This window comes from Pollachius pollachius (genome assembly GCF_949987615.1).
Source record: "Pollachius pollachius genome assembly, chromosome: 6".
NCBI lineage: Eukaryota > Metazoa > Chordata > Actinopteri > Gadiformes > Gadidae > Pollachius > Pollachius pollachius.
Window position 1 is genome coordinate 14672226 of NC_136939.1, and position 143455 is coordinate 14815680.

General features: G+C 45.1%; 9 protein-coding genes across 15 annotated transcripts in view; 2 read left to right on the forward strand and 7 right to left on the reverse strand.

Annotated features, from left to right (window-relative positions):
• LOC307077326 (uncharacterized protein) overlaps nt 1-1394 on the reverse strand; it is a 4182-nt gene extending 2788 nt beyond the window's left edge. The window contains exons 1-3 of one of the 2 annotated variants that reach the window (XM_079738712.1): nt 1014-1394; nt 661-755; nt 469-529 (exon numbers count right to left, since the gene is read on the reverse strand). In XM_079738712.1, coding sequence (XP_079594838.1) covers nt 469-529; nt 661-755; nt 1014-1320 — 463 coding nt within the window. In that variant the 5' untranslated portion in view covers nt 1321-1394. Of the gene's footprint in view, nt 1-468; nt 533-660; nt 756-1013 lie in introns of both variants that reach the window. The other variant, XM_079738711.1, reaches the window with a different exon arrangement.
• A 1582-nt stretch (nt 1395-2976) lies between these two features.
• Nucleotides 2977-11592, reverse strand: thsd1 (thrombospondin, type I, domain containing 1). 4 transcript variants are annotated; one of them, XM_079738065.1, is made up of 8 exons: nt 11459-11592; nt 9672-9796; nt 8520-8902; nt 7658-8384; nt 6525-6686; nt 5654-6068; nt 4714-5233; nt 2977-4517 (listed from the first exon to the last, which is right to left on the reverse strand). In XM_079738065.1, the coding sequence occupies exons 2-8, from the start codon at nt 9724-9726 to the stop codon at nt 3894-3896; spliced, it is 2886 nt and encodes a 961-aa protein (XP_079594191.1). In that variant the 5' UTR covers nt 9727-9796; nt 11459-11592; the 3' UTR covers nt 2977-3893. The 4 variants fall into 4 exon arrangements, with proteins under 4 accessions (XP_079594191.1, XP_079594190.1, XP_079594192.1 ...); XM_079738064.1 differs by lacking the exon at nt 11459-11592 and adding an exon at nt 10340-10473; XM_079738066.1 differs by lacking the exon at nt 11459-11592 and adding an exon at nt 10340-10462 and having other exon boundaries at nt 9672-9793.
• Nucleotides 11593-11818: 226 nt separating this feature from the next.
• Nucleotides 11819-18403, reverse strand: vps36 (vacuolar protein sorting 36 homolog). 2 transcript variants are annotated; one of them, XM_079738067.1, is made up of 14 exons: nt 18232-18403; nt 17976-18044; nt 17806-17876; nt 17302-17416; nt 17097-17183; nt 16579-16668; nt 15954-15986; nt 15734-15811; nt 14140-14274; nt 13850-13915; nt 13562-13626; nt 12901-12985; nt 12484-12560; nt 11819-12386 (listed from the first exon to the last, which is right to left on the reverse strand). In XM_079738067.1, exons 1-14 carry the CDS (start codon nt 18325-18327, stop codon nt 12305-12307), a joined length of 1149 nt encoding a protein of 382 aa, XP_079594193.1. In that variant the 5' UTR covers nt 18328-18403; the 3' UTR covers nt 11819-12304. The 2 variants fall into 2 exon arrangements, with proteins under 2 accessions (XP_079594193.1, XP_079594194.1); XM_079738068.1 differs by having other exon boundaries at nt 11822-12386; nt 16579-16665.
• Nucleotides 18404-18630: 227 nt separating this feature from the next.
• proser1 (proline and serine rich 1) lies at nt 18631-29963 on the forward strand. Of its 2 annotated transcripts, XM_079738053.1 has the most exons (12): nt 18631-19281; nt 19380-19445; nt 19633-19701; nt 20083-20177; nt 20314-20407; nt 20854-20964; nt 21192-21293; nt 21672-21750; nt 22335-22427; nt 24302-25586; nt 26152-26296; nt 26575-29963. In XM_079738053.1, the coding sequence occupies exons 1-12, from the start codon at nt 19237-19239 to the stop codon at nt 26698-26700; spliced, it is 2310 nt and encodes a 769-aa protein (XP_079594179.1). In that variant the 5' UTR covers nt 18631-19236; the 3' UTR covers nt 26701-29963. The 2 variants fall into 2 exon arrangements, with proteins under 2 accessions (XP_079594179.1, XP_079594180.1); XM_079738054.1 differs by lacking the exon at nt 22335-22427.
• A 981-nt stretch (nt 29964-30944) lies between these two features.
• Nucleotides 30945-37794, forward strand: stoml3b (stomatin (EPB72)-like 3b). The gene is made up of 7 exons (XM_079737619.1): nt 30945-31086; nt 34780-34883; nt 34981-35053; nt 35434-35516; nt 35629-35832; nt 36287-36421; nt 37034-37794. The coding sequence occupies exons 1-7, from the start codon at nt 31023-31025 to the stop codon at nt 37220-37222; spliced, it is 852 nt and encodes a 283-aa protein (XP_079593745.1). The 5' UTR covers nt 30945-31022; the 3' UTR covers nt 37223-37794.
• Nucleotides 37795-37994: 200 nt separating this feature from the next.
• Nucleotides 37995-41554, reverse strand: slc46a3 (solute carrier family 46 member 3). Its single transcript, XM_079738892.1, has 6 exons — nt 41469-41554; nt 41152-41344; nt 39956-40756; nt 39538-39784; nt 39128-39284; nt 37995-38733 (listed from the first exon to the last, which is right to left on the reverse strand). Exons 2-6 carry the CDS (start codon nt 41335-41337, stop codon nt 38622-38624), a joined length of 1503 nt encoding a protein of 500 aa, XP_079595018.1. The 5' UTR covers nt 41338-41344; nt 41469-41554; the 3' UTR covers nt 37995-38621.
• Nucleotides 41555-45322: 3768 nt separating this feature from the next.
• Nucleotides 45323-73552, reverse strand: mtus2a (microtubule associated tumor suppressor candidate 2a; the record flags this gene model as incomplete). The annotated part of the gene is made up of 15 exons (XM_079739060.1): nt 45323-45818; nt 46525-46622; nt 46983-47102; nt 47664-47762; nt 47977-48050; nt 48288-48393; nt 48799-49013; nt 50985-51051; nt 51748-51873; nt 52519-52628; nt 56050-56148; nt 59340-59528; nt 66259-66606; nt 70776-71019; nt 71492-73552. The coding sequence occupies 15 exons, from the start codon at nt 73550-73552 to the stop codon at nt 45323-45325; spliced, it is 4452 nt and encodes a 1483-aa protein (XP_079595186.1).
• A 15560-nt stretch (nt 73553-89112) lies between these two features.
• On the reverse strand, nt 89113-106485 carry slc7a1a (solute carrier family 7 member 1a). The gene is made up of 13 exons (XM_079737822.1): nt 106362-106485; nt 100463-100695; nt 99376-99558; nt 98856-99014; nt 98236-98413; nt 97153-97286; nt 94650-94872; nt 93318-93454; nt 92776-92878; nt 91785-91990; nt 90946-91097; nt 90255-90363; nt 89113-89341 (listed from the first exon to the last, which is right to left on the reverse strand). The coding sequence occupies exons 2-13, from the start codon at nt 100647-100649 to the stop codon at nt 89133-89135; spliced, it is 1980 nt and encodes a 659-aa protein (XP_079593948.1). The 5' UTR covers nt 100650-100695; nt 106362-106485; the 3' UTR covers nt 89113-89132.
• A 1199-nt stretch (nt 106486-107684) lies between these two features.
• paxbp1 (PAX3 and PAX7 binding protein 1) lies at nt 107685-119140 on the reverse strand. The gene is made up of 18 exons (XM_079737714.1): nt 118733-119140; nt 118362-118484; nt 117843-118058; nt 116676-116900; nt 116160-116260; nt 115665-115885; nt 114864-115053; nt 113721-113844; nt 112931-113033; nt 112528-112643; nt 111999-112198; nt 111532-111679; nt 110200-110321; nt 109853-109929; nt 109687-109753; nt 109294-109440; nt 108837-108991; nt 107685-108393 (listed from the first exon to the last, which is right to left on the reverse strand). The coding sequence occupies exons 1-18, from the start codon at nt 119124-119126 to the stop codon at nt 108276-108278; spliced, it is 2847 nt and encodes a 948-aa protein (XP_079593840.1). The 5' UTR covers nt 119127-119140; the 3' UTR covers nt 107685-108275.
• Nucleotides 119141-143455: the final 24315 nt, after the last annotated feature.

Below are 143455 nucleotides of genomic sequence, written 5' to 3' on the forward strand. Positions count from 1 at the left end.
TTAAGACTCAGATCCATAAATAGCACAAGACAAATACAATACAAAAATATGAAAAGTCAGTTCATATACAAACATTTAATTATTTGCACAAAACTTTACTTTGTACAAGTCGACGGAACTATTTAAAAAGACAAAATGTAGCATTGACATAGAGGGTTTAAATTGGTACTGCAGACACAGATTCACGGTACCGGAGGGAGATATCTCCTCAAGCGCCCTCCTCCCTAGACTTGAAGCTCAAACGGAAAATGAGCTGAGCACATCACATTTGAGACAAGCTCAATTATTGTATTTTCAGCTCATTTAGCTTCCGTCTGGAACCCCTTCTGGGCTCTTGACTTTCCATCTTTGAAATGCAACTCCAAAGTTTTACTTGTGTTTTATCAGGGCTCTGGTCATGTGATTTTTCAAAAGAGGACCAGCCTGTTAAAGCAATCTAGACTCATGGCTGCAATATGTATGACTCACCTAATGGCCTGCATCCACTGATATCCTCTTCAACCTTGATTAAAATGATGTCGGGGGTCTCCTTCTTGTCGTAAAGAGGGAAACACACACAATACATATTCTTGCATTTGCACGGAAAAGTTATCAACCACCATTCTATACCCAGTGAATTATAAAGGTGTATGCTTTCTATGTGTATGTTGTGCCTAGTACCTCTGCTGGACTTGTAACTGTCGAAGCCTCACTTTTGGATGGTGAATGAAAACGGGAAATCCCAACCGCCTTGTGGTCCATCAGTGGCTTTAGGTCTGATAATGATGAAGAATACATTACATTCTTGATCAAGACCATTCAGCGTTCAGGATATGGCCATATCGTCAAATTATATTAGGCATCTGCTGTGAAGTAGCCTGCTTCTCCGATATAAATTAATATCATTATTAATGGTTAATTATTATTCATGATTATTATAACCATTTTCTTTTACTACAAATGTTACAATTGATAGTACACCCTGAACACTTGTGCCGTCCTGTTTTCCACTTATTAGTCGGAACTCAACTCACCATTTCCCATTGATGCTGTCCGTGGTTTGCAGATGTTAGCTCGAGCCAGGGCAAAACGACTCGGCGCACGCGATGCATTCGATCTTGTTTGAAGCCGCAAAGAAAACAGCTCACTCTTCATCACCTTCATCCTCGTCCTCAGCGCTTCGTTTTCTTCGCGGCTCTGAGTTATTTGTAACTGAAGAGTAGCCGACCCATCCGAGAACAGTTGGCTAATTTCAGATACAGCCGCTTTCGCAAGCACGTCTATTATGGATGAAAGCTGTTCTTCCAAAGTTAAGCCGCACGGTGACATGTTTATTAACATAGTTTTCTCGACTACTGGCGAGAGGTAACAGTTACTGACATCAAAAGTAACCCTGTGATGTTTATTTATCAGAGAACGGCATTCGCCCAATGGCCTCTTCCGGTATATTACCGTAAATACTGAAAAACGATGACGATGAGCAAATGGGAGTACGCGTGCCCATAGCGGTACTTTGGAGTACTGCAGGGGGTAATTCTAAGAAAAAATTAAAACAGCTAACTACTAAATAGATAGGCCAAAAGTTCGTCAGTTTCAGGAAATTAAACGGGGATTCACCTCTACATGCTCTCACCATACCCTAGTGTTGTGGTTCTTTTGAGGGGAGAAGTATACACTTAAGTGAGTGCAGCCTGCAGCACTCACCTTATAATCTTGCAAGAACTTAAAGAACGTCAACCTGAGAACTATGTACAGTCAACGTCAGCTCGACTAACGCCTCGTGGCCACTGCATCCGTCCGTTGACTGAACCCCATTGATTTTGAATGGGGACGGACGCGCAATGCATTGTGGATCCGTGCTGAGCTAACTTCATCATATTCAGCAATACGCTTTGTATGCAAAAAGATCAAAGGCAAAACGTATACTTTTTTTTACTCTGTAAAAAGTGGAGACGTTTGTATTCGGTCATAATAGATTTCGAATGTAATGACCAGAATTGACAACAAAGCAGCCTATCTTCTGTTTTTGTTGCACATTGTTTGAGTCGTATTCAGCTTTCAAGTTGCTAGAATCCAGACCATACCATAATCAAAACTTCTAGTAGTAGACCAATTGTAAAGTAATAGCATGCACAGACAAAGAACAACTATTTGTTCTCTCTTTACCACGGACATGCATAGCGACACGTAAACCCGACGAAGAACCAGGTTCACGAATACGTCGAAGCCACTGTGTGGTCGTTGCGTGAACGTGGAATATACGGTGGGTTATATAATCAGCCCTTAATACATCATGAATCTCCTTACAACCGGCGCAGAGATTTGAGCGACAGGTTTGGTGGCCCTCCTTCTCCCTACTATAGGACAGGTGCCCATCTCCCACCCAAATACTACGTTATGGGGTCAAATTGGTATTGATTGATGTTTGTAAAAATATTTAGAATAATCCTGCCAGTTTTTTTCAAAACGAGCCCAAATTGTATGAACCCGCCAAATGCTAATTTGTCCAGCCTAACGTGATTAAAAGTATCCTAATTGGGTGGGAAACAGCCCAATCTGGCAACAATGAGCATGACGTGAAAATATGAAAAATTGTATCATTTTGGGTTATTATTATTGCAGGATATGGTGGAAAAAGTTCTTAATGTCACACTTTGTGCATGACCTTAGGATCCCATTTATAAAGTTAGGGCTGATATAAGTTACCTCAGGTCATGATGCAGACTCCTAACATTAACAATGTAAGTCCATGAAATAAATTTCTAATCACTTGATATGATTATTTAGTGCGATTGCAAAGCAAGCCACACTATTGTGTGTTATTGGCCATCTGTTACTCTTTCTGAAAAATTCTAATAAGTTACTCTAAGAATTAATTTAAAGATATTTTTCATAAGAAGTAACATTCGATTTAAAGATTTATTTTCAGAAAAGTTAAAAAACACTTATGTAAAAAGTTATGAATTACTATCTGGAAAAGTAATGGATTATAGTCCTACTGTTTTCCCTTTGCCAGTTTTCCTGTTTTTCTCTTGTTTCTCCCTTTTATTTTTTGGTTACATGAGGGACCAGGCCAGTATAAATTTGTAAGGGATTTTCTCTTCATGTTTTCTGAAAAATAAGAAGTATGTGTCGTAATTGATTACATAACCTGCTGACATTTAGTCAAAGAGCCTATCCTCTCGAGAATTGATGGAGTGGAGAAAAAAATCTTGGATGTTTTACTGGTAGGTGGAGCGGATTAAACTCAGTGCGAATTAGACCACAGGCCCTAGAGACCATCTGAACAGCTCACATTTACACTGACCACTAACATTACAAAAGGGGTAGCAAATAAACAAAACAAAAGCATGTGGTAAAGGACAAATAAAGAAAAGTAGTCCAAAACTGTAATCCATTAACTTGAAAAAAAAGTCTGAAAAGTAATGCTTCAATATCTTCTGCTACTCTTCAGAAATGCTCATTCTTAAAAGCCCGATGGAGGGAATTGAACTCAGAATCAGTTGACAAAGACGAAATGCAATCCATTACCTTACGCTAAGAAGCAATTACTGAATGTAAATGTGTTACTTTTCTGAAAAGTACTCGGTCTAAATGTTTTTTCCTGCATAGGTATGACAATTTATAATCTCCTTCCTTTTCTACTCCTCTTCTATTATATTATAAGGAGGCACATTAAGGCTGTGATTTTAATTGGAGCATTCAGGGTTTGTTTGGCAGCAATGGGAATACCGCCTTCTTAATTTCTAAATAGAGCAGGCTTTGGTTGTAATGTCAGACCGACCTCCTTGCATTTGGTGCAAGTCACAAGTCAGTTAAGGTTACATTTAAACGGGAAATGAGTAAAAAAATATTTTATTTGTACATAATTAGAAGTAAAAGGGTAAAAAGTTCTTCATGGTGATGTTTGGTCTTCAAGTGGAGGGCAGGTCAAGGTCCATCATCCTCTGCTCTGCATCACTCAGCCTGTAGGGGGAGCCAGACATGGGTAGGGAGCGGCAGCGGCCTTTCCTCTGCTCCTCTGTTGAGGCGCTGAAGGTGGCGCTGCGCTGCCTCCCACCAGGGCCCCCTGGGGCCCCAGAGCAGGCCTGAGCCTCCTTGAGCCTGCGGGCCAGGATGTTCCTCTGGATGGGCGAGGGACCGCGTCGGGACCAGCACTGCTCCGCCCGCTCGGCCCTCTCCAGGGCCAGCTGGTTGGCACTCCAAGGGGGACAAAGGGCTCCGTTGCGGGGGCATCCTCGTCGCGGGGGACCACCACTGGTCAGAGGCCCACACCCCACCGTTTCAAGCCTGTCTCTTTCCACAGTGCCATTGAGCAGAGCTCTATTGTGCCTGTCTTGTGGGCGGGTCCCTGTGGGCTGTGGAGAAAGGCCGAGACCAGGAGCAGCGGCCTCCAGCCAGGTCCTCTTTGGGGTAGAGGGTCCCCAGTCGAATGGCCCAAGCTCTGGGATTGGATAGGAAGGGAAGGCTTGGTACGGCTGGCCCTCGCGGACGCCTCTGGCCCTACAGCTTCCTTCTGGAAGGGTCCTGGAGGCCACCTAGAAAGGACAAAAGATGTTTGCTTACATTTATGAAAAAATCAAAAAAATCTTTTTATATATCATAATATGTGGATAGAACTGCACCCTTTGGATTGCAGATCCCAGGCATGGCAAGTTTTTCAAATATTTAAACCTTTATTTTTTTTTTTACAATTTAAAGAGCAGAAGTAAACAGTTGTTGGAATCAGCTTACCTGGGTCATGCTTCGCTCCCTGAAGGCCCTTGAGCCTGCCAATGCTGCGGGCTGCGGTTTGGCGTCCGTAAAACTACACGTCCTGCGGAAATGAGGGTTGACCGGGCAGGAGGAGTTCCCCGCTTCCACGCCTCCTCTCCTGCCCATCCCGCTCCTCTCCACCATCTCCACCCAGTCGGCGGTGCGCTCTTGCCTCCTGGAAGTCCCTCCTCCTCCTCCTCCTCCTCCTCCATATCCAGGGAGAGGAGGCCCCAGACGGAGCTTCTCCCCGGGACTGAGTCTCCGCTCGGCACCTTGGGGGTGGTAGTGATGTTCCTGAAGGCCTGGGCTGGCGGGTGGTGGAAGAGGAGGCGGAGGCAGGTGGAGCCCTGTCGGGGTGGAAGTCAGGGTGGCGGTGGGCGAGGCGGTGGTGCTTAGCATGTTCTCATCCACCGGGCTGGAGGAGACGTGGTAGACCTGGGTGGCCTCCGTCAGACCCTGTTTCTTCATTTCCTTCAGCTGCTGCTGGGCCAGCCGGTAGCTGGGAGAAGAACACACAGCTTAGATTAAAAATCGGTTCAAACCTATTTCATCAAACTTCAGCATTTACAGTGACCTTGAGATCCACAAAGGAGCAGTGCAGTAAGGCCTGATTATGGTCCCACGTTCACGCAACGCAATGACCATGCAGACGCTTCGACGCAGTCGTGAACCTTCATGGTTCTGCGTCGGGTCTGAGTAAGTGGACCAATCACAGCCCTTGCTGCTGCGTTGCCTCGATGGGGGGTTACAATTTTTGGGAGGCGCACGTCAGGCCCTTGCAGTGGACGCAAGGAGGGTCCGCAAGGAACTGAGAACCTTTTGGCCGCTGAACACCCCGCTACAACTACACTACAAAAGGTTTTGATGGTATATGTTTGAGGACATTGATGACAAAACACCCGGGATCTTCCATACATACCCGAACACAGGGGGCACCATTTTCTGTCCAGAGGGAGACAGCCTGTCTGGGTCTGGGGGAAGAGCGAGGACCAGGGGCAGCGACAGAGACTGGCTGCCCAGCAGAGGTGTCTGTCTCTGGCCTGCTGAGCCCATCCCCTGTAGCCCCTGCGCCTCCATCAGGGTGGGTCTCTGGAGGCTGTTCCCGAAGATGGAGGCCTCGTCAGAGAGCTTGCGTCCCCCGGTGGAGTGCATGGACCCTTGGCGCACAGAGCTGCAGGGAGGGGCTCGGCACAGCTTCCTCCAGGCCGTGAAGAGGAGAGTGGCCAGGATGACAGCCAGGCAGAGGGAGATGCCGGTCACCACCATCAGGTTACCGCCCAGTACTGTGGCTCCCGCGGGCACCCCAGGCGGGGAAGGAGAGGGGGCGGCCGTCACTGAGGGACACAGAAGGTCATCTGAAACCGAATACTACTATACTAGCAAACGTTGTTTTGTGTGCCTTTATGGAGAGGACAGTAGAGAGACCTAGGAAAGTGGTTTGACAAAGAGAAGGAATGAGAGAATAAAGCTTAGGACCCCAGGTGAATAAAACTCCCGAATACAGCTAAAGTAAAGTAAAGTAAACTAAAACAAGGTAAGCCAAGCTAAGCCAAGACTAATTTAAATAAACTAAGCTAAAATATGGAACAAAAAAGTATGCTAAATTAAACAAGGTAGATATCTGTGCAGGCTCCCAGGTAGACACAGACAAAAAACAACTTGTGAACTAATTTAAGAACGTTACACTTTTTTGGATTATTCACAGCACTTAGTTAAATTAAGTTAAATTAAAGTTAAATTAAGGGAAGACCTCATCCATATGTAGGGAGAGGAGAGACCAGGAGACTAACCCATGCAGTCCTCCAGGGAGCAGGGGGACTGCTCCGTGCCCAAGCCCGGGCACCGTACCCCCACTACGCCTTGCAGCGACAGGCAACAGCGGACACGCTCCCTGAGTCCTTCTCCACAGCTCACGCTGCAGGGGCTCCATGGCTTCCACGGTCCCCAGGACTCTACATGAAGAAGGGAAAGAGAGCAGAGAAATAGGACTTATTAGTGAAGATCAAAAAGTCAAGATCCTGTCCTCATCTGAATCGTCATGGCATTCTGTCCCTGGCTAACACCCAACATCTACCTCCCGGAGACTCTGTGCCCAAGATAGCATCCCAAAGCTAACTTTAATTCCCAAGCAAGCACCCTTTCTCAAGCTTGAATTCCATTCCAAGCAAAAAGCTGTTCCCAAGATACCATCCGTTCCTAAGCAAGAATCCCCAAGGTACCATCTGTTCCCAAGGTAGACCCTATCAAGTCTCCCGGCCCTTTTTAGAAGGGCCGGGAGAACTAGATGGACTCTCCTAGGATGTAAGCTATTCCAATGTAACACAGTGTTCTATTCTTCTGCTATTACATCTCTTGTTCGCAGCTCAACCAGTGTACATAGGCCTATAACCTACAGGCAGAAGAACACGATTTTACTGAAACCGTTTTTTGGAATAAAGGAGACAGATGGAAAGAAAAAGAAACCCTGAAGGTAATTTGGATGTCACGTGATTCCAAAACTATTCGTGGTCCTACAAAGTTGACAAAAATGGGATGATTTTCACAGGCATAAAACAAAAAGCAGAACAAAATTAAATGACCCAAAACAACCTCAGCATGCCTAAAATAATGTGCCGAGACCACATAAACATTGAATCAAACAAAGTCGAAAAAAGTACAAAGTATGCCTATTCAATTGTACTGTGTTTGAACTAATGCCTACAAAGCCCCATTCACTGAAACACTGCAAACCTATGGCCACAGGGCTGGGGGAAAGATATTGTAAAGAACCCTGACTGTCATAGGTGCCCAGGTGTCATTCTCCCTGTCCGGACATGAAAATTAATTAAACTAAGCCCCCTGTTTCATAGATAAGATGATCATTTTATGATCGATCCCAGGCGGGACATTTTTGAAAGTAGACTCATTAGAAACACATTCTTACCTACACTTCTGTGGACCACCAGACAGGTCTGTGCTGGGCTGGGCAAACGGCTGTAGTTGAAGACAAAACGGAAGCAGTATTTGTTCTTCCCGGGCTGAAACACGGAGCAGTTAAACTCTGTTTGGTTCTCCCCGTGGGTCAGCCAGTTGAAGGCCAGTAGTGCCGTTGGGGCAGAGGGCTCGTCCTGCGGTCCGAACCCCAGCAGGGGTGTCCTGAGTGACGGAACCAACCCGGGGGAACCGGCCATGGTGGAGCCACCAGAACCACCACCACCTCCACCAACCTTTCCACCTCCAGGCCCAGCAGCAGCAGCAGCAGCGTACCGGTACAGCTGCACCTTCCCGTTGACGGCGGCGCATGGGGGGGCGAGGAGCCTCACGATCATGGTCCCGTCGCAGCCGGTGCGGTAGATGCTGGCGTCCTCCACCTGCAGCTTGTAGGAGAAGATCCGGGAAAGGTAGAGCGGACCGGAGCTCTTCACCTCCTGGCTGGTGTGGGGCGAGCGCAGAGCCACGCGCACAAAGTCCTTCTCCGTGAAGGGGAACGCGCAGGGCAGCTCCACACTCTGGGAGCGCAGCGCTCGGATTGGGTGGTGCGTCCGCACACGGACCTTGTCAATACTGTTTCGCCCAATCTGGTTGTACTCCATGTAGCTGACCTCGAGGGAGAGGGCGGCGCTGTGGTCACCTGAGCATCCCTGGAAGTGTTCATTGGTGGATATCCCCACCTGCCAAAGACAAGGAGAGATTCATGAATGTCATCCTTCATGGTGGTGGATCCTCATTGACCTAGAATAGTGTATTTTAAAATATCTTTTAACAAAATATAGCTTTAGCTACATGTGTTCTGGGGGAGGCCTTACCTGGAAGGATCCAGAGTGGTTTGCAAGCCGTTCTATGCCGATGTGGAAGGTAGGCCACTGCACGTGCAGTTCAGAGCTGCACCACCAGGAGGTGCTATGGGTGCTTTCTGAACCATGGGAATGGCCTGCTTTGGCTGTCTGCTTCAGATGGAAGCGGAATATTCCGGCGTACAGGAAATAGGAGCAGTTGAACTCCACTCTGCCCACTGATTGGTCCCCTGGTAGGGTTCTGGTCAGCAGGGTAGAGTTGGTTTCCGTGTCGACCAGGGAGAGGGTGGTGTTGCAGACAGAGCTGCTGTTGCACGCCGTGATGAAGTCAACAAATACGCTGGCGTTGCTCAGGGCGATGTGGAGCGACGGCCAGATGCTGAGACCCGCCATGGCTACAGAAGACATGGAGAAAGAGAACCTGAAATAAGAATCTACCCCAGATTAAAAAAAAACAACGCAAAGCAACTTTTAGATACACGGGATTAATGAGCTGGTAGGCATTGGGAATCTTGCTCATGGGTGCCTGAAGTTAGGCTGGACGTTTTGGGTTAAAACCCAGGACCTTTCTGCTGGGAGTCAAAAGCATAACGACAAGACTACCCTGACTCTGAGTGACATGACTGAAACACAAAAACACATGGGCAAAATAAAACTTGTTTTGACCAATCAGGAGTTAGGTATTTTGCACAAGGCCATCTCAACAGGGCAAGTCTCTTGTGGACCAGCAATCCCTCCATGAGCCTTTTTTGTAGGGTTAGTTTCATTGCCAGAATGTTTCTAGTGTGGCTTATAAACTTAGCGTGATCTTATGTGATCATGTGTCTTATGTGTGTGTGTGTACTTTTTATGAACTCACTGTGTAACAAAGCAGAGCCTTCTATAAGGAAAGGGTGTGGGCAGAGGAAGAGAGCAACCCCCCGCTTCCTTGAACATCACGTCTCCACAACCCACTTGTTGTATTTGAATTACAAGTATTGGAAAGCATTTTCAATGTCTTTACTGGTTGCTTTCTGTTAATGCTCGATCAATATCTAAATATCTAAAACATTTAAATATGCCCTTTAAAACTCCTACTATTGAACTCAATGGTTGATATCCTGCTTTCCACCATTCTATGCTAGATTTAATATTCAAGTAAGTAAACATTTGTCACCGGCTCACCATATCCCAGGAGCAACAAAAGGAAGGGCAGCAGCCGCGCACAGCGCTGCGCCATTCCGGGGGCAGTAGCGCGGCGTCCCCATGCACCACCACATGACCCTGTCCGTCCACCGGCCGGTCCCCTTCTGGACAGCAGCGAAGAATCAAAAATACAGGTCAAGACATGCTGGCGATAAGAGTAAATCATTTAAAATAGACCCTAATAAGACTTGAAACAATTCAAAATATTGTGTGTCATTGTCACTCACTCACCATTCACACGTTCTCTATGGTAACATATAAGCCAGAACTGTATAGTATTTCGTCCAGAAACGAATTGCCTAAGCCTATATTTACTTGACAGTGACATTGTTGACGTAGGTTCTGCAAACAATAATGTAATCCAGCAATAACGATCAAGTCCACCGAAAATGAAACACCCACTGAGTCGTTATCGCAGATAGAAATATTTAGAAAACCAATCATTGTCCTTTCTAGTGTTCTGTAGGCCTATTCACACATATTCTAACCACACTTCCACAGGCTGGCGTATTTAATTCAACTTTTCTAGCATCCTAAATTATATGAATGTAATTACCGCTCGTCTACACGGCGACAGGCGACATCATTGTGAACTTGGTTTAAAGACGTTGTGAATAACAAAAAAAAATGCATGTAGGTCTACCTACTTTTCCTGTTTGCTCACAAGAGTAATAACCTGATCCAAAAAAGCATCCACGAAAAAACTCCCAAATATTTCTTGATAGAATAAGACAAAAAAAAAGCAGAGGCAAAGTATTCCTCTGCTCTCCAATTCAGCAGGTCTGCCAAACCCTCCCTGCGTGGAAAGTGCGCGGAACGTGATCGCGCATTTTGCAGCGCTTTGGTCAACAAGTTACAACCATGGATGTTGGAGCTAGACCTATGATGAAGAATTGTTATGCCTGCAACGCGCAAAACATTGAGCCAAATATTGTGATTGAATAACCTGAAGAACTAAAGAAACATTCATTTTTAGATGTATAAAACATAGGCGTATAACCCTATTATAGAATATGCATTACAATGAATGAAACTAAAAATTATTTTGAGCACAACCAGATTTGGCAACGAACTTCATAAATGATTAATTTCTGTGCCGCCTTAGAATTCGAGGAATAACCTACTGTATTTAGTTTCCTTTCTTCCTTTTGACAGTACATCTTTTTAAAGCCACACAATATTACCAGGTGTTTTATGGAGGCTTTAAAGCACAGGTGCAAATTAGTTCATAATAGTCTTTGTAGGTCGAGGCCCTGTTAAACTCTATTCATTAGATAAACATTTATAAGCATGTCTGAATACATAAATCATTTTCATGACATAATTAGGTTTTTTTTCATATAGGCTTCAAAAATGACTATTTCATCCATCCTGAACATACATAAGAGTGTTTTTTTTGCATAACAGCCTAGAGTGAAACATCTGCACACATTAAAATATCATAAAGCATGAATTCTCATCACTATCCAACCAGATGACGAAAAAGGCCTTGTGCATAACGCACCCTTCCAATTCCCAGATTAAGTTTATCCATGATCAATGAGCAAGCCACATGCCACGGTAATCTAATCAGCCCTCAATCAGAGGACCCACATGCCTTTGCTGTCCCTCGCCTCCATCCCAACAACACATCACAACTCAGAGGCTAACAGGAAACAGGAAACCGGATTGGCGAGATGGCGCCAGGTTGTTGTGATAAAAGGTTATAGGCTGTGTAGTAAGCTTCTGAATATAAAATATTTCTAAGAAGGCGTTGCGTCACACACCAAGAGCTGTCGCTGGCAGGAAGGGACCTCCCCAGTATGTTCCACCTCAAGGTTCCTTCCTCTTCCTCACTGGGTTGAGTATTTTCCTGGTCCTTTTCAGGGTATGGTCTAACGTGAGCCTGTGGAACCCTTCGAGACACTACATTGTTATGAAGCACAATAAAGCTCAGGAAAGAATACTTGATACCTCATCATTAACGTCACGACAGCAATGAAGAAATCCAGAATGATGACAACGCCAGGCTTTATTAGAGAGTGGACATGGTTCTTTACAAGTTGCACGCCAAACCAGACAAACCAGACAAATGAAACATTCTCTCTGTGTTAAACTGGTCTACTGCCGCCGGCAGTAGACCAGTTTAACACAGAGAGAATGTTTTGTTGTTTCATCAATGTGTCATGGATTAATAATACTACATGTGTGAATGAAGTGCTGTTTTCTTAAAACAGGGAGTAGCATTGTTGACATATGACAGTATGATTACAGAGTACAGTGTCGAGGAAGACATTACGTTTTGAGGTCATGTTTACAGAACGAAGTGAGACAACACAAAAGTATCCCAGCATAGCGCATGTCCAGGAACCTGCTCATGGAAAGATAAAACTGGTTTGTGAATCCAAATATATTCACATGTTCTTGAATAATTCCATAACACCGTATTCCACCTGCAGGGACAATTTTGTATTAACAGCATCTCTTGTCCAACCAATAGGACACCAGCTTCCCTCCTAAGCACTATTTCCTGTGCAATCTCTTCAGAAATATTCAAAGTACACTGGGCCAACATGAAAAAACATGAGCCAATAGCTTTGCAGATGTGGATCGTGATACCACCTGTAAACCAATCAGAAGAGGTTCGGGTAGAACCTCAGTCCCTCGACGGAGTCATCTCTGCATAGATGGCCCATCTTCTCAGCCAGGAGCAACCTGTGGCACAAGAAGCACAACAAAGAACCAAAGTGATGAGAGTGATGCTGGGAAATTCTAGAACGGTAATCAAAAAAAAATGTAGGCATATACTGACCGCTCTTTGGACAGCAGCACGGACAGTCCTAATAACTTAGCAAACTCCTCGGAGGTCAGCGACCCTTTGTCTGTCACCTGCAGAAGACAGACAGACACATTGAAACATACAGAGACAATAGAGCGGACGGGAGTGGGGAGAAAGACAGACAGACAGGGAAGATATTCAGACAGACCGGGGAGACAGACAGACAGACAGACGAGAGAGAGAAGGTCTCGAGACATGGTCAGGAGAGACGGGAATATTGCACAACGTTTGAGACGAGGAGCCGTACGATCCCATCGCCGCTTCCTGCGATGCGTCTCAACACACATCCGGGTAAAGTCCACCCAACGGCCCTCCTTTGGCCCAGGGGACTCCCGCTCGGGGCCCGTAGCGTCAGGGTCATCGTACCGTTGGTCCCCACATAGAGCTTACATTGTCCAGAGCCGAGGCGATCATCTCCTCCTCGCTGTGAGACTGCAGCTGTACCACCATCACGCCGCTGTCGAACACACGCAGCCTGTGGCCGAAATAGAGAGCGCAGACAGGCTAAAAACAAGGTGGAGGTGCTTTGGAAGAGAGGAGAGGGCGGGGCAGCAACATCGGCAGGCTTGTACATCACAACAAGGGGCACAAGTAGTTTATATTGTTGGATTGCACTCTAAATAATGACGTCCAAATGTGCATTATGGTAAACAATGCCCAATCCTGCTATGTTGAAACAACCATAGGTAAAAAAAAAAAAAAAAATGTCAGGCTGGACAAAATGTGTCAGACTGGGTTGAACACAACGGGTTACAACAACAACGGGTTAGACCATAAGGTGACAGATCGTATCAGTATGGGGACCTGCTAGGTATGGAAACAATGACTTATTTTTATTTTGTTAACACACTGGGAAATCACAGGAAATGACACGGCCACACAGGGGTGGAGCCCAGGCCAAACAACAGGAAGTCAGGAAGGAAGTGTCTGAAGCGCTGATTCCAATGTGAATGAGGCTCCTAAAGTCCCTCTTAGCTGAAATACACACAGATGGATCTATGTAGTGTAGTGTAGAGAGTAAGGTGGATGGCAACCATGTATGCCTACAGACCTCAGTGGAAGCTGCATGGACTCAAACATCTTGCATGCGTTGACGAGATCTTCTGGAGACAGCAGCTAAGGAAGGGGGTAGGGGTTTGGGAATGGGACAAAGAGGTTAAAACAATCACAGGAAATACTACAGTATTACCACATCAATCACAGGAAGTTCTAGAGTTAGGGAGGAAAGCGAATGAACGCAAGAAATGTTATTACTACAACAACATCGCAGGAAATAGTATAATGATTCAATAGTGTTTGTGTGTGGGTGTGTGTGTGTAGTTGTGTGTGTGCCCGTTACCTCCATCCCTCTGGCTCGGTTCACAAGACAGTAAACTTCCGTTAGAGCCATCATTCCTCCGCGCTCCTGGTAGAAAGACAGACAGACAAAGAAACAAAAAGGTTGATTTGTATAAACAAAGCATAACCTATTTGAACTCTGAATCATGGCCAAGCAAACCCAAACCTTTTTCTTCCCCATGTAAACTAGCAGTGACATATAGCATAAGCACAATATTATGTACCACAGACACGTGGGCATAGACAGTATGCATAGCCTTCATATGTGTCAATACGTCTTCATACACACACCTCCAGCGGGGCCAGCAGCATGTCTCCCAGCTGTTTGGCAAGCTGCATGTGGTAGTTTGTGCCGGAGCCATGCGTTTCCCTGGTTACTGGGTTTGCAATGCCCATGCTCAGCAGGTACGACTTGAACCGGATCGTCTGCAAATAAGAACATACAGTTCCTCTTCCGTACAAAAAGCGGGGAAATTAATCAGATACTAATAATGATACTTAATATTTAGCCATGCGGCCTATTTTTTTTCATCTGAGGCGATTAAAAAGTTGTTTCAGGAATATGTATGAGGTGAGGCTTGCTCATCAAGAATATATTCAGGTAGAGGTTGTGGATTTGGGGATCGAACACAGTACATTTAGGCATGGAGTCGAACATCCTCGCTATCACACTACCCTGCCTCACTGAAATAGTGTTCTTCAGTCCCAGACAATGCAATCGGCAGTGTTGTGCCTGAACGCGTTCATTGAACGATAGTTCATGAACTCGTTCATATTTTGGGCGAACGTGAACTGAACGTACTGTATTACTGCCTGATGAACGTTACTGTGAACTCGTTCATTCTGGTGTCTGTGAACGGCACGCTCACTTGGTTTAACTTCGTTCAATATGGGGGTTATTTGTTTATCAACACGGTGGATGCGTGCGCAGATCGCCGTGTTGTTTGACCGGTTACCATGGTAATCTCTGTGTGATTAATTTGCAGTTGCGGTGTTGCCAGCTTACTGTTACATTAAACTGTGATCAGAAAACGCGGTTATATGTTATAGACCCTATAGTATCTGTCGTATAAAGGCTGGGACGAATTTGAAATTATAAATATTTACACTTTATTTTGAAAGTATAGACCGGCGTGATTCCCATTGAAACGAATGGCGCGGTGATTATTCTTCAAAACGAGAGCTGTTAAATTGTGGAAAATGAATTAAACTGTAATCAGACAACGTGGTTATATGCTATAGACCCTAGAGTATCTGTGGTAAGGCTGAGACGAATTTCGAATTATAAATATGTACAATCCATAATGTTAGCACTCTGGCTCATAGCTCAGCGGACTACAATACCTCTTAGAATCATTGCTTGTTGGCCGGGAACGGAAAGGGGGGCTGTTCACGTTTGGTTGTAGTCTTTTTGCTCGGTTCTCCGTCTCATCAGTAGGGTTAGAACCGAGCGAAAAGACTACAACCAAACGTGAACACCCCCCCTTTCCGTTTTCGGCCAACGAGCAATGAGTCTTCCAACAGAAATCAATGGGATTTACAAAATGCGCTAAATGTGCTATAAAACACGATAGAAACTGTATTTCGCTACGATACTTGATTCAACCACTCTATTTCATCCTAGACAAACCACAAAGGGGGCTCAATGTTCAAAATACCAGAAAAAACGAATAGCTCACAGCAACATATTGAAAAAAAGAACTATGAACTAGTTCATTTTTTGGAACTGTGAACTTAGTTCAAAATTTTGACTAACTTTTTTGAGTTTGACTGAACTAGTTCATTTTAAAATTTGTGAACTGAACTTTGAACTAGTTCACACAGAAAGTGAACTTTCCCAACACTGGCAATCTGGTGTTATAGATGTACATGGGGGTCTTCTTACCTCGTCCTCTGTGATGTCCCCATGCTTGTCCTTGATCTTGTTGGCTATGGACCTGGACAGCTCTACCATCTCCTTAGCCTTAAAGGAAACTACACTCTCACTCATCACGACACAAACCCTCATCTAGGAGCTCAAAGGCAACGTGTTCATAAAAGATTTGAAGACAGCACATAGCACTGTGAAAATACACGGTAATGCCATTGTAAAAGGTCTTTCTTACCTTCACCATCAGCTGGCTGAGGTCCTCAAAGGCCTGGAAAATAGAGAATGAACAGATAAACTAATGATAGAGAAAATCTGAAGTAGTTAACCTGCTAAGTATTGTACAGCATCCCTCCTTTACTGTTCATTGATCTCAAATGTTAAAGTGAACCCCACCTCCCTTTAAAAACAGAAACGTGTTTGAGATTTAATTTCCCTGATTATTCCTGACATGCATCCTCAAGTAACTATGACTTGATAAAGCAGTGAGAGGACTTTGATTACGGAAATGCTTGTATGCTTGTATAATGAGTGACACGGATCATGTTCAAAGTAATTTACTTTGTTGTTTAAGCACGTGCATGACTAAAACTATAATAAAACTATTCATTCATGCTCGAAGGAAAGAAGGGAAAATTGTTAATGAATTCAATCTAAAACCAAATTAGTACATCTTAGATTTTAAAAACAGATATCCATTCTGATTTATAAGGGCTAGTTGACATCATTCTTTTGACTAATCATGGGCGGAATGAGCTAATTTAAAGTAAAAGTAAAGACATTTAGAGCAATGAATGAATAATATTATAATGTAACCATAACTTAGGTAGATGGAGTGTAGCTGAATTCCCTCTTGTCCTCACCTCTGATATATTCTGTTCAGTTTCCTTCCTCTTCTGCTCGATCTTCCTCTCGATGCCAACGATTCCCACTGCCCGCGTCTTTCCTGTCTGCTGAGGGAAGGGACCAAGTAAAGAAAGATTTTAAAGAAGTTGACAAATAGTCCTGTCCCATTCTGTACTAACAAGCACAACACATTCACTACTACAAATATGTATCTTGGGAAATACTGAACTAATGAATGAAAGTACAAGGTGAATCTTATAATTCATTCTAATATTATTAAGATTACAAAGAAACCCTCACGCAATACACAGATGCAGTTATTAATGTATCAATGTATCAGATCGTTGGTTGTATGGAATAAGTGCCACCATGTGGCCAGAATCCAGATGGCTTTCCTCTCCAAGACAACTGAAGCATCATATATATATATAAGATATGTGATATGATAGATATATAATCCTGCCTAAATGAAATTTATATAAAAATAATGACATCACTGGATAAATAATTGTATAATAAAACGAGTATGTCCCACCTGAGAGCCTGTTGCTGTCGAAATGGTCTGTGGAACTGTGGTCTCCCATCGTTTCTGAGTCATCTCCTCTGTAAGCCGTCTGAAGAACTAGAACCAGACACCCAGAAATCAGTATGCGGTCAACATCATGGATTAATCCCCATGTAGTTCATGCAATAAAGCTTATGTAGCACAAGCAGTTTATTATTTTCTCTGTGGGTCCTACCTCGATTTGCCCATGCTCTTTGAAGGACAGTTTAATGTAGGGGAACTTGCTTTGTTGGTAAGGACCTGGCTCCTTGTTTGCCGTTACTGGATACAAATGGATTACTATCTTCGCACTAAATGCAACAATAACAAAAACAAACAACAATGATCAACGGGATGCCTCCTCCTTATAATGAAAGGGTTAGTTAACAGTTCAAGCAAGACGGTCAAACCATTAGGTTAAGTCAACTAATAGCAAGTCAGTTAAATGGCCTTACGGTTAGATCATTTAACAGACTGTTATGCTATTGGATATAGGTTAGGTTCTAACCGATATCTTTGACCCTTTAGAAAGTGATAGAAGGGGGACACCCTATTTCAACACATTTCGACGACGCACTTATGAGACTATCACTAACCTAAACACCAAAACAGAAACTTTTAAATCAACCACCCAAATATACGGATTTACTGCATCAACATTGTGAGATAATTCTCCCATAAATCATATTTGTGCACATACCTCTTTCCTATTCCCGCAGCTTGCTCCTCAAAATAGATAATTTGCGACAGCGACAGGGCTATGCAGCATTCCTAAAAACACACCAGCCGAGCACATTAGACCAGTACCTTACCAATAACAATAGCAATGCTTTGACTTATAGGTATGATGATGTTGTGTTTTCTCCTTACGTGATTTTTATGATCCCTCCAAATCAGTCGATGAGTGGTCAGCAACACAACTCCGACATCTAGTTTAGCCTACCACAACACACGTTACAATTGTTATATACATTATTCTTCAATTGATAGATAGACACAATTTATTATATTAAAAGTTGTAGTATATATATATAAAATCTTGTACATTGAAAAAGATGCTGACATACTACACAAGACTAATTTTCACAATGGGACAAATTAGCGTTAGCAAAGGGGCACGAGTTACCTTATCATCGCCATCATAAAGTTTGACACCTCGTTGCTGGATTACTAAGGTTTCGTTCATTTCCAGAAGTCCATTTGTCCATGCAAATCTGTCCATATTTTACGAAACTGTTAATGTTAAAAGTCTATATTCACTGGACTGATGACATATTTGTTTACTTCCTGTATTTCCTGAACAGCGTTTAACGCATATGCCTGATGACGCCTGATGAAAAAATACTCAAAAATATATTTTGAAACAAAAAATGGCTAAATAATGTTTAGGGTTGATTATGTATGTACACAGTTAAATTTTTATCATAATAATTGTAATTAACATTCATATTGGTATTTATTATGGATTTTATTTTTCTGATACTGTATTTTCGTTCAGGATACCAGAGTGGGGTCCTATCTACTATTGACGGTACCAGCGCCAGCTGTCAATAGAAGCTAGCATTCTGCTAGCATCCTGCTAGCTCTTTTCGCGAAATAGAAGCGTTAATCGATTTTAAAACATTACGGCTAGTATCGTAAATATTAATGCAATCAGATACTTAACCGAATCCATTACGTGATGCGTTTATGAATTCATTTTTGATTTCTATCTCGCTTTCTTAGGCATGTACCCACAACTTGGCTAGCTAGCGTCTAGCTTGTTTATTAGCAGCAGACAGTGCTCTCGGTGCAGCCAGTTATTGTTTTTGGTGCAGCCAGTTGTTCAAGATCGGAAATATCATAAAACTACAGACAATTAGTTAAAAAAGAACATGGTGCTTTACAATCGGCTTAACTATAAACTGCATATTGAGAATTTCATGCCTTTAGATTATGCATCTGTAATTGTATAACTAGGGTTTATTAATATTTGGTTCGGTCGATTAGGTTAGGTTCCTTTTTTAATACATGTTACGTTATGGAAATAATTTAGACAATTATCTATTGGATTCAAGAGAACATATATCTCCTACTTAGAAGAGCTACACCATTTTACAGGATAGCGTTGTTATACAATTAACCATCCACCATGGATAAGAAATCCTTTGACATAGTCTTGAACGAGATTAAAAAGGTAAGAAATACCTGTCTAAATTTTTAATACGTCCACAAAATGTTAATGTTATGTTTTATGTTAATGCGAGTTAAGCTTGCCGAATGTCCTTTTTTCAGTGTGTCCTGACCGACCAGAGGACCAAAGCCATAGAGCAGGTGCAAGGCTATTTCTCCAGCGAGCAGGTACATCTTTTCAGTAGAATAACCTGAGACGGTCATTACTAACATCTATTGCAACATGATTCGATGTAATTATCTAGTTGACATTTCATATACCTTTAACATTACAGTGGTCAAGGGGTTCGAGATGATGCAGCCTCTTGTGTATTTGAGTGTCTTTTTATTGTGACCGAGTGTGTAACTCCTGCAGGTGATGGAGCTACTAAAATACTTCTCCTGGGCGGAACCTCAGATCAAAGCAGTGAAAGCACTTCAGCATGTGAGTTACTACTACAGTAATTACACTTTACATGGTATGAAACCAGGGTGTGAAATAGGGGGTGCCTTAGACCCTTTGATAGACACTTGAGACCCCCTGAAAGCCTCAACAGCACAATTTTAAGGGGTCTTCTCAAATATTATTGGTCACTTAAAATTGTAACCCTAAAATACATTTTAAAAGCTTACTATTTCTTGTGTGTATTATTCAAATTGCAGAACATTTTTTCACAAATATGAATGGGCTACAGACAAATATTGTTTGTTCATATATTAATTGTCTTAGTATTAAACAACTTTGAGCGATAGTGACTTTGAAAATGGTTACTTTGTCCCACAACTTTTGTTTGACGGAAATCAACCTCTTTCTTATTTCCTTTAGAAAATGGTTGCAATTCCAACCACCAAAGTTGCCAATATCTTAAACTGCTTCACCTATTCAAAAGACAAACTGGTAGTCCTGGAACTGTTAGCACTGTAAGTAGATGATTTGTTTTAAACCAACCTCATGTCATTAAGAACTTATAACAGACTTTAACAGACAATAATGCCAATTCAATAATTCAAATAACTTTTTGACTGATTCTCGGCTGTTGACTGTTGAATTGAATAGGAACATATCGGACGCTGTAAACTACCATCCGGTCGAAGATCTCTTCCGTATTCACCTGTCTGAAAAGAAACGGGCACGCAGGATTCTGGATCAGGTGAGTGCAGTGTGGATCCTCACTCGTTTGTTACATAGATATTTTCTATATCTGCACAACTGGCTAAAGTTAGAAGCAATTCAATATTATCAGGAAGCAGTTGGTATGAGCCAACTGCAAAAAAGCTAAATGTAGTGCATTTCACTGGTTGCATAAGGATGGCAGTGGTGGATGTAATACGCTGAGTTCTGATCTGTGTTCATGTGTTTTAAATTCCCGTCCTACTCATCGTTTTATGTTATGGTTTTCTGTGCTGGTGTATTGAAAGATGAAGCCTTTCGCCCCAAGAGTGAATCACAGCACCACGTTGGATTCAAGTGTTGTAGACGCCAATATCTGTTCTTCTTTTGACTATTCCTATATAACAGTATATAACCAGGCTTCCATTGCCTTGAATTGAACGCTGACGTTGGTTTCCTGACTGGTTTCTCCAACCCCTAACCCAGGTATGCAAGGTGGGCTGCAAGGCTCCCAAGGCTATGATCTCTTCTTGCGGTTTGATACCAGGGAACCCCTACCCCAAAGGCAGACCCAGCATGATCTCTGGCACCTTCCCCGTGAGTCTACTGTATCTCTTGTTATAGTTCTATATGTGAAAATTGCATGCAGTCACTAGCTTCAACTTAACAAAATATACATTAAATTAAAAAAAAGTATTTTTGCATAAAATGTCCTTGAAAACAAATCAAGATTATGTATTAGGCCTTACATATTAGGCCTAATACAAATTCAACTCGTTATGCTTCAGCATTCTTGTAAACATCTGCTTGTGCGCGGCTAACAGGGAATGCCACTGGTGAAGAAAGAGGGGGAAAAGAAGGAGGAGAACCCTGCAGCCACAGAGGCCAAAGGAATCGCCTCACGGATTATCGGCCCCTTTAAACCGGTACGTTGATGCTATCGATGGGGTGGACCCCTCTCTCTCTCTCTCTCTCTCTCTCTGAACACACTTTCATGTCGAAACCCCAGAAGTTATGATAATGTAGAGTGATCTAGGCTAGTTGGATGGTCTCATGGTTGGGGTGTTTGACTACCAGCTGAAGGGTCCTGGGTGAGAACCCCCATGTTCACAGTCCACCTATCGGGCATCCTTGAGAAGATACCCATCTTCTCGTTTCTACAAAGATGTTACGCTTTGGATAAAAGATTCTGCTTAATGACCTGAAAATAATCTTCAGGCAACAGTGGATTGATCAGAGAATTATGAGCTGGTTCATTGATTGGCTGATAGCTGGGTATTCAAACTTTCCCCCCTTTTTTCTAGTTTCCGTCAACCTATAACCCCCAGCGGCCCGTGCCCTACCCTATTCCCCCGTGCAGGCCCCATGCCACCATTGCTCCAAGTAAGAACACACACACACACACACACACACACACACACACACACACACACACACACACACACACACACACACACACACACACACACACACACACACACACACACACACACACACACACACACACACACACCTCATGTAATACAGAACACAAATGCTACAGGGGAAGATAGACAAACACTGGCAACCTATGCTCCTCACATTACACTCCTCATCACAGATAGTTGCTTTTTTCTGACCAACTGGAGTGAGATTATGTACTCACACTCACACACACACACACACACACACACACACACACACACACACACACACACACACACACACACACACACACACACACACACACACACACACATTCAAACCAAGAGAACTGAGACAGCCTCAGTTGGTATCAGTTGGCTAGCCTCACATCCCAGCCGAGGTAGCCCAGCCAGGGTAGCTGGAATGTGAGGCCGGCTCAGGCTCGTGTCCAGCGCTTAGCGTACATAGACCTGTTTCCTAGCGTGCCCCTGAGAGTGTACCCGGGAGTGTGTTCTACCCAGGAGTGTGGGCATACGGTGTTAACGCTTGCGACTGCTACTCAGGTGCGTACAACAACGCGGGCCTTGGGTCTGTGGGAGGAGTTCTTACGGCCAGCATGCCCCCTCCTCCCTACAGCGCCTCCCACAAAGTAGCAGGTAGGATTCACCTGCAGGGTGTGTGTGTGTGTGTGTGTGTGTGCGTGCGTGCGTGGTTCTGCATGTCGGCGCGCTTGAGAGTTTGAGTGTGTATGAGAGACGGAACATACCGACTTTACCGTACAGTTGCTGCCTTAACCATCTGGCTTGGCGCTTCATTGCACTGATGGCACAGTAAAAAGGCACTCTTTGCAGATAAGAGAATCATATCAGTATCGGAATCTAATTTTAAAAACTGTAAGTTCGCAAGAAATGCCCACAAAATATAATCGAATACTTATTTATTATCTGGGCACAATGTTGTGCAAAAGGTGCACACATATTGAAGGTCAGCTTTATCAGATTTGTATGCACTCCATGTGCGTTACACTCACACTGGCGCTCAGGTTCTGACCTGCTTTAAAGTGTTTTAGACCTAGCAGGAGACACGGCAAGGCAGGCAGGGTAAAATTCTTAGTGTACTTTGTAATTTGTGATGGCTCTATACTATAGTGCCCTCAGGCAGCAGCACTGCTCTCTAGAGTCTATAGAGAGGAGTACTGCTGCCCTTCTAGACACACGTCTTTTGTTCACAGCGTCACATCGCTAATTCAGAGTGCGAATTTCTGGCATTAAAAAGAAACCAAAACGACCTTCAACTGCTTAAGCTGCTATTGTAATGTGCGATTTTGTATATCTTGTCAACGTGTATAGAACCCCGCTTACCTTGGCCAGCTACTAAAAGTTGGAGAAACAAACCTATTTCATTCAGCCTCTTCCTCAGCACATCCGCAAAGGTTTTTTACTATTTAATTATATGTCCTGCTCCTAAACTTGGCCAAATTACAAATCAACATAATGTATCATGTAGATGTAAGATGTCCATTTTTGATTACACATTTTGGTAATCACTTTGGATTTTTGTTGACGAGTACCTGTTTACTCAAGTACACGTTTCCACCCCTAGATTACAGTAAAGACTTGCTGTGAGTTTCACTGTGACGACACTAGAATCTGCAGAGACTCTCGGATTTTGGTCTCGCTGTGGACCAGGGAGTCTCTACTCTCAGCAGGGATCATATAAAGATCAAAGTGGCAAGGTCACGCTGCAGATAAGACATGCAGACCTCTGCTGGGACACCCTTGTAAGAGTTTTTTAATCTCAATGTATTCTACCTGGGTAAATAAGGGTTAAATAAAAGTTTAGTCTTGCTGCAGAGCGTGTAGAATCGCCTTCGGGAGAGTAGAGACTTGCTCATGATGGGAGTTGAGATTGAGTCTCTGTGCAGATAGAGTAGACGCAATCAGGTGCAGACCAGGCCGTCGCTGTTGGTATTCTTTGGGCCAGAAGCCTTTTTATACCAAATGTCCTTTTGTTTGCTTTCATCTCTTTCTTCACAGTCCTGCTTAGCTTGTTCTCTTTTATCGTTTTGGAGGCTCTTAACACGCATTGCTTTGACTGAAGTAACTATCGCCTCGAAGAGCAATCCTGGCAGTTTTCAAGTATGGTTTTGTTGAGGTTTGTTGCATTGGTTGCCATGTTGACATACATTTTTACAATGATACTTCCAAATTGTTACCCTCACTGCTGTTTTGGTCCGTGTGGCAATTCATAGAATAAACAGCATTTATTATATTTATTCTCAATGAGAGCTATTTCAAACCCCACCTCAAGGCAGGAAGTCCTTAAGTGGTTGAAAACTGTCGGGAGATGCTCTGTAACGGGATGCATGCAATAAGCTGTATGGCTAGTTAAACCGGCTCCGTCCACATTGTCCCCTCTCTCTCCCGGACCTGCTGGGTCTCGGCTCACAGGATGGCCATTGCACTCCTTTTGGCTGTGTGATGTAATATGAACCAATGTCCCCAGCTAACCCTTCTCCCTCCCTTGCCAGGTTACCCCAAACCAGGCAACCACCTGAAGACCACCCCGGGGGTCGAGAGCGGACCCCTGGTTATCCCCCATGGCTCCACGCCCACCACCCCTGGCCCCCAGCAGCCCCTTCCCTCCGCACCCATCACCCCCGTGTTCCCGGGCATGGTGCCCTCCCAGAACCCCAGCACGCCCTGCCCCTCGCCGGCACCCTCCCCCTCCGTCATCAAGGGTGGGCCGCCGACACCCGGGGCGTCCTCCGTCATCAGGACGCACACGCCCACGCCACAACCCGGCAGCTTCTCCCCGTCGCCCTTCCACACGGGACACTCCCGCTCGGACATTCCCCCTAACTCCAGGGGCCCGGAGTCCCACCCGCAGTCCAGCCCCATGGCCCAGGCCCAGCACAAGGCCTTTCTTCAGTCACTGGACCCTCATTCAGGGCCTGCCTTCCAGGGCATGCTGCCACAGCAGGGCAACCCCGCCGGGTCGGTGATCCGCAGTTACACCCCCTCTGGGCCGTCGTCTCTGATTCCCGGAGGCTCTGTTCAGGCCGCTGCCGCCGCCGCCGCCGCCGCGCGGGGCCAGAGCCCCAGGGCGTCCCCGGCTCACATGGCCCACTCGGCCCACTCCCAGGCCGCCCTGAGCCCAGCGCTGTACAGCGACCAGCCGCGGACCATCCTCAGCAGGCACGCCGGGGGCAGCGGCAGCAACAGCCCCGTGCCCTCCGCCTTCAAGGGCACCTCCCGCAGCGGCACTCCCTCCGTCGGCTCTCTAGTGGGGCCCGGGTCGGCCCAAGCAGCCCTGGCCCGCTCCCTTGGTCTCTCCCACCCCTCGGCCTCCCCCCAGGGCTCCCTCCCGACCCCGGCAGCAATGGCCGGCCTCCACGCGTTGTCCTCCAGCCCGGTGCCGTCACACTATCCGGGCCTCTCCCCCTTCTCCATGGCCTCCTCCCTGCCTCCCTCTTCCCTCCCGTCCAGCATGTCCTCCATGTCTCCCTCCATGTCCAACCAGTCCCAGAACTCCATGTACCCGGGCCTGACCCCGGGCGGGGGCCCCGCCGGGGGCTCTCCCTTCGGCCTGGGCCTGACCAGCGCCCCCTCCATGTTCACCGGCCACTCCGCCTTCCCAGGGTTTGGGGGATCGGGGGCGGGCAGCCCAGTGTTGTCGTCCTTCATGGGGCTCCCGGGGGCCACAGCGGCCTCAGTAGCCTCAGTATCTCCCCTCCAGGCAGGGGCCGGGCTGCCCTCCTCCTCGCCCGTCCTGCCGGGCTTCGCCTCGGCTTTCAGCACCAACTTCCAGCCGGGGTAAAGTAGTGTGCTATAGGCGCTTGAGCCATCAGCCACTGTCCTCACGCGTGTGTGTCGATTTGGGCTGCCTTTAAACTGTTAATCAAATATGGTTTGGCACCCCTCCACTTTTGATAATAGCTTTAAAAATGGCTGCAGCTGGATGTGGGTCTTTGCATCAGAAAGTGTCTTGTAAACAGTCTGACTTTTTCTTACGTGGTTCTGAAGCGGCCAAAGAAGCGGCAAATGCTTAAAACGTGGCATTAAATGCTAAAAACCGCTAACATGCTAAGTAAGTTTAAGATCATTATTACTAAACAGGATTTGCCATTTGGTGGATCATTTATCAACAGTGTTGTACAGAAATCCATTCTCAGTATTGGTGGCCCCGAGTGAATCGGTGTGTTGCGATGCTGTAAATTGCTTTGTGTGGTTTACTGTATGCGCTCAACACTGGAGGAGTAAGTCATTAACTTGATCCAATAAGGTAAAAAGAAAATGCTATGATTAACTGGTGATACAAGCACCGTGGTATCAAAGAATGGCGGTACTAACATGAAGGGACGGTCTGTTGTTCCCCCAGGCTGGGTGGTGGGCTCCAGCCCCCCGGCGGAGGAGGCTTTCCGGGCCTGCTTTCCTTCCCCGGGGTCCCCGCCTTCTCCCCCTCCGGCTCCCCCGCCTCCCTCAGCGGCCTTCACAACCCGGCCATGCAGTCGGCCCTGATGCAGGTATGACGGATACACAAACACACACCCACTTAATTATAAAGAGGCACGTCGTAAAGAGGCAGTAGGGGGTTATCACATTGGAGTTTGAACCATAGACACACACACACACACACACACACACACACACACACACACACACACACACACACACACACACACACACACACACACACACACACACACACACACACTCAAAGTCTATAGGAAAGCTCCACAAGGCCACCGGAACTACAGCAGTATGTATATGTGTGAGTGAGGTGTGTTTCTCTGTGCTCCAGGCTCACCCTCAGGCTGCCCTGGACGGCTATCCTCCACAGCCCAACGGCTACCCCAGCTACGGCCCAGGCTCAGGGAACCCGTTCCCCATGCAACCTGGCCTGCACCCCCAGCTGGGCTGGCAGTGAACACACACACACACACACACACACACACACACACACACACACACACACACACACACACACACACACACACACACACACACACACACACACACACACACACACACCTACACACACACACCTACACACACACACACACCTACACACACACACACACCTACACACCTATGTCACAATATCAACTTTCACACCTTAAATCCTCTGTTAATAGCTTTGCCTTGGAAAAACACACATATACATACACACAAAGGCGTGCCCATGCAATCACACAACAATAGGTACACACACACAAACACACTGGTAACAAGGCTTTCCTGAGATGCCTCGTGGTAGCTCAGACCTGAACACGCTTGTTCAACACAGGATGGAAACAGAGCGGCTGGCACTGAAACTGCCCAACGTCATCGACTTTGTTTACCCTGAACACAAACTATGGAATTCTTGGAAGTTGGTGTTAAAAAAAAAAAGAGCCATGTTTGGCTTTTTCATGGATTTTTCATCATGGATTTTGACAAGAAGTGAGACGAAGCCATTTCAAGAATTAACTGTTAGTGGCGAGGAAGGAGGGGTTTTAAATCTACAATAGAATACAACTAATGTATTACCTCATTTTTGGTCAAGCGACTCTTCTCGAGAACACCGTTGGTCAGGCTGCCATAGCTGCCAATGGCTAACGGATGATTTAAGATGTGTCAGTAGGGCTTGTACATTGCAATGTCACATACAGTGGGGCAAAAAAGTATTTAGTCAGCCACCAATTGTGCAAGTTCTCCCACTTAAACAGATGAGAGAGGCCTGTAATTTTCATCATAGGTAAACCTCAGCTATGAGAGACAAAATGAAAAAAAAAAATCTAGAAAATCACATTGTCTGATTTTTAAAGAATTTATTTGCAAATTATGGTGGAAAATAAGTATTTGGTCAATAACAAAAGGTCATCTCAATACTTTGTTACATGCCCTTTGTTGGCAATGACAGAGGTCAAATGTTTTCTGTAAGTCTTTACAAGGTTTTCACACACTGCTGCTGGTATTTTGGCCCATTCCTCCATGCAGATCTCCTCTAGAGCAGTGATGTTTTTGGGCCTTCGCTGGGCAACACGGACTTTTAACTCCCTCCAAAGATTTTCTATGGGGTTGAGATCTGGAGACTGGCTAGGCCACTCCAGGACCTTGAAATGCTTCTTACGAAGCCACTCCTTCGTTGCCCGGGCGGTGTGTTTGGGGTCATTGTCATGCTGAAAGACCCAGCCACGTTTCATCTTCAGTGCTCTTGCTGATGGAAGGAGGTTTTCACTCAAAATCTCAATATACATGGCCCCATTCATTCTTTCCGTCACACGGCTCAGACGTCCTGGTCCCTTGGCAGAAAAACAGCCCCAAAGCATGATGTTTCCACCCCCATGCTTCACTGTAGGTATGGTGTTCTTTGGATGCAACTCAGCATTCTTTCTCCTCCAAACATGACGAGTTGAGTTTTTACCAAAAAGTTCTATTTTGGTTTCATCTGACCATATGACATTCTCCCAATCCTGTTCTGGATCATCCAAATGCTCTCTAGCAAACTTCAAACGGGCCCGAACATGCACTGGCTTTAGCAGGGGGACACGTCTGGCACTGCAGGATTTGGGTCCCTGGCGGCGTAGTGTGTTAGTGATGGTAGCCTTTGTTACTTTGGTCCCAGCTCTCTGGAGGTCATTCACTAGATCCCCCCGTGTGGTTCTGGGATTTTTGTTCACCGTTCTTGTGATCATTTTGACCCCACAGGGTGAGATCTTGCGTGGAGCCCCAGATCGAGGGAGATTATCAGTGGTCTTGTATGTATTCCATTTCCTAATAATTGCTCCCACAGTTGATTTCTTCACACCAAGCTGCTTACCTATTGCAGATTCAGACTTCCCAGCCTGGTGCAGGTCTACAATTGTGTTTCTGGTGTCCTTTGACAGCTCTTTGGTCTTGGCCATAGTGGAGTTTGGAGTGTGACTGTTTGAGGTTGTGGACAGGTGTCTTTTATACTGATAAGGAGTTCAAACAGGTGCCATTAATACAGGTAACAAGTGGAGGACAGAGGAGCCTCTTAAAGAAGAAGTTACAGGTCTGTGACAGCCAGAAATCTTGCTGGTTTGTAGTTGACCAAATATTTATTTTCCACCATAATTTGCAAATAAATTCTTAAAAAATCAGAAGTTGTGATTTTCTGGATTTTTTTTTTTCATTTTGTCTCTCATAGCTGAGATTTACCTATGATGAAAATTACAGGCCTCTCTCGTCTTTTTAAGTGGGAGAACTTGCACAATTGGTGGCTGACTAAATACTTTTTTGCCCCACTGTAGCAATGACGGCCACCATTTTGTGAGCATATGAGCAGTTTTCTTAAGTGATTCATCGTGAAATTAGTCATTATGGGGTACCATTGTCATGTTTGTAACTGCCACAGTGTTTCTCATTCGAGACTTGGTGAAACAACGTTCTCAGGTTACGGTATATTTCCATTGATTTAGTGTTTTACTGTACTACAACTCGAGTCCTCTCGCAATGGTGGAGAATCTGCAACAAAATATCCCACGATGCATTCTGATGTACGAAATTAATGTTGCAAGTTACAATACATATTGATTTATGTACCCAGTTAAGATAAATGGCCCTCTAAATTGAAATACTTAAAATATATATTGAAATAGCAATACCTTAGGTAAGATAAAATAATACCTATTCCAAAATTGCCAAAATACCTTTAGCTTATTGATCCAGCCATGTATGTCGATATCCGATAACACGACTCCGTAAATGATCGAGAGAGCGAGAGATTATGTGTTGCTGTATGGAGAATGATGTGGATGCCTAGGTTAGCGTTGTGGATGGTAAGTGAGAGTAGTGATAATCATGATCGAAATTTTGTTTTTATTTTTCAAACTTTTACTCCCACCAGTAAACCGTTGATTGTTCAGCGAAAGGAGCGTTTGTGTTCTTGCAATACTATCCACAACCAGGGCATGGTGCGTGAATCCTTGTGCTGTGTAGGGGGGAGGGGGTAGTGTACTAGACAATGGCAATTATTTAGGTTTGTTTGATAAATAAACGGTTTCATGTGTATGAACCTGACTTTATATGTTTACAAAGTACTTTTTACAATTGTGATGCAACATATTCAAGGGTAATATACAGTGATGAACTGTAGGTGTTTGTGTATTTACTGACACTGATTTCCTAAATGATGCAATGTTTCTGTGATGTAATAGGGTTGTATTGCTGAAATCTTTCTTTGAGTTTGAAATAAACTGTTCTTCTAATACGGTGACTACAATACTTTCCTTATGTGGGTCTTTATTAAAAAACATTGTTTAGCACTCATTTTGAAAGTTCCATTAATCACGGGAGCTCGTGAAAAAAATAGATTATTGAGGGTGAGCTCAAAGTGCCCCCAGTCTGTCATGTGAGTGGCAAATGTTGTCATGTGAGCGATAGAGTGGCGATTCCATGTCCGTATTTACAACCCCAGCTTATTCCCCTGCCTATCTGGTTTTACAACCCGATAAGATATGGTTTTGCAACACAGGCCTATAGCCTACATTAAACCAGTGGTCTTGATCATGTGCTTAAGTGTCATCCACAAACCACACAGTCATGTGACTCAACCGGCTTTACTGTTTGGAAATCCGGTAAAAAATATGTCAAACTTCCTTAAATAATAAAATAATATATGACATCTTAATGATATGTCACACTATTGGCATGTGTTTGTATATTTATCTTTGATTTTTAAATGGGTATAATATATATTTAAAACACACGCATATGCACACACGATAACACACACACGCACACACACACACACACACCCCCCCCCCACACACACACACACACACACACCCCCACACACACACACACACACACTCCCCCCCCCCCACACACACACACACACACACACACACACAGACACCCCCCCCCCCCCCCCCCCCCCCACACACACACACACACACACACAGACACCCCCCCCCCCCCCACACACACACACACCTTGCTTATGACTGTGCCATGTGCTCGCAATCCAAAACATTGACCTAACATCCACTAATCTAGGCTTTATGGCCATCAAACAATCCTACATTTTCCATGACATTCTCAACTATGAGAACATTAACCCAATGCGTCGGTTTATGATTCACTCCACGCCAGAGCCACGCCCAGCCTCCCATTGACACTATATCCTCTGCTGGCTTACTTCCTCCCACTAGGCTCGCTCACCCCCAATGAGGTCCGCACAACCAAATATTTCCGTTACTAAAGTTACACAACCTCGTCCAAGAGGAAGTCGTTGAACAGCATATGGAAATGGATGGAGAGATAGAAAGCCAGAAGAGAAGGGGAAGGAGCAATGAGGATTTAATATGTAAGTCGAACTTTGAATTGTATTTATTGTCCGCAGCTTCTGAGCAATAGGCCTATAAATGGGCATGCTGTTTAATATGATACAATAATACATAATATGAAGATAATAAATTCGACAATGAAGTCAATTGTTTATATGGGGCATGGGCTTATCCGCCAAATAGTATATATCATATAATAGATGTAATTATAGCCGCAGGTGTGCGAACCGCGCCAACAGGTGCGCGGCAGAAAGCGCCACTAGTCCCATCGTCGTGGAGACGCGTCACGTGGGTTATCGCAAACACACGCCTGCGACGTGACTATTTGCCTTTGCCACCTATATACTTATTGTTGAGTGTGCACTGAGACCGACTTACCAAAGTGAGATATGCCTACGTTTTACTACATTTTCTATGGTGGCCGAAATGTTGTGCCCAATATCAGTGCCAATAGCAGCTCCGCTTTGACCCTTGATCTGCCTGTGTTACCTACTACTTATAAATTATAAAAACATGTTTCTGCGCCTCTTGGGTGCGCTTATGCTAAGCAGATTTGTCTTGCTTGCTGTTTTCCATAACTCACTCGCTCCCTCTGCTTATATCACGCCTAACTTGCTTAAGTATTTAATACATGTCGAGGAAATATTATTCGTAACTATAATATACAATCATTTACAAATTATATAAACCTTGATTTTATAATTAAGTGTCCTCAAATGAAGTTATTCCTCATCAATACATGTAAGCTATTTCTAACGTGAAATTATATTAGAAATCATAATTTAAGACAGTGCAGAACAGTTCAGTCACCAGGTGTGAGATGAGTCATTACAAGCCCTTTGGAAACCTGCCCTTCCCTGTACCTTAGTGACGTAAAAATTGTGATCGGTCCACTGGGTAAGCTGGTATACTGGGAGCAAACTGGTTTCGAGGCTATCTGGTAACAGAGCTCATGCATGTGGCTGTCTTTTGAGTAAGCCTGTGTAGCTGAGTGCTTGTAGGTAAATATGCAAACATTTGCTGAAACCCATATGATTGTTATCCGGCAAACTAATAAGGTGTCATTCAAACTAAAACGTTTTGTGGACAAAGGAGAGGACAAAAAAAACAATTAAAAAAACAATCTGGTTGCTTTGAATGGATGTAATTTGCATGGATCCCACTATGAGAAATAAAAATCAGACTGCATCCTCTGATAGACGCACCAACAGTGCGACCAACATGGATGTATAACATATTAGTATTTTCCCTATACTTATTTATTCTAGTAGCCTTCACAGAGTAGCTTATCCTTTCTCCATTAACTTAATCCTAGAGACATACAGGGAACATATGTGTGCCTCTTGAATAAATGTTTTCAATGCAAAACATTGTTTTGGGATTTCTATCACTGCAGAGTAAACTGATGAAGCGACACCAGACCCTGAACCCGATTTTCTTTTTTAACGCAACACTTTACATACGTCCTTCAACATCTCACACAATGGTTACATTTGTATTTGTGTGTGTCTGAATGTGATTAAGGGATTTAGTTTAGTTATTGTCTACACTGTGTGCACAATTATTAGGCAAGTGAGTATTTTGGCCATATCATAATTTTTATGCATGTTTTCCAACATCAAGCTGTATAAACTTGAGCGCTTATTGTATTTAAGCATACCAGGTGATTTGTATTTGCGTAATGAATGAGGGTGTGGCCTAAGGAGATCAACACTCTATATCAAGGTGTGCATAGTTATTAGACAGCTTCTCTTCCTCAGGCAAAATGGGCCGAAAAAGAGAATTAACGGACTCTGAAATGTCCAAAATTGTAAAAAGTCTTTCAGAGGGATGCAACACTCTTGAAATTGCTAAGCTATTGGGGCGTGACCACAGAACCATCAAACGTTTTGTTGCAAATAGCCAACAGGGTCGCAAGAAAAGTATTGAGAAGAAAAGACGCAAATTAACTGCCAAAGATTTGAGAAGAATCAAACGTGAAGCTACCAGGAACCCATTATCCTCAAGTGCTGCCATATTCCAGAACTGCAACCTACCCGGAGTGCCCAGAAGTACAAGGTGTTCAGTGCTTAGAGACATGGCCAAGGTAAGGAAGGCTGAAACCCGACCACCACTGAACAAAACACACAAGTTGAAATGTCAAGACTGGGCCAACACATTTCTGAAGGCAGATTTTTCAAAGGTTTCATGGACTGATGAGATGAGAGTGACTCTTGATGGACCAGATGGATGGGCCCGTGGCTGGATCAGTAACGGACACAGCGCTCCACTTCGACTCAGACGCCAGCAAGGTGGAGGTGGGGTACTGGTATGGGCTGGTATTATTAAAGATGAGCTAGTTGGACCTTTTCGGGTTGAAGATGGCCTCAAAATCAACTCCCAAACTTACTGCCAGTTTTTAGAAGACACTTTCTTCAAGCAGTGGTACAGGAAAAAGTCTGCATCTTTCAAGAAGACCATGATTTGTATGCAGGACAATGCTCCATCGCATGCATCGAAGTACTCCACTGCATGGCTAGCCTGTAAAGGCCTTAAGGATGAAAAAATAATGACATGGCCCCCTTCCTCACCTGACCTAAACCCTATTGAGAACCTGTGGGCCCTGCTTAAACGGGAGATTTACAGTGAAGGAAAACAGTACACCTCTCCGAACAGTGTCTGGGAGGCTGTGGTTACTTCTGCACAAAAAGCTGATCGTCAACAGATCAAGAAACTGACAGACTCCATGAATGGAATGCTTCTGACAGTTATTGAAAAGAAGGGTGGCTATATTGGTCACTGATTTTTTTTTTTTTATGTCAGAAAGGTTAATTTGTAAATTTCGAGTTGTTTTATTATTCTCACTTTAACAGATGAAAATAAACAAGTGAGATGGGAAAATGTTAGTTTTTTCATTTAGTTGCATAATAATTTTGCACACTAATAGTTGCCTAATAATTGTGCACATATATAATTATTCTCTTAAGAAAGACAAATCCTCTCTTTTTCTTAAACATTCAGGTTTAGGTTTATTAACATTTTGGATTGATCGAGAACACTGTAGTTGTTCAATAATAAAATGAATCCTCAAAAATACAACTTGCCTAATAATTGTGCACACAGTGTATATAAATAATAACAAGCCAGGGCTAGTATCCAATAGTCTTAGAAATTGTACTTCCCTCTAACTTACAGCTGTTTTGGCAAGAAGCGGCAATGAGTTGCAAAGCACAAAATACTGTGACTATTCCGGTACCTGTGCATAACTCCTCAGGATAGGGCGGAATATGCTCAGTTTGCTGAGCATATTCCTGATGCTCAGCAAATGTCCAACGACTTTGTAAATTTCCGGTTTATGAATACATTTTCGGGTGTAACTACTAGCGCTACAAAAGTGTAAATTCTAACAAACTAAGCATATTCCGATGGTAAACAAACATGTCCAACGACTTTGTTAATTTCCGGTTAATGAATACATTTTCAGGTATAGCGCTATAAAAGTGTAAATAATAACAAACCAAGCATATTCCGAAGGGTTCAGTTGCTTGTATAGATCACTAGTAACTACTTGTGTAGAAGTTGTGTAGTGTCATACATATTTGGCCTGTTCAGCCCTATGAGACTGTAATTGTTATTAAGGGCTACACAAATAGTTGAATTGAAATGAGCACAAGTAACCGAATTCTCTCTCCCTTCCTCTCACATGATATAAATGCCTCTCTCTCTCCGTCTAGCTGAACAGTCTGGGTCTTTGGGCTGCATCGGATCGTTTCTGGTGTTCTTCTCTGGCCTGTTCACCGCTCTCCTCTTCCCTCTGACCATCTGGTTTTGTTTCAGGGTGAGTCAGCATGGCCCAAACAAACAGACAAACATGGTGCTATATAACCCTGCTTTCTCCTGCATTAAATGGTTGGTTCTCCTCTTCTCCTCTGCAGATTGTTCAGGAGTATGAACGCGCCGTCATTTTCCGGCTGGGCCGTATCATGGACCGAAAAGCCAAAGGGCCTGGTAGGAAAACCCATCTACACTGAGTCCTCTTCCCACACAGCCTCCATGACCGCCATTAGGTCCTTTTTATGGTGACCTATGGTGACTCGATAAGAGACTTAATTAGATTTACCTCTATGGTCAAACGGAGGGGAAGTCATTTGCTACCACACATTAGGGCAACAGATACACCATGCAACAAGCACATTGAAACAGAACGGCAATGATCTGCAGAACAGCAGATCATTAGTACCTGATTGTGGATGCTACAAAAGACCTCCCCAACTAATTGGCTGTTTGGCCTAGGCTTCACTCCCCCATGATAAACCTACGAAGTCTGATGTATAGATATACTGTATGTATGCATCTGTAATATTGTTGCTTCCGTTGGTGCACTTCAGGAATCTTCTTCATCCTGCCCTGCACGGATTCTATCATCAAAGTGGACCTGAGGACGGTTTCGTTCGACATCCCACCTCAAGAGGTCGGTTCAATCCTTTAGATTGTAGTAGGATTACTGCATCATCAAGGCAACCACACCTGTGTCTAAAGCCCACCGCTAATCCGTGGTGTGTCCGCCGCTGCTGCCGCTGTAGATCCTGACCAAGGACTCGGTGACCGTCAGCGTGGACGGGGTGGTGTACTTCCGCGTCAGCGACCCCATCTCCTCCGTGGCCAACGTGTCCAACGCAGACTTCTCCACCCGCCTGTTGGCCCAGACCACGCTCAGAAACGTGCTGGGAACCAAGAACCTGGCCGAGCTGCTGTCCGACCGCGAGGGCATCTCCCACAGCATGCAGGTGCTCGTCCTCACCCAACACGATCAGTCACACCAGTGGCCTAGTTCAGTGGTTGCTCTTTAGAACCATAGCCTAAGCAAAACTTTTTTCATTTCAACACATTTTCGAAATCAACTTCTCGGTAGGGATCCTTCCTGTTTTGTAATCTGAGCCTGTTCCTGACAAAGGGAAGCAGTGGTTACCAGATTCCCTTTTTTTTTACCCTTTATGTAATGGACAATGATGTCCTGGAGGAGCTACACCTAGAAGGGGAGAATAACCTCTCATTTTGTGTTCATGTGTGTGTCTCATTATAAGGGAGATATTTAAGATATTTAAATTGTATAATGAAGGGTTTGAATTTGTTTTTGTTCTGATCTATTTTTCTATAAAATCGTAAGGGTTGGATCACAAACCAAAGGTTAAGAATCATGGGTCTGCGTAGGGTGACATTCCACATCTCTTCCATTTCCAGAGTAGCCTAGACGAGGCCACAGACCCCTGGGGCATCAAGGTGGAGCGGGTGGAGATTAAGGACGTCAAGCTCCCCCATCAGCTGCAGAGAGCGATGGCAGCAGAAGCAGAAGCCACGCGCGAAGCCAGGGCAAAGGTCAGCTCCTCAAACACGCAACAATGAATAAATTAATGAAGAGCATGAGGGTATTAATGTAGCCAACATTTTAGGATTGATTTATCAACATTTGAATGCAAATAAATCCATTCATTTATTAAATGAAGGGGAAATCCCGAGGGGAAATCCATCTTAAAATGTATTCCTGATTATTCTTATTTCTTTCCCAGTCCTTCTGTCTGGAAAAACAAGAACATAAACTTCAATCAGTGTTATAAACTCAAGTGATTCATTATAAACACAGTGGTCATTGTCCCTTGGCAGGTTGCATCCCATGTCCTTACTGATCTCTCTCTTTCGCTATCGCTCTCATTCTGCTGTTGCCTCAGGCTTTTATATGCACCACTTTGTCTTGGTTGGTTACAGGGCTCAGCTGGTGATGGTCAATTATCCCCAGCTGTTGCCCATTGTCAATGATGTGCTAGGCTTGCCTTGTTTCCTTCTAGTGGGGTAACCACCCTTTGACAGTTAATACGCAAGTTACCATAAGACACTCAAAAACTGAGCACATTTTCATGAGCAACCTCATACTATCTATATGTATAGTATGAGTATGATGATAAATACCTTCACCCACGCGTCCTTCTATAGGTGATTGCGGCCGAGGGTGAGATGAACGCGTCACGCGCACTGAAGGAGGCGGCGCTGGTCATCGGAGAGGCGCCGTCGGCTCTGCAGCTGCGCTACCTGCAGACCCTCAACACCATCGCTGCGGAGAAGAACTCCACCATCATCTTCCCCCTGCCCATGGACATTATCAGCCACTTCATAAAGAAGTGAGCCGTCCAGCTGCCATCCGCACAGTCTTACCTCTCTTCTCTAGTTTAGTCCAGTAGTATAGAATTGTACAATGCAGTACACTATAGTGCAGTCTAGACTCACTGTGCATGGCTTTTTTTGGTCGGTGTGCATCAGTCTTTCTGGTGAATAGTCCCATGATGCTTTGCTTTCAGCCACAACTACCTGACTCAGACCACGCCAAACACAAATGCATTTTAAATTAACTGTTGCTTACCTGATACGAACCTTCACTTAACCCTTTTCTACATGACAAGATGGGAATTAGGATTTCAGGAAGGGTTATCAAGTATTTATACTGTCGTCATGGTAACATGTGTGGATGTCTCTGTCTCACCAACATGGTTTAATATTTTATCAAGCAGTGCAATATTGGCTCATCTGGGTATCACAGCGAGCCAAACAAATGTATGGAAGATAAAGTTATTTGTTTGCATTTTATCATTAGAAATATTATTGCCTTTCAGTTCTTTACTCTCTTCAGAAAAATTACAGCTCTCTATTTTAATAAAATTGTGTAATACACACATGATGCAATAAAGTTACTTATCAAATGCTATGAATCTCATCCATCCCTTGGTGACCTTGAACCCGATCATTTCATTAATGACACAAATTTAGGGACCAGCCCTTGCCGAGCATGGGCCCCCAAGTATGTACTGTACAATATTCAACAGAAGGGTATTATGTGTGACCAATTTGACAAAATGCTGTCGCCCATATAGCTCAACAGAGCACAACAAAAAAGGGAACTCACACATGAAATGAAGTTGAACATAATTAATTGTATTAAAAACATAATCACAAATCAATGAAACAATATCAATTGAGGTGTGTAAGTGAAGAGTCGGTAGTGTGTGGTGCATGGTTGGGTTCAACCACAATCACCCCAGCATGAGTCACTGCATTTTATGAAACGTTCCAAAGGAAGTGGGCACAACGTGCACCAATTAAGGCCCCAGCATATGACCTGGTTTACAGAACAGCTCAGGTGGAATCAGGTCAACAGTAGACGGTTTTACCATTGATACATTTGAAGCTTTGATCCAAAAGGACATAGATGCCATTAATGGGCAGGTAGGGTTTAGACATCTTGCTCAGGAATGCCTCCAGATAGACTGCTGATGTTAGGATTGGAACCCACAACCTTTGGCTGGTAGTCAAACACCATGAGCACTGGGCTGCCATAGCTTCCACTTACTTTACACCAGCAGCACTTTAGTGCATACATTGTGGCATCGTACCAACTGGCTGACATGAGTGTTTCAGAGTGTGGTGTCATCTAGCCAGTGTTGTTCTCTGCTGATATAAACAATAACAGGATGTTTGGTAGGATGTTTGGTACGAATACCCGATTGTGGATAGAGTCCCAGTGGAGAAGCTATACAGCCCCAGTGATGGTCGCCTCGACGACGCCTGTTCCAAAGTCAACTTCCTCGGCCGTCAGACTGTACCTGTCCTCTTCCCTGTTCTGTGGGAGGCCTTTTAGAACGCTGCAAAACAAACGACCCGTCGGCCCTGTACCATAAACTATGTAACATTAACTGTTATTTTTTACATCCATTTAAACTTTGAAGTGCAGGATCACTGTGCAACCAATTTGTTTACCCATTTATGATTTAGCTTTAATCCAAAGCAGTTTTTCAGAGATTTTATATGAGATACATTTCATTAGGGTGCAGGTAGGATGAGGCCTGTTGTTCAGGCATGCCTGCTACATATTAGAATCACAAATCAGACTTTAGATTGATCTAATGTCTGAAAGGGACGTTTCACTCTTTCACATATTCACATTTCTTCATATTTGTGTACTTGCGCACAATGACTCATAACACGATCGCTGATCGATTGAAATGTCGTCCAATCAAAAACAACGAGTTGACTCACCCAATCAGTAGGGCCGGGATAACAGTGAGGAGAGAGGCGAGGAGGAAGCTGAATCCGGAGAACCAGGTCACTGTGGCTGCGTAGGTGCTGTTGAACACCACCAGTGCCACACACACACTCAACATCTCAAGGAACACCACACACGCAAACACGGCACCTTCGGAAACGAGACACCCACACAGACGTATGAAACTTGTATGGAAGACAGACTTGTATGAAAGCCTCACATGAGCTGATGTGAGGCTTCCATACAAGTCTGTTAACACCCTTGGATACATATATATTTATTACTTACGAGCACACACACACACACACACACACACACACACACACACACATGGACAAAGACACACACACACACTCACCCATATATACAACACACCCACCCACTACCACACACGCACGCTTACCCAGCAACATAAGCAGCGTGGTGTTTGCAAAGGCGGCCATGAGCAGACCCCCAGCGAGCGACAGCAGTCCTAGGAGGACCACGTTGGCGTCTCCGAAGCAACGGCAAAAGAAGGACACGCCCACGTAGCTGCCCAGATGGATGATCATGCCCAGTAGGGAACTACAGCCAATCAGGAGCTCGCTCCAACACAGGGGCTGGTTTAGCTGGTAGAGGATAATGATGGACATCCCCCCGTCCCTGCACATCTGAGAGAGGGACGGACGGACACAAGGAAAGATGGACGGAGGGACCAACAGGGAGAAAAAATGGACAGACGGACTCATCGACAATCAGAGAAAACTATGTGGGGAAACTAAAATAACAAACAGCTGCATGAGTGCGTTGGAGAAGAAGGTGCAGCAGGTGACCGGGCGCACCTTAAACAGAGCAAAGACTGCCAGTGTGAGTCCCAGCGCAGTGTTCCTCCTGCGGCTCCCCGTTCCAAACATCATGTACACGCTCTGCAGCTGGCCCAGCAACTCCTGCCTCGACAGGCCGAAGCAACCACGCAACGAGGAGAAGGAGGAGGAGGAGGAGGGGGAGGGGGAGGAGGAGGAGGAGGAGGAGGAGAAGGATGGCGATGGCAAGGGTATACCCGAGGCCAGGGAGTCCCCCAGGACCAGGAGCACGTAGGCCAGGGTGAGGAGGTACAGCAGGAAGATGATTAGGAAGGGCCATCTGAACCCAATGGCGTAGATGAGGACCCCCGTGCTGGCGGGCGCAAGGCCAGCGATCAGGCCCCAGATCAGGTCCACCCTGGCCATGGACAGGGTCCGGCGGTGGGAGGGACCCTGCCGGACCTCTGTCTCCCGGGAGCCTCCAGGGTGCGAGCCCTGCATCGCACCCCCGACGCTTCCTGCCGCCCCCGCCCCCGCACGCGCCTCCTCTCTGCAGCGGTCGGCCACGTAGGCGAAGCAGCCCCCCAGCAGCGCCGACGGGCCCCCGAATAGCCCCGCCACGAAGCCAGCCCCCAGCAGGAAGTGCAGGTCCAGGGAGAAGCAGCTGATGAGGAAGCAGCAGACGCTGAAGAGCAGGTTGCCCAGCAGAGGGGGCACGATGGCCGCCTTCCGGCCCAGAGAGTCACTGCAGGAGACCAGGAGAGGGCAGGAGAACATGCTGGGCACCAGGAAGCTCAGCTCCGCGTACAGGATGAAGACAGACGCCTGCTTCTGCACCTCCTGGGGCAGCAGGGGAGCGAGGTAAAGAGGAGAAGAGGAGGATAACTGGATACCTCAAGTCACGATCAATACGTATACATCCATCTAGGCATTTTGTTTGTTATAACACTTAGACATCTCGCAAGTAAAAACAGCCAGTAAATATGCCTATAATAGAGATAGATCGATATTTTCCCCCCCTACTATTAGGGTAAGACAATTTTAATAACCAAGGGAAAGTGTAAAAATACGATATACTGAAACATGCTAATGAATAAAAAATGTATTTCTACCGTCCAGCTAAATAGAATTATAATAGATTCAAAAATTATATTCATCACAGAGAACCATATCCTTCACATAGATAGAACTACACAATGTAACTCAAATATGACAATCAAGGATGTATTTTTTACCATGATTGTGGAGGTCAGATTTGAAGAACTGTTGACACATTGTGCGCTCTGAGATGAGGAGTAGGGGGCGCTAGAGAGCTGCTCCCACAGTCTGGCGTACACGTACTGTTGCAGCAGCGGTATGGTCATGGATAACCCGAAGCCGTAGAACGCCACCACGGGTTGGATCAGGTAGGAGCCGCCCATAGCTTACCTTGAGAAGCGATGCACGTTGTTAACGTGGCTCAATAACGCAGCATTACAGAGCGAAATCTTGAAAATCCGCGGGGGCCAAATATAGGTAAAACAATTGTTATATTCCTTCGGCCGGATCGCACCTCTTCTCACGCTTATTGTGGTTCTTGAGTGTTGCATGTGGTGGTAATGATCACCTGTGCAGGTCTCCGGAGGCACTCAGTGCAACAGGCAACAGGTAAACGAATGAACGCATCGCATCGCAGACCCAGAGGGGTGGGCTTGATTAAAGACGCCAGGTAAACCCAGCCTATACCTCCTCCCCTTCTCTGAGCATATCGTATTACCTCCACCTTGAATACTTTTGTCTCGATTATATTGCGTGGAATTGGTACCTTTGCACACTAATCATTTGATAGACCCACAGCTAGGCCTATACAGAGAAAGGGGGAAGATAAAGTTTCTAGTATTGTTATATGCCTCTTCATTTACCGAACAGTAGGTAACCACCAAGAACATAAGATGTTTGCCATTTAAATTTCGTTTTTAAAACCTCATTGACAGCACTTTTTTTTATTTATGCCTTTAGAAAATCAATGGTCAACTATAAATAAGCTCAAACAAACAGGTTTATGAGTTATTACCACTCGGATTCAATGAAGACTAATCATTTTACTTATGATACATAGCATGTTTTCTATTAAGTGCTTAGCGCACAATAACATTTAGTAAGGACACATTCAGGGCCAAGTTAAAACATGAGCAGGAGAGAATTTTATTCATTCTTAATACTGTATTGTTTCTAAAAAGTGCAAATAAAGGCATCGACATACCTACAAGTCATATTTAGGGAGAGAGGGTAAATGAGAGAGGGAAAGAGAGGGAGGGACAGAGAGGGAGGGGAGGAGAGAAAAGGTAAGGAAGTGACAGAGATACTGAGTCTGTATCTCTCCATCCCTGTAGATGGAGATAGAGAGAGAGCGAGCACAGCAAAAGTACAAAAGATGAACATGCTTCTTCAACTACGTCATCGGTTCTCTATAACTCACATAGCAAATGTAATTAGCCTACACACAAATGTACAATCAGAAGTTCAACCAACAGTTATTTCTCAGTAAACTCCCCAGCCCACCCCCTTCTGCCCGACCAGACAACATGGTGGATTACAGATCTTTTAAACGCCAGCCAAGCGAGTCAACGGCACAATATAATATACAAATGAAAATCAACATTCCACCATCTGTTCATTAAACATACCAGCCATGCCAGGAGGGAACTCAACCAAACGCTACATGTTGGAAGAGGACTCGGCTACATATATGGAGTATCAACTGGATTCTAAAGGACATGAAACGCTGTCATTATTACATTTTCTCGGACATTGGTCTGAGGGTCAGATGACAGATGTCCACAGGACAAATCAACAGTGGCGGTTCGTGGTTCAGACGGTATAGAAGTCTGCGTGATAGTTACACACTTGGTCTATATTGAGATGTATCTTTCGTTTTCTTTATCGAGTTATGATTATTATTTTATGTATTATCATTTTTGTCATGGAGCACAAGAGGTTCTCCAGAAGTGATCTTCTTGGAGCAGAAACTATAGGTTCTATGGTAACCATGTTTATTGACTCAATACATCCACAACGAAGTGTGATTCTGAACATCGCAAATCACAGTGAGCGACTTTGCCGAGCTCTGCACCATGTCGTATTACTATTATTATATGTCATCAAATACATTCGTGTAAGTGTCACTGTACAGAGCCCAGACACAATTAAAACATGTGTATACTTGACATTCTTTCGTCCGACAGTATTTCAAATTATGCCAGTAAAAAATTCAATATAATAATTAGGACATTGGCTTGATCAACTTGCGACTTAAAGAGCAAGTGATCCTCATTCCTTAATGTTTATGTGTGTGTGCGTGCACGCATTCAGGCCTACATGAATTGTATTTACATATATGTCTTTACACTTGTATATGTCTATGCATTTGTATGTATTTGTGTGTCCGCATGGCCGTGTGTGCGTGTGCGTGTGCGTGTCTGTGTCTGTGTCTGTGTCTGTGTCTGTGTCTGTGTGTGTGTGTGTGTGTGTGTGTGTGGTCTTGGGTCTAGCTTTAGGGCCAGTTTGTGTAAAGTTGGAAGCACACTGGTCAATAAGCCTTACGTCACACTAACCTTACAGACAACATAATACACAGTTATACAAAGCATCAGCTTTTCTGTGTTGTTCCGAGGAGTCCACATAAAAAGACAACAGAACCTGATTGATTTAAAACCTGTTTCCAGGCTAACGAGTTGTACTGTCTCGTTCATCCAGTATTCTGTATTTACACTGTACCTATACATTGTAAAATGTGTTAAATTAAGTACTATATGAATAAGCAAAATTTAGAAAAGAATTCCCTGAACAGAATTGTTGCTCATTTCAGAATGGAGAGTCCTAATATTGAGTAGCAAAACTTTAAAAGATACTATTTAAGGAAAGATCAAACAAAAGTCCATTCAGTAAACAAAGGGAAGCATGTAGAAAAAGTGCTTCTTTGCATTTGTTGCTCATTCGTTTATATTGAGGTTGATAAAGGTTTGAAAAATGTATTTAGTCGTTATTAAAGTGGCCATGGTAACCTAGACAGCTAATGAAGAAACTTTTACCCTTAAACATAAAAACGTTCCAAGGACAAAAAAGTATCCAATGTTGCTGGAAATGGAAAATAAAAATGTTCCATTCCAAAATGGACATAGCTTAATGGACTTTCTCTTCTCTCATGTCCAACCCCTATACAATGTGATATATACCAACCTGTACCCCCCCCCTTCCTCCCACCAACTCTATAGCTTAATACGCTTGATATCGAGACAAATCACAGACACTTTTACAACACAACACGTTCCAGTACATGCTTAAGTCCCAAATAAAAGTATAACAATAATAAACAGTATAAATACTACATTATAAAACAAACAACATCAACGTTGGATAAACGGCAGCTGGAACAGGCTCTGAGTCTTCCAGAGGCTGTGTTGAGCTACACATCAACCACTACACTTTCCTTGTTGAGGTAAAATACAAAATGGCGGACAGAAGTTTGCGCAGGTTGCCCTGAGGGGTTGACTGTGGAAAATGATGCTGTAGGAAGACCTGGCAGGTTTTAAACATAGTTAAACACCAGAGATATGCCCATTGGTTGGGGGGGCTGGGCCGCCTGTCGTGGTTATATTTGATAAAGGTACAAATACTTTAAAGTAACACAGTTAGTATAAACTGGCTTAAAAAGTTTAAATGCGCCTAAAGTAGGCTTCCAAGACACACTGCTCTGATTAGTAAAGTTGTACTTTTTGTTGTAAAGTTGTAAATAGTAAACATTGTGTGTGCACTAAAAATGAATCCTATTCTGCTGGTGACAGAGCAGAGACTGCGTGTAAGGCGCTTAGTTAGGGAATCCTCCAGGAGACTAAAAACATTCCGTCTCTTAGTGTAACTGCGATAAATTCCGAAACAGTTTCCTATTTTAATTCTCTGGATGAGAAAGAATCAATCTACCCTGTTTATGTGATCCTGTTCGATTGAGAAGAAGTACCACGGGTCACTGTTCTGTTTTGTTTCAGCGTAGGGGTCAACATGCCCATGCAAGCTAGCTCTCACTACAACCATCTAAATATTTACAGTCCCGTCTGTCCACTTGGCGCCTAGAAGGGGGCAACAGAGTGGCTGTCAGAACCGTTGGGACCTGGTCGCAGTCCAGGCCATTCTGTCCAAAGACAACCTCACTCTGTTCCCGTGATGTCACACCTGCGCTCTCGTCTTGCTCCAGTTACATTAGATCACTGATATTAAATACATCTCCATCAATCAATAGATTGATCGATTGAGCACAATATATGTATATGGTCAAGAGATAATGGGGGAAAGACAGGGGAGGAAGACAAGATAACAATGGAGCTTTGGGGGAGGGGGGGGGAGACAGCGATAGTTAAGTATAGGGGAAGCTTATCTCTGAAGGGTGTTCAGAACAGCTGCTGGAGAACAGTGATTGGCTGATGCTCTGTGAGTGGGCGTGGCTGGACCCGGGGAGTAATTCTGATTGGCTGCGGCCCTGTGAGTGGGCGTGGCTGGACCGGGGGAGTAATTGAGATTCCCCGCGGCCCTGGTCTGAGTGGGCGTGGCCGGGCCCGGCGAGTAATTCTGATTGGCCGCGCGATGGGAGGGCGAGGCGTAGTACTGCGCGGGGTGAGTGGACTGCGGGCAGCCGTGACAGTGAGTGGGGGAGTCGCAGGAGGAGAGGAAGGGGGAGGAGACAAGGAAGGGGGAGGAGGGGGCGGGGGAGGTGGAGAAGGAGCGGTGGAGGGGGGAGGAGCCGGGCGACGCCAGCGGGCTGGTCTGCAGGCGCCACAGCAGCTCGTCGTTGTTGCGGCTCAGGCGCTTCTTCTCCGTGCTCTCCTTCTCCACCGTCTCGTGCAGGTTAGCGTTCTCCTCGGACAGCTGCCTGCGGATCCCCCAGCACCACACCGGTCCGGTCACACCAGGAGCCATTTTACACCCTTTTTAGGTTCTATTCCCAATATGGGGGATTATTTTGTAATATTGAGTTGACTGCTTTTATGTAGGATTCACTAAAAGTGTTAGGGGGGCTGATATGAATGCTGATGTAATCTACTGTGTCATTCTACTCTGCTGATGAGTACCTGGACAGAGAGAGGTTCTACTGTGGTCTACTGTGTTATTATACTGTGCTGATGAGTACCTGGACATAGACTGGTTCTACTGTGCTGATGAGTGCCAGGACACAGAGAGATTCTACTGTGTTGTTCTACTGTGCTGATGAATGCAAGGACAGAGAGAGGTTCTACTCTGTTGTTCTATTGTGTTGTTCTACTGTGTTGATGAGTACCTGGACAGAGAGAGGTTCTACTGTGTTGATGAGTGATGAGTACCTGGACAGAGAGAGGTTCTACTGTGTTGATGAGTGATGAGTACCTGGACAGAGAGAGGTTCTACTGTGTTGATAAGTGATGAGTACCTGGACAGAGAGAGGTTCTACTGTGTTGATGAGTGATGAGTACCTGGACAGAGAGAGGTTCTACTGTGTTGATGAGTGATGAGTACCTGGACAGAGAGAGGTTCTACTGTGTTGATGAGTGATGAGTACCTGGACAGAGAGAGGTTCTACTGTGTTGATGAGTGATGAGTACCTGGATAGAGAGAGGTTGTTGTCGATGCGGGCCTTCAGGTCCTCGTTCTGCTGCTGCAGCACCTGCACCTTGTCCTCCAGGAACACGTTCTTCTGGGCCTGAGGCACCACCAACACAACAAGAGCTGTCAGCCACCACAACTCAAGCTCTGGTTCACCGCGGACGTTTAACTCAGGAGCACAGAATAGGCTGGATCAGAATAGGACAACATGGTATGAACACGGTTTGGTTGGAGACTTTTGGATCTAAGGGCTTGGGCTCATTAACCCCTGGGCAGGGCTTATGCTTTTAAGACACACCCATGGGGCGGGGCTAGTCTTTTCAAGACACACCCTCATTTTGTAGCAACACTTGAATCACTAGTTTTCGGTCAAGGACATTTGTATTGTAAGTCTTCAATGAGGAGAAACAATACTGGAGCTGGACTGGATGAAGAAGGTAAGACGCCGTGAACGTACCACCTTCTCCAGGTCAGCGATCTTCTGCTCCTGCTGGTGGATCTGCTGGTTCTTCATCTCCACCACCTCCTTCAGGCTCCTCAGGTCTTCCTCGATATGTTGATAAGGAGCCAGGGCCTCCTAACACACATACAGAATCACAAAATCACAGACACACAGACACATCAACCTCGTATGTTGTCTATTTTGTGCAAAGGAAACAAATCATATTTCAGACATTAAGGACCTACGATCAAACCCAGAAGAGTGCCAGAAGAGCTTTTCTAACCTAATGACCTCTGAATCATAGCGCCACGTGGACAAGATCAGACATCCAGTATGCATACAATTGGGACATACTTCAGGTGATGTCAATGATAAGCACACTTGAGGTGCCATCCACATATCTTCTGCTGGGCAGAGGATTGTGGGCAGAATAGCTGGCTTGCATACTGCGAAACGTGACCAGATCTAGTACAACATCATGGTATTTTTGGCATAATGCATTTTCCATACTATGTATTATGACATACTAAATGTTTTTCTGGCATACTAAATAGTGTGGTAGTATGGGTATTGGAACTCAGTGCTTGATTCTAAACCAAGAACCAAGATGGCTGCTATGTGTATAAGGCGAACAGTTTGGAACCAAGTTGGCCACCAGGTGAATAAGGCCCATAGGAGTGCACCGCAGCTTCTCACCACGATCTGCTCATCAGTGCTCCTTCTAAGGGCCTCCTCGAAGCGCTGGGCCTTCTCCCTCAGACTCTGGCTCTGGAAGGTCAGGGTGTCCACCTGGTCCTATACACACACACGCACACGCACACACACAACCACACACAAACACAAGTTACCACACATGTACACACATACACACATTACCACACACACACAAACACACACACACACACACACACACACACACACAAATATGATCACACTCATATGGGATTCATATTTTGTCTACATTGTTAAAGAAAGCACGACACAAATAAGATATTTCATGAAGCCATACCTGGAGAGACAGTCTGAGTATTTCAAAGTCTTGTTCTAACATCATCTTCTGCTGCTCGTGGGCTTTTCTCAGATCTACAGAAACATCGAGACGAATCACAGCCTTACTGCTTTGTAGAATGACACTGTAACACATTTACTCTTATGACACTAAAACATGTACTACTGCGTACAATGTATATGTATATACAACATATGTGCTCTAATGAATTATGTGTGAGTGTGTGAGTTGACCATATGTATTCTCCAATGTAATTTGAGTGTATTTGTGTGTATATAACGTATACTCTGATGGTCTGTGTGTCTGCATACCTTTTATTGTGTGGGCGTGCTCCTCGTGAAGCGTTGCCATGGTGACATTATGCATGTCACGCAGTTCCAGGGTGGCTGCCTGGTGATTAACGGTCATTTCCTCCATCTTGAGGCCAAACACACACACACACACACACACACACACACACACACACACACACACACACACACACACGCACACATCATGGCCTTTCAATCAGTTTGTTAAAATCTGAAGGTATTTCAAAATATTGATAATCGCTACATAACAACAATTAAAATAATATATATAATATATATATATAATATATTAATATTTATTCATTTACTTTTTTGTCACTTTGATCCAAAGTAGTGAATCATTACGATAATTGTACTTCGTTTACAAATGTCAGAGACAGCCACATCTTATATCAGTAAAACACACTGCGGTCAGACTCCACTGGGAGTCGAGCAAACAGCCCCACTACCAGTCCAGCCTGGTCAGTCCTAGACCCACGATGCATCCCCTCCTCCTGAACCATGGGTGCACCTGCTCCTGCTGCTGAGCCCGGAGCTCCTGCACCACGGACCGCTGCTCCTCCTTCAGCGTCTCTGTCTCCGCCGCGTGGCACCTCCTCAGGCCCAGCTCCACCGCCGCCAGCTCCTGCTCCTGCTGCCTCTGCACCTCCTGCAGCTCCCGCTCGAAGGCCACCTCCAACGCCGTCTTCTCGCACTGCAGCCGCTGCCAGCGCGCCCAGTTGCATGCTGGGTAGAGGAGACGTTTTTTTTTTGGTGTGGAGACAATACAGATCCGTGTTTATACGTTCCTAGGTACACAGTTGAAGGTGCACCGTCACTCTCGGCTTTGTTCTAATACTAGAGAGCACTGCTTCAGACAGGGGTGATGGATGATTGCCGTCTGCAACGTCAATACTGTTTCTGCAGATATGTATTTTTTTTTAAGTTTGACCAACTCATGATTGATTTGCATTCTCTACTGGTCCAAACAGCACCAAGGGCAGCAGTAAGCATTTCTCTCTTATATTACAAAATAGCAGAGTATGACGGTTACCCTTTAACTTTTACATTTATTCATGTTTATCTATTTATATATAAACATATATGCATGTAGTAGGCAGTACAGTTTTGGCCAAGATTCATGCTGGTTAGGGAGAGGCAGGGTGAGCTTTGAATGCCACCAAGAGGAGATCTCCTGTATGTCTTGCTGTAGGGTCACACCTAAAGATACATGTGTGCCTAGGGTTGCTATGCTCGCTGGCTGCTCGCTGCCAGTCCCCAATCAGTCCAGCAACGCTGCAGATGTCGGTTGTGCCCAATATCAAGTATGTTGTAGAGCTCTCGGCAGCCCAGAAAGCATGATTAAATACACTCATTTCCTCATTCCTCTTTTTGTTTTTCAGCAGGGAAATAATATTTCAAAAGCTATTCGGCTATTGTAGACATAGAAACATATTCTAACTCTGGCATGAACTCAATTCCTTGCTTGTTTCCTCATACAAGGAATTTGACCCGGTTCTCCGCTACACAATACACCAGAACAGGTTTGTGTTACATGCCCCGAAGATAACAAACAGGTTGAACATAGCTGCGGGAAACCAGGTACAAGAACAGATTGTTTCTCCCCATGTTGGCTACAAACTGGCACTGAAGCAAATACAATCCAGCCCTGTGATTGGTTGCTGCTGCAGGGCCAACGCTGCTAATTTGCATCGAGTTACAATTACTGCAACTGCCCTCATCTGTCTGGGCTTGGTTATCGCGCTGCTCACTGCTGCCTCAGTGACTGCTGCCACAGTGACTGCTGCCACAGTGACTGCTGCCTCAGTGACTGCTGCCTCAGTGACTGCTGCTCTCGACTGGCCGCAGAGAGCTGGCTGCCGGATGCTTCCCCTGCTCATGAATCTTTTGGTGTGTATGCATAGTTACGTGTTACCAAAAACATAATTGTGATGTAATGTAGTACATACATATATATACATACATACACATATATATATCTATACATATATATACATATATATATATACACACATATATATATATACATATATATATATACATATATATATACATACACATATATATATATACATATATACATATATATATATACATATATATACATACACATATATACATACACATATATAAATACACATATATACATATATATATACATATATATATACATATATATATACACATATATATATAAATACACATATATATACATATATATATACACATATATATATAAATACACATATATATACATATATATATACATATACACATACATATATATGTATATATATATATATATATATATACATATATATATATATATACATATATATATGTATATACACATATATATATACATATATATGTATATACACATATATATATACATATATATATATACATATATATATATACATATATATATATATATACATATATACATATATATATATATATATATATATAGGGGACTGTATTTCAACACATAAAAGAATTGGATATATATATATATATATATATTAAAACAAAATGTCCTCTCTGATATAGATCATATACAGCATATGTCATGGGTCATGACACATGCTGTAACATTAAATCTCAGTCATTGGAATGCAGTTGTCTGTAGCTGCTATGACTGAAACTAATTAATTAAATGAAGACATCGATGTCTCGGGACTTGGTTCTTCTTACCCAGTTCCTCTTTGATCCTCTGCACCTCCAAACAGAGTTCCTTTTCTTTCTCCTCTGCGTGGTCCGTCTGCAACACAAAACATGTACAACCTCAGGAGGAGATCACAGGGTGCTACACTTTGCTCGTACATCACTCTTGCCAGCAGGGGGAGTCATACACTATATAAACAGGTCATCCTCTGCTCTTTGCTTTTGAGCACTGGTTAGGAAACCAAGCACTCTTGTTGCCTGACCGTGGCAACTCCACCGCCAACACAAGCATTGATTACATGTCACTTTGATCCCTTCACTGGGGAACCGTGCTATAATAACAAAAGCAAACATTATGCTAGCCTTGAATCACAATGCTTATTAAGTTCAACTGTGTTTTCTCTCTGGGTCTAAGTATTGATTTTGGACCCGGGGATAACATCCGATATATTCAAGCCTGCCGTTGAAAGGTCATGTTCGGCAGCCAGTGAGAATATGTTAGACCTGCCTGTGGTGTGAACGCAGGGAGCCATGGGCATGATGTGAGGGTGAGGGATGTGAGGGTGAACAATGTGAGGGTGAGAGAGGTGAGGTTGAGAGGGGTGAGATTTGAGGTTTACAGATGTGAGGGTGAGAGAGGTTATGGGTGAGAGAGGTGAGGGTGAGCAATGTGAGAGTGAGAGATGTGAGGGTGAGAGAGGTGAGGGTGGGCAATGAGAGGGTGAGCAATGAGAGGGTGAGAGAGGTGAGGGTCAGAGAGGTGAGGGTGGCCAATGAAAGGGTGAGCGCAAACCTTCAGGCAGTAGTGCTGGGTGGTGACGATAAAGGCCTGCAGACCCAGGGTGGTCTTCTTCAACTCCTCCCTCAGAGCCGACAGCTGCCTCTCCTGCTGCTCATAGCGGCCCTGCAGCCTCTGGACCTGCACAGCACAGGGCAGTGGAGACACAATGTTAAAGTACAGTATAGCCTAATGCAGTAGAGTACAGTGGAGATACAATGTTAAAGTACAGTATAGCATAATACAGTAGAGTACAGTGGAGATACAATGTTAAAGTACAGTATAGCATAATGCAGTAGAGTACAGTGGAGATACAATGTTAAAGTACAGTATAGTATAATGCAGTAGAGTACAGGAGTAGAGCATACAATGTTATAGTAGAGCACAGTGGACCATAGTACAGTAGAATATACAATATAATATTAGAGTATAACATCAGACAACTGAGTACCGTAGAGGTAATAATATTATAGTCAAGTACATTAGAGCATTATACAGTAGAGAACACTAGAGTACTACAGTATTATAGCAGAGTACAATAGAACATAATGTTTGGATAAAAGTTAGGAAATAGATCAATTAAGGAGGTATTATCAAATCAGGTTGAAAGCTCAAGGTAAGAATTAGAAAGCCATTATTGACCAATCAGAGCCCATTGCTAGTCTGGGACCTTTAGGGGTCATGGAGAGGGTATCCTGCACCACTCACCTCCTCCCTCTGCTCCTTCTTCTCCCTCTCCTCCACCTCCTTCTCCCTCTGCCTTCGCTGCGCCTCCTCCTTCTCTCGCTGCAGGTTCTCCTGCTGCTCCTGCTGGGGTCTGAAGGGGGCGACGCGGCGAGGGGAGCCGGGGGGCACTGACCCCCTGATGGCAGCCGCTGGGCGCTGCCGGGCCTGGACTGAGAGCACAGAACCGGGGGGGGAGGGGGGGGAAGGCAAATGAGACTTCCAAAAGACTCATTTGCCAAGACAATATCTACTCGATTTCTGGAGACTACTGTATATCCATTGTATACCTACTTTTGATCTGCTGCACCACTACTGTATCTCTTCTGTATTTCTGCTGTATCTCTACTGTATCTCTGCTGTATCTCTACTGTATCTCTGCTGTATTTCTGCTGTATCTCTGCTGTATTTCTGCTGTATCTCTACTGTGTCTCTGCTGTATTTCTGCTGTATCTCTGCTGTATTTCTGCTGTATCTCTACTGTGTCTCTGCTGTATTTCTGCTGTATCTCTGCTGTATTTCTGCTGTATCTCTACTGTGTCTCTGCTGTAGATCTACTGTATATCTGATGTATATCTGAATATGGAACAGAGCTTCCTCCCCGATGCTGTTTACTGATGAGCTTCCCTTGCAGAGGATTGGAGAGGTGACCTTTCCTAGCGCTGGAGAACACATGGACCTGACGGATGAGAGCTACCCAGAGAGGCTGAGCTCTGGGGAGGGGTTGAGGCGGGGGGTAACTCCCAGGTGACTCCGTCTGGTGATGGACTACCACGTCTCCTGGTCACCCAGCACTGAACAGAACTTTATCTTGGAGGCTGTTAGGTGTATGCACTACTGCAAAGATGATTTATAGGATTAATGGCAAAGTTAATTAAACCGTATTATTAGTTCTTGATTAGTATTACTTATTAAACCCTACTTGAACGGAGGTTTGTTTAATGAAAATAATAATAAACATCATAATGATAAATATAGCTGAAAACACTAATAACTGATTTCAAGCAGGCAGCTTTGCACAATTTTGTCAAATTAAATAAATTAGGAAATGGTGAATTCAGTGAGACAACTGCTAGAGATCACGTGAAGAGCCAAAGTCACAACTGGAACATTCCGCCAGCTTCCTCGATGTGTGAGCTGGTTCCTCCTATTAAGCCAAAGCTCCCCTACTGCTGGAAGTAGTCAACGATTGATTATGTTTCAAGCAATCTCTTAGATCAGACTAGTGGAATTAGCTTCAGTGTAGACCAGCCGAATGACAGCGAGCTGCCCCAGAGTTAGCCAAGTTCCAAAGACGTTCAAGGACAATGTGTCCACTGCTGGAAGCAGTAGGCCATTGCTTAGTAGTATCCCGTAGACTCAGACTATATAAGGTACCAGGTAGGATTTTACCCATTGACCTTCTGCCTTGCAGGCATGTGGTCTACTCTCAGAGCAATTGACGGACATGTATCAACAGTGGTAGATAATAACATGTTTAGCAGTGTGTCTTCTCCACGATTGGTGTTTATTTCACTCACAGTTTTGATTTAATGGCAAAATTGGGGTTCATGTAGGGTGAAGTTGATTCAGTAATATCATTTGACATAAAAAAAAAAGAGTCCAAAATAATTGATGTCTTTTTTTGAAAATTAATATTAAGTACCTAGTGGGATGCAAACCATGAACCTTCTTCCTTAAGGTGAGAGCCATACTAACTGAAATATTAACAAACATGTACACAAGGGATGAGATTGCTTGTTTTCATACTTAGCCATTTTGGAACCTGACAAACAAAAAATGTGCCGGTATAATCATATACTTGTAATAAAAAAGAAGGAAGTGAAAACCAATTTAATTTTAACCTGAATGATATAGCCCAAACTACTGGTCACACACGCAAGCAGGCACGCACACACCCACACCCAGCCACAACCACAAATACACAAGCCCATGTGTTGCCTCTATGGGCCACCTTCAACTCATAAATGGTGCTCACTGAAGCGTACCAACGTTGAGTGGTTTCCATGACAACATGAAGCTGAGGGGCGGGCGGGGAGAGCCAGGTAATGAGGGTTTTGGCTGCAGAGATTGGATGGATGGAGGGTGGGTTGGGGGAGGGGTGGGTCACATAATACAAGAGGGCTGGGAGACAAAAGCTGCAGGTACGATGGTGAAGAGGAGGTGGATGGAGGGATGGAGAGATGGAGGGCCTTTGGACCAGAGGATTGAAGAAAAAGAGATTCACTGAAGGTGAACCTCTTAGATTGGTTTGGTTTGTAATCAGAATCCATGAGGTGAATGGCCGTGTAATGACACACACACAGGCTGATGACACACAGATGCACACATACATAGACACATGTGCAGAGGTGCAGAAACTCACACACCTACATACACACACTGTGTGTGTGTGTGTGTGTGTGTGTGTGTGTGTGTGTGTGTGTGTGTGTGTGTGTGTGTGTGTATGGGAGTGAGAGGAGTGGGGTATGGGTTAAATTGAGGGATAAAGGAATAAAGGGGGGGGGGTAAAAGAATCTTTGCAAATGAAAGAGGACAGATTTCATTGTAGACTCAGCCGATAGACAAGGTTACTCTCAGGGATGAAAGAGGCTAAAGTGCTGTGATCTTTAAATCTCCGGATCAGGGAAACAAGACAAATTGGTCTTCTGCATGTGTCTACCACGTGGAGTGATACTACCATCCACACACCACTAGGGAGCAGCATCACGTTTACTAAGGGGGAACTGGTGAAAGGCCTGTTTCCCCTGCTGCTATTGTAGAGTCAGTGAAAAGGACACAAGCTCCCCTCTCCACAGTCGCTAATCTAAACCGCTCCACTTGCCTGCTCCTGCTGTTTTGGTTTCATCTTGTGTATTGCTGTCGGGCATCCTTCCCAGCTCAACCAATCAGTGTCTTTCGTTTGAAGCACATGACTGCAGCAGATACGGGGTGATGGTTTCCCAGGATGCTCTGTTCTGTTGCTACCCAAGGATGTTTACGGTGAGTCTCTTGCTGGCAGAGGCTTGTCAGCCTGGAGTGGTGTACGCTAAGCAGTGTCACAGACACATGTCCAACAGCTAGCATGCTACTGCACTAGCACACTACTATACTGACATTCTTTATGAGTTCAGCCATTGTGATCTCTAAAATAATGGTTTGAAAAGTACCCAGGTAAAGCTGATAAGAAAAGAGAAAGCTGATAAGAAAAGGGAGTTGGGAAGGATTTCAACCCGTCCCTGGAGATAGCATCGGCATGAGAATTGACACCACTGTCAGAGGAGAGTTAAACATGCAGACAGCAGATGGATCTGTCTATCAGAATACAGTCAAACAACACAATACAATCAGCAAGAGTATCCCATCCCATCCCAGGTTATAGAATCAATAGAGAGGGCAAGACTAAAAGACAATGGAAGGAAGAGAGTGACAGAGAGAGAGAGAGAGAGAGAGAGAGAGAGAGAGAGAGAGAGAGAAAGAGAAATGTGTGAGAGTGAAAGGGAGGTGTGTGAGAGAGAGAAAGAGAGGTGAGAGAAAGAGAGAGAGAGAGAGAGAGAGAGAGAGAGAGAGAGAGAGAGAGAGAGAGAGAGAGAGAGGGTGTTATCATCGACTCACCTGGTGATTGGGGTTTGGGCGGGACCACAGCTAACCTCTTGGGAGACGAAGGAAGGGAGCGGGTGACCTCTGAACTCCACTGAAACTCCTTCCTGCCAACTGTCAATCAGATAAAGAAACGGCCAATCAATACAAAGCTCATTAGCAACATTAAATCAAGATAAAGAACAACAGTGAAATACATGAATACCTTCATCAATACATATATTAACACCTTGTTAACATATACAAATACAAATATATAGATACAGACATAATATAGAACATTTTAATTATCTTTACATCAAGTTTGAAGGGTTGATGACTCACACATCATGAACCATGACCCATATTTTAATTAATCATATTTGATTTCCTCAAAGGTGTGAGGGGAGTGTCTGCTAGGGGAGAGAGAGCATGTGAGGGTAAGAGAGCATTAGAGGGGAGAGCGGGTTTGATTGGAGAGAGGGTGTTGATTGGTGGTTGTAGTGTGTGTATGTGTGTATGTGTCTGTGTGTGTTTGTGTGTGTTTGTGTGTGTGTGTGTGTGTGTGTGTGTGTAAGAGCATGGTGCAGCAAAACCAAGCGCCCCTTACGACTTTCTTGCCTGCCGTCTCTTCTCTCCTCCTTTTCTTCCTCACTATCTGCGGCAAAAAACTCCTTCAATCTAAAATTCAATCTTCCTTCTCCTATCCCAAAAGTGATTTTCTATCTTCTCTACCCTCCTCCATCCCCCCACTTTCCCACCACCCTCCTTCCTACTACCCCGCAACTTTGTTAACTACTTTTTAAGAAGGAAGATGACTTATGCTCCTCATTTCCCCATCTTCTGTCACCTCCTATCCTACAGCCAACTCTTGATCTCCTACTTTAACTTCCGTTTCCCTATTCTCTCCCAATGAGGTGGTCACCAGGTCACCTTTCACCCCCCAACCACTGGCCCTCTCACCCCTATCCCCTCTCACCCCTATCCCCTCTCACCCCTATCCCCTCTCACCCCTATCTCAATCCTATCCCCTCTCACCTCTCACCCCTATCCCCTCTCTCTCACCCCTATCCCCTCTCGGCCCTATCCCCTCTCTCTCACCCTTACCCCCTCTCTCTCACCCCTATCCCCTCTCACCTCTCACCCCTATCCCCTCTCACCCCTATCCCCTCTCTCTCACCCCTACTCATCCCTCTTTTAAAGAAACACACACTCAAGCCATCTGATGTAAAGAACTACTGACCTGTCTCTTCTAAAAATGTATTTCCCAAACACTGGAGTGTGCAGTCTTTTCTGCTTACCTACACCAGAACAACCTTCTTGACACTCGCCAGTGTGGATTAAGATTTCCCACTGTCGAACAGCTTCCATCTCCTCCACTGTCAATCCCCCCTACCAAGTCACTGGGTTCTGTCATACTACTACTATACTACCAATACTGTCCTTTTCATGGCCAGACCGCAGCCTGAACCTCTGCTTGTCTGGCCGATGTCTCTCACTGGATGTGGACACATGACCTGATGCTCAACCTGGACAAGATTGAGCTGCTCTTCCTTCCAGGGCAGGCATCCGCCAACCACAACCTTTCAATCAATATCGACCCCTCTGCGGTGCCTGTGAATCGTACGGCAAGGAGCCTTTTGTGTGACACCGGCGACCGGTGGTCCTTCTGCAGCCAACATTGCCGCAATTCATGCTCAACAACATGGGGAGGATACGTCCGTTCCTAAGCCAAGAGGCTACCCAGGTTTTGGTCCAAGCTCTTCTCGTCATCTCGTGTCTGGACTAGGGACACTCCCTTCTGGCTGGTCTGCCTGCATGGGACGTTCCTCCCTTGCAGCTCATCCAGAATGCAGCAGCCCTGCTGGTCCTTAACCTACCAACATTGTCCCATCACTCTTCCGCCCTCTGCACCGGTTACCGATGGCTGCTTGAATCCGATACAAGTAACCTATACTTACCTAGCGTTCTGGCCCACCCTACGTCCAGGACATGGTCAAACCGTACTCCACCAGACCGTCCACTACGCTCTAAGACTGCCAAACGGCTTGCTACTCCCTCGGGACCCCAATTCTCTTTATTACATATTGTAGCACTCAACACAGTTTTCATGAATTGTACAAACTCAAAGGATTCTTGCACGATTCTTGGGTCATATCTTCATTGTTGAATGCACTTATTGTAAGTAGCTTTCAACAACTGTATAAATGTAATGTATGTGTGTGTGTGTGGGGGGAAGGGGAGGATATATTTTTAGCAGAAAGGTGTGGCGCATCAAGGAGAAACTAATTAGATCGGTAATGGAAAATAATCCTGAACAAATCCCCAGCCAACACTTGAGTGATGCGGCAATCCCACAGAGACTGTGTGTGTGTGTGTGTGTGTGTGTGTGTGTGTGTGTGTGTGTGCGTCAGGTAAGTGTGGTTGTGTGTGTGTGTGTGTTAAAGCTACCCCACAGTCTCAGAGCGACTCATTACTGTGAACTATACCCAAGATCTCTGCAATCACCTTTATAGCTGTCTCTCCCACTCACACACACACACACACACACACACACACACACACACACACACACATACACACACACACACACACACACACGTGCAACAGTCCCCCAGCTATCAGAGGACTCCATCTTAGGTCCTGATTATCCTATCGGGGTCATGGCTGGACCCAATCAGATAACAGCTTTCCTCACCTCCTGGTGTCTCCATCTCCTCTCTCTGTGGGGCTCTGATCTCCTAGAAGCAAACATCCCTAACCTCCTGGCCTCATCTTTCAAAAAATCACCTATCTGCTCCCCCTGTTTACTTTCCATTAAAGGATAGCTTCTGGATTTTTCCACCTGGTCCCTATTTTTCAATCATTTTGCGTCTGAGGGACAAATGCAGACATTATTTTTAAATTCGGGCCAATATCGAGGGAGAAGACTGCAAACGTAACCATCGAAAGTGGCCTTCAATGTAATCCTTGGTGAAATGACACCCTGTCAAAGTATGTCTAAAAGTTCTTGTTTTTTTGCCACAGATGGAATGACGGAAAGGATCCCTACAAAAGATACAACTTTTGTATTTACCTTTTTCTTGATAAACCTATTGTGTCCAACCAAGTCTCGCTCAAGGAGAAGTCACACTCTGAAATCTTGTTGTTGCATTGTTTGTCAATTCCCCTATCACGATTTCAATCTCGTCTGTCCTTCGTCCAGATCTTTGAGAAAACACCCCACTCAGCTCTGTGCGGTAAAACACAACCAACTCTCTCTCTCCAGCTCTCACTCAGGCCTGGATGAGTGGTGGTCGTGAAGGAGCCTGTGAGCGTGGTCTCACCTGCAGGGGAGCTGCGGGGCTGGGCAGGCAGGTAGCGACGGTGCAGGGCTGGGGTGGACGGGGGCTGGATGCTACTGCTGCTGTTGAGGCGGCTGGGACCCCCACCTCCGACCTCGCTCTGCTGCTGTGCTGCTGCTGCAGCGGCCGCTGGACCCCTCTGTTGGGGAGGGTCCTCACTCACACTGAGTCCTGGAAGCACGCAGGAAACACACACATATAGCACATTAGCATTAGCATAAACACACACACATACACGATAGCATAAACACACACACACACACACACATACACAATAGAACAAACATACACACACACAAACATTCAACAAAAGCATAAACACACACTCATACACTAATAGGATAAACTAACACAAATAGACAATGGTATCAACACACTCACACACACACACACACACACAATAACATACAACTTCACACACAAAATGGCATATACACATCTCCACACAATATGATAAACACACACACACATACACAAGCATATATGCACACTGCACACACACACACAATTTAACAAAACACACACACACAGACACATGCACAGGGACCCACTCACACACACACACACACACTAGCACACACAATCGATAACGGCGGAGTGAATAGCTTTGACCTCCACACCTCCATCAGAGTGTGTGTAAGTGGCAGAGATAGACATCGGGTCCTGGGCATTATCCCTGCTACTGCTGTGGCGAGACACAGCAATCTGCAGCCAGACTGAAAACCTCATGAATCTCAATGCCACCAGACACACACACACACACACACACACACACACACACACACACACACACACACACACACACACACACACACACACACACACACACACACACACACACACACACACACACACACACACACACACACACACACACACACACACACACAGCCTGACAATGAAAGTGCAAACACAGAGCTGGAATAATAAATATGATGAATAATAAATAGACAACTTTATCGGGTGTAAAAACTCCCCAGATCATATATCAGATGTAACAGACTCTGAAATCTGGTGATGCAATTAAAAAACATCGAAATCTTAGGGAAGGTTAGGACCATGAGCAGTCTTAACCCCTACCTGCTGGAGAGGGAAACCTCAACCCTACCTGCTTGAATGACATCTGAAAAGATTCACTGCAATCCACTTTGTTGTATAGCATAGTGCATAATGTGTGAATAAATTTACAAATGATTTGTAACCGTTTATCAACCAATTATCCCATGTGTAGTTGATTCCTCAGCATAACCACAATTGGTTAATAATTCACAAGTTAGCTCTCCTATTGGTAGAGGAAAGGGCTGTTGCTAGGAGCTGTGGATCCCGCTGTTTAATTAATGTTATGTCTTGGAAACAATTTGGCTCATCGTCAAATACTGTCCAATATCTAACTGTAAGAAAAGTCAAAATGTTGTCCTTTATGCTGCTAATTGCTAAAGGACTTGCTAGCTGTTTACCATTTTGTCAACGAATGTTGAACAAAGACAAAATAATCTTAACCGAATTGAGGGGCCGCTAGGAACATATTTGCATATTGTGTGCACTATGTGTCTAGGCGGGGGAATGATTTGGCAACCGTGGGGGGAATTAATTAGCAATCGTGCGGCCCCTCTAGGACCTGATTGGCCGGAGTGTTCATGGTACTCGCCTTTCATCAGGCAGTCAAGGACACGGTGCGCCATCAGCCTGACCCTTCTAACACGCCCTATTTTCCACCTATTACCTTCGGGCTGACGCAGTATCACTGGGTTTCTATGGTAAGGCTTGACAAAAACTCCATCAAAAACGAATCATAATGATTAGCTTTCCATGTTGATAACAGCATGGGGTTACAGCAAGAAGTAATGAATGGAGTGACTGGCTTAGAAGAGGGGAGAGAGAGAGAGAGAGAGAGAGAGAGAGAGAGAGAAGCAAAGCACAGCGCAGAGCTTGAAAGTACACCGAGATTGATTCAAAAGACAAAAAATGAACAGAGAGGGGCATTCAAGCCAGTTCAAAAGCATATGATCATAGAAAAATAGTGATTGTTTTGCATTTTTTAAACAATGCTCTGGTCGTCTACAGAGCAAAAGCTGATTCATCGAATGTTTGATTATTTTAATTTAGGCTGTAGTTGCATATTTATTAGTTGGAAAAAATGTCTCTCCTTCAATTTTCTCCTTCTATGCTAAAGTTAAACGAATGACGACAATAAACAGCAAAGTAAAGTCGTTCAAGAAAAGTATTTAGAAATGATTGCATGTCGGAAAGTTTCTGCTCGTAGCCGTGGTTGTTGTCATACTGACAATGCTGGCTCATTGAAAATAACCGCACAATGCATTCAACAGCAGCTGATAATGACGTTTCATTTCCTCTGACACACTTCAACACGCATGGAAAATAAACACACACTCATACATAAACATTCAGACACCCACAGGTCCCGTCCTACAATGCAGGGGATGACAGGTAGACAATGTGTGACAAGAGGAAGCCAAGGTTAAGGCTGCACACATGCATGTGATGAGAAAGACCAATGTTGGGGAGAGAGACAGAGCCAGAGAGAGAGAGAGAGAGACAGAGAGAGAGACAGAGACAGAGACAGAGACAGAGAGAGAGAGAGAGAGAGATAGAGACAGAGACAGAGACAGAGAGAGAGACAGAGAGAGAGAGAGAGAGAGAGAGAGAGAGAGAGATCCTGACACCAGAGCTGTCAACTTCAGCCCACAGACCTTCTGTCCCCTGCCAGCTGACTAACATCACAGAATATATAAATCCAACATATCATGAATATCATGAATAAGGGAGACGGAAATAAGTTCTCACGGAAATTCTCTCTTTGTTAACTTGTGTTATGTTATTAGTTGTTAAATATAAAAAATATACACAATATATATACATATCTATTGTAGTTTCTAAGTATTTGTTGTCATTTAATCCAGACTATACTTAGAAGTTATCAGACAGGGGGAAAGAGGAGAGGAAAAGAGCGATGGGGGAGGAAAGGAGAGACAAGGGAGAGGAGGAGACCATGGCAGTGGGAAACAGAACATAGTGAGTCTGGAATCAATGTGGTTCCAATGTGGAGAGTGGCTCCAATTTAAAACAAGCAACAGGGTCTTTCTCCTATGACACTGATTTAACCTCAGCGAGAAATCCTGATGGCTAACCACAGCCTCTTCCCCAGAGACTATCCCCAAGAAGCTGAGGTGTATAAACAGTGTCATAGGGCCACTTGTGTTTTCAATCCAATTGGTTTACCCCTATATTTATGCATACACCGCCCACAGTCTCCAAACACACATAACAATCTACCCTAACAATGTAGCTCAACAATGTGAACTAATTGCTTAAAACAATAATTAGCAGCAGGGGAACCAGAGTGAGAGGATATATTACCCAGAATCCCCAGCTGGGTTGGGGTCTGAGTCTAAGCTGATAAATACTGATTAACAAGTAGCTGCATGGCACACCCACGCTGCTTATCAGGTAATGAAAAGGCTGATTCAGCCCGTCCACACTGTCACAGATCCACTGATAAACCCACCGCCAGCACCGCCAGCACCACCAGCGTGTTTGACACCTCTGCTGGGATACGTGAGCCTGAGCCAATCAGGGCACCTAATTAGATCTCTACTAGTGTGTGTGTGCGTGTGCATGTGTGTGCGCATGCGTGCGCGTGTGTGTGTGAATGTAAGAGAGTGCAATTTCTATTGCATATTTCTATATATTTTTATATATTAACATTATATTGATGATTATTCAAATCAGCTCCATCAGGAATGATGAGGAGTTAGGAAAGCATACAAGTCATAGTTTAGTTAAATTTGAATGAATACACATCTACAATGAGGCATATGTTTGACACTCTTTGCCTTCCGTAGAGGGTGTCTGTGTGAGCATGCATGTGCGTGCGTTCTTGCCCGTGGCGGCGTGTGTGCGTGCGTGGGTGCGTGTGTGTGTTTGCATGTGCTTGGGAAGAAGCAACATAGAAACCATCTGCTCATGGTGAGCGGTTGTGAGTCACAGGCCAGATCCAAGCCACAGCATCTGCTGCCACACCTCTCCACCACCTCTCTTACCTCTAGCACCACCGCTCCACCGACATATCTCTAACACCACCTCTCTTACCTCTAACCTCACCTCTCCTGTCTCCCTGCTCCTCAACACCCCTCTTCACATCAACCTCCACCATTCTGCTCCCCCACCTCTCTTCCCATTCAACTCAATTCCCATCCTCCTCTCTTGCCCTCCCTCCTCCTCAATCTCCACCTCGTCTCTCTACACCTCCACCTGTCCTTCGTGATGTGGAATATAGAATCGGTTACGGTTCGGTTATCCAAATCAATAAACAGTTTATTGTGAAACGGCCTTAATATCTCACTGAGGATGTACTTTGTTTCCCTCCACCATCTTGTGTTTTCGCCATCAGCTGTTTGCTGGCTGGGTGGAGCAGACAGTGTGCAGAGATCACACTGTTTGGTGTAGTGATGGAATCCACCATTGCTGAGATAGTGGACTTCATCACATCCGCATCCTAGCCAGCTAATATTGAATCTGTCAATCCAACTGACATCCAACTGTTCATATGTGTGTGGGTGTGTTGGGGCTCAGAAATGAGCTCAAATCTATGGGAATAATCTATATACACACAAACACACACACTCACAGGCACACACACACACACAAACACAGGAACACAAGCACACACACACACAACATATTTCCCATGGGAATTATGGACATCAGGGCTAAGCATTTGATTAATGATCGAAATCAATATGCCACTTGAGACACGCACACAGGCACAAACGCACGGGCGCACAGGCACACACACACACACACACACACACACACACACACACACACACACACACAGACCCGCACAAACCATTGTATGTTGACTCAGGGTCATTGAAGTTCAATATTTCAGGTTTGTATTCTAATCAGGTTTGTATTCTAATCCAATAATGCATGTAAAGTATTATTGGAACAGAATTGAAACAGTTTCCAATCAAGCCAACACTGATGCATGAATTGGCCTTCAGGAGGTTGACGCCATGAGAATGGTGCCAGAAACAATATATCAGAAACATCATTTAAACATCATTTATAGACACACTTTGTGCTGCCTGGCCTCAATAAGGCAGTGAGGGAGAGGAGAAAGGATGGGAGAGGAGAGGGAGAGATGGGAGGGAAGAGACGAGGGGGGAGTGAGAAGGGAGAGGAAAAGAAGAGAGGAAATAGAGAGCTGTTGGTGGGTGGAGTGAGATGGGAGAGAAGACAGGAGGGAGAAAGGTGGAGAGGGGTGGAGTGAGATGGGAGGGAAGAGGGGAGAGAGAAAGAGAGGTGGAGATGGGTGGAGTGAGATGGGAGAGAAGAGGGGAGAGAGAGGAGAGAGAGGAGAGAGAGGAGAGCGAGAGAGAGAAAGAGAGAGAGAGAGAGAAGAGGGGAGAGAGAGGAGAGCGAGAGAGAGAGAGAGGACAGCAGAGAGAGAGAGAGAGAGAGAGAGGGGGGGGAGTGAGGAGAGAGGAAAGAGAGAGGTTGAGAGTGAGATGAGAGAGAAGAGAGAGGGTGGAGAGGGGGGGGGTTGGACATCATCTAACAGCCAGAACAGAGAGTTACTGGTGGTCAGAGAGCTGCCAGGTAAAGGTTACAAACCCCATGTAGTGCCTACACAAGAAGGTTACCATGTGGTTCATCATCCACACGCACGCTCACCCCCCCCCCCCCCCACACACACACACACACACACACACACACACCCAACACAGCATGGCTCCACCACAATCTTATTTTCCCCAAAGCCTTCTCCAAACAGATCTACCCCCAACCATCCCCACATCCAGAACTTCGTGTTCTCCTCCTCTCAGATGAGAGAGGAGAACTCAAACCACCAGAGAGGATGAGAGTGATGACATAACATGGGGAGGAGCTGACGTGCGTGAGCGTGGAGGCTCCTACGTCAACTGTAACTGGGAGAAGAGGAGCAAAACACTCTTCAAGTAGGTCACATTAAAAAACCATGCCGGCTTCTGAGACGCTCTGCTGGTCGGCCAACCGGCCAGAGCCCACAGCCGGCCAAGCCAACCACGGCCACCAGTCAGACCATCAGATAGACCAACTGGCCACCAGATAGACCAACAGGATTACTGCTGGCCCACCAGATAGACCAACAGGCATACAGCAACAGTACCACAAAGCCCAACAGGCATCCAACTAGCCCACCAGATATCTAACCAGATTAACAACCAAACAGGCCAACTGCCCCTACTGGCACCAAGGCTGTTTCCTCAGGCTCGATTTCCTCAATAATCATCACCCATACCATATAGTCATACCTAAAACCTATATATTTTCCACACATTTTCTTCCCTGTGAACAAACACAACCTGCCAATACATCTGACCAGGTTTAGATACAAAGATAGACTTGCACTTCTTCTTCTGTCTTAAGCTTTCTTATTATTAATTATTTAAGCCTAGTAACGGCAAACATTTTTTGCAGTCAACAGCCGTTATCTCCATTACATTGCAGGGAGATGGAACCAGAATACCCATACTTTTATTTTGGTTGAGCTGATCTCAACTGGGTTTAGACTTTATTTACACTGCATTTATGTAGCGAGTATAGAACTATATATACTATAGTAGTTCTATGGCTGCTGACAAAACGTTGTCTTACATTCACCCATCCACACGTTCACGCACCATGTCGACAATCAACTTGTCAGGAACTGTTTAGTGCCTTGCTCAAAACATCCTGACACTAAAGGTGAATTATGAACCCTCCGATAACCTTAACTCCTTCAAGCGGAACGGACGACCAACCAATGAACACACCACACACACTCTAAGACACACACACACACACACACACACACACACACACACACCAGTCAGGCTGGTAAAGAGGTACTCACGCGGGGTGGCCCTGGAGGGGGCGCTGTTGGCGCTGTCAGCCGAGTGGGCCGAGGACGCAGACGACACGCTGGAGCTCCTCGCGAAGCCAAAGGTCCCCTGCCGGCCCGCGGGGCCCAGCCGCACGTTAGAGGTGAACCCAGGGGGGCGCAGGCCAGAGTGGCTGGCCCTGGGCTGCAGAGACCTGCTGGAGGCCTGGGTCTGGAGCTGGGTCTGGAGCTGGGTCTGGGTCGGGAGCTGAGGCTGGGTCTGGCTCTGTATCTGGGTCTGGAGATCGCTCTGGAACTGGGGGTTGGCTGGAGCCGGGGCTGGGGCAGGGTGGGTCGTCGGGGCAGCGGCACTCTGGTCCTCTGTAAGCGATAGGATCAGCGGTTCTGTTAGGATCCTCACACAACTATGTTAGCATTCTCCTACTGCTTTCCTACGATGCACTGCTTTCACTCCAGATCAGAATTTAACTTAATCATCCTTCGTATTAATCTATGATGAAATCGTCTCTAATGCATCCTCTGGTTTGAACACAGGAGAAGCCTGCAGAGGTCCCATCTCAAAACAGGGATCAAAAGCTCTTTCTGGGATATATATTGTAGATCTTATATTATGTTATACCCAAGCATTGTTGAATATTTTATCCAAATTGTCCATAAAGTTCCAAGGGTGTGTATTATTTTTCAATAACCGGACACCTCAGCCTTCTCCCAGTACTGAATCAATGTTCTACAAATCCGACATTAATAACAACACTCAAAAACAACTATTGACTCAATGTTTTTGATTGACAATGCAAAATAAATATTCTCAAAGTAACCGCTGAAGAATAAAAACATGTCAGCTGATTCAAGTCCATAAAAACCCTATAACATTATAGATGAGTCAAACGTACGTGTAATCATTGTTGGTAACTGCCGTATAAGCTGAATAAACCACTCTTGGGGGTTGGCTTACATAATGGTTACAACAACAACCTCGGCTTCGACCTCGGACGAAACACCACCCCCAGCGTGCGTGGTTTTCCAATAACAGGACAGCCCGGAGGGGGCTATACCTTATTTATCCAAGGCATTGTCCTTGGTTGAACTCATTACATACAGTGACAGAGACAAGGATGGAAAGAAAAACAGCACGGAGTACATGTAGCATGGCAGCTTGCCTCTCCCCGGCTAGTCCCAACATGATCAGCTGGTGGAGCAAAAACTTCCACGTTCCAACTCACAGGAGGGTTTCAGCACACACTGTGGTGCTGAAAGAACAGCACCACAGATATCCGTTTATGTGTGTAAGTGCATGCAAGCATCTGCTTATGTATCTACCTTTGCATCTACACAGTATATGAGTGTGCAGACAGAAACGTACTAGTCATACTGTCTGAGTCTCGGTCGAAGTTCAGGAGATGTGTGGGAGGTTGGACACAAGCCAGAATGTGTTTGCTCAGCCTCTCTCCTCCTGTGTTGACTAAGCTCCCAGTGGGCTCCAGGAAACAGCTGCAGCCAGCCTCTTCATAATGTATTCTAACAGGCAGGGTGGTAGCTCATAATGTGTAAAGTCAAGCAAGGTAGAGCCAGCTGCTCAAAATGTGGACTTAAGCAAAATGTAGCTCATTTTTTTGCCGATATCATGACAAATCTTTTCTTTTTTTTTTACAAACGTAATCACGGTCTAAGGATTATCGATATCTTTTTATTGATAACAATTACCCATAACATCGTTGAGGCACTGCTCAGTTCCTCATTCATGAAATGAATGACACTTGAGTGATCTTGTGTTAGCACAGGAAATTAAGCCATTCGGGTTTCAGCTTGATTCATTTTGCTTGCATGCAACGGAACACATCTGAACTGGGTTTCATTTGTAGTTTAATTTTCCCTTTCTGGAGATGGGGATAAAGGAAAAAAGGGATGAGAGGAAGATGGCTGGGTAAGGAAAAAACGATAAAAGAAAATCTGAAGAAAAAATCTGTCGAAAGATAGCTTGGCACATTTGGGGAGAGGAAGAAGGAAACTAAATTATGACAGCCACTGAAGTCACAAGCAATTCGTATTTGCCTTCATACACGGTCTATGACATTTGAAATATGTCAAATGAAATATTTCATACGGATGCAAATTTTGCATGCACGCACACACGCACAGGCACACGCACTCGCACACGCACACACACACACACACACACACACACACACACACAAACCCAAACCCTCCAAGCTAGGTGGTGTTATATCCTGCTGGCTTGAGATATAAGGCTAGCTGGCTCGGCTTTCCTGCCCATTACCCATAGCCTGGTTCCCTCTCTGCTCTCTATGGGGTAACGGCACCCCCCACCCTGGGACAAATCCCGCTGAGCTCATGGATGAAACGCCAGGGAGAAAATACTTTGGCAGGGGAAGATGGTGGTTTTCCCCCTCTTTCTCCTCCATGTCTACACTCTTCTGTTCTGGTTACTCAAATAGGGCGAAATAGTCAGGATTATTCATATCAACAGACTGTATTGTATTGTCAAATACGTTCACGCACACATTCATGGCCACATTCAGCCACACAATTATGGTCATATTCAGCCATACATTCATGGTCACAATATCTTACAACACACACACACACACGCACACACACACACACACACACACACACGCACACATACACACACACACACACACACACTCTCCTACATATATTGACCCACATACCTCAACATTGATAACAGTCTCATTGGGAGCAGGGCAGGTGAGACATCTTGCCCAAGGACAAGTGGAGGATGTAGGATGTAGGGTGGATTGTAGGATGGATGGACGATAGGTATGTAGGTCGTTGGTAAATAATAGATTGTTGGCATCATTGGTGTCATTGGCAAGGACACCTCCACCCTTGGCTAGAAGCAAGGATTGAAGGATGGAAGGGTGGGAGCTTGAACCAAAGGATGGAGGATTGGATGGATGAAATGCAGCTAGTATAATGGCATCAGTTGTTGGGATCAGGAACGGGCTCTCACCCCCTCTATCACACTCAACACTTGAAGGAAGGCATATCTCAAAAAAATAGTTACATTCGGTCAACGTATTTATGTTTTGTTACTGCTATTTAGGAGTATGCAAATGTGGCAGTGACTAGTACTGAGTGCCAAGCTATTCTTACTACCCTACTCCCTAGCTGGTTAGATTATTTCCCTAGAGGAAAGGAAGACATGGTAACAAATGGTTCACAGAGCGGTCCCTTTTACTGTTATGGGCATCCTGGTTCTCCGCAGCCTGTTTCCATACACAGGTGCCAAAGCCCACAGTCCCTGACCTATGCCCCACTTAAGATCCTTCATATTGATGATAGCTAGGTGTATGCGAAACCATACAGGGGAGAGAAGAATTATCTTAGCATTATGAACTGACTGAATTAGCGTAGTGCTAATTTGCTTTAGACTTCAAAAGCAGGGGCCCCCCAGGGGCCCAGCAGCACCGGGGGCCCCCAGGGACCAAGCACAACCGCTAGGAACCCCATACATATGTAAGGAAGAAGAAAATGATGATGGATAATAACAGGCTCATCTGTAATCTGTTCTGTGTGTGAAGCTTCAGATTGTGTGTGCGTGTGTGTTCGTATTATTCTGTGTGTGTGTGTGTGTGTGTGTGTGTGTGTGTGTGTGTGTGTGTGTGTGTTAGTGTGCGTGTGTGAAAGTATGTGTATGAGTGTATCCTCCGAGAAAACTTGGATAAAATATGCAGGTCATTAACAGCACTGGCTTGGAGCCATGCGCGACTACGTGCACGCGTCACACTTCAATCCACCCATGATTTCTGAGCAGTGATGCAAATGTGACTGCTGCAGTCGGCTGCGGAATCTGCATGATTTGCAGATGCACTTTTTTATATGTCATCTCCTTGGAGAAATGTGATGTGGGAGGATAGTTCAAGGGGTTGTCTTTGGCATAATCCATCATCACTTTTATTTCCCTCACTCATATATTTTGCAGGGTTTGCCCTCGCGTAAATAAGTCTGTATGTATGTTTCGAATGTATAATGTGTACACATGTACCGAAGTATTTATGCATTAATGTTTGTATTTACTGTATATGCGTGTTCATGTAACTCTGCTCATCAGAACACACACCAATTATTCTCTACTTTCTAACGGTAGATATCTGAAGTGGGTAAACTCCCATTGGAATGTGCTCACATCCGCCAATTAGATCAGAGTATTTTAATGATGGGGGAGTTAGTCCCCAGACTGCATGGTAACATGTAGTATAGGACGATGAGGCAGCTCTGTTACATCACTTCTCTGCCTCAGAAGCGAAGACATAATTAGCTCAAGGTTTCCTAAAATAAGTAATATTAGCTTCTTGGTGCTGTGCCTGAATCTATATGATATAACAAGAACTTAATTGAGAATTAATACAGTAGTATCTATTCTCGCCGTATGCAGGAGGAGGTTACCATGCAACAGAAATGCAAATGAAAATCTTCACATAACACTGCAAAGCATTGAGTAACCACATAGACACATGTTGTATATTATTGTTATTATTTCTTACCTTCTTGGCTTTTTTGACTGGCCACGCGACTCACAGCCTGCACCGATTGGCTGAAGACTAGACTTGACCTTTGAGCCTGTGCATGGCCCCTTCCCTTGACTGAGCCGGTGGTTGTCCTGGCAACGGCTCCCAAGCCCAGTCGGAGGCCCCTCCCTGAGCGCAGCAGACTTCCTGTTCCTCCCACCTGGTTAGCCATCTTGGTGTCATCGCTGGAGAGCCCTCCAAAGCTGGCTGGTCTGCCCGTCTAGAATAAAAGTAACACGCTTAAGAGCAATCTGAGCAGCTGTCGCTTAAAAAATATCAGCAGAAAGATTGCACGTTTAAAACGTTCTTCATACAGCCTGTTGGGTACATGAAGGAACATGTTCTTGCTTCTGCTGGTTTTGCAGATGATTCGCTTTCCTGTCAGACAGATTTAATTGCTCTTTGTGGCTAAATCCCCCGTTAAATACTTAAACATGAAGCTGTGCAAAGCAGTGCTTCTGTTAGGTTAAGTAACTCGATGAACAAACACTTTGTAATGCTTTCTATTACAGTCCCAACATTGCTATTGTCTTTCACAGAGAATCTCTAAAAATATAACTATAATGTCAATGGCCAACTGTCTTTCAACATATCATTACGTCCACACTTCATCTCACATCAACCGGCACTACGGCCAGGTCACACACAAAACAAATATGGATCAATAAAAACAGTCACTCCTTACTACCTACCTCTGGGGGGGTACTCTTGTCACTCGATGTCCCGTAAAAGTGGTCTCCCTTGCCGGACAGCTTGGGCGGCGCCGTGTGACTATGGGGGTGTCCGTGCGGCCCCGCCAGAGTGTGCGTCGTGGGCAGAGTGTGCGTGTGTCCGGGGGGAGCCCTCGCTCCGCTTCTCATGGTTCCCTGGGGAGGGAACATGTTGGACTGGACCTCCTGGCGGTACCTCTCGTAGAGGAGGTTGGAGGCGCTGAAGACCGCCGGGCCCCTGACCCTGGAGGAGGCGTCCGGGGGGGAGTCTCGCTGGGGGGCCTCGGGGGAGCTGGTCTGAGTGTGGGAGTAAGCGGTGAGCCTGGAGGGTAGAGAGGACACCTGGTAAGACCCGTCCATCACCTGAGGCCTGATCTGGGGACCCTTGCGCACGGAGGTGATGATCTTGGGACGCACGCCCTTGGGTTTCAGGTTCCCCTTGGGGGACGGGGAGGTCTCTCTGGGGTTTGTGTTGGGGTAACGGTTCGGGGAGCTCTGCTGATGCTGCTGGTGGTTGGTAGGCGCTTTGGGGATTCCACTTGTGCTGATGTTGGTTTTAACTGGGGGTCTCAGACCCCCGGTGTTGGTACCCTGAGACGATGCCTCAACAGCAGGGTTGGTCCCAGGATGGGGCTGGGGATGCCGAGGCCCTGAGGCAGTCCTGGAGACGAGGAACATGGAGGGTTGCCTGCGTGGAGATCCCTGGGGAGTCCTGAGAGGAGAGTGAGGTGGCGTGGACGTCCTGGCTCCAATCGTGGACCTGTTGGGACTGGAGCAGTTCCTCCTGTACGTGAGTTGGGCCTGAGCTCTGTTCTCTGCGCTGGGAGGCAGTTTGGAAGGGCTGGAGGTACGCCTCGCGGTGGACGGATGTCTGTCCAGAGACTGGGCCTCGATGGAGGTTAGCTCTTTGGACTGTCTCTGTTGAGAGAGCATCTGGAGGTTGTACAGGTGAGAGACGTCTGAGGGTTCGCGTAAGGCTGATTTCAGGAACCTCTTGTTGGTCCCCTGACTCTGACAATCCGCCTGCTCAGGCTCCCTCTGCGGAGCTGTGGTAATTGGCTCGGCTAAGCCCCACCCCCTCCCTGTCTCGCTCTGACAGAGCGGACGGACTAACTGTTGCCGCCGAGGTGGTAACACCCTCTCATCGAAACCGCCCTTCCTCCTGAGGCCCAGTCTTGCGTCTGAGGATGAGAGTCCGTTTCCATAGCGACACCCGTCCTCCTGTCTCCAGCCCTGGATGAGGTGGTGACCTTGCAGATCCTCCAGTCCATGTTGCAGCGGGGCTGGAGAGGAGTTCTGGTTGGAATCAACAGCGGGCGCCCTCCTCCTGGCCTGAGCTGAGGTAGCGTTGTATGTGCTGGGCTGGTAGCTGGTGTTGGGGTTCGGAGGAGGGAGCTGGGCCACGCCACTGATATCCAGCGCACTGGCCAGACTTCCGCTCAGAGAGACGGCCGTCAGACAGCTGGAGGCGAACACGTTGGTCTCGGACTTGGACTCCTTAAGACTTCCCTGCCTCCGCCTCTCACGCTCCCTGCCTCTGCTCGCAGGCATCACCTCCCCCCTCTCCACCGGGCTGTCAAGCTCTTCAGAGCTGTGGCTGGTGTGCCTGCCCTGCATCCGTCGTTCGTGACGCGACCCTCCGCCCTGGTCACCCTCGTTGTCGTTCCTCTTCCCGCCGAGCGAGGCTGAGCTGGCGGTTGAGCTGGAGGATATGGACATCGGCCCTTCTTCGTCTTTTCCGTCTCTTAAACTCCCCCCGTCGTCAAAGTCCTGGTCCCCTTCCTGCTCGTCCTTGGTCATTGGGTACTGGTACTGGGACAGCCGGACCCCCTGTTGGGCCTCACCATGGGGGATGACGTTCGGTAGGCGTCTGGTGGGGTAGCCATCCTCCCCCAGGACCCCTCGCTCTCCCTGGCCCCCCGCCAGGCATGGCTGGTTGGCGTTGGCGTCGCCGGTGTGTGACTGCGGGATCTGGGTCTTGTTCCGCATCTCTTGGCGCGTGCTGCTCCCCCTCAGTCCCTGGAGGCTAGGTGGGCTACTCATGTTGGTGATCGTATCCTCTGGTACACTCAAAGACACCCTTGGAGCCCTCTGGCCATTTAGGAGGAGCTATGGCTTCCCCAACAGACGGCTGGATTTATTTTCTTGTTTGGATTGGATTTGATGTTTGAGTTGAGTGGCCACGGGCTGATGTCATCTCATGGACGCTCATTCGCTCCAGATTACTTATTATGGTGTTCTTGACGTTTTTAAGATGAGATGACGGACATCTTCCAGATTACGGTTGGAGAGACCGATCTGAAAAGAGAGTAGAGAAGAGGTGTAAGCACAACCGAGAAGAAACAAAGTCTATTGCATCATTCTCATCAAGGCACGAGATGCAGCAGATTCCACAACATTCCCGATCTTGTCTGAACACTAGACCAGGGGTTCAAAGCTCACAGCACCGGAAAAATATAACGACCCACTCTCGTATAACTTTTATGCAACCTACATTCAACTTCAAGATTAGTGGTTTAGTCAAGGTGGTCCACATACCATCGGAATATAAGACAAATTAAAAGCTACATTCAACTTCCCTTACAATTTATTGATTGATAGAAAAAGGCAGAGGTTCAGACTTTAACAAGTCGAGCTCTAGAATATTTAGACTCTCACAGTCGATAATCTTCATTACTTCATTGCTTTTGATAATCCAGTGCTCATCATGGCTGTGTTTATTGTACATTTTAACTTCCCCTTGCCTACATTCTTTGAACTACAATATGTGTTTTAAAAAGGTATTACGAATACATTTGCTCCATCTACATCATAATCAACACCGACATTTAGTCTTATGGGAATACAGGCCTTGGTTGTTCCACTCAATGTCTCATATGTTTAACTTATAAGCTATAGACCTCTACAACAACCATCTCACTTAACAACAAGAGAGGAAAAGGAGCTACACAGAGGGATGGAGAGACGTTGAGATACAGAGAGATAGAAAAAGAGATAAGAGCTGCAGAGAGAGAGCTAGAGATAGAAATAGTGCTACAGAAAGAGATAGGGATAGAGAGACGGAGACGGAGACAGAGAAGACGCAAGCTAGGGCAACACATTGTCTTCATGCGAGTGAAGGGGATCCCCCAAAGGATGAGAGAGACAGGCGGAGTATCTGGAAGGAAAGTTGAGAAATGATTTATAATGAGCTTCACTTCTCAGGAGAGACACATAAACAAAGTCCCAGAAGTGTGAAATAATGCGAAGTAGTGTGTGCGTGTGCATGTGTGTACAGGGTAGGGTTGTGAGTGACATAGCACAGACTGTGTGGGTGGGACTGGCTGGGAGACTGCAACAGACAGGGAGTCTCTCCAGGGAAACATCCATAGAAAGATCCATTTCCTACAGTCATTACCGACTCTCAACCGCCTCCAAAAAGTGGCTTATATAAGTGAGGGTGTCTGTCGATCGAGTCCCTTGGATGATTGGAAATGTGCAATTGACAGAATTGAACCACAATTAAATTAAAATAGGGAGACAATTATTTAAGTAGCAGATAGTGGCCTGACACACTTGCTCGAAGAGGCATATAGACTGAGCACCAGATTCAAACAGCCCAGCCTTCGACTACCATGGCTTGTCATAAACGAGATAGCAGTAGCACAAGCGATGGTGACCAAAAGCAGTAGGATGCAGGCTCTAATAGTATCTCTAGGAGACATCATGGAATCAGACCAACAGTTCAAATGGATCTCAGTGAGAGTTGAGCAGGTGTCTATCTGTCCTCTAATTAGGCGGGACATTCTCTGATCTATCGCTGGCCCTGGCATTGAACCGACACCACTAATACACTGACAGCTGTTTGCTCTGCCTGAACCAAGGCTCATTTATATTCAGCCATGTTAAAGACCAGATTCCAGGGATGGTTGAGTAAAACGGTGTGTGTGTGTGTGTGTGTGTGTGTGTGTGTGTGTGTGTGTGTGCGTGTCTGTGCTTGTTTGTGTGTATGTGTGTGTTTTGTGTACTAGTGTTGCTGAGAGAGGAAGAGGCGATATAAAGCGATGGACAGGGAAACAGGCAGACAGTGAGACAGACAGAAAGGAACAGACAAAATCAAAGAAAGAGGAGCATATTTAAAGTGAGGACAGTGCTATATGAGCAGAGGAGTGCATTAGCTGCGAAGACAGTCTAATATTGGTAGAGGAGGTTATTCAAAGTGAGGTGGGTGTTATATCGGTAGGGGAGCATATTGAAAGTGAAGGAGGTGCTTCTTGGTACAGGGCGGTGATGGATCGCTGCAGGAGGTGCTGATGACAGCAGTCCTGCCAGTTGCTTTGTGCTGCGCTGGGCTCACCAGAGCATAGCTGTTTTATCGGCCATGAAGACGCCTGCCTTGGCCTGAGGGAGTCGCCCAATCCATAACTAACCATAACCAAGCCCATAACTTGCCATTACTATCTAACGCCATAACCCTCAATTACATATCCCATAACCGTCAACATCAAAAACCAAATCCCTAACTAGCGTCAACCAATAACTACCAATCCAATCACTATCCATAACCTCCATTCCAATCAAGAGCCTAAATCAGCATTCATTAAAAACAAAAGCATGATAATTAACAGAGAAATGATCACGTTTATTTGTTATTATTGCAGTATTACTGATCTGATATACAAACAAGGAACCAAGTGACGTTGATCAATGAGGACTTGTTATTGATCCCAACTAGAACCATTTCTCACAGGATGACATGGGTTGTATTCATTCAGATCATATCTTCTGAAAGGCATTCTGAAAGACCACTCGACAGGAAGGATTTATGCATATAATACCCATTAATCTTTCACCCTGTCAACCTTTATTAACCGATTCTATTAGTACAGTTTCTCAGCCAACAAATGAAACCTGAAATGACCTTGGACTATTCCGCGTCCGCTCAGCTCTCCTGACTGAAACAGAGGGTGAGGGGATTGGCCCAGTCACCCAGTGGATTGGCCCAGTCACCCAGTGGAATGGCCTAGTGGAATGGCCTAGCGGGCTAGCCAACTTGATATTGATGAATCGATATGTAGCCTTGATGTTTCCATAGCGACTGGACACAATGGGAGGCGGCTACTGGCGGTATTATAGAGACAGATCTCTATGTAGTTCACACCACACACCAGCCTCCCTGGCTGTGAGTGAGCCCTACTTCAAGGATGTTTATGTGGTCCGATGTGGACCTGTGAAGTCCTTTGAGACCGGAACTGTGTTAATGGGCTACACAAAATAGCCCAGATATCTATGTATCTATATATAGATATAGTTATATATACACACACACACAAAAACCTATATCTATATATATGTCTTTATATCCATATCTATATATTGATCTCTCTCTCTCTCTCTCTCTCTCTCTCTCTCTCTCTCTCTCTCTCTCTCTCTCTCTCTCTCTCTCTCTCTCTCTCTCTCTCTCTCTCTCTCTCTCTCTCTCTCTCTCTCTCTCTCTCTCTCTCTCTCTCTCTCTCTCTCTCTCTCTCTCTCTCTCTCTCTCTCTCTCTCTCTCTCTCTCTCTCTCTCTCTCTATATATATATATATATATAGAGAGAGAATAAAAGATGAGGCACAGTATGTAGGTTACCACATAGGTAAACCATACAAGTGGTGCCCAGAAACATGCATGACTATTGTAGCTCTTTGTTGTCCCACGAGCTGCACATGTGGATGCTAGAGAGGCCATTTGTCTTCATAGGTTCCTTCATGTTCTCCTCCCACCACAAACTCCTCCCCCAATGCACCACCTCCCCTTCCACTTTAGCTCTTATAGGATGTTCCCATGAGACACCTCACTCTCTATCTCACACACACACACACACACACACACACACACACACACACAGACACACACACACACACACACACACACACACACACACACACATTGTCTGAAGTATTTCGGCATAATGAAATGAAAGAAAGCAAGAACAGTGATACAGATGCAAAAGTTAATCAGATCAATTACAATTTAATAATAAAATAACATTATATTATAAAATCATATAATATATTATCTTATTTATAAAGCTTTATGAATACAAGATAATATAATATCAGTTATGCTACTGCCAATACTAGCATCATTTGAGATGAAACAATAATGTAATAGTAACCTCATTGATGAGTGATGAGAATGAACATGGTACATTATGGGATGTTTCCACAGCCGCCATGCTGCAGATTAAAATAGCATCTCTAATGGAACCCCATGTCTGCACAAGCATGTAATTAATCTTGTGGAAGTGTGTGTATATCAGTGCAAGAGTGAGTGTGTCCGTGCCTGTGTCAATGCGTGTGTGTGTGTGTGTGTGTGTGTGTGTGTGTGTGTGTGTGTGAGAGAGAGCATGCATGTGTTGACGTGAGTATGTCTACTAATGTGGAAGTGTTTGCATGTATGTGCATGTGTGTGTACGAGTTGACTGAATACAAGCCATCTTTCTCACCTTAGACATGCTGATGAATTCACTGTGATCACACATTCAAAAATAAACCATGAGTGAGAACACGAGCAGACACACACACACACACACACATACACACACACACACACACACACACACACACGTCCAATTTCAGGAATTGTATTAAACAGGAACATTAAAACCATTCATGTTTATATGGAAGAGGATTCCCTTCACGGGAAATGCCAGTAAATCAGTTTATAAAAAGCTTCTCCTTTCATCTCCTTTCTCCTCTCTCATCCACTTTTTTTCCTTTCTTTCTCTCCTGTTGTCCTCCTCTCCACTCATCCTACTTCTCTCCTCCTCCTTCTCCTCATCCTCTTGTCACCTCATTCCTCTCCAGGAAACAGCATCACCAACAGACACAACAATAGCGACATGATTCCAAGAAAGCCAACCACAGTGGCGATTAACCTGGCGACTGAACAGCATTATGCTCTTGTGTGTGTTTGTTTGTGTTTATATCGGAACAAGGACGATACCTCAAGACATACCTTAACAGGATTAACAGAACAAAGGCACGAGGAAGGTGTGACTGAGATTTGTAATATGGGCTTCTGCCAAGCAGGATAACGTTTTGCCTAGTGTAGCGTCTGGTTGGGAGGTTGGGTTTGATTCCCAACGGCCACAGTGATAGCCATTCTTCAGGGAGGCCCCGCTACATGTTCCTTAACAACATGAATCAATTGTAAATAGTATCAATAGTAAAAAGTCATAGTCCTAAAATGCTAATGATCAGGGGTCTTGGTCTAGCTATCTCTTGGCCACAGACCACAAGATTACAACACAAGATCCCTCCATCAATCTAGCCAGAATCAGCATTATATTAAATTCTTAAGCTTTTTTTACGTAAAGTCCAATCTATCTGTTACTGGTTATCCCCTGCCCTCTCACCAGTAGGGATGTTTCCCCATCCAAAGCATCTCTGCTCTCCTCTTCCTAAAAAAGCAAAATTCTCTCTGTGCACCAGCGCCTCCGTCTCACGATGCCACGCTGTACGGAGAGCGAGGCGAGGTGATCAATCTAATCTTTTTTTTGTATTTCAGCTCTCTCTCTCTCTCTCTCTCAACACGTTTGCACATCCAGAGTCTAACTGCAGACCTTTGCCACCCCAGGGGGATGGCCTTAAATAGCAAAGAAGTGCTGTAACAGGATTCCAGTGGAGTGAGAGGTCAGAGGAGGGGAGTAGGGGGGGGGGCGGGGCTAGGCAAACCCATAAAGACAATGAAGGTGAGAGCAGTTATCCGCAATGAAGACAGATGATTTCCTCATCGCTCGCATGTCGGAGGACTATTCCATGACTGGAAACGACTAAGTGGATTCGTTGCTATATGCAGCAAGCCAATAGGATTTATGGGGTAATATGATTTGATTTACCCATAGCTGAATGCAAACCATGCGGGCACACGCGCACACACACGACACACACACACACGTCCCCACCAGACACGGAAGGCCCACGCATACCAAGCCCGTCTACGATCAGGTTGTTGTCACAGCCAAGGGTTGTTGTTTTGCCCCAAAATAACTATTTCTGCAAACGCAAAACGGCAACGTTTACCGTGCCGGTAGCTATTGCCAGCTGTTGCGCTAAGGAAGAGATTGCGGGAGGACTGAAATGTACAAAACGAATATATACAGTGTATATATATATATATACAGTATATATATATATATATATATATATATATATATATATATATATATATATATATATATATATATATATATATATATATATATATATATATAAAGAAGAGCTGACATAACGCACAGTGGTAGCAGGGGTACCAATACTGGATAACTGGTCTTGTAGACAGACAAACAGACAGACAGACACACAGAAAAAGAGACAAACAGAGACTGAGAGAAAGGCAGACAAACAAACAGAGACTGACATACATATAGAGTGAGAGTAAGACAGACAGACAGAGTGAAGATAAATTAAGGATTTTGGGGAGAATGAGGAGACGGGAGAAAAAGAGCCACGTGGAGACAAGGGTAGAAGATAGGAGAGGAGAAAGAGCAGAGGAGAGTCAGAAAGGTGGGAGGAGGAGAGGATCTTCGAGGGGAGGGGAGGAGAGGGGAGGAAGGGAGCGAAGCAGGGAGGAAGGGAGCGAAGCAGGGAGGAGTGATGCAGAGAGGAAGGGAGGACGAGAGGAGAGGAGCAATGCGGAGAGGAGGGGGGCCGCTTGCTGGTGGCTCTGCATTGTTATTAGTGGAGACTACTTCCGCCCACCACCTTCCTCCTCGTCGTCCTCCTCCTCCTCACTCCTGGCTGGCTGCTAGGAAACAGTAGAGAGGGACAAAGGAACTGGCAGGTTGGGTGGGGGGGCGGGGGGTCTGGATCTGGAGGCTACACACATGGAGGAAAGGCGGAGTGCGGAGAGGAGGAGTGGAGGAGCAAACAGGGAGGAGCCAAGAGAGGAGGATAGGAGGGGGATTGTAGGGGGGAGGAGAAGAGGATTGTAGGGGGGATGAAAGGGGGAAGGAGATAAAGACTGAGAAGGGAGAAGAGGAGGAGATGGATGAGAAAAAACGCTAAATGAAACAGAAGGTGGAAAAGAGGAAATGGATAAGAAAGCAGAAGAGGAAGAAAGAGGAGATTGGGAGAGGAGAAGATCTAACATGGTTTGTTGCCCCTCTCTGCGTCTGTAAATGATGTTGCAGTCGCTGACACTGTCACCTGACTCTGTGATGATATTCCTTTGTCAGCGCCCTGGAAAGTAATAACAGCCAGGCTGAGACAATATCAGAGAGAGCTGGAACGGTCCCCTGATGTTATTTAAACATGCATCTCAATGCAGCATAGAAGGGGAGAACAACTGAAAAGCAGGGGATTGTGGGTACTGGGGAGAGCTCATTTGGTAATACAATGTGTGTGTGTGTGTGTGTGTGTGTGTGTGTGTGTGTGTGTGTGTGTGTGTGTGTGTGTGTACCAAAGTAGACCCTGAGGACAGGGTGGGAGGTAAGTTGGCCAGGGGTTCAATTGGAGGTGAACCAAGTAGGGTAATGGTTTAGGTTCACATATCTCTCTATAAAACATTTCTTATTCATGCCAAATAATTACAAGAAATGCTTTAAAACGCAATGCCGTATGCATTCCTGAAAATGTTGACGGCGTGTGTGTGTGTGTGTGTGTGTGTGTGTGTGTGTGTGTGTGTGTGTGTGTGTGTGTGTGTGTGTGTGTGTGTGTGTGTGTGTGTGTGTGTTGCATCACATTGATATGCGTGGTAGAGGTCGAGGGGGAGGGGGAGGCAGGACTGCTGTGTTCTCCTGCGGGACCTCCTGCAGGAGAACACACCATAGGAGCACGCATGCGGCACCTGTGGTGGGTGTGTTAATGAAACCATGGCAGGTTCTGATTGCATGTGAAACCACAAAACCACCAATCCAAAGCTGTAGTCTATGACGTGTGTGTGTGTGTGTGTGTCAGAGGGGGACAGTCTGTGCAATTGGGATCGGTCTGGCTGCAGGGGAGGAGCTAAAACCAGCTCGTAGTAACCTTCCAAACAAAGGCAGCATGGCTGTGTATGTGCATTGCAGAGCGCGTGTGCTTGCGTGCCTGCGTGTGTGCCTGCGCGCGCATGCGTGTGTGTGTGTGTGTGTGTGCCGGCATGTGTGCCTGCACGCGCGTGTGTGTCTGTGTTAGAAGAGGACATTTATGTGAGTAAATTGTAGGATTGCATTACATCAATAGTAAAGAACCTATAGTGTGTGGTTTAAAAAACACACACACACACACACACACACACACACACACACACACACAAACCTCTGCAGTGGCATTAGCACAAATGCTTTTGTCGTGTCAGAGCTGCACCTGTCTAGGGTAAGAGCAAGAGAGGGAGTGAGAAAGAGAGAGAGAAACAAACCGGTCTCAGAGAAGAATAAAGAAAAATACACAAGAAGTATTTGAACACAAAAGAAGAGTCGGAAAGACACACATAGACATAGATACAAACACACTAACAACATCCCTGTTGCATTCTGTGCATTTTCCTTTTCTTTGGTCACAAGTCATCCCTTGTTCTTCCCTTTCACCCTCTCTCTCTCTCTCTATTTCTGATCCTCCATCATAATGACCTTGATGGTGGGACCAAACTAATGGGACTTCATCACTCTAACACACACACACACACACACACACACACACACACACACACACACACACACACACACACACACACACACACACACACACTCGTATGTGCTGAGATCTGCGCAATCGATCCTGGCTCAGCTTGTTCCGAGCTCCCGACATCATGAATCAATCACAGATGCATCAGCATCTAGAACAACAGTCACAGCAGACAAGTTGCTGGACAAGCAGGAGGCCACAAGGCCGAGCTATAAGGCTTTGATGTCATGCGGTCAGCCTGCATATCGACACCAGTCATGTGGTGGAATTATTATTCACCTAGTGTCATCATTGTGTTAGTTGGGTGGGAAACCTTCTAGAATCGACCAAAATGCATTCTTAATGCCATCTGACCGGAGGAATGGAATGCAGAGCTGCAAAGTAATACATTGAGTTTTCATGGTTTCTGAAAAGTCTAGAAGGTTCACCCACCTAACGAAGTAATGCGTCTGCAAGGTGAAGAAGGTCTGAACGCTGGCGTTATGAGAGAAACGATACGGTGGCCACACCTCTTTATGCACAAACTAGAAACGACACATCTGTCCCAGAAGCACCAATGGCCAGCATTGAAATAAAAGCATTGGAAAAACCTGCAGTTGTTTAGCGAGATCTCACGGTAAAGAAAGAGGGGAAAGAAAAGTCTGCTATGTAGTGCACTTTTTGAAGTAACCATGGTAACAGGAAAGGTGAAGAGGGTTAAATGATGTCAAGTGATATCAACTGTCAGGTGTCAATCAATCATGAAGTATAAAAAGGTGAGGGGGAGGTTGGAGGTAAGGGTGGCTTTGAAAGGTGAGGGTGGTGGGTAGAGAGGAGGGTGGTAGTGAGCGTAAAGGTGGAGGGTGTAATACACCCTGTCAGTCAATGGAATGCCTTTACATAGCGTCAGTGAGGGTGGTGGTGTGGGTGAACAGAGCATCCTCCATCAATACACCACCTCAATCGGATAGCTCTGATAACTGTGGTGTAGATTAGAAAACACTTAACAAATTCTAGTCTAATCAGTGTTCTGGCTGCCTTTCAGCACCCAGACTGGGTCCACCCACCCAAACACCCACACACACAGACACACAGTAGTGGATGAGGTGTGATATCCCTCTCTGCTCACTATTGGAAGCACTTGAGCGCATTCAAATGTGTTACATAAATGCAACAAATTATTACTATAAGGGATCAGAGTGTGCAATATGCATTGAAACATTCAGAATGTCATAGGGTTGCCATAGTCAATGATTTAGACTTTTAATATAAATAGACATAACCAAGGTGTGCAACAAAATCCCCATTGCAATGGAATGTATAAAACAGTTGCCATCAGAATTGGGTTATGATAGGACAGATACATACCTCTACAGATAACAGGATCATATATTAATAAGATACAAATGTAACCCTCTTTAGATAATCTTGTTAGGAGTTGTTAGACATTTCCAAGTTCACGAAAGGCCTACAGTCAACACTCTTGGATTAGGTTAAAACAACGAACTGTTGCCTTGGGAAGGCTGTTCATTCCTACAATCCATAACTCTCCAAAATAACGGTATGCAACAAATCCAACAAATAAACCAATCTAAGCAGTGTTCTCCACTCAGGTTTCAAAGAAGAGAATCACATTTCCCCATTAATCCATTCCTAGACCCAACCTAGTATATCCGATCCGAGTTGAAAAAGACCACATTCATTTTAAATCGGAACGGAATGAACGACTCATACGCACATTCGTTTTTTTGTGCATTGATTAAAAATAAGAGGACGGTTTGAGAACTTCGTGCAGTGGATCATTGTTGGGTTTAAGTCTAAAGCCCTTTAATCTATCCCCGATAAGCCCTGTTAGCATCTCGGAGACCCGTTCCCCGCTCCTCTCACTCAGGGGAAGCCGATCCCGTGTCAGCCAAAGTCACGTCCAGGTGAAAGGGGAAGTTAGGTAGCATTGTTGCATTTGGACAAAACTCATCCGAAGAATTCATTTTTTTTAAAGATATCTTCAATGAAAATCAAATGATAATAAAAAGCAACGCGAATGAGACATTATAAACTACTCGCCTGGATTACCAAACACAATGCTATAGCGTTTTTTCGGAATCGCTTAGGAAAGCATGCAGACACCGTCGAGAAAATCAATAACCCACTGCGCACTCTTTCCACAACGTGAACCCCCTGATAAACAAGTCGTTTGTTTCCGTAATGTTACACTCACCTCTTGAATTATTGTAGTCCGTCCTAAGCCGTGGACGGGTTTGTGTTTTGGTTTGGAAGGAGTTAAGTCATCAATTTGCCAAACAAAATCACCGTGGCTGCTTACGTCCTTTATTTCACCCGACGGAGGAATGCAATGAGCGATGCAGCAGCGCCGGCAGACGAAGAGGCGTTGTGGTGCTGATGCTGCAGCTCGCGCCTTCCGGATGATTTTCACTTTCTCACACGTTGGCGCCATCCGCTGAACGTTGGAAACACTGCATATAAACTTGGAAATGGCCGCAACTCTGTATTTATAAGGCAGGCTACTTAGTAAATGACCGGCAACCGGACTGATTACTTGAAAATCTATATTTTATTTACAACAGAAGACAAAAAACAGTTGACGTTACAAGGTATGTTGAACCAAGTAAGTAAGCCTAAGCATGGCTCAGGTTTGACATTTTTGAAGAAAGAGGTTTTTGGCCCATCTGAAGAATCCAATGAAATTTGGCCACAATATCACATTATTTCTTATCTGTGAGACATTTTAAATTAATATAATTTGTTAAATGGTTCAAAGTTTTAAAAAAAAGTTCCTCAAAAAGGTTTTAAGTCTTGCACACAACATGTCACCATTATCTCAGGCCCTGTCCACACTAACCCCGGTAAATCCACAAATGCATAAATATTTATCTGTTATGCCCTTCCGTTCACATTAAAACAGCGAATTCCGACACTGAAAACGATGCTTTTCAAAAACGATAGCTGAGGTGGATAAATGTGAAAACGCAGGGTTCGCGTTGTAGTGTGGTCAGGGTAGACAGAGGCTTTCAGAAACGATGAGGTTCGGTTGCCATGACACTGCCATGATGCTGCCACAAGCTTGCACAATCTTCACTTATGTATCAGTTACAACTCACATACTGTCTCATACATATTCGTTACACCAATGCCGAAGGCGACCACTGTATTTGCTGTGCTTAAGCGATGGGAAAAAAAGCAAAGACGCCAGTTAAAACCGAACTTGGAATGGCGTTTTCAAAAAAAAAAATTGCCTTTGTACTTTTGGTTTGTGCCAGGGATGGACTGGGTCAAAGATTTGGCCCGGGACTTTTGGATGGAGAGGCCTTTAATGAGACTGCGGGAATAGCATGTGTAGAATTTTGCCACTGTGTAAAATAAAAAACTAGTCCTTACCAGTGGATATGTGCATTGCAACTACATGTCAACGTTGGCTACACAGTTCTGAAGATCAATATCCACCTTTACATGAGTTTAAGTAGCTCCACAAAATACTCTGGAGGTAACATCCTGTGTGGTATCATCCCTGCCGCACTTACTTCCCTAGATATGCTTCCTTAATTAAGTGACTGATGACGTCAATTACTTTGTTGACAGAGGTTTCAGAGAGAAGTGTTACCAGGGATCCTCTGCCTTTTGCAGCCCTGTCATGTAGGCTTTTGCTTTTTTTGAACACATTCCTTCACATGCTCTTGGAGAGACATCAAATTTACTTAACAGAATGATCATTTCCAAGAAGTTTCCATGGTCAACAACGAAATTCTCACAGGTGAATGCTGCTTCAAATTCAGTGCCTCTATGACCACACTTCCCAAAAACTTTGATCACATCTATGACACAATCCAAGACTTGGCGTTTCTTCCTGACCTGATCACTGTGCAGAGAGATTTGTTTCCCACAAAGTAGGCTTGCTATGTCTGCTTGGCTGGCCTTTATAAAATATGCCTCTGCACTATCTCTATAGACTTGGTTTGTTTCATACCCTTCTATCCTTTGATGAACAAGCTTCCAGGCGGTCATCCCACCCTTAATAAATGTGCTGTCACTTCGTCTCATACATGCCAACACCTTTTCTGGGGTGTGGTTTAGGGTGGAAGTTAAAAAATGTGGCAAAATCTTTTGAGGCTGGGCGTGTAAAAAAAGGAAATCCCTCATCCTCATCTGGGTGTTTAGCTAGCTCAGCTTCCCCTTTGCTGGACCCTGACTGAGTCTTTGGCCTGATTTGAGACATATAAGCCGGCTGATCAACTGCAACTATCAACTGATCGCGCATCTGTAATCTAAACAGAGAGTCGCGTAACCACGAGAACAACCGTTTATCAAATCATGTAAGTGTGGAACGTGGATGCAAAACACAATGAATATCTTTTTCGTATTTTATGTTTTTTTCGTTACAATGAGGATTTTCGGCCAACTGACATACGTTAGCCAACAATGTTAAAACCTCTAAAAAGATCAAAAGTAAAAACCTTTATTGTATCACAACAGGACTGCACATGGAAATGACTGACTGGATCTGAAAACCGACAGGTTGTGAAATGTCATTTAGAGGTAAATGGACACCACCATGGCTGGGCTGACTAACCCTCTGCAATCTTCTTGCGTGTAGTAATAAAGTGCGCCCTGTGTCTGCCGACATCAGAAGAGCCCTGTAACGCCATGATGTAATGAACTGTATGATTCAAACGTATTTTATAGCAGACCCTAGTTTAGATTCTACAAGCCAGTATACTTCTCCGTGCCTCCCTTCCCCCTTGTCTTATCCTTTTTGTCGGCCCAAAAGGCATGTCGGCTGCCCGGGATAGTGCCCGTTCTGCCAGATGGCCGGTCTTGCCCCGGACACCACATAATCGTCACAGATTTCGTTGCCTGATATAAACTAGTGTGATTAAACCTTGACTGTATCCCAATAAAACATTACCGTACTGTAGCCGTATCCCAATAACCATAGCTGTATGCAAATTGCTAATACTGTACCCTAACTGTTTGCCAATATATCTTATATAAGTGTTCATTTGTCATCACTTTTTTCTGATCAACCTTAGCTGTATTCTAATCGATAACACTGTATGTGTATTCTAGTAAACCTTAGCTGTGTGCTTATTAAGCTTTATGAAGCCCAAATAAATGAGAACAGAGCAGGCTGCTCTCCAGTAAACATCAGTTACATGGCCTTACACCAACCACCACCACTTGGGCTCCCCATAGGGCAGAAGCCTGGCTCAAACCATCTCATTTATAATTCTGTCTGCTTTAGCGTGTTGGGGTGAATGCGAGTGGATGCCTGGTCTGTTGCGGTGACTGACAGGATGTCTGGTATACCCTGACGGGTTAGCCGGCCAGGACCCCCCTCAACATAGACACCCTTTATTTTTCTTAGCTAAATTAATTTACATTTATTACTATGAATGTCAATGATGGCACCCGTTGCACTCCTAACCATCCTTGGAAGGAGTGATCCCCCATTCTGTATCGTCTCAAGATTTCTTCCTCGCTAATTAAGGGAGTTTTTTCTTGCCCTCTGGGGGGCTAGGGATGAGGAGTCTCATAAATATATGGCCTGTTAAGCCCTATGAGACTGTTACTGTGATTAAGGGCTCTACAAATCAAATTTAATTGAATTAAAGGACAGATCATAATGATGACAGGCTTAACTACAATACAAAATAAAATGCACAAAAATCATAAAATGACCGCACAAACGAACATGACACCACCCACAAAGACAAAATCTATTCCCATTTCCTTTCAAAACAACATTAAAAGGAGAGCAGCCGAGTAGAGGCTTCAAGTTTCAGAGGGCAAAGAAAGACACAGCGACCCGCACGGCGCCTCTCAACTGATTTCCACGTGAATCATTTAAAAAGGGCCCAGTTTTACTACCAGGTGTGATGCCCATTAGCTGGTGAGCTAATGATGGTTGGGGAACAGAATGCAGATTTCCCACTCAATTCAGGTGAATAAGGCCGATTAAAATCGACCCCTGTAGTGTCATAGTGACACAGAGTGTCCACCCTAAAGTGACTTCACACATGTGATTTCCACCCCATTAGGTATTAATAGATGCATCAGCCCACCCAGTGGACTGTACCAACTGGTATACTGACCTGCCCATTATAGATCCGGCTGGACACCCCCACGTGGTAAATACCTTAAGGGTGTCACTCATGTGTGACTTCACTTAAAACATTGACATATGGTGCCCCCCCCCCCTCATCCCTGTATGATTTTTGCACATCATCATTCCATAGCATCTGCAAATATCCATATTTGGCGATAAACAGATGAGCTGTGTGCATTGTGTCCAATAATTATTGGACATGTCGTTCTCACATACTGGGGGGCATCCTGGTGTTTTTGGTTTGAACAGTGTTTTTCGCTGTCCAGGTTATTATTAAGTAACTACATCCCATCCTGTGACATCACTTCCTCCTAGACAGAATGCTCAGTACTTCTGATACCCGTTCTGTATCCCTTCTCCCTTCAGCTGGTTGTTGCCTGCAACACTGCATTGTATCTGGTGTGTATCATGTGTCTGGCTGTACCTACGCGGGGTCAATGAGAAGGCCCGCAGTGATATCTGCTAGCTAGCCATAGCCCTTTCCAACTGTTAAAGATTAGCCTACAAAGGTTCATCAGCGCATTACGAGGTATCAACCTGTATATCCACGACACCGATACCAGCGGTTCCCATCTCTCTGAATAATAAGACTAATTATGTCTAAAATAGCGCAGGTTCCATTCAGTCATTTAACTCAATGACAAAGAACCCAATTGGTTGGCTCCGGAAACGTTTCAACGATGGTAAACCCGTTTCCCTGGCCACAAGTTCCACAAGTAGACCCCCCGTGCGTCCCCCGTCCTCCCTCCCTTGACTACGCACTGCTGGGGATGAGGCCAAGCTCGGGCGAGTTCTCATCAAAAGACTGAAACCTTGGGAAATGGAAACTCGCTGAGCGGGGTTCAGGGTGGAGGGCATGAAGCGGGCGGTCTGGCGTAGAGCGGGCGTCGACCTCCCTAGAAGTCGCCGTCGTCGTCGTCTTCTTCTTCTTCGCGGCTCTCCGCCTCCAAGCCGTTGTGGAGGAAGGCCTCCTTCTCCGGGGACATGGCCTGGCCGTGGAGCTCGTGGGATGGCTTGAAGCCCCGCATCTCTGTGTCGGGCGACGGGCGTGCCGCCGAGCCCTCCAGGCTGTGGTGGATGCCGTAGCCGAAGTAGATGGCAAACCCTGCAGGAGACACGCAGTGTGGGTCAGCGGCCGAGTGAGGCCCGTAGGGAGGCTACCTGCTGAGGAACCACCTGGCCGTGTCAGTCCCAGGGGTGCTACCTGCTGAGGAACCACCTGGCCGTGTCAGTCCCAGGGGTGCTACCTGCTGAGGAACCACCTGGCCGTGTCAGACCCAGGGGTGCTACCTGCTGAGGAACCACCTGGCCGTGTCAGTCCCAGGGGTGCTACCTGCGGAGGTACCCCCTGGCCGTGTCAGACCCAGGGGTGCTACCTGCTGAGGAACCACCTGGCCGTGTCAGTCCCAGGGGTGCTACCTGCTGAGGAACCACCTGGCCGTGTCAGACCCAGGGGTGCTACCTGCTGAGGAACCACCTGGCCGTGTCAGTCCCAGGGGTGCTACCTGCGGAGGTACCCCCTGGCCGTGTCAGACCCAGGGGTGCTACCTGCTGAGGAACCACCTGGCCGTGTCAGACCCAGGGGTGCTACCTGCGGAGGTACCCCCTGGCCGTGTCAGACCCAGGGGTGCTACCTGCGGAGGAACGACCTGGCCGTGTCAGTCCCAGGGGTGCTACCTGCGGAGGTACCCCCTGGCCACGGGCCCACCAAGAGTTTGTGTGGTTTCATTTAATGAGGAGCTTTGCTGCCTATGTCAAGCCATCTGAACAGCTTTCATGGGTGAAGCATGCTGTATAAATAGATTTTTAATTAACAATATGTCGTCGGTACCATGTTAAAAAAGTGAGATTATGAATTTTTCTCTAGGACTATTGGTCTTACGCGAAGCAGTTCCCTTTTCAGTCCACAAAAAACAAACAAATGATCAAACGACAAGGAAAGGAATACAGCATGTCATTCAAACAAAGTCTGACCAATTTCTCCTGTTGTTGTATGCATGTGCGTTTCTATTGCCTACCAAGAGCCATCCACACTGCAAAGCGGATCCAGGTGCCTCTGTCCAGCTGCATCATCAGGTAGACGTTGATGAACATGCTGATGACTGGGATGAAGGGCAGCATAGGGACCTGCACAGCCAATCACAGAGGCCAATCCTCAGGGGGCAGGCTTAACCATTGCATTTAAAACAAACTCAACATGTTATAGTTTTTCTGGGCAATGACTTTTGAAAGAGAAGCCAATTGAATGTCACAATCCAAGGAGCTTTCCTAGTGCTTGTGATGTGAAAGGTGTGTGTTTCCCTCTAGTTTAAAATATTTATACTAAATCTGTGTTGAGGTTCTGCAACAGAATGAGTCCACTATGCATTAGTTCAGCTTTACTAAAACTGAGCAAACACCCAACAAACAACGATATCTAGCATGTCTTAAGGTTGTATTATACAGTACTTCTGCATGATATTTGTGACCGTTGTAGCCCAGACGCCGCTACTGTAGCTTATGCTCAAAATGTATAAAACATGCAGCTATGTGCCTGTGCAAATTGCAGCTATTTTTTTCTTGAAAGTGATTTATCTTTCAAGTTTGACGTGACATGACATCATCCTCACATTATTAAAGATATATTCATAGAAAGGTAACAACACCCAAAAGAGAAATATAAACATCAATAAAGTTTTCCGTATTGAAACAACCCCACCCCCCCAAGACCTTAAAGGAGAGCTTGGTCTTGCTCTGAGGCTGTCTCCCGACGATGAAGGTGAGGAAGCAACACGCTGCGAAGATGACAGCGAGGATTAAGAGGTTCAGCGCCGCCATCCCCCCATTCACTGCCAGGATGCTGAACAGCAGGATCAGCAAGCCTGGAGACAGGGAGGTCAGCCGTTCACGTTTAGGATTCATAGTCAAAACATCCAAAGAGTTCAACTTGGAATCCTTGCAGTGTCACAATTTGTTAATTTTTAAACTTATCGTCATATATTCATCCATTCATTTGGTTTTGCTTTTAGCTCTGTATATGCCATATCCAATGTCTATAACTGGGCACGCTGTTAATAGTTAATTATGATGATTCCGAAAAAATGGACAATCAATATTTTCTAAATTAAATCTTTGTCAAAAGCATATAGTTTTTTTATGGGAGCTAAAATCAATGTTGCCGTTACTGGTAATCGTCACTGAACCACCAAAAAACAGAAAAAGTATTAGTTGCACAGCCACGTAAAGGGAAGGCAGGCAGGAAAGTCTAGGGGTAAGCTGACAGGTCCTAGGTTCAAACCCCTATGTCCGCTGTTGGCATCCTTGAGCAAGTTGCATACCTGCTTGTACCTTCTCAATAATAACATGAATCTGAGATAATACTGGCTTTGGATACGAGGGCCTGCGAGGACCAAATAGATACAGAAAAAACGAACAAATAAATAAGTAATGTTGCACGACCAAGTTCTTGATCTAGATCTGAGTGCACAGGTTTGGATCTGTAGACCGTGACACCATACACCAGTGGGGGGGTCCCCACGAATAATCCCTTCCCAACCTTGTCTACCTACCCAGGACACTGACAGCGATGTTGACAATGAAGCCTGAAAGGGTGGAAGGTTCCGTGTTCTGCGGTGACATCATGTTCCTGAAGCTGAAGCGCTCCTCCAGGCCTTCCAGCATGTCCATGCTGGGCACGCTGATGCCGTCGCTAAGGTCCGCCTCCTCCTGGAGCTCCGCCATTTGATAGGACAGCCCGGGCTGCTTCGGCTGGTACCTGCCACAGAGAAGCCCACGGCAAGCTGAATACCATCTCGCATCAAGGATACAGTACAGTGGGACGTGTATCAACATCAATACTGCTATGCAGCCAGTGAATAAAAATATATTATACTAGGCACACCCCCCGTGTATATAACCTGTGTATTATGAGTCTGAGGGTCCCGTGTGGAAACACACTATCCAAAGTCTACCTGTATGCATCCTTGAGACGGAGGCCCCAGACTCCTATCTGCTCTTCATTGATTCATTCATCTAAATAAGTTCATTGTAATGTACTTTGTAATGTATTTTGGATAGTGCTGTCAGTTGAACACGTTATTAACGGCGTTAACGCAAACCAATTTTAACGGCGATTAACGCTTGGCAAACGTTGTAGTTTTTTCACCTCAACCTCAATTCTCAACACTCTCTGGTCTAACTTAAAGGCTAGCAGCACGAAATCAAGGGATATTTAGAATATAATTTTTTTTTGCTATTAATCGCGAGTCAACTATGACATTAATGCGATTAATCGCAATTAAATATTTTAAATGCTTGACAGCACTAATTTTGGAAAAAAGCATTGGCTGCATAAGAATGAGTTATAGAAGAGCATACCACGTTTGATCTTAACAAACCTTATCTCTATAATGAAGTCATAATATAAGCCACTAAAAAAAAGCAGGGATATAGGCGGAATGAGGCCAAAGGGATCTTGACTCGGTTATGGGTGTGGACTCTTCTCATGGCCGATTCTCCCAGTGTGTGTGGGTGTGTGGGTCTACAGTACATGGGTCTGACCTGAGCACCAGGACACAGGCTGCCACTAGGGTGTAGGCCAGCAGGGTCCCTATGGACATCAGGTCCACCAGGTCCTTCAGGTCAAACAGAAAGGCCATGACCGCTGTAAAGAGAGCAGAAAAAAGCAGGCGTCAGAGAAGAGGTAGCATTCCTTAAGACTTATGCTGAGCAGATGGTTATGATATTTAAAAAACAATTAACTTTTTATGAGCAATCTCTCTCCTTAACTCCTCCCTCATCAACAACTCCTCATCTCTCCTTCCTCCTCTCATTTCGCCCTTTCCTCTCCCCCCCACATCTTCCTCTCTCCTTCAACTCCCCTTTCTCCCTCCTAATCTCTTACTCATCTCCCCCACTCTCAACTTTACTCTCCATCCCTCTCCCCCTCCTTATCGAATCTCTCCCCATCTCTCTCTTCAACCCGCTATCCCCCTCCTCATCTAATCTCTCTCCCTCCTATCTCTCTCCCCCTCCTCATCTTATCTCTCCCATATACCCCCACTCCGACCCACACCCCTCTCCTCCTCCTTCTCCCGTCTCACCCGACATGACCCCGGCGGCCATGGTGGAGCTGACGGGGGACTTCCGCTCGCTGACGTGTGCCAGGAAGGAGAAGAGCAGGCCGTCACGGGCCATGGCGTAGATGACTCGCGGCAGGGGGAACATGGCCCCCAGCAGGCTGGGTCAGGGGAGAGAGGGAGCAGGAGAAAGGGAGGCCAACCGTCAACAAATTGGACAGAGAATGGGTCAAGACGAGGCAGGAGGGAAAGCAAGAGGATGTGAGGGCGAAGCAAGAGGAAACGTATAAACCGAAAGAAGAAGGCAAAACTAATTGGGTGAGAGGGTTAAAGAGAGTGGAGTACCGGCCGGGTGGGTTATACCAGAGGGAGTACACGCAGTGGTTAGTGTGGACGTGTGGAGTTCCAGAAACAGTCATCTTGGATCCAATCCACTCGAAACCACGAGGGAACCTTCTATTTATTTTTTCAAGCCACTTGACAACAACTACTATTACAACTATGGATGCGTGAAAACCACACAGAAGCAGGAATAGGAAGGGCTTCCTTCTTTTTTCCGGTTGAGTCTGTGGTAAGCAAGCGGTTTAGCATCTCACCTGTCGCCACGTCAAAAGGTGAGGGTTGCGGTTAGCCATGTTTGGTCGCAGAGTAAATCCCAGCCACCGAATCCAAGAGAAGCCCTTTGCTGGCTTACCAGAAGGCACCAGGGAGAGAGAAAACACCCCCCAACAGGAGTAGGGCGACACGAGAACTTTATAGCACACACACACACACACACACACACACACACACACACACACACACACACACACACACACACACACACACACACACACACACACACACACACACACACACACACACACACACACCTGACTTAACCTTAGCCCAGGGGTGTACACAAACAATACCAGTAGCATGCAGACGGCTTTAGAAACACCCCACGTGCAGCAGCAGAATACAGCGGCCGTGTTGAGCTTTAAAAGGCCTCCATGACGTAGTTTGTGTTAGTATACAACCACGGCTTAAATGGACATAAACGGATACATGCAGTGCAAGGGCAGTCCGATAACAGTGACAAGAGCAGGGTCGGATATCAAATAAATGAGGGTTGGATATCGGATGAATATATCCACACACAACTTTATAACACACACACACACACAGCCCTCTTAAGTTATATTAGGGCTCAGATAATGCAGGTCTTTCCCTCGTACTGAGGTGTGTGTGTGTGTGTGTGTGTGTGTGTGTGTGTGTGTGTGTGTGTGTGTGTGTGTGTGTGTGTGTGTGTGTGTGTGTGTGTGTGTGTGTGTGTGTGTGTGTGTGTGTGTGTGTGTGTGTGTGTGTGTGTGTTACCTGGTGGACAGAGCACACAGGGAGCCCACGGCCACCGAGTAGGTGGCGCCCTCCCAGCCCACGTACTTGAAGGCGGCGGGCAGCGGGCTGTTGCTGTCCAGCAGGTAGTAGGGCATCATCAGGGTGAGCGCCGCGGACACGCCGAAGTACGCCACGAAGCAGATGAGCAGAGAGGACACGATGCCGATGGGGATGGCCCTCTGGGGGTTCTTCACCTCCTCGCCTGCAGGGGGAGAAGGAGGGTAGGGAGATTAGAGTATGGTAGTGGAGAGGTGAGGGAAGATAGGGGCGGGACGAGAGGGTGATGGGAGGGTTGGTGTGAGAGAGGTGAGGGGAAAAGAGAGAAAGGGGTGAGAGAGGAAGAGAGAGACAGAGAAAGAGACAGAGATACGGAGAGGATTGGAGTCGTTATAATGGGCGAGTGATCGTATAAATACAAAAACGCAGACTGACTGAAGTACAGAGAAGAAAGGAGGCAGCCTCACGGCTCATGTATCTGGCTGGATCCAGGTCAGCTATACAGGCTGTTGAAAAACTGTTTAAACCTTGATCACTGTACTGATCATCATCTAGGTTCCAGCAGTCCTATTATTATTGCAGATCTTTTGGGGGGGGGGGGGGGGGGGGGAAGATAGCACAGAGCATGGGCTCGAAACCCAGAACATGAAAAGACAGAGTTGCACCGTGTTCCCTGTTTTGTGACAGAGATTTCCACCAAAGAGAAATTCGCATTAAGTTTTTCTACAGTTGCAGAATTTCTGGTCTAAATGGTGTTGATTTGAAGCCTTTACAGAATTTCCTCTACCAGGTGACTTCTGCTGGTGGGGTCTGTGTTGGCCTATTATGCAATGACATATCCCTGCATCCAGCATCCTGATTGCACTAAGCCAATATGAAACAATAGACAATGCAATTGGTTTCCCACAAAATTATTGACAGTCTTCAATTTACAACTAAAGTCTGATCTGGGAGATCATCATCAATATCATCACCATGCCGAGCAGAAGAAAAGCTGGGCAAGGTGTTGCATCCGTAGACAACAATGCTAGACAACAATGCTAGACTTTTAGTCAAGCTTGAGACCATTCTGCTGCACCCAGAGGAGGCCGAGAGTGTAACCAATACGACGCTCACAAGGTTCCAAACGGTACACAATGTTCCCGCCGCGCGGCGCGCAGAACAGAACAGCCTGGGACGGATTCCAGGACAACGTTCAGCGCTGTATGTTGCCACTCCCGGCTCCACATGGATTATCGCTTCGTTGGTGCAGAGAGAGGCTGAAGGGGACGATTCTTCAGCAGCACGCCGTCTGGCCACCGCGGGGCTCCACAACAGCCTTGTTGGGTCGCGATCAGTGACCGTGCTGTCACCAATGACCCGTCACAAGTAAAGGGATTATATATCCGAGTGTGTGTGTGTGTGTGTGTGTGTGTGTGTGTGTGTGTGTGTGTGTGTGTGTGTGTGTGTGTGTGTGTGTGTGTGTGTGTGTGTGTGTGTGTGTGTGTGTGTCAACCCTATTGATATATATTGTATCCTGCACAGCATTATTCTATGTAACACAACCATGACATGTTTATGTTTGGATAACACACATGCTTGACTCCAGAAGTGGAAAAAGGGCAGCAGCGCTGTACAACGGAGCTCCAATCAAAGCCAAGGAAACGGAGGGGCGGACAGAGGAGACCAGCAGACCCAAACAGTGAATGGTTAGCCCCTCCCCTCAACTCTTCCTGAAAGGCCTGAAGGTCAGAACATACAAAACACACATGAAGGATGCAATCACGGACCCGTGCCATTACGCACAGGAAGGGCTAGTGCGAGGTCAGCTCAGCATTGTGTGGAAGATCTCTTGCATCATCATCATCATCGTCGTCGTCCTTTGGCCTCTGACAGACTTTGCCTTGCTGGAAATCCTCTCTGAGAATCTCAGGGCAGATAGCCCACAAATGTGGTGGCCTGGACTGCAGACCTCACTGCGCTGTACCCATTTCTCTTCCCTCTCTACACCCCTGACTTTTACTTCTCCTTTGGAACTTCTGCCAGCTGATGAAGACCAGCCCTGACGAGGTCAGAGGTCACCTGCTGCCTCACAGGGGACTTCATTATGGAGGACTTGGACGTCGGCGGTTCACACGAGCCCACGGAGAAGAGGGTAGATGGGGCTAGTTTTACTCAGAGCTAGTTGTTTTGATCCACAGTGTACACAGTGTGTTTACCTGGAGACATGAACCCCTATCTTAGTGACAGAGTGAGGGCTTTGTCTACGGGGCCACCAAAGAAAAGAAGGGGTCCCCCAAAAATGCAGTTATATTTGCAATAATAATTCTACTTCAGTAAGCCCTTTAGTTCACCCCTTACTTGTAAACAGTAAAAGTTAAAGCTCAATAAAAATCATCAAAGTGTCCAAATGAAATATTACAAAACACAAAATGACATTAAGTACCATCATTATCGATTATAAGGAGTATAAAATATGAAACAGATTGCAGTTTCTCTTACAGACCTGTGGTGGCGATGCAGTCAAACCCCACGAAGGCGTAGAAACACGTGGCGGCACCAGACAGCACGCCGGTGATCCCAAACGGCATGAAGCCCCCCTCTCCCAGGGTCTCAACGGACACCCGCGACTCCGTTAGACTAGGAGGAAACACAAACACAATAGACCCCTGAAACATCCATCCCGTTTTCACGCCCAATAAAAAGATTCATCCTGTTCCCACCGACCAATAGAAAAATCCATCCTGTTCCCACGACCAATAAAAGCATTTATCTTGTTCTGATCGACCAATAGAAGCATTTATCTTGTTCTGATCGACCAATATAAAAATCCATTCTGTCCTTAGCGACCAATATAAACATCCATCCTATCCTTATCGACCAATATAAACACCCATCCTGTCCTTATCGACCAATATAAACATCCATCCTGTCCTTATCGACCAATAGACACATCCATCATGTTCCCACCGACCAACAGACACATCTATCCTGTTCTTATCGAACAATAGAAACATCCATCTGTTCCCACCAACCAATAGAAACATGTATCCTGCTCTTATTGACCAATAGAAACATGTATCCTGTTCCCACAGACCAATAGAAACATGTATCCTGTTCTTATCTACCAATATGAACATTTATTCTGTTCTTATCTACAAATATGAACATTTATCCTGTTCTTATCGACCAATAGAAAAATCTATCCTGTTCATAGCGAATGCAGAAAAAGTGCATCACAACCAAATGACACAACAGCCAAACTGAAAATGAGAAGTTAAAAGTGATACGTTTATGTTGAGCTCCATGTAGGCATACGTAACCAACCCCACAACCCAACCACAAATAGAAGAAAAAAAAATAGAAAAAAAAAGAAAGATAAGAGAAATAATAACTGTTGATCGATGAGTTATCTTCTGCTAAGTACTGCTGCTGCCCCATATCCAACCCTGAAGGATAGATACGTATCCCCCTTCAATCTGTCCTGCACTACTCGTCCCATCCTTGCATGTCATTTCACATCCTAGCAAAGAACCAAAGAGGAACAGTGTTCAGACGAAGGGATGAGAGTGTGTGAGTGTGTGCTTACTTCAAACTGGAGGCATTTGCGTTGCTGATGTTGAGAACCTGTTGGGGGTCTATCTGCCAGTTCTTGAGTGTTCCCTTCACCAGGCCAGACACCACCATAAACAACAGCACCAGGATGTTGATGCACGTGAACACCTTGTTGACCATGGCGGACTCCTTCACTCCGAACGCCAGCAGACCTGGGACAACATAAAGACAGATTTAAGAGGAAGAGAGGGATACAGAAAGAAAGATACATAGATAAAAAATATATGACAGATACAAAAAGAAACAATGAAAGAAAGGGTGAGATCTAAATTTAGTTTAAACTATGGAAGGAAAGAAAGAAAGAGCAAAATTTAGATGAAGAAAGAATGTGATAGACAGCTATACATGAGCTTAAGAAGGTATGAGAAAGAAAGTGATCAATAAAGAGATAAAGGAAGACTGAGATAAAGGAAGAAAGATAAAGAAAGGTTGAGCTAAAGAAAGACAGAGATAAAGAAAGTGAGATAGAGAGAAAGAAAGAGATAAAGAAAGAAAGATAGATAAATAATTAGATAAAGAAAGATTGAAAAAGTTGAAGAAATTAAAAACCCTAGCTCCACAGATCTTGTCACACTAGTTTGTGACGTTTCCTACCGCTCAAGGTAATGATGATGAGGACAGCGAACATGTCAGGGTATTCTGCCAGGATCCCAGGGGCCTGTATGGACATGTACTGCCTGCAGAAACGCTGTATGTGGCCCCCAATCAGCTCATCAAACGTTGCGCTCCACGCACGAGCAACGCTGGATGTACCTGACAGAGAGACAGAGAGAGTGAGCAAAAGACACACACCCGCATAGACAGATAAAGAGAACCACACACACATAGACAGAGACAACGAGTAAGTGACAGAGAACGATACAGAGATACATACAGAGAGAGTGAGCAAAAGACATACAGATATATAGATACAGAGACACACACATGTATAGGCAGAGAGACACAGAGAGAGACAGAAGGAAGGACAGAGACATAGAGAGAGAACAGAGAAACCATGCTGGGGATTTTTGGCCAAATAGAGAATCATCAACGAAATGTTATGAAATCATCAAGGACTTCATCAAATGCATACATTTTGGGTGATTTTGTTATATTCTATTGAGAATGTTTGTACCGATGATGTAGGAGAGTATGAGGTTCCACCCGGTGATGAAGGCCCATAGCTCCCCCACCGTCACGTAGGAGTAGAGATAGGCCGAACCAGTCTTTGGAACCCGGGCTCCGAACTCAGCGTAGCATAAGCCAGCCAGCACGGAGGCTAACGCCGCTATTAGGAAGCACAGCACGATAGCAGGACCTGCAAAACAACGCATCCCCTCGTTAGAAACTTGAGAACTAATACAAGATATTATTTGTATAAATAATACATTTGAATGAATAAATAAATGAATAACTAATAATGAGACTGGCTTAGTTTAGTCGTTTGTTGGCGATTTCAATGAGGGCTGCACCAATTTATCGGCTGCAAATCGTACAAAATTGGTGTGCGCTGTAACCATGGGGGATAACACATCCCCCTTCCTTCCCAGAACACTTTCTTGTTGCAGAGTCTTCACATTTGAGCTCAAAAGGGGTTCACTTAAACTTTAAAAAGGTAGATTCATAATTATGTACACTACCGTTCAACTGTTTGGGGTCACCCAGACAATTTCATGTTTTCCATGAAAACTATTTTATTCAGCAGTTTTCAGCTGTGAAAAACATAATTGCACAAGGATTTTCTAATCATCGATAAGCCTTTTAACACGATTGGCTAAACAATGTAGCATTAGAACACAGGAGTGATGGTTGCTGGAAATAGGCCTCTTTACACCTATTCCATAAAAAATATGCAGTTTCCAGCTAGAATCGTCATTAACAATGTCTAGACTGTATTTCTGATTAATTTAATGTTATCTTCATTGAAAAAAACTGTGCTTTTCTGTAAGTGTATAATTAAATTTAATTAATTTAATCTAAGCAGAAAGTGGTGGCTTGACCTCATGCATGTCTAATTACAACCATCAATCTGTAGGCAGCCTTGAACAAGACGCCTTACCCCTCACACCTATCCTTTAACCAGATGAATCTGAAATCAGGAAAAAAATCCCTTGGAATAAAAGCATAAAAAAAAACAATAATCTGAAAATAGGACAAAATAGAGGGTTGTCCACAGCAGCTGTGGTAACAGTGGCGGGATTCATGTTGGTGCGATGCGTTACCTGCGTTGTCGCGGGCAACAGCGCCGGCCAGCACGTAGACACCGGCCCCCAGCGTGCTGCCCACCCCAAGAGCCACTAGGTCCAAAGTGTTCAGGCATCTGGAGAGACGGGACTCCTCAGAGTTGCCGTTGATGGATTTGACGCGCAGCAACTGCTTGCCAAAGCCCATCAGCTTCTGAAGAACCATATTGCTCTTTCAAGCTAGAACTCAGAGGCCAGAGATCAAAACACCCCTGAGAATGGAGAGGAGGACAGGGTATTACTGAGTGGGTATTTCAATTGACTCCTTGATTTTCTTTGCTACACAATAGAAAACAGAGAACTGGTACATGACAACGTTGTTCAGACCGGTCCTCAGTTTACACACCCCCCCAAACCCACTGGCTGGACACCAAACAGCCGACCAATAGGAAAGGGGGGTCTGACCAGGGCGGTAATATTAATATACTGTTGCATAAGAGGCCAGCTGGGGTTGGGAAAGTCACCTCGGCAAACCGAAACATGAAGACACATACATAAAATAAGACAAGCGTCATAAATCAACACACATACTCAAACAATCAATGACGTCATCGCAGTCACTCCTCGTGTGGATAGCATTTGTTCCATTTATGAAGGGCCATTATAACGGTCAATTTATAACGTTTGTTTGAGTTGAGGAGAGTGACAACCTTTCCCTACATTCCAATTTAAATTGACTTATAATATATAATAAAAAGTTAAAATGTAGGTTTACCGCTGGCAACAGCATTTTAATGCTGCTTCTTACTCATCACCCCTGTGGTCACATGATCGAAAGTTCAAATGAAAGTGTAAATCGGTGTGCACAATTATTAAACTGTGCAAAAAGATTGGTAAAGCGTGCAAACGCATTGGTAAAGCGTGCAAAAACATCTGTAAAGCATGCAAATGGATTGGTAAATCGTGCGCACGCATTTTCCAACCACATGCCCTTTCCTTCAGCAAATGGACCTGCCTTGGACCCCGATGACCACTTCTTCCCAGTTAATCCAATTGATCTATATTCAAGGGTAGATTTAATGATGGTGAAGTCGGTGATTAATTAAGCTTTGTATTTAGGACCTTTCAATGATTTTATTTGCGTCGTTATTGCTTTTTCGTTATCGAACTAAGTGGCCAAGCATTCAGAACAACTGGTCATGGTGGTGTCCAAGGCAGGTCCATTTACTGACGGAAAGGGCATGTGGTGTGCAGATCCGTGCACATGGTTAACGAACCCGAGGGCACGCTTCCCCAATCCGCTCGCACGCTTTACCACTCTGTTCCCATGCTTTACTTATTGGTATGCACAGATTTACACTTTATTTGTATCATGTGACCCCAAGGGGGGGCTTCGTACATTGGCCTTGTGGACACTGACACACTAACACACCGACAGTTAAACACCACATGTTTTAAACAACTTTGTAAATTAACATTTATATGTTTGCCTTCCAACACATGAAATAAATCATGTAATTCATGGACAAAATAAGCGTTTTTCATATTTATTTTTCCATGAATGACATGATTTATGTCATGTGCAGGTACGTTTGCCTTTCCCTAGAATGTATATGTTTGCCGTTCCAACACATGACATCAATTATGTAATAAATGCAAAAAAATTAAATGGTAATTCACATTGAACCAAACAAAAATAGTGAAACTTGCCGTTAAATAACTTGATCGTATATCCCGCCAGACATAACACAAGACAGCAGCTAATTGATCAGAAGCAGTTTGGTTAGGTTAACCACACTTATATACAAATACAAAGAGGGAGCATTTCAAAAACTGCTCAATATGTTGATTCCTGTCCCTAGACCCTGGAGTCCAGATGCAGCTGTACTGTTTAAATCACGCACGGCCAGTAGTTTGAAGAAATTTGAACTGAGATGGCCAGGGATCGCTCTTCATCGGACCAAAACATGGAGAAAGAAGAGAAGGGAGAAGGAGGGAATTCAATGGGAGAGGCAGTGCAGCATATCCTTCACATTGAGAAGCATCGTGGTCGAGACGAGCAGTATCAAGAGTAGAGTCCCGGCATCTGTCGTGTTAGTTTGGTCGTTTGGGGGGGGGGGGGTTAACATAACAATGCAAAGCTTTTTGTTGTTGCCACCTTTCCACTGTTGACACTTGCCAGCAGTGAGAATGTTGCAGACCTCAAAATGGCCTCTGGAACAAGACTCTTAAACCTCATGGAAAATACCATGCATGTAAATTTGGATCATCTTGATCATCATCTCGCCAATGGAACCTGTCTGTGGGTCACACGACAGTGTTTGGCAACGGCAGACATAGCAAAACGGAACAGCGACCACACACACACACACACACACACACACACACACACACACACACACACACACACACACACACACACACACACACACACACACACACACACACACACACACACACACACACACACACACACACACACCCTCCCTCTTCTCCGAGTCATCATTCATTACGGAGTCTGTCCTTAAAGGATCTGTTTTATTGAAGTTTTATTGGGAGTAAAGCATAAGTAAATATATTTAGGAATCGTCTTCTGTGGGTTACAAATAATAAGATCCACTTAGATTATACCTATCTGAAGAAGCTCCTGAGTCAGTGTTGTTGTACAGGAAGGAGGGTGCACAGAACCCTAATCATTTCAAATGAAAACACTTGTATTAGAGCTTGCATGATCAAGGATGTATTGAACAGAATTTTATTTTACAAATTGACTCATGAATAGTCCATCATACTCTGGGCCTGTAAGGCAACTAAACCAAAATGAAACTGAGCTAATCAACACAAAAGAATGATGTCAGAGGAGAATTCCTATCACTTGAACACATCAAGAAAAACTGACAGCCGATGTTCTTAAGTGGTCAGCAGAATGCATGCGCAGCGGAGAGGCAGTTTGGGGAAGCCGTAGTAACAGCAAAAATACTTTATTGCAAAGAAGATGAATTGTGCCAGACTTCTTTATATGCACCTTTGGCAACTTACGATTTTGTAATTTGCTCCCCGGATGAGGAATGCACACAAGGTGGGGGACTGCTCTAATGGAATATGTCGCAATCCAGTAGTGCACTGAGTATATAACAAGTTTGTCTGCTGAAAGACTTCTTTGATGTCAGTCGGCCAAAATAAAATTTTGAAGTTTGCTATTTCCAACTAAGGTTTAACAACCTCTGCTGGCCCGTGTAGACTCCCTGGCCCTTCCCCGCAACAAGACAAGCTGCAGCTGTGTGCAAACCCAGGCAAGTTACGCAATACTACACAGAGAGACCACGCAGCCAACGTAGTTCAGCAAACCCAATGACTGCACGCTACATAAATCACAGCAGGGAGTCCACTGGCATCTCTCGCTTCAGAGCCATGAATGGAGTAGCATACACCAGGCATTGTCAACGTGATGACTGGACAAGAGATTGCTTAGCTGACACTATGACATTGCATGGAATAGAACGAAGACAATTGCTCGAAAAACAGTCGAAAGAAGAGCAGAGCCCTTACAAGTTGGTCGGGTTTAGCTTTGAGTTAACTCTTGTTCCTGTTGGTTGGCAAACGGTCCGTCTACACAAGTAACCTTCTGAAACTCAACCTGGCAGCTCACGTGACTTGGCTATTCCAAGCAGAGACCCATATTGCCTCCCTCTCACACGGCACCCTCTTCTTATATACAAACACACAAGCACACGGACATACCTGCACATAGTATAAAGGTGTACATATGCATACCTGTTCAAACACATACTTGCAGGCACATGCACAAACCAGAGGTGCACAGAAGCATACAGATACCTGCACAAGCACACACATGGCACCTCCAAATACCCACACTCTGAGCAGACACACCTGTACACATACTAGCACACAAACAATCCATTTCCACTTTAAATGTGTGCACCTAAATGAGGACTCTTCTACAGAACTTTCATTAGGCGCGCACACACACACACACACACACACACGCACACACACACACACCTTCTGGGACTTCCCTCCTCACTAGATGCAAGGTAACAGAAGTGGAACAATATCATCTATTAGTGTTGCTTTGGCCTAGCTATTGGGCCCAGGAGACCAACATTTTGATTCAATAATGTAGATTCACCTGCTGCCTTATGACCAACGGCCAAAAGGTGAAGCACATTGGGAAAGAGAAACACACTCAAACACCTGCATGGCCAAGTAGAAAAATCTCTGCAAATTCTTTGGATTCCTTTCCTACGGTATTTGACACAAAAGCGGTGAACAAATCGATTGTGTTTAATATGAGATTCAAATCACCCATTGCTCCAGTATATTATGCAAGGGAATGTTTGTACACCGTTGTCTATTGAATGTAACTTTGCAGCAGTAGCATGCACCCTGGGGAACCATTTCAATCTTTGAACTCAACCAACCACACAGCCTCATGAATGAATTAGGACGGCAAGTGACGGTTATTTTTTATTAGATTAACCTAATGATTAGTTTGATTATTTATTTAGCCTATACAATGTCAAATAGAAAATGCCATGAGAATTTACCAGAGGGCAACGTGATGTCTTAAATGTGCTTGCTTTATCTGAAAAGCAGCCGTAAAAACTATGTATTTTATAATGATCCATGAACCAAACATTTGAATTGAACTGCAACATTAAGCAGCGCAACAGCACTATATACCATACAATTCCTTGTAGATGGTACTTTATCATGCCTAAACCAGCCCCCCACTAACCTTAGCCTCTTGCTAGCTGGAAGTGAAGCGCATTTAAGTGGTGGCTCACTTTCAGCAGGCTAAACATAGCCTCAATAGGAATATGAGGTCCTACAGTTCATTCTCAGTACACTGTCATTGCGCCCAGTCAGTCCTATACCAATCATTGAGACTTCCATTTTCTGCAGGGTATTGGCTATCTGGGGAACAGGCAAGATTCCCCTATCTGGGGAATAGGCAAGAGGACTGTGTAATGATATTTCAAACCGCTATGGGTGCATTCGACCGTCCAGATGTAACATTGGGGTTGAATTTGGACACATTTGGATCAATATTTACTGATTTGTGAAAGGCTTGTGACTAGTCATCCTAACCTTCCCATAAAAGCAGACACTGACCTGTATGTGTGTCTGCGTGTATGTGTGTGTACAGAGAATGATCAAATGTCATTCAACAGTCTTTCTATTGCCTACCTGTCTACCTTTTGTCCTCTACTAACTATAAACAAAATGTTTGCATTCATTCTTAGTTTCAGATGTAGGCCTAGTAGTATATGCTATTATATTATGCCTTTCTACTAGTAAGTTGTTTTGAAGTGAAGATAGGTGGTTGCAAAGTGATATGTAAACAAAGTCAAGTTTCAATGAATTTGTTCATCAATACATTTCATTGTTATCATCATTATTGTTATTATACGGTGCCTCGAGAACGCTACAATCGGATTTCTCCACACGGTCCGTCAAGAAGTACTGCCAGTGACACATTTGACTTTAACAGACACATGGTACTAGACTTACATATAGACCCAATTAAACAAAAAAAACATATACACTAGTATGGTTCAGTTGTTATCAATCTAGCAATAGCCTTAGCCAATACAGGCCTGTGTGTTTGAACACATTTTGGATACATTTTCTAGCAGTGCCCGTCTTGCAGAAAGAGTATACGGAAAGCCAAGACGATCGAGCATGTGCCTCGTTGTGCATGTTGGAACTTAGGGGTAACATTATTCATTGCCTGGTAAAGTTGAACTTTTTTATTTTACGCTGCATGATTTACGTACAGCATCGTAATATACATCCACCCGCAGATATTCCGACCTTCTCCAAAACTGGAACATTTGAATCCAGGATATCGCAATGGTATAAATTGCATGGCCAAATGGAGGAGTTGGTAGTGCTGGTAAGTTAAGATATTTACCTTGCAGAGCGTGAGTGAAATGGGGATCTCCGTTGATCGATATCCGTCCTGCAGCTTAATAAAATGACTAGGGTGATTAGCGAGGCCTCTAATGGATTTAAAGTGTGTGAGGAGATTTTACTTTTCTTCGCGATTTGGTGGAGATGGGGGGGTTGGGGGGGGTTCTCACAGCAAGCCTTCAGCTCCGCCCACTTTTTACTACGAAGAGACGCCGAGATCGTTTATTGGCCTGTGGCATATGCCGTTCAGGAACGGCATATGCCGTTCAGGCATTAGGCTACATCAGATCAAACTGTTTTGTAGGCTACTGAAGCTGAGAATGATATGCTGCACAAAATTCATTGTCTTTAACATAAAACCTGAGTAAACTTATAAGATCTGTATTCATCAGAGTGCAAACATTTCTGAAAGAGCATCACAAGAATTAGGCACAGGCCTACTTGCTGATTAACTTTTTTTTTTTTTTCTCACTGCAGTCTATTTGCTGCTGGCTCCTGAAACTTGGCATCTTTTAGCCTTTACGAGTGCATCAATATCAGGTGTCAAATCCTGAGTAGCAGCACATTTCACAATGTCATTCAAGTGTGTGTTTGTTAACCTTGAGCGGTGCTTTGTTTTATTTAGGTTCATCACAGAGAACACCTGTTCACAAAGATAGGTAGTCCCAAACATGGATAAAACCTTTGCAGCCGGGGATGTTAATTTAGGGTACCCTGGCAAGAGATATTGATAAAATGTGCCCAAGCCCACCGACGCAAATTTCTCCTTCATATTGGTATCACACTGCGAGTCAATTATCTCGAGTTGGATGTCAGCTGGCAAGTCAGAAGGCTTGACTGTAAATGGTGAGCGAAAAATGGCAAATTCCTTCTCTAGTTCACTGAAGACTTTAAACCTCTGTTTGATCTCCTGCAGCAATCCTGTTATCTTGTCTTTGTATTGATCCATATCAGCATTACGTCTGGTCGCACATACAGCGGTTAGACATGGGAAATGGGCGGTGTCAACGCTAGATAGCTGCGTCTCCCAGAGTGAGTTTTAACTTGAATGCGCGTATGCTGTCGTTATACTGAGTTAAGATACTGATAAGATTATTCAGGTGCTGTGTAATATCTCGGAAATTTATGCTATACAAGTCGCGGGCCTGATCAAATCATCTCCTCCGTCTTCACTGGGCCGTATGTTTGACACCCCTGGTTTAACCCATGATTTGCTGGTTTATTTACCACATCTCATTTGGATTGATAGTGTGAATATAGAGGGCGGTGGGCCTATAAATTATCCTTTGAAGAGCACAAATAAACATACATTTTAAGTTCCATAAAAGTTGTGATATCCATTTTTTATTCACAGTCAAATAAAATTCAAACATGAGTACGAAGCTGAAGGATGAAAATTTCATAAACCCCAAAAAATGGTGTCCAGAGTGTAACTCCATTCTCTGAAGTTACAAGAAGATGAGATGTTCGAGCCTTCCTCTGTTGGCACGTACAGAAAAATGGCAAACGCAGGCAAGACCCATGGAGCTTTGTTTTGATTCGCATTTGTACAGCCAGCACAAGTGGAGCGTTAATGTGATGCATCTAAAAGAGTAGTTCTGAAGAATCCACGCGGGTAACAAAATGCAGAAGGACTTCATGGTGTTTGCTTCTTTTCCAGAATTTCTTCCATGTTTGGGATTATGTAGTCGTCTTTCAACAAATACTCTTTGAAGTGAACCCAAACACTACAAGATCTCAAATAAAAATCAGTCTTAATCCAAAAGGACACAATCTCATGCCCCTACCTCCCCTTCACACAATGTACAATTATTCACACCATTTACATTAATGTTCGTTGTTGGTTTACACTTCCTAGGAATAAGGATTAAGTGCTCCAAATGTCTCCAAGTAGGGATCAGTAAGCGGTCCTCGACTACTTGGCTTCCAGCAGAGGTTTGATGTCCTTAATGCCGTGTTCCGTTGCCACGGTGATGATGTGGTCCAGTGCGTTCATCTGTCCCAGCATCTTCACCACCTCTTTGATCTGATCCCTGTGGAAACGGGGAAATAGTCCCATTTAGATCCGGTAACAGTCAGGAAACACAGTCCCATTAGTCAGCCATCACAAAAAAATATATAAATAATGGGATACATGACTGAGATCCATCCAACCATTGCCAAAGCCTTGGCAGAAACGATGACAACTCCCATGACTGCCCCCATGGCTGTGACCTGTAGTATTTACTGATTGTACAAGGGCAAACAGAAACCATGGCCGTAACAATGACTACAACCATGGTTGTGACCTGTAGGGTTTACTGATTGTACGAGGGCGGTTGTCGTCGTCCATAATCACACCAATACAAAATTTGTTAAAATTGTAAACATTGGCTGTGTGAGGCTACTACAGTCCCACGCACTCCCGGATCAAAGTATGGCGTCGGCCTTCCTCTGAAGTGTGTTCTCTGCCAGCCCTGTGAGGGAGCCCCCTTACTTGAGTGAGCGGCGCTCCAGGTCCGACGCGGCCAGGCTGCTGCGGTACAGCGTGCTGGCCACGTGCGTCAGGTAGCGGCACAGCGGCTCCAGCTGAGGCAGCGTCTTCTGGCCCGACATCCCCGAGAACCACTGGGCGGGGAAACACTGGACCAGCTGGAGGGGGAAAAGCCCAAGTGCGGAAGTCAGACACCAGATCAGGGTTTGGTTGGATGTGCAGATGTACTCACAGGGGACTGCTGGCTTATAAACTAGAGTTATTTGATGGTAAATATTTTATTAAATATATATATTTTTTAAACGTGCTGTACCTATAAACACACTGCCGAAGGAGTCGTACCCACAAGCAAACTACGCCACACTAACTAGTGTGGCGTGATTCTTAAATGCTGATTGCTGGTTTTGAGCGATGCAGACTCGAGCTGAGGTCAGCAGCCAAAATCGACGGACTACGCTACCTGCTGGCACTTGAGCACGCTGTCGTCGGTGGAGTCGGTGGTCTGCAGGGCAGAGAGGATGTAGCGGTTCAACGTGCTGTCCAGGGCGAGCTCCCGCACACACGAGCTGGATAGGATGCCCTCAAACTGCAGGATGTTGCCAAGGAGCTACGACAACAAATAGATCAGGTTGCTGTTATTAGTCGGATCAATGCTACTAAACCAATTTTAAATTGGACACGTCATACAGAACCATGCTAGCAGGTTCAACAGCTACAAATCAAAGGAAATATGCCAATCAGCGTTTTGCTAGAGGGCTCAACGGCTACAGAAAAGGAAATACAGCAGTCACAGCACTATGGTAGCAGGCCAAGTTAGTTATTATAGGAGATTGTGCAATGCATGTATCCGTACCTTTACACAGGACCAGAACTGTCTCTCGTAGAATAGGTAGGGACCACCGTTCTTATTCTCTAGGACACTGCCGAAATAAGTTCACAATAATCAATACACGCCTCTTAACAAAAATATATTGAATGTGGATAATTGGGATTCAAACCCAGAGGTCTGCAGGACTCACTTCTTGGGATAGAGCGGCAGGAAGACATCTTCGTCCAGGGAGCGTCGGGTCCGGAGGAGGACGGCCTTCAGCAGCTCCTGTAGGGGAAAAGCATGTTATGATGGTACAGCATTAGAACCATCTCTCAAATGCCCTTACAACACCCCTTCTTGAAGACTTGATGGGACCTCTTCTAAAAACTCATTCATTTACTCATTTATAACCTAGATTCCTTCAAGGTTGTATTTTATCTTCATCATTCGATATAAAGTGTTCTACACTTTTTAAACCAATCATCTCCAGACAAACACAGCTCCAAACTACCACTCTGGACTTTGTAGCCGTGGGGGCGGTTGTGTATGCAGTACCTCGGTGTAGCGGTTGTCCCCGTGCAGCACCGTGGGGTAGCTCCTGGTCAGCCTGCGTATGAAGCCCACCAGCCTGGTCGTCTGGCTGCTGGACAGGGGGTCCCAAACCTGCTCCGCCAACACTGGAACACACCCCCACCCAAGGCCCGCTGGGTTAGCCTTCAGCTCAGAGGCTCCATGATGAACAAACAACTCCAGTCTCCTGGGCCTGGCTAAGAGTGGTCTATTTATTACTTTTATTTATATTTTCCCCACAAAGTCGACAGTGGACAATTCAGTGAAGAATTTTGCTCATATGGCTGTAGTTGTTCCAATTACCTTCTCTAAACCATAAGGTACCATAGTACCATAAGGGACCTTCAGTTAGCCCTATGACCAATGGCTGCCAACGTGAAGAGCAGAAAGGTAATGATATCTTAGCAAATGGTCGGACCGGTCGGTTGAAATGTCTTACTTTAACGATTGAAACGATTGTTCATTTAACAATAAAAAAATAATAATAGTCCTTCAAACTATCAGACCAACGATCGCTTCGATCGCAGCAATGGCTTCCCTGTCGTCATTGTGTTAAACCAGCCATTAGCGTGCAAGGGGAGGGTGATTGGCTCCAGTAAAAGGGGATCGGAAACAGAAAGCAATGTATTGCTCCTCTCCAGCCCCTGCTGCAGAGCGAATTCAAATCGCCGGCAGAACGGGCTGGGGATACCCAGTCTAACACCGTAATCTATCTAAACTATAACCGCATTTCACATTAATCGCATCGTTTGCTGCGTTACCAACGTTGTCTATGTTGACCTAGGGTGCGGGATGTTCAATATCAATAACGCTATAAAATGCAATAAACGCAATAAAGGCTAACACTATCTTTTCTGAGTCGACAATATTTTTGGGCAGGTGTGTTTGAGCACACATTGGTAAACTCCAGATGTCGCCGACCGTCTTCACTGTGCCAAATATCCCGCTGCTTCGGGATTTCCTTTGTAGGCACGTTGAGAGGAGGAGCGGGCGAAACAGCCGTCAGTGCGTGTGCATGTATCAGTGATACGCGGGTTGATCCAATAAGTGGTAGTGTATACCCGCGCACCATTGGCATGTATGCGCGCTTGTCTTTGTGTGTGTGTGTGAACGAGAATGACAGGGAGAAAGAGTGCTATGCGGAGATGAATGAACAGAATGATATTTATATTTCAAAATCGCGTGTAAAAAAAAGAAGAAGAAAAAAGCAGAATCAATTTGTGGCGCTCGGTGTTGTTTCTGTGGCACTGCGCCACACGTTGGTCTATGTATGGGAAACACTGGTGTGTGTGTGTGTGTGGGAGAGGGGGTGCTTACCAGACAGCTTGGAGATCAGCACCTTCTCCACGATGGCGGGCAGCAGGTTGACGTCCACGTCTCCGGCCCGCAAGGGCCCCTGCTCCTCGCAGCCGTAGAACAGCAGTGACTCAAACCACAGCATGTACTCAAAGTTGGCACACTCCGCCTGCCGGGACAGTGATTATTAGTAGTTTGATTATTAAAGCATAGACAGCATCAACAGAGAGTCTACTGCTAAGTGTGTTTGACTCCCAAACCAAAGGTTCAGAGTTCAAACCCCAAATCGAACAAAAACTCAACTGAGATCAAAACGTACGCCAAATAACATTATAGTAAACATAGTAGTTTGTGGTCCTTTCTTAGCTCAGCATAGCAAGGCCTCACCTGCGCCAGGGCAAGGGGTTAGAATCCCACCGTTGCCACCCATGCAAACCATGAATGTGAGTATTGTATTGCGTGCATTTAAAGTTAGAGGACCTACTGACCTCTAGGGGGCTCCAGGTTATGAGCTGCAGTCGGACCAGCGGGTTGAAGAGTTTGGGGAGACACAAGCCGATGTAGGCCTCTCTGTAACACTGGACATAGTCCCGCCGCCACACCTCGAAGCGTGCCTTGATAAAGTCCAGGGAGTGGAAGTCTTCCACCGCGTCCTCAAACACCTTCTTACATTCCCGCACAATACGATCTGGGGACCACAAAGAGGAAGGGATCTGTGTTTACCAGCTATCATTCATGCGACCCATTGCAATCCGAGTTTCTTCTCAAGGTGTCCTGCTTCAAGGATAACCAGGGGAATGACTCCCTATGATTGAGAGGATCATAGCAAATATTGAGAATCCCTATTAACCTCAATACAAGATGGCTTGACTGCGCGACACGGCGGAATATAAGAACAGGGGATCAAATGGAGTACTAGTCGACGACTGACTTTATTGAACTCCACGGGGATGCGCTTTAGCGCGGGCCCGCTGGCACCACCGGGAGGCTGAAGGGAGTAGGCGTGACGGGACGTACCTCTCTCCATGTCGAAGCTGGTGATGTCGGTGGACGTCTCCTCGTCGTCCGAGGACAGGCCTTCGTGGTGCTCCGCCCTCTTTCCGTCCTGCTCCCGGGCCTGCCGCCTGCGAGTCCTACGAGGTCACACGGCGGGACAATGTCAGACACCGCAACCGCCACCGGCTCCGAATAACTTAGCATTCTAAACGGTTTACATCAACAGCGGAGAGACCCGTTTTTAAAAAAGGAATACATTTGTACACATGAATTAGAAAAGAGACGTTTTGACGGATGGATTCGGAAAGACAATTGGAGTGATGGATTTGAAGAGAGATTTGGACAGCGACGAGCGAGGCGATAGAATTTGAGAGACGGGAGCCTAGATCATGCAAAGGTGTCGGACGACGGGCGGGACACCTACCGGCGGGCCTCTCGCTCGGCTATCCTGCGCTGGCGTGCGTGCTCCTGGTAGGCAGTGCGGTCCCTGCCAAACGAGTCGAGGCTGGGTGCCATGACGGCTTTGCCTGGAAGAGACAGGTGCCGAGTTACAATCGCAGAGAAAGGGCAGGGGCTGAGCCACATACCACTAACAGCTACTCTAGATCAATAGACCTGATTATAGTTGATTGGACCTGATTCTAGAGATCATTAGACCAGAACCACAGGCACTTGGCAGATCGCCAATATATTACAATCAAAAGTTTTTGCCTTCTGGAGCGTTGGCTATTACCCCGTCTCCTCCCTCCCCCATACACACACACACACCGTAATCAAGTGATGACATAGTCTTAAGTCTATGTACTTGAAGGGACTTACCTGGCGACCGCTTGCAACAGGCTAAAGTCAATGTAACAGTAATGTCACACCGATAACACATCACTCTCTAGTCACGTGTGTGGAGGCTACTAGCTATGGCCTCCAAGATACGTGTAGCTCAGATACACATGGACCACTAGCAGCTTTTCCCCCGCGTCTCTCACCACACACACACACACACACACACACACACACACACGATTGCACGCTCTCACATACAGAATCACAGGCAAAATTGTACACATGGGTAAATCTAAGTAAGATGAACCAATGGTAGACTAAAAATGATTATTATATACACACACGCGCGCACACGCACACACGCACACACACACTCTTGCACAGCGAACCAACGAGGTCGTTATGAGCAATAAAAACCTTCAAGATGGACTGACTTGAAAGGCTTGCAAACTCCGCCGATTCATCTTTTATATCATCCTGTCTTCTCTGGACGAGACGCGCGGCCCGTTGCCTTAGTAACTGGTGCATGGCCGACTCCAGCTCCAGGATGGTGGGAACCTGAAACATATGATGCCTTTTGTGACGTCTGAGCAATACATGGGCGGGACTTCCGAGCCAGGGGGGATGTCAGATTGGTGGGAGGCCTGGATGGACATAAGGCGTGTCCTGTTACTGGACACCGTATAACGGTGGCACTTTAGGTCAGTCTTAAGCTCTTGGTTAAGACCCAAGATAAATGAAGCCTGTGTACAAAGGGATCACTGCCAAAAAGACTACAACACACCTCTCCTATCCTGCTTGGGTTAGTATGCACATTAGTTAGAGGATGCTTGTATAACAGCCTGCAGTCAGTTCCTGTGTTTCACCAAAGAACTGTCACACCAAAGAAAGGGGACCTCGAACGACCCTAAAAATAGGCAGGTTAGTTCTTTTGGACTGGTTGATGAGAGTGCACAACTATTGAGGATGTACATGCAGAAATAACACGTGTATTAAGACACCGCTAAGGACGTTCACGTTAGCACATCTGAGAATAGGACACTTCTATACAAGTGCAGCTGTGGCAATAAATACTTCTTATAGCACAACGCATACTGGCTCTTATATCGACATGGAAGTGCAAACCCGTTCATTAACATAACATACCAAATCACTATTTATTTTTTTCATGAATGTATAAAAGCGTGCTGAAAACCAGTGCAGAGAAGATCCTAAGAATTAACATTATCACCCAGAATGCTTTGACTATCATAAGTCCACCTGGTTTTTGCTACGACACCTACAATTTATAATACACACAAACATTGAAACATGTGCTGTTGTCGTGAGTTGTGTATTAATCTTTATTAATGTCTCGATTGCCCGTTCAGTCTCCCTGAAGCTTTCAAATGGCACTACAAGCGACCAATTAAAACGATTCATAAAACATTAGCAGGCACCTCGGGCCTAGACCGGTGCAGTTCACACAGTGTCAATCAAACGGGGTGAAGGGACCTTTACAAGACATACAAACACACAGCTCAAACTCTAAACGAGGAGGGGGGGAAACGCGTGTCAGCGGCGAACTCATCCCTTACCTTTTCACCGAAACACTCAAGCAAGTCTCCAACATACCCTCGCATCTCCTGCAAGAATTTATATTGTTCTGCATTGTCATTGGACGAGCCCTCCAGGCGGTGTATGGCCAAATCGGAGGCGGTGAGCTCGTCGACGATCTGATCGTAGCGCTTGGCGTTAGCCTCGTGGCCCGCGCGCATTTGGGCCAGCCTGAGGAGTCACGCACACGCGCACGCACACACACACACACACACACACACACACACACACACACAAAGGAAAAGACAGCGTGAGGTAAGCTAGGGTCGGGTCACGGCTCAACTCGATAGTGCGCGAAGTCTTACACCTTTGCAGGTGTAACTCAGAGTAGCATTGCAGGGTCCACTCCAGCTTGCAGCCCTGTGCTATCTCAATTGTATTCCCACTTGTTTCAACTAAATATGAGCGCACTATCCTGTCCATATAAGGCAAAATTAATTAAAACAAGACACTGTCTCTGTAATGCTCATTTGTCCTCGAACATGTTCAGAGCGAATATAAGGGCTTCTCTCTCTCCGTGGTGGTGGTCGGCTTACTTACCCATTAATTGAGGCTTGTAACAAGACTTAATGGGGAGGGAGGTCAGAAAAGTCAAACAGACAGTCTTCTGTCTGTTTGACTCTTCTGTCTGTTTGATTCCCGACGAAAGGTGTGGCCTTTGTAACCTGACTTCCGCATTCTAGCCTTAAGTGGAATGTCTTCACAAACCCTCCCTGCCCCTTAGTGACATGGATCTACTGAGGGGGGATGGCTGGTGTCGCCGTGCCTGCCGCTCTACCTACCTGTCACGTAGGCGTTTCTTTACCAGATCGGAGGAGACCGGGGCCAGCTCCGCAGCGGGGGCGCTGTAGGGGACGGGCCCGTTGACTAGGGCGGCCGGGGCCACGGCGGCGGGCGTCACGGTGCTGTAGGTGTAGGGCATGCTGTAGGAGGCACCGTAGGGCTGCGTCTCGTAGCTGTTCTGGTAGTAGGCCGTGTTGTCCTCTGGGGGGTTGCTCTGCACCTGGGGACACACCGGGGCGGACTATCAGCGGGGGAGTGTGTAACGGAGCGAGAGAGAATGAGGACCTGAGTATGTGCGGAGTGGGTGAGAGACTAAGAGTGTCAGGAGTGAATGAGGCGGAGTGTGTCTGTGTGTGATTATGAGTGAGTTTGTCGTGATAGAGAGCGACTGAATGAGTGCGTGCCGTGAAAGGATTGTGATGTGAATGAGTGATTAAGACCGTGTTGGAAAGGGAAAGAGTGAGCGCGAGAGTGGGTTCGAGCGCGGGGCCCACCTGTGGTATGCTGATCCCCTTCCGGATCTGCTCCTGCTCCCAGCGGCTCAGCTCCTCGTCGTGGCCCGTATCCAAAGCCTCGTCGTCACTGCCCTCGATGCCTGGCGGGGACGAGAGAGACGGAGAGAGCGAATGAAGGAGATCACTTTGCCAGAGTGGCACTTCCAACACGGCACTCGTCTTTGGAGCCGTTTCTCCATCACAGCCAAGCCGTTTTGCCAGAATGACTCCAACATGGCCAGAGGGGATGGGGACGTAACACGCACAGTTAGTTGATCGTGGTGAATTTCCATTATCGTTTGTTTGTTGATCCAGAATTTCGTCCATTTAGATTCCACAACAGAATCTCATCCAGCACCGCTTATCCTCCAGAACACCTTACTCATCTCCCCTGTCTCCTCCTGAACATCCTACCGATCCCCTATGTCTCCCCTTCAGCACCCCCCAATATCTCTTGACTCCTACAGAGCTCCCTACCAATGTCTCCTGTTTTCTCCAGTGCAGGGCGCAGCCTACCTATCTCCTCTGCGATCTTCTGCCGCTGGCTCTTGTTCTTCACACCGCTGAAGTTGATCCTCTTGTCGTCCTCGTCATCGCTGCCATCCTGCTCTTCCTCCTCCTCGCGCGTCAGACGCTTCTTGGGGGCATCCGTCTCAACCAGGGGGGGCTCGCCGCCCAGCTCCCTGGCGAGCTGGCGCCGTTTCCGTGCCGCGTGGATGAACGCGGCGTCCGGGATCTCCCCTGGTGGTGGTAGTTGTGTTGGTGGAGGAGAACAAGAGTTAGTCACTGGGGAAACACTAAAATCAGACCGACGTGTAGGGTGCCTTTGAAACTAGTGTCAGGGAATTGGCTCCAGCAAAGAGGTGCACAGAAAGAAGGCAAACAAGTGCGCTTGTGATTTATCATATTAAAGTCGTTTTAAATGCACTGGTTGTCGGCTGAGGTGTCGATAACATAATTTGGCAGTGGGGTTGGACGAAATGGACAACAATTATATCATGTTTTTTTACATTGATTGATAATCATCACAATATTTATGTAATAATGATAATATCCTAAGGTTCTCCTTAGGATAGAACCCTAAAGACACCTGAAGGTTAATTATGTTTCATAATACACAATTTATTATAATCAGAACAAATAGGTGATAAACACTCAACAGAGCCAGCATGGCTTTACATAAAACACTGAATAAAAAAATTAAAAATAGTAACAAAACATTACTGTGATCCCATCTCATCAAGTGCATTGTTTCAAACGTCTCTCAAACATTTCGGAGGAAGTATACCTCGACCATGTATTATGTAAACAACTGCTAGAGAGAGTAGAGCTGATGGAGTGAGGTTCGGGATTAACAGAAAAATCTCTATTGAGGCGTGTGACAGCTAGGGCTTTGATAGTTAACATGTTAGTTAATGCCATCGGTTGAAATGAGCATTAACGTTGCTTTGATCGGTAAAATAAAGATTACGACGAAAGCTTAGAAACATGTGTTCAGTAATGGTGATGGATATTTCATTAAAATGTTTCCTTGCATCTCACACAAATAACACCTCCTTACCTTTGATAGACAACTGTGTAACTTTTAGTTTGCGACTTAACATAAGACAACACAAACAGGAGACGATACTTGTTGTGACTGTCGAGGGTGTTTTTTGGTTTGTGCTTGTGTCTATGCGTTACCTGGCCTGAGGCTGCTAAGGGACGACAGGGTGTTGAAGGAACCCGCCACGACGTTTCCCTTGACGACAGCGGCATGTCCCTGGGAGACTAAGCCTCTGGGAGCCTCTTCTTCGTGAACCTCAATGCCGTCCAGCTCCATCTCCTGCACCTCTTGGTCACCTCCCACCGTGCTGCGGGGCTCCTCTTTGATCATCATAGGGGGCAATACTGGGCCATCTGGATATAAACAAGAATACTTAATAACAACAACACAGGTAACATGCTATATTGCGTTTAACTTTCAAGCTGTAAAAAACATCCATTACATAACATCCTTCGGGATAACCTTAATCCAAAGGAACAATTTCACGCACTAACAAATCATGTCTCAATACTTTTAATGCATAATAAAAAAAAAGATAAACTCATACCCTGGGTAATAAATACTGCATTACTGAATAAATTGCACTGTCATTGCTCATTACAAAAAAACAAACAAAGATTGAGCCTTTGCCAATCGTATTGATGGCATTTACCCACCTGCACTAGGCTCCTGTTTCACAGGTCCGGTCTTTTCCAAGTCCTCCTTATATTCCTTCTTCAACTGTTTGACAATCTTCTTGCTGTAATTCGATTTCTTCACCCTGAACACCTCGGATCCCTCTGCGCAACAAATCAAGGTATAACACAAGATCGTCATAACGTGGTAGGATGCACCGACACTAAGTCACCATGAACGACCAGTGATACGGACTACAACAATGGCACAACTATTTCAGACGATATGTTGAGATCAAAAGATTTAAGTTCATCAAATTACTTAACGAAAGCCTTCCAAATACTTCATGATACCATAACCTTCATGTGCTGTTGACCATTGCGTGTGCTGGACGTTAACGTTAATCTGTCACCTTCATCGTCGTCAAAACTCAGCAAACTGGCCTTCGACGGCGCCGCTATGGCAGCAGGAGGAGGGCATATTTCTTTGAATTTCTTTTCTTTTTTGATTGGTTTTAAATTATGATTAATATTGTTATATTGGAAGCCGTTGTTGCCATGCTGGATCTCGGCGGCGCGGACTGCTGGGAAGCTGGTCTCCATGAACGGGATCTCCTCCACCACAGGCCCGCACGTCTGGGCCAGCGTAGCGGGCTGCTCGTCCTCGTCCGAGTCGTTTCTCCGCCGGAGGTTCGCTCTTTTCGCCTTTTTGAACATGATTTCTGCTTGGTTATTGCCTTGTTTGCTTTTAACAACGAAGAGCGCTTCAGATTTTATGTTTTGAGTCGCACGAAATCGCAGCCGCATTCGCGTTCAGCCATTTTCCGTCAATATTTTAGCTTCTGCTACTTTTGCTCTTCTTCGTTTGAAACGACGAGTACGACTTGGACCACCTCCCCCTAGCGGCAGCAAGCTGGAGCCACTGTCCTGCGCTGACCAGCGTCCTCAAAGCGGTGAATCAGGTCCCCCAAGCGTTTGAAAAGAAACCACGCGTATGTCTGTCGGTATTATATGCATTTGAATTTAACAAAATTGCGAATTGATTATTAACAGCCTAACTCAGAGATATTTTGGCAGCATACCATTTATTGATACTCGATTGTGGGGTTTGACTTTGAAAATATATAAATCCATCCGATTTTAGAATATTGTTAATTTAGGCAAAAAACATGAGCCTCATTCCGTTTGAGGCTCATGTTTTTTGCCTATATTAACAATATTCTAAAATCAGATGATTTATTGAATTAACTGTGTTGGACGCCAACGTTATCTGTCACCTTCATCGTAGTCAAAACTCAGCAAACTGCCTTCGACGGCGCCTCGTGGCAGCAGGATGAGGGCGTCTTTTAATTTGTTTTCTTTTGATCGGTTTTAAATTATGTTTATTATTATAATTAGTATTATATTGGTATAGTATATTATATTAAATCTTATATTAAATCCTTTACGTTCTGGTTTAGCTGTATTTCGCGTTCAGGAGACGCGCAAACAATACCCTAATGGACGGCCAAAAAACACAAAATCGATCCGATTTGAATCATAAAATGGAAAAAGCTGTCCTCAGCCTCAGGCCCTCAGCAATTAAGTCAAGGCTCTTAATATCCACATAGGCTACACATAAACAAGCAGAACACAGCATGGATGCGCCTAAGTTGATAAATTGAGAGAAATGGTATTACGCCTTAGATTCATGTATGGGCAAGTGAAAAAAACCAAATGCCTAACCATAGCCTACAATGGCCGGTGCTACCAGGTCTGACTGCAATTCACTGTAGAACCACTTGGGGTCCCTGTAACACCTTGTAACGCTGTTGGGACTAACGCCTCGGCCAAGATCATAGTGTCCTCTCGGATCGTTCACCTTTAAATGCTAATGAAATACAGTGACATTTCCCCATATAATGGATGTATCTCAAACCAGCCAATAGAAGTTTGACAACAGATGACCTGAGTAATGCTATTCCAAGGTTCATATGGTGGAGTGAACCATTGGCCCCAGTACTAATATTTAAACATTGAAGATATGAGTTGAAAATACATTAAACCAAACCGGATTATCATCGTATTTATGTATGTCTTGTATATATGGCAATAAATGTTTGCAGATGTGTCTGCAAGTCAAGTTGTGTGTGTATGTCTGTGTGTGTGTCAATGTGTATGTGTGTGTCTCTGTCTGTACCTCAGTGTGTGTGTGTGTGTGTGTGCGTGTGTGTGTGTGTGTGTGTATGTGTGTGTGTGTGTGTGTGTGGGCATGTGCGCAGGGCTTCACTTCACTGATGAATGTACTTCAGTAAAGCAGGTCCCAGAAGATAATGAATTAGCCATACAGCATATGGCAATAGGTATCAATCCATCTATCTTGCTGTATTCTATTCTAGTCCATTTGGCAGCGCTGTAGGGACAGTTTGTAGAGAGGAGGGGTGATGTCTGGTTTGAGAGGTTCTTGTTCTCCTCCACCTGCCCTCCATCACTCCCATCCACCAGGCCAGCCTGAGAACTAATCACACACACCCTACACACTGCTGCTCTTATATACACATGCACAAACATGTACACCCCCCCCCCCCACACACACACACACACACAGACACACACACACACACACACACAAACGCAACAATGCAAAGCGCACACACAGGCAAATGCACAAGCAAGCAGCAAGTAGGCTACATACGAAGTACGTACTTCATATTCCTTGAATTCTGTCTGTACAGATCGTGTGTGTGTGTGTGTGTGTGTTTTGCGAGTGTGGATGTGTGAGTTGCGTGTGAGAGTGTGGACGTGTGGGTTAGTAATGAGCATTTGTTTAGTTGAATTTAACTGCATAACCGTAAACTGAAATAATTGCCTTCACATTGAGAAGTCCAGGGTTCTTATTAGCAGAAGCCATCCTGGCCACAAACACTGGTGCTTATGGAGCCAATATGGCCTCCACTACACGGGGAAACAGACAAACAAGGACTTTGACTGGAGCTGGAGCATTTCCACAGCAACTGGGAGCCACGGGGCGGGAGGAGGCCGATGTGAAGCAGAGAGGAGCAGATGATGGGCCTGATTATAAAGAACACAGGGAGAAAAGGGGAAAGTTTAAGCCCACTTTGAAGCCTGTGCCTGCTGAATAAATGATGTGCTAAGACTCAAGGAATGGCGTCTACCTTCTACTACACCTGCGGCTCAATACTTAAATATTCATTTCCTGTCATACTCACATTTGAGCTTGGGTGCGAATGTGAGTGTGTGTGTGTGTGTGTGTGTGTGTGTGTGTGTGTGTGTATGCATGTGTGCATCTATGTTTGCACAAGTCTGTATGCAAACGCATGATATGTTTGCAGAAGACACACACACACAATGTGCATTAACAGAAGTGCCTGCTCTGCCAGAAGTGATTTGCTCTTTGGGTACCATGAGCTAGAGGAGATGGCATCGGTTATGCTTATGAAATACTAGCAGATGACTCTAATAAACAACAACAATAAGATCTAATGAATATTCTCTACACCCACACACACATCATCAGCTGACATACAGACAGAGCCCAAAAACTTCCCCTGATATTAATTACTTTTCATTTCTCTCTCTCTCTCTCCCCCCCTCTCTCTCTCTCTGTCTCAATCCCCTTCTCTCTATCTCTCTTGCCCGCTCTCTTTCCAACAGCATCTTTGCAATGACGGCAGGATTCCTTTGCCAAACATCTCACCCGTCTGAGCAAGCAGCAGAGGAGACACTTGTTTCACAGGATTACGGCAGAGCAAAATGAAAAGAGAGAATTTTTAATGAGAATTTATAATGGGATACGAGAGAGAGAGAGAGAGAGAGAGAGAGAGAGAGAGAGAGAGAGAGGGGGGGGGGGCAGGGTGAATCTGTGGAAGAATTCAACTAAATTCTATCATGAAGGGTTATAATGTATTAAACATACTAGACAGCTGACCGATTTAGAAACTTTAACTCCGTCATAGAGTGAATATTTATGGGATTTACAGTAACCTTTTTTTAACTTCCGGCGATCCCTTGTAAATCCCTTTTATGTGTTTTTATCACTTTGTAGGTTACCTTTATCTCATTTGTAAGAGTTGAACTGTTGAATGACCATGTTATACTGCCGATTTGATAACGCAGTGTAACTTTGATATAGGCTCTATGCATGAAAAACAAGCTTGAGATGTTTGAAACAATCGACTGAACTAAATAATACACTGGCCCTATCAGCTGAGTGTCTTTCCAAGTCAACCCAGTGCCCTCCCCCACCTGACACTGAGCTAACCTCCCTGCTCACAAGCTCAGCTGTTATGACCAATGTAAAAGGCAGACATATAATTTGAATCCATGTGAGAGGACTGATCTGCCGGCTTGTGAGAAAAGCCATCTCCCACAGTCTCTCTCGAACCCTTCTCCTCACCTCACCCTCAACTTGATGGGCCATTCATTATTCACCATTCTGACAGCTGATTGGCTGATTAATCAGGAATCATTCTGATGACTGGTGATAAATCATCAGAGCTGACATGTTGCTGAACCGTCACTGGGACACCTGTTTGATCGTCCCTTGGCTTCCTTGTTTCTCTGTATTTCTTCTCTTCTTGTTCCTTACTCTTTCTCTTTCCGGACTCTTCGGCCTTTCTTTTCTTTCTTTGTTCTCCCTCCCCAGAGTCCAGATTCAAGATTCAAAGGGCTTTATTCACATTGGAAGCCTATACATTTACATTGCCAAAGCACAAAAGTAAATTAAGATACAACATAGGATACTGAATATTTATATAACTAATTTTAAAAAATCGGTCTTGTCTAAAAGACAATACAATATATATGTGAATGTCTGTGTATAGGGCTGTGTATAGTATAGAATACTATAGTGCAAATACTTTAATAGTCTTAGTGATGTAATGGTTGGAATTAGGTTAATCTAGTTGAGTTAATCTAACTTTTTCTCTCTGTCGCTCTCTCTTTCTCTCATTTTTTGACAGCCCCAACCACCATTCCATTTCCCCTGTCTGTCGCTGCTCTCTCCCTCTCTTTCCCTCCGACCCCTCTCATCCCCCCCACCCCTTCTCTCCCGCCTCCTCTCCCCATCTCTCTCATGTGTTAATTTCCTCTTCCTCAGACGACCCCTTCAGGGCCCATATCTTTTCCTTGCCGTTAAGAGTGCAGAGGTCGGCTGCCATTGAATCCAGAGTAATTACATAAGGATAAATGATGACGGTCCCTAAATGCCTTCTCTCTCTCCCTCCTCGACAGTCTTCAGTAGTGCAGAAGTCCTGGGGCGCGGCAATCACTCACTGTTTCCCCTGCTGCGTAAGTCACCATCCCTCAAAGGTTTTACCCCCTAAAATAGCTTCCTCCCTCCCTCCCTTCCTCCCCCATTTTATCTTTATGTTCTTCCATCTTTGTGATATGTACAGTGTATATAGTCGATCTCACCTTTTTTTCTCTTTCGACTCCATCAGGCTATTGTTGTGTTGGGGAGCGAGATGTAGTTACGCTTTAGTTTACACTTGGGCGTTATTTTTTTTTCTGCACAGGTTCAATTTAACCATGGTGGTAAATAGATAGCATTATAAACTAACTGTAGACTGTAGGGTCAAGGGGCTAATGGTCGCGGTAGAAAGGCTAGTGATTTTCCTTTTGGCTTCGTATTGAAAACAGAGCAAAGAAGGCCATTTGCTTCACCTCACAGTGACCCCCACTCAGTGACACATCGGAGCCTCACTAGGGGTGGGGGCGCACTGCTGGCCCGGCAGAAGGCCTCACACCGGGGCCTCGATTTAATCACTGTCCATCAAGGGAAGAGACCAGGCAGGCAACAAAGCTGCCCTCCAGCCCCTCCATCCTGCTGCCAACAATGCTCGCAGTAGGAGGACCCGAGAGAGGCCATGCTTGGTCTTACATCCCTCCCCTCCCCCCCGGCTGTTAGAAGATGAGAGGGATTATAGGGGCGTGGGGTGGGCCTAGAGGAAGAGATCCAGTTGTTCTCTTTGAACTGCTAAATAATTATGTTTAAAGATGACCTTCCAACACTCTCACGCTCACCCTCTGCCTGTGTTCAGCTCAGAATATGGCTTCTATCAAAAGCCCCAGATGGGGCTGCTTTTGACGATGCAACGTGTTTTTTTTATTTTATTTTTTATTTCAACTTGAAACCAATTTTTGTTTGATTCAGGCATTCGCACATCCTTTTTTTCTTTCACAAAGATGTAGAAATAATAGACACACACTCACTCTCTTCTCCATTCAAATAGATTGAACAGGAGCAGCGTATCTCCTCCACCTTGGGAAAATAACCAACAGCCACAGTGGAGGCTGGAGGGGTGGGTGTCTCTGGTTTATTGTTAAACTCAGCTCTGTTTGGTGGAGGGATGGGGGGGTTGTTAAGGCAGAAATGGAGGATGGAGGTTATGGAGGCCCCCGGCAGAGAAACAGAGAGAATGCAGGTAGGGAGGAAAGTCAGAGGTATATGGATGGAGGATTGGGAGGGATAAGGAGGGAATGGGTAGCATCGGATCAATCATTCACGGTGGGGCAAATCGTCTCCCTGTTTCCCAAGTGGCTCCCATGGTCAATGTGCTTTCAGATCAATACAGGAGCGTGCCTGCTTTAACCCACCCTTGCTTTTATTTATTTTGTAAAGGTGTGTGTTTCGATGGGGCTAGCCTGCGTGTAGGAGTTGGTGATCGAAAGGTTTCAGTAAAGTATTGAAAGTGTGTTCTTTTTTTAAATAAAAAATATAAATGAAAGCCAGTATGGAAACCATAACCTACTTATTTCGATATTCAGTATTATCATCACGTAGTCAGAATGATCCCGGTGAATAATCAAGTTTATCACAAAATCAATAGGATTACAAAATAACGACCAAATGATCGGGAAATCAGCATTATCATGAAATTAGCATCTTCAGACTTGCAGTCAGAAATGAGACAGAAGCTGTTTCAGTAAGTTGGATCCTTGCAGCACTTGGCCTCACGCCACAGTGACCTTGGTCCCTTGGAGACCTCAGTAAGATCCAATATGACCCAACATGACCCTGTACTCCCTGGGCTGCCCCCAAGCCCCCTCTGCTTCAGTCGCAATTCATTGGACCTTGTGAATATAAATGATGAAAATCCAATCTCGCTCACAAAGCTCTTGTGTTTGTAGCCAGAGGTCAGGATTATATTTAAACTACAGTCATCATGCAAGCTCATTCTGCTGCGCCTTTGTTTTCATGGCGGTTCTGTAACCAGTGAGGGGACGATGAAAGATGGTCCATGGAGGTTATTTTTCCCCCTGGAATTTGGAATGGATGTTGTGTAGGATCCTCCACTAGCAATAGATCTTACCTAACAGGTACTTGCACGTGTGGATCACAGGGTTGTTAGATAAAACAAGCCGTTTTATGATCATTCTATAGGTTGTTATGTAGTGTTTCAAAACATGTTTATGTTAAAAACCCATGTCTAATTGAATGAAGGCCTGATTGTTTCTATTCACATCTTTCACATATTTCATCATGGAACCCGTCTGGAATTAGTACACTATTAGTACACTATTGAAGTACATAGAGTAGATAGAGTACATATTCAAGTTCTGAAGGGCAAACTGAAATATAAAGAGAAGATTTTATGGTGTTACTACTACTCAAACTCAATCTGTTCCTCGTTGAACAATTTTTTTGGTATATTTTCTGTTGTTGATTTGGTTTCACTGATAGTTGTTTGTTTGCTTTATATTGGCCTCAGTTGGACTACATTGTAGATATGCTGCATGCTTGGAAATACCTTGGCAGAGGTGCTATTGTTTTTCACCTCACCGCCCATAGATCATGAGGATGGTATGGCTTCAGGAACATGACAGATGGAGTGATGGATGATTGACAGGTGAAGATTACGGGAGCTAGAGGTAGTTTCTAGTCCTCGGGACAAACCTACCAGACATCTTCATCTTTGGTTCCAGACTCCATGTCCAGCCCCAAATAGATTATTACCCCACAAGAAAAGGACCGGGCACTAAATATGCCTTTTTTTCCCATTTCAATTCAGCGTCACATCAGACCTGCCAACTCTACAGCATTAAGCTTGAGACTATTGTCACAAGCTCTCACGCCACAACTCCTATTTGTCACTCAAATTTGCGCAATTTCGCAAACTTTTTCAATAATGCTCACATGCACATGCATCCTAAATATTGATACAAAGCGGATAGATTTCATGGGTGAACCCTCTCCCGATGCCAATAGATGTGCAAATCTACCAAACATTAAAAGTAGTGAGGTGGCGAGGGAGTTAAGTCAAGGACAGAGGGTATTAGCTAAGTGCTGTCAAGCGGTGCTGGCGTCTCACTGGATGCGCTAGGAGCGCTTGGCTCGACGTGTCCTCGGCAGAAATGAAAAACGCATTGTGAGGAGATTTTTTTGTGAGAATCCTTCCCCCCCCCCTTCGTTCAGGTTTTTTTTGTCCCGATCCGTGCCGAGTCGAACAGAACTGACAGGCGGTGCCGCAGTGTGCAGTCACTTGCTTCCCTCGGTATGCTGATTCCCACTGTTTCCACATTCCCTACTTTCTCCATCCCCTCTCTGTCGTTAACTGCTGCTACTTCTCCTCAGATGTAGCACTATAGTAGGCCTTTCCGTTGGACGCATAGGCCTAACTTTATTCACATTTCAGTCTAAACGTATATGTTTCTCTGATTTTTTTCCATAAATACCGGTCACCTTAGTGTGTTAATGGTATTTTGTACTATGGTGCTCTATCTGATTATTTTACAAAAGATAATGGCATAATCTCCTCCATAAAGATGACCCACGACTTAAAGAACGGCAAACAAAACTCAACAATTGCTTACGTCTCAGAATTGAAAACAGGCCAACACTGTCTGTTCCGCTTCAGCGGCCCGTCGATTCCTTTAACTCTGATAACACTTTCTGTGAAATCCATTGATCAGTAGAAAAGGCCAGGTAGAATAGGCTATTACAGATGTTTGACAGCAGCGAGGACTGCAGGTATGGACTACAGGGTTGGGTTTTCACCTCAGTACACACTCTTCCTGTGGCGCTGGAGATTTCATCACTCCCAACACATTGACGCTATATTAATACTCTGTATGGAGTGAGCGAAGGGAGAAAAAAAAAAGAAAGGTGGACAGTGTTATGTCGGACTGGCAGCCGCCCAACTCGATACTGTGGAGGTAGGCCTAATAAAAGAGTGTTTGAGAGAAAGCTTGAGCACGCAGCCGAGGAGCGTGGGAAGAAGGAGTGGAGCTGAACGACGGCGGCGGCGGGCGCGAGCAGCCAGAAGTGAGACAGGCGTTTCGTTCGCTGACGGATTATTGATTCGGTTCGCACTTTCCCCCAAAAGAATCCAACACTTTTGATGGAGAAAGCGCACGCACAGCTGCCGTGCGTGCGCCCATGCTTCTCCCCTCGCCCCCTTCCCCCCTCCCAGCCCCCCCGGCCCGAGTCATCTCTTTCTTTTTTCGTTTTTTTTTTCTTCTTCTGCTTGTTCTCTGTAAAACTTTAAATGTTATTTGACACTTGCTTACTCTTGTAGAAGACCCTTGTACACGACTCTGTTATTCTGTTTATTGTGGAAGGCCATGTCCTTTTGTTGATAGAAGAGAGTCCTGAATGGGACCATGGACATGAGTGATTTGAATGACCTTTGCTGACTGTCTCTATTCTCTGGCATTTGTACAATAGCACAAACCCAGGGGCACAAGCCACGACGCATCCAGAACAAGATATTGTCACGTACAAACAAGCACACTCTTGCACTGAACAGCCAACAAATGACAAGCATAGAAAGTACACACAAACACACACACACAAGCACACACACACACACACACACACACACACACACACACACACACACAAACACCCCCTCCCCTCTCACCATGACATGTCCCGGCTCAACTCATTACACAACTCATCCCTAATCAAACCTGACAAAACTTACATCTTCCTCCTCTTCCTACACCCACCTTCTGCTCTCACATCCCAAAAATACCAGCAGGCCGCTGAACGCCGATCGCTGCCTGTAGGCCCCAGGCCAATTAGTGTGCTGTAGCAGCATTGTTATCCGGCTGTCATGGAGGCTTTTCCTGCCCGCTCTGTTTGTGCCACAAACTGCCGGTGTTCTCAGCTGTGCCGCGGACTACGCCGTGTCAGAGACAGAGAAAGTGAGAGGGAGGGAGAGAGGGAGCGAGGGAGAGAGGGAGAGAGGGAGAGAGGGAGAGAGGGAAAGGTGTTTCGGTTGTGGGGGAGAATGGCATAGAATGAGAGTTTTCTTGTTTATGTCTTGCAGTGAGTCGAGTGCATATGCCCGGAGAATGCCCTGATGATTCACCAGAGACAACCACCGGGTGGGTTGTTCTCAGTTTTTATTTATTGCCGGTTAGATTTCCCTTGTGGTTATTTGTGAATACAGTGCCACTATTTTCAATTTAGACATTTGGAGCAGGTAGGGGTCACACAGTGAACACAGGGACAGGCGATGAAGGTAGGGGCTAAACTTTAAATGCAACCATAGTTGATGAAGAATCAGGTTTAGGGGTTAGACAATGAATACAGAGACTGACAAAGAAGGAGAAGAAGTAACAGGTTGGGGTTAGACTGTTGGTTCAGAGACAGGTCATTGGGGAGGAGGTAGGAATTAACAGTGGGTTCAGCCTCATGCCATTAAGGAGCTGTTGTGGTAACAGCTGCCTACAGGTTAGGATGTAGACTGTGGGGATCAAACCCAGCACCTTTCAGTCGGGTGTCACTATGCTATCCGGCCCTTACAGTAAATACCTTTCAGAAGCAGAAGGAGTATTAAAGGATTATGTTGAGGGCAGCAGCAGCAGCAGGACTGTCTGGTGCTGTGGCTGAGAACATAATGTCCCTCTCCTGTGCACTGGGGAACCTGGACAACCATAAAGCCATAACGGATACGGGCTTGCACTATAGCGCTATTTTTATGTCTCTAGTCCATTGCTGAAATCCCTGGGCATTAACCGATGGCCACAATGGCAGTTTCCTATTTTGGTCACTGCCAATACCAATCAAGGTTTGACCAGATTTATTTTTGGCCTCTTATTTTCATTATTTCACTCTTGCGTTCTCTCTCTCTCTCATTCCCTCTGTTCCGGCATCCCGCTGTGCAGAGCAGATAATGGTGGTGTTTTGTAGAGAACATGTGGAGAGAGAGGAAATGGAGGCAAAGGAAATGAGCTGGACTGAGTCATTTATGACACAAAGACGGCGCCATTGTGCCAAGAGCAACCGAGAGGAGATGAGCCAAGCTGATAACCTAGAGCCTTCACCTCGCGACAGCCTCTTTCTTTCTGGCGCAGATACATCACAAAATCGAGGTTGACTTTGAATACTTCTATAAATAATGAATGCTAAATTTGTATATTTGAATTCCAGAAATACACATTTGTCATTGAAAGTACAAGGAGCTGGTTGTTTTTTTATATTTTTCTTTGGGAATATAAGGGATTTTAGACGTTGTATTGGAGGATTGTCACCGCAAACACAATAACAACCCAACAAGGTTTTGCTGACAAGAAAAGGCCACTATTCATTCATTTCCATGAAGCTATATTGATTCATTTGATTTATTCAATTCACGCCATACAATATAAAGCTTTTCATTTGACTTGGCTGATTCCCTTCGCTGTGAAGGGCAAGTTTCCCAACCCAGACTAGGAGTCTATAGCCCGATGCATCTCCCTGAGACTACAGTGGTCATACTGAAATTCGGCTCTGTTGTTTTGACGCTGATCGTGTTTGCTCTGGCCTTCGCATTAGTTCTGAGAACCCCTGTCTGCTTTTCATTGAATCCTGTGTCGGTGGCGTCCGCATTGATTACCGTGCATCGATTGGTCTCCATTGAGCTGTCTCTGTGTTTGTGTGATGTTCCTTAGTCAAACCACTCAGAAAACCCTGACCTGTTCTGATGAAATTTGCAGTGAAATATGCATTTCAGCATTCAATAAAGGCCCCGTTCTCTGGTCTTCCTTTCAGTGTTTCTTTTCAGTGACCGAGGTCTCCAAAAGAGCTTTCTTGGACATTGTTGAAAAATATCTAACCAGGTTATTTCAGTAAAGCTGTTTGTTAAACACAGTGTCAACCATGGATGTGCTTTCTCCAGATAAGTCAATAACTTATTTTTTTGTTCATTTAATAACATATCACATTGTGTACATTTTTAATCTTATGGCCCACAGTCACAAACCACTGTTTATGATATTTTAGATGACTGTATATTGTGCCTTGATGTCGATTCATTGTATTGTTGTTGGTAGCGAGTTTAGTCAACTACGACTTTGTTGTAGCAGTGTTGCTTCGGATGCTTAAACCACTTTCATTTTGTCTTGTCAGTGTAGGCTTGTGTGTGCATAGAACTGAAATAAATAGCTGATCTCTACTTTTGTGCAACACTTTACTCAATATGAAAATATCATATTCATCAGTGGCAAGTGGCATTTAAATTAGTTCCTTGCATTCTCAACGAGGTGCGAAAACGCTGTTAGGATATATTAAGAATATAAATAAAGGTTCTCTTTATAGAACAATCACTCTACTCATTTATTTTTTAAGGGGCAAAAATGTGGTCCAGACACAAACAGTGATAAATCTGCATCTTTACTGCAGCAGTTCCTTCATTGAATAAAACAGTGGTGACAACACTGCACACTCTTGACCGACACCATTATACTTTATATGAGGCTTCTGGTGTTGAAATGAAGCCTTCATGCCAAGCATCAAACACCAAAGTCTCCCTACTCCCTGATCTCATTGTGAACGGCAGAGACGTGGTCTCCCACAGCACCCCGGTGAACTTTGCTTTGTAGAGAGAGAGGGAGGTTAGACCCGCTTCAATTCAACATCCAAGAAGTTGTGGGGGGGGGGGGAGAGAATGTACAGAGCAAGGCGCTGAAGCGCACATATTAACATTTACCAATACATAGAGTACACAATTCACACGTAGGACAGATTTCCCAAAGGCTGTGACACGCCTTCCATGTGAAGTAGCCAGTTGCTGGAGCACTACCATAAATCGTGGTCGTCTGTAGTGCGGCAGACTGTCCCGTTTCCGTCCCAGGGCTGGAGAGACGCTGCTTTGGCTAGACAGGGTGGTTCAGAGTCGTTTTTCTTTCGGTCAGAGCTTATTTGGAAAGGATTTTATTCTAAGGCACACACAATCAATTCTTCCAGAGTTAAACAGCCACTCCCTTCACGCATCACAGGTCATTTGACTCATAAGAACAGCTACTACGGGTTAATTATGCATTTTATTTAGTTTGTCTGCGGCTCGGAACCGACTCTGATGGCAAGCGAGGGTAAGTCTCTCCGCTGAACAGATGAAATTTTGAAATATTGCTGTGCTTCATTGGAGCTGACTCAGCGAGCGGACAACTTGGTTCTAACCGCAAGCATGATGGGGACACCGATTGTGGAAACTCCAAGGCCCATTGCATGAGGAAGTTGGTTCAACGGTACCTTCGTGTCTTCATGCGGTGACCTTCAACATCTAGATTTTAGATAGAAAAATGGACTTGGACGGAGCTGCGGCGTCAGTGCAGCTTGGGGTAGCTATAGCCTTTTATACTTCTATGATAAGTGAACCCCATAATTCAGTTGGTACAACCCAATACAACCTCTGTTTGGTTTATTGTTTCAGTTTACAAGACCCAGGGTGGGTTACTTAAAAAAAGAGATGGGTCGATAAAGAAAGAGGGATGGCTACAGAGTGAGAGAGAGACAGATACACAGAGAGAGGGATGGAGGGTAAGAGGTGGGTTTAGTTGCATGGAGAAGTACTTGAGCTGAAGTTGGGCTGACGACCATGAACTTTGTGCAGTGTGTGGTAACAGAAATTCTCACTTATTTATTTTTTAACAAGTAGGGGTGTTGGAAGAGGTGTTGGATGGTAGTGCTGCTCATTATACTGGTAATGGAGGAATGCCCCATGGCTCTGTACCCCCTACACTACCACCAGCTGCAGCCCAAATCAGTCCCATGGGACACACATGCAGGTTTGTCAGTGTGTGTGTTAGTGTGTGGGTGAGTGTGGGACGTTTGCATAAAGTGTGTGTGTGTGTGTGTGTGAATGTATGTATATAAGGTGTAATGTGTGTGTGTGTGTGTGTGTGTGTGAGTGTGTGTGTATGTTGAAGAGTGACATGGCAAAATATATACATAAAGAAAGATAATACAGTTAAAAACATTTTCAAGAGGAAGGAGTCACTCAGATCAAGTGTGTAGAACTAGTGAGAGGGAGACAGTGACATTAGCATAATATTATACTACCATATACTGCAGAATCCACCGTTTCTAATGGCAGGGTGCTTAAGTTAAGACTGAAACATTAACCCATACACACACACACACGCACACACACACACACACACATACACACGCACACGCACAAACACACGCACACACAGTAATCCAGTCAGAGATTCTGTCTGATCTTACCAAAGTTTTTGTAAAAAGAAATGACTCCCTATTACGCTCACTGCACGTCTGAAGAGAGTTCATGGCTGGGGTAAAAAAACAAGTACCTTTTGATATGTTGGTTGTTGCTTTGAGATTATACGCTTCAGCCAATTTCAGCGCAGCTCCAGCATTAACGTGGAGTTTTACACTGACAGCCAAGGTTTCCAAGCTATAGCTTAAAACAAACATGCTGTTTTTCGGAAACCTGAGTCACATTGAAGGATGGGATGCAATGTCAAGATAAAAGGTGGTGGTCACCCAGCATCCAAGCTACCTTGCTGCCTTGCCACCTAGCAGCCTCGTCCCCTTAGTTTATGGGCTCCCATACAAAACCACTGATCCGTCTTGCCATTGTCATCGTTGTTATTGACGCTCTGCTGTGCCAGTCTACCAGAGCAGCTGGAACAGCAGGACAGCCAATTGCTCTCCTCTTCATCACCATAGATATATCCACTTCACTGTGTGCCTGGGTAGGCTACAGTGTGTGTGTGTGTGTGTGTGTTTCTGTGTATGCTCAAATAACCCAGATAATATCATCAAATCACGAGTATGTGTGTAGAGTTTATGGAGCAAATAAAAACCTGCCCTTGATTAGTGTTAGAGGTTCACATTTTTTTCCTAACTGCTGTACGTAGCGTGGATTCACAGCTTCGGAAGAGAGTAGAGGAGGTAGCATGCTGAGCAATAGCACAGACATTTCTGGCCCCAAATAACTTTTGGGGCTTGGGGTATTTGAATTATTCGATATATTCGGGTAAGCGGTCGCTGTGAGAGTTTTAGAAATCTATGCAGAACAAACAAGACCATTTTGAAAGGCTCCTTGGTCAAATGTTGACAGCAAAGACTCAGCAGGAGGTGGTCGAGGTGAAACCTCCAATACTTAGTGAATCAATCTTTTTCTGATTGAAAGTTGTGTCAGCCAGGGTAAAGCCAATAGGAAGTAGAAAGGTCCCTTGTTTCTAATCAGGATTTTGGTTAATGGTGTTTTTGTTGCTGTTGCTTGTGGTTAATTTTTGTTGTGTTGTTAGTCACTGTAAGATTATGAGTTCAGGCTCATCTTTGTTCACCTCTTGCATGTGCAGTTTTTGCCTTTCTGGGAAACACTAAAAGAGCTCATTTGGGAGTGACGAGGAGTTACTGACTTTAAGTTTAGATCCAGTGAGGGATCTAAACATTTTGAATTTCCTGTAAGGGAAACTGCAGTTGTTCCGAAATAACTTTATTCTGCCTATAAGTAAACTATGGTGTGAATGCAACCGTAATGATGAAGGGCTTTGTCTAGCTTGGCCACAGTGGTAAAAAAGGGGCTGTGTTAAGTCTATTTATTATTAAAGGCTATTTATTCTGTCAAAGATATGACCTCTGGGCTGGATGATTCGCCGTGGCCGTTTTAAGTTTGATTTGATTTTCACTTTGGGACAACAACATTAAGGTCTGAAAAATGATATTGTTATTCATGTTGTCTGACAGATACCCTCACTAGATTGCCAAGACCTTCTCCTCTTGGCAGTCAGTCAGAGAGGAATGCTCAATTATTAATGCCCCTATCTGTTTAACTAATTATGAGTCTGTTCAACTAAAATTTAGTCATTTAACAGGCACTGTTATTCAAGTTAACCCATAATTATATATTAACATGACATAAATTACATTAATGAGCAGGTAGGGGTTCAGCATCTTGCTCAAGGATGCCAACAGGTAGGCATTAGGCTTCGATGCCAGAACCTTTTGGCAGGGAGTCAAGAACCCCAATGGACTATCCCCTTATAGCTAGGGTAGGCAATTTAGCTCAGACACATTATTTGTCATATTTGCTGGAATACTCTTTATCTCCCTGAAGCAATCAATCATCAAATGCTCAAACAAAAAAAAAAGAATATGTCTTTGTCGGTAGCTGTTGCATGCCTGTAATATGCACGTCCAATAATTTGGCCCGAATGAAAAGAATTGGTGGCTTACCTGTCTTTCTACCTATCTAGCTGGCTACCTGCGCACACTCTTCCACAAGGCTTGACACAGCTATTGCTATAGCTAGCTAGCTAGCCGTTTAAGTGTTTTGGGGGAGTGGCTTCGCAGGAAGGTCTGAAGGGAGGGGTGGGATTCGTTTTGGATACTTTCAAAATCGAACTTACTCTGGTTGGTTTCTCCAAATTGTCGACCCTATCTTTAACTTACATTAATAATGCTAAACTAATGATTCCATTACCTATCCTCGCAATACCAATCCTTATGCCAATCCTAGTAATAGTAGTCGTCAAATGAATCAGTGAATGGGAGATGGCAAGATTAGACATAACATTATCTCGGACCCAATAGTCCAACTATGCTATAGCAGAAATTCTGAGGGGTAGACGGCACAGATCCTGGGCGGCAAACCAAAATTGTTTTGGTTTGCGGCCCCCCGTTTGTTTAGTTTTGGCTCTTGTTTTACAGTTCATTATTCAGGTGATTGAGTCCAGCAACAGTCTAGCAGCGCTATTAAGATTACATCTGCTCACTGAGTCATGACCAGCTCTGGTCACCTTCTTATCTGATGCATTTCATCACGCACGTGCACACACAGGCTTGCAAACACAGGCTTGCATGCACTCATGCACACATAAGTGCCCACACTAACAGAAACAAAACACACACACACACAAACATACACCTAACTAGCTGGTTTGTCCTTGCCGTGTCTTATGTAGCGGACAGTAAAAGGCATGAAGTGATGATCTGCAACAGATGGGCACTGAGTTGCCTTCCTGACTGAAAGTGTGGAAGGGGAAAGAAGAGAGGAGTGGAGAGGACAGGAGCGAAAGGGGATGAGAGGTTAATAGAAGATAGGAAAATATCTGAGGAGAGAGGAGAAGAGAGGAAAAAATAAAGAAGAGATGGGAACAGGGCGGAGGAGGATAAGAGGGGAGGAAACGAGAGATAAAGGGAAGGGAGGAGAATAGATGAGAAGGACATTGGGAACACACAGTCTTCAACTCCGCCGCAAGAATACATAAATTACACACTCAAGACAAGGTTGCACGTTGCATATATGCAGAACAGGTGGACCAAGGAAGTGAGATAGACTTATATTTAAAATATAGAGCCAGTAGGGGGCAGTCATGGTCTAGATTAAAGGCGGGAAGAGAGAGGAGAGATAAAGTGAGAGATGAAGGGAGAGAACATCATGGCAGAGTCAAGAACACAGTCCAAAAGTTAGCAATTTGACTTGCCTCTCGCATCCTAAATCTCCAGCTGTTCTCTGCTGTATTGCCTCAATACATAGTAACTGAAGCGGCCTCAGACCGATGAAACATTAGGGTATTCTACAAATGATATTTTTGAAAGATTTTTCGACTATGTCATTAGACATTTACCCATATAGTAAGTCAGAAGGCTTTGATGGACCAAGAACATCAATCTTTGAGCTTCTTGAATTGGCAGTGAGACATCATTTCCATTCTGCTCCTTTTCTCCAGCTTGACCACTACAGGAAAGGAACTAGGGAACTAGGCCATATTTGGAACAAACCCTAGGGTAATCTTTAATAGCTGTTGCTCTGGTGATGATGCATCCCATGATGCATTCGCAATGATTCCGTTTAGGGATGAGATTAAAATGCAGGTATAACATTTAAAAATGGTGACATTTAGGTAATTTGTTGTTACATTTACGTTCAGGGTTTTGCTGTGGTTACGGTCCGGGTGGAGATTATGTTGGAAAGCAGCGCATCCTGGGAATAATTACCGGGTGGGGTCCATCTCGTTGCCCCCTACCTGAACCACATAGAGAGCGACGTGTTTACACCCAGCTGCGCGACTGACTAGTGCAGGCATGGCGTGTGTGCGCTGGGCTAACACTCTGGCCTGTAATGATTGGCCAGAGCGCAGATGCTATCGGCCATGTTTATACAGCTGATATAACTTTTATCTCCATGGCAACCTCAAACACGTGTTGGATTTATTTTTTCGCAGATCTTTGTAAAATGTGATCACCAATATAGATCCACACCACTGGGTTCCTGTGCTTCTGCTCAGTGGACGATTAGCCCCTAATTGTTGCTCTGGAAGTAGCATGCGGGCCGCGGGGAGGTGGAGCCGCGCACACTGACAAAACACAAGTACTCCACTAGATTATGGAGACTAATTAGAGTGCCCTCCCAGCTTCTGAATATGATGCAGACAGATAAGTATTTATCAAAGAAGTATTGAGTGACCATCGCGACATACTAATGGCGCTGCCAGAGTGCAGCCGGTCCTCAAGGTCGTACGAGAGATATATCGTCTCGCTGAATAGACGCTGGAGGGCTGACAAATAGCCCTTTCAGTCCCGAGTTGACAACGCAGAGAGAAACGCAACTCTTTGATTATCTGTAGTTGGTACCTGTGGATTAACTGTGGTGGATGTATTTGTTTTTGTAACCTGTGGGTTACCTGTAGGTCATTACCTGTGTCTATTTTTTTAGGATTGATTACCTGTAGTTGATATGATTAAAAATAGAGAACTACAGAGGGTTTACCTGGTGAGGTCATACCATAGGATGGGAAAAACTGAGGCATGTGCTGATTATCATCCATGCTAATCACTAAAACACTGTAACATTTCGAGTACAAGGACCCAGATGCAGAGAGAGAGAGAGAGAGAGAGAGAGAGAGAGAGAGAGAGAGAGAGGCAGAGAGAGAGAGAGAGAGAGAGAGAGAGAGACAGACAGAGAGAGAGAGACATAGAGAGAGACAGAGAGAGAGAGAGAGAGAGAAAGTCTAAAGTATTTAAGGGTTTTTATTACCCAGATTACTACACAGGGTAAAATAATAAACACTAAAACCTGCAAGGCTCGTAAACTATATTAAATTACAACTAGGAATATCATTAAGACTTAGAGAAACATAATCCAACGGAAAATGTTGTTCCAGGTTGCGACGAACACGGTACTAGCGGATACGCTTGAAGGTTCCTAAGGTACTGAAATTACCCGGAAGTTTCTAAGTGGCTGTCATGATACAAGCTGTTTGAATTCTCCTAATGCTAAGGATAGGTGCTGCAATGCTTCCTTTCTTATTTCCTTTGACATAGTGTGATAGTCCATTCTTTACCAAAGGAAAGAAAATAATGCCGTCCAACAATTAGGCCGGCAGGAACAATTATAAAAATGCACAATTTGCCCATTCACGAAAACAAACGTTCAACATGAACAACGATTATTTTCATACAATCATACTAATTGGCTTCCATCCATAATTATGAGAAGAGATGTTATGTTAGTTTTTGCAACCATAATCAACGTATCAACTGCTTTGTTTCCCTTTCACCTGAAGCCTGTATTCCTTTTTTTATTTAGTCTGCCAAATGTTCTTATTGTATGTTGCTTTGGATAAAGGCATCTGCTAAATTAATTAGTAAAGTATAATTGAATAAAGTATAATTTATAAAGTATATAACAGTTAGAACACACAGGGCAAATAATCAAAGATGCGCTTTAAGTGGTCCATCTTCAGAACATTGTAGTTCCAACACGGCAGACCCCTGTCCATAACGTCATCCGCTGTTGCATCACAACGTAGCCTTGTGTGATCGCAATAGGATTCTCTGAGCACCATTAACCCTGTCTTTTCCTAAGTCATCATGAATTCTCCTTCACATTTGTCCTCGACCTCATGACTTTTACCATCGAGGTCAGGGAAATGAAGTTAGGAAAGGACACAGGAAAATTTCCCACTAGTTGCAACCAGCCACTGGTGTGAGCAGATGGGTTGTTACGGAAGGGCAGACAGCGATTGATTAATTTTTCTTAATTCCTGACATGATGGGCGTATCGACGCGCACTCCGTAATATGGGGTGCGATACTGTAATGATTGATGGAGGGGAGCAAAGCGAGAATGTGTTTGCGGTCAGATAGTCAAGGAAATGACGTTCATGTCATTTCCTAACCTCTTTTCCTTGACCTCAATGGAGAACGCCATGAGGTCAAGAAAAGATGTGACGGATAATTCATGAGGACTAAGGACCTTAGGACTTAGTAAGATGAGCCTCTGTCGTATCTGAATTCTGCACAGTGCTCCAGTGTCACAGCCATCTATTAAAAGCTTCAAAACAAATTTGGCAGTTTTGCCTTAATTGACCAATCATGTGCTCTCTGAAGCAGCCTGTATGCCCTCATAATGCCAATCAAATGACACGAGCACACATGCTCACATGCAGATACACACACACACACACACACACACACATACGTGCATGGACACACACAAGCACGGATGGATGGACGGACGTACACTCTCACGCTCGTACACACCCACACACATGCACACAGACGCCTACACACACACATACACGGACACATGTACATGGACGCACCTTACACACAACTCATACACACACACACACACACACACAGCTAGCAGTCACTGCTCATATAAAGCAGCAAAAGGACTGTGTGGGCAGTGCTGGGGAACCAGAGACTATTGTCAGTTTGCCCTTTGTCAGTAACTCCTCACTGTACTCATCAAGCACAGTCAGAGATAGAGAGAGAGACTGAGGTGGAGGGAGGTAGACAGTGAAAGAGAGAGAGAGGGGGAGATAGAGAGAAAGAGAGGGAGGGAGACAGATAGTGTTGTGGAGGAAACTAAGAAAGGAGGAAGAGAGTGGAAGAATAGATACAAGACACATACCCATTACATTGGCAGCATCGGTGTGGATATCTTTTCCTGTATTTTAGTGGGCGGCGCCAGGGGAGGCTATCATTATATTGTGTTTTTAATATATGCCATTTGGCGGACACTTTTATCAAAAGACTTTGCCAGAGAGCATGCATTTCTGAGCATGGGTGGCTCCGGTTGGGAATAGAACCCGTAACCCTGGCAGTGTTTACACATGACCAACCGTGTGGTGTGTGTATGTATGAGGAATGATTCTGGTGTATGTGTGTGTTTGTCCGTATAAACGTGTGTGTGTGTTTGTGTGTGTGTGTGTGTGTGAGGGTTATCTTAGTGAGGAAGTCTTGGAGCTCTGCATGCTCATGCATCCAGATGAGTCCGTACGACCTTAAGGTGAGAGTGAATCTCACACACAGGAAATAAAAATACGTGTTCTTATGATTTCGATCATATTTTATATTTTGCCATTGATACATAATGTTTCTCCATTACATTTATCATGGAAAAGGGACCTTTTCCAAAGCTTCCTTTCGTAAATGTTTTATTAAGCAGGCAATCTCTTGACAGATCTAGATATTGTCCAGAAACCTGTTAAAGGGAAAAAGACTTGAAAAACAAACATAAAAACATACACAACACACCAATGGGAAAATCTTTAATGCATATGGAATTACCAATTCATTGTGCGAATTCTAGCAAAATATAAAATAAATCCTGTGTTCAGTTAATGGTTAATTCACTCTTAACGGCCAGCAGTGTGGAATAGTGGGAGCCAATGAGGGAGTCCATAGTGCCTCTGTCTTCAAGCTACTGTCTTGTTATTGTTTTTATGGCCTGAATGAAACTCCAATAACCACAAAGACATGCTGACAACACTGCAAAAACCAGATACCCCCCCCCCACACACACACACACACACACACACACACAAACACAAACACAAACACAGGCACGGCAAAGGCACAGGGACACATACAGGCACACGTATATGCGCGCACATACACACAAGCACACACAGACACACATACACACACACCTCTCTGTCACATGGACAAACACACACGGACACAAGGACGCACACACACACACACACACACACACATAATTGTACATAAACACACAAACACCAAAGGGCTGAATTCTTAGTGTGTGTCTGTTGGGATTCAATTAAAGCAGCAGTTAAGTGAGGCTGGGCTGCCTACTTCACAGCCTGCCGGTCCGAGCTTCACACACTCTCCCCTCCTGCCTGTTATCTCTCATTAATACCAGCACGCCACGGGAGGGGAGGGGCGGGGAGGGGATGTGCATGTTTTTGTGGGGGGGGTCTGTGTGTGTCTGTGTGTGTGTCTCTGCGTAGCCTATGGTCATGACTTGCAGAACCCACTAATGTACTGCTGCACTTAGCTCACACTTCATGTGAGCCTATAAGCGCACACACTCACAGACACATAGGCATCTCAGATGCACGCTGTGGAAATGAATGTGTGTGTGTGTGTGTGTGTGTGTGTGTGTGTGTGTGTGTGTGTGGACTGCTTCCCTCTCTTTTGCTCGTGTGAATGCAGACACAGTCTAATTTACAGGCAAGCAGAGAGAGAGAGAGAGAGAGAGAGAGAGATAGTATTGTAAAGAAGATTGGAACTATTATCTCTCAGTTGCCATGGAGACGTGGAACTCATTTATCATCTACAATACATATAATACATGCACCTGTAGCAATACTGCCTATCTGGCTACAGTTACTAATGGAAGACACATACATGCACACACACACACACACACACAAGCACACACACACACACACACACACACACACACACAAACACAAACACATGCATGCACACACACAAGGCGTGCTCTATGTGTGTGTGTGTGTGTGAGCAGAGATTTCTATCAGCTGTAGAAGTGTCTCTGAACACTGTATTAGGCCGTTATTAAAAACGGACAAGAAGAGCCAAAATGAAGTCTGCTGTAACCAAATAGATCTCTCTCTCTCTCACTCCCGTCCCTTTGTCTCTCTCTGTCGCCCCTCCCTCTTCTCTCTCTCTTTCTCATTCCCCCTCTTTTTCCCCCTTTTTCTCTTTCTCTCCATCCTATCTCTCTCTTTCCATCCCTCTTTATCTATCTTACTCCCCGCTCTCTCTCCCTCTCCCTCTCTCTCTCTCTATCTCTCTCTCTTTCTTGTGCTATCTCTACCTCTGGCTTGCTGTGTAATGAAGTCGTCTCACGGTAGCGATATTAAGCTGTTAGTCGAAGGGAGAGGGAGATCGAGATTGAGAGAAGAGATAGGGAGAAGGGGAGAGAGGCAGAGCGACATTGAGATAGAGAAAGCGAGAGATAGGAGGTGCCCCTGCTGCCAATCAATCATTATCTGGGAGATGAATAGTGATGGGATTGATTAAAGTGTGTCAGTAACATACCGGCGTTACGATGAGTTCATTTACTGTGTGATTCAGGCCACTGGTGCATTAAACCAAGAGAGAGAGAGAACACCTCTCTCTCTCTTTATCTCTCTCTCTCTCTGTCTGTCCATTTGTTTATCTCAGTCACTCTTTGTCGTCTCGCCCCCTCTCTCTCTCTCTCTCTCTCTCTCTCGCTTTCCCCAAATTTGTCTCCCTCTCCAGCCCCCATTCTTCTTCGTCACTCTCTCTCTCTCTCTCACTCTTTCTCTAACCTTTCTCTCTATCTATCCCTCCATTCTCCCTCAATCACTTGTTTTGATCCCTACTTCATACTCAGCCGTCCTCTCCCTCTCTCTCTCCGTCTCTCGCTTTCTCTCTCTCTCCCCTGATGCCCCCACACACAAACACACACACACATGCTTGCGGAGACAATCACAGACATGCACATACACATCACCAAACAATAAAACGCCAGTAATTGCAGTTACATGGAAATGTTGTTTGGCTCTTGCTGTTGTCCAGCCCCGAGGTGGCACCAACTTCCAGTCACATTTAAAACATTTAGAAATAAAACAGTCGGCACAATGCAATTACAGTTAACACCTCTGTCTGCAGCGACAACGTCACCTAATCACCACAACAAACTAAGGCTAAAATGAAAATGTGAGAAAGTGGATATTTCCCCTTCTTTTCTTTCTTTTGTGCAAGCAGAGACACGTTCCAAGTACACCGCAAAGTCATAAACGAGATACAAGCAGAAGCTGCCACGCAGGCAGAAATGTAGCACAACTCGACCCCCCCCCCCCCCCTGCGAGAAAAAACAATAATGTATAATGCAGTGTTCCTGATCTATCTGGCCTTGGCCAGGACAGGTGCTGATAACCTGCCACAGCTAAGTCTAGATATTACACAGCAGTCATAATTGACCAGTCGGACTCATATCAGATCTAACACAACAAAACCCGATTCACTGAACACCGACTGCTGGCTCACCTCTTTAAACTCCCAATCTGAACCCCATGTTGGTGCAAGCCAGGGCTTCTATTGTCAAACCACACACACACACAAACGCAGACAACACACACACACACACACACACACACAGGCCGACAAAGACGCAGACATCACACATACACGCACTTTAACACTCATTGCCAATGACACATGCAAATAGGTAGACATACACACACACTTTAACACTCATGCACTAAGAAAAATGGAAACAGACAGACATAGGGACACACAGACCCCCCCCCCCCCCCCCCCCCCCCCCCACACACACACACACACAGCATTAATTATGGCTGTAAAGGTTTTGAATTGAGTGGGACGGTGTAGCACACAGCAGAGGATGTGATCCCAGTGGGGAGTGGTTTTAGAAACACACTGGGCTCGCCAGGCTACAAAACGTGGGGAGGGTTATTCATTAAATTATTTGTCTCTGCAAGGCCTCCTGCCGGTTGCAGTAATGCTGCTAAAGGTTATGGTTTATCTGTGATTACAATTACACAGTGTGTTGGATTTTGGCCATTTCATTATTTATCCAGCTATCTATATATCCCCCTGTCTATCTGTCTGTCCGTCTGTTTTCCTGATCATCGATTTGGCTCAATCTTACAGCTCCTTAAAGACCAATATCTTCTACCTGC

Excerpts from the sequence above, each read along its gene's own strand:
- thsd1 (XM_079738063.1), bottom strand. The coding sequence starts at position 10,325 with ATGCATTTTTTTTTGTTATTCACAACGTCTTTAAACCAAGTTCACAAT. Across the intron at positions 6,687-7,657 it reads GGTGGTCCACAGAAGTGTAG|AGTCCTGGGGACCGTGGAAG; the intron begins GTAAGAATGTGT and ends TTCTTCATGTAG. Across the intron at positions 5,234-5,653 it reads ATGGTGCCCCCTGTGTTCGG|CTACCGGCTGGCCCAGCAGC; the intron begins GTATGTATGGAA and ends TTCTTCTCCCAG.
- vps36 (XM_079738067.1), bottom strand. The coding sequence starts at position 18,327 with ATGGACAGATTTGCATGGACAAATGGACTTCTGGAAATGAACGAAACC. Across the intron at positions 17,184-17,301 it reads AAGAGCATGGGCAAATCGAG|TTCTTCAGACGGCTTACAGA; the intron begins GTAGGACCCACA and ends GTCTGGTTCTAG. Across the intron at positions 13,627-13,849 it reads ACCGAGCCAGAGGGATGGAG|CTGCTGTCTCCAGAAGATCT; the intron begins GTAACGGGCACA and ends CCCCTTCCTTAG.
- proser1 (XM_079738053.1), top strand. The coding sequence starts at position 19,237 with ATGGATAAGAAATCCTTTGACATAGTCTTGAACGAGATTAAAAAG. Across the intron at positions 19,446-19,632 it reads GCTATTTCTCCAGCGAGCAG|GTGATGGAGCTACTAAAATA; the intron begins GTACATCTTTTC and ends TAACTCCTGCAG. Across the intron at positions 19,702-20,082 it reads CAGTGAAAGCACTTCAGCAT|AAAATGGTTGCAATTCCAAC; the intron begins GTGAGTTACTAC and ends TATTTCCTTTAG.
- stoml3b (XM_079737619.1), top strand. The coding sequence starts at position 31,023 with ATGGAAATGGATGGAGAGATAGAAAGCCAGAAGAGAAGGGGAAGGAGC. Across the intron at positions 31,087-34,779 it reads GAGCAATGAGGATTTAATAT|CTGAACAGTCTGGGTCTTTG; the intron begins GTAAGTCGAACT and ends CTCTCCGTCTAG. Across the intron at positions 35,833-36,286 it reads GCATCTCCCACAGCATGCAG|AGTAGCCTAGACGAGGCCAC; the intron begins GTGCTCGTCCTC and ends TTCCATTTCCAG.
- slc46a3 (XM_079738892.1), bottom strand. The coding sequence starts at position 41,337 with ATGGGCGGCTCCTACCTGATCCAACCCGTGGTGGCGTTCTACGGCTTC. Across the intron at positions 40,757-41,151 it reads ATCTGACCTCCACAATCATG|GAGGTGCAGAAGCAGGCGTC; the intron begins GTAAAAAATACA and ends CTGCTGCCCCAG. Across the intron at positions 39,285-39,537 it reads CACGCTGCTTATGTTGCTGG|GTGCCGTGTTTGCGTGTGTG; the intron begins GTAAGCGTGCGT and ends TCGTTTCCGAAG.
- slc7a1a (XM_079737822.1), bottom strand. The coding sequence starts at position 100,649 with ATGGTTCTTCAGAAGCTGATGGGCTTTGGCAAGCAGTTGCTGCGCGTC. Across the intron at positions 99,559-100,462 it reads TGTTGCCCGCGACAACGCAG|GTCCTGCTATCGTGCTGTGC; the intron begins GTAACGCATCGC and ends GTTGTTTTGCAG. Across the intron at positions 90,364-90,945 it reads AGACCAAGCTCTCCTTTAAG|GTCCCTATGCTGCCCTTCAT; the intron begins GTCTTGGGGGGG and ends TTGGCTGTGCAG.
- paxbp1 (XM_079737714.1), bottom strand. The coding sequence starts at position 119,126 with ATGCGGCTGCGATTTCGTGCGACTCAAAACATAAAATCTGAAGCGCTC. Across the intron at positions 116,261-116,675 it reads GAAGATCGCAGAGGAGATAG|GCATCGAGGGCAGTGACGAC; the intron begins GTAGGCTGCGCC and ends CGTCCCCGCCAG. Across the intron at positions 115,054-115,664 it reads AAGAAACGCCTACGTGACAG|GCTGGCCCAAATGCGCGCGG; the intron begins GTAGGTAGAGCG and ends GTGACTCCTCAG.